Here is a 107,500-nt window from a genome sequence, read left to right as displayed (position 1 = left end):
TTAAACAATGTCTAAAATACAAATTAACATGCTTATTGCACAAGATGTGATTCACAACAGCCTCTGTTTTCTAATGATGTCATCCATGTGATTGAGTGTTACCTAGCTGACGAGATTAGATCATAGTTAGGTATCTATATACTACATCTACACACAGGGCACAATTACCCACAGCATTTCATACACAAATCAATATGATAAGATAGGGAATACTCGTGTATGTATTGCAGTGGATAAGGTCGGATAGTCCACACATGAAGCATGTGTCCAGGAAACACCACAACAGACTAAACTGATTTTTATTAGCCATTTATGATATAATTGATTTGGCAGCTTTGTTGATGAACTAGATGGTTTACATTCTAAGGGCAGGAGAGTGACAAGAGAGATTTGGGGGGTCATGGGGCAGCTGAATATTTGGTTACTGTGTTATGTAGGAAAGTACCACCACAGTACCCAGACAGAAGTCATACTAATGGCTTCACCACACAACACTAATGTTGATCATTAGCCGCTTCTTTACACGTCCATGCTTGTGCAGAATGTGCACATACCTTTATGTACATGGCTATGCGCGCACACACAGGCACACACACACACACACACGTGCGCGCAGTCACGCACGCACCAATCATTACACAGCTGACTGTGTGAGTGTGACAGACAGAGAAAGAGTGTGGGTTTTGTGTTATGTGATTATCGGTGCCAGATATCCAATCAGGTTGGACCGGCTGGTAAAAACAAAACCAGGCTCCCCATCTAACAAAGTCACTCACTGCCTTGCTAGTACACCAGTTCACTTTCCTCTCTCAAGACAAGAAAAGAGAACCACTATTTGCAGACGTAGCTGGAGTGTGTGAGACTTAAATAGTTATATTATCTGTAACATCAAGATGCTCCAAACCAGAATTCATTGAAGAGGTTAAAGTAAATAATACATTCTGGTAACTTTTTTTGTAACATTCTCAATCTAATCCCAAGTACAGGTGTGATTTACATAGTAAGTGTCCAAACATAACGTATGTAAACAACACTTTCTTATGTTTGTGAACAACCCATGTTTTAGCTTTCAATTACACACCCTTACAAATCAAAGCCAAGTCAATCCAATCAAGTATGTCTGCATCCCTCCCTAGATTAGAGTTCTCAAATTATGCCCGAACCCGACCCTACATTTTCGGGAAGGGTAGGGCCTAAAATGTATGCTAATTATTTAGCCAGGCCGGGCCTCGGGCTAAATGAAAAAAGAAAATAATTTTTTTCCTTATTTTATTAATTTTACTGTTATACAGTTCTCAAATTCTTCCTGACCCCGACACAACGTTTTCGGGCCTCGAGCCAGACCAGATTAGGGCCGGGCCTTAATTTTCAGGCCCACTGAGTACCCTAGATGTCATGCCAAAATTATTTAAAATCTTTCCCTCCATTATCTCTTAAAAAAATATATAGTAATAATCTCTCCCAATTTAGTCATTAGTCCCATTCCCCATGTAGTCCCTGTCACCGCTGGTTGAGTTAGTGACGAGGGTGTATATGGGGCAAGTTTCCTCTCATTCATGTGATTCTCGATTATTTGATATATTTTTTAAATTTTCTGACAAGATCTATGCTAAACTATTACAGCTGTTTTTGTTTTTTCAAATGAAAGTGTTAGGAGTGCGTCTTTGTAATTTAAAATAATGTAAGGAAACACACAGATTAACTATTTATGGCTATTTGTTGAATACTGAACCGTTGAAATTTAAAGCACCTAAAATATAAACGTAAAAAGTAAACTTGAGTGGTTGGTTAAGTCTCATCAAGACGTTGTCACGTTGGAGATTTGCTGGGTAGACATGCTAACAATGCGGTGCAAACATGGGCCTCGCGAAGCGTTACGTTCATAGCTCATAGAGCTCTTTTTTGGTTTTGTATAAGAGAGATGTAAACAGAGTGGCGAGTGGTGAAAACTACAAGCAAGATTAGGTCAGTGAAAGGTTCCCAACACTAGTTTCACTGGGAGAACGCAACACAAACAGGCACCCGGACCAGCCTGTAGGAGTCACTACTGCAGTGACAGAACTACTTGCCCACCACCGAACATGACCATTTTGTTTTTGCGCCTGGTCAGCTTGGCTGCACCACAGACCCCATGGTGGTGGGCAGGAACTTTACCCTTGGGCCACCCAGATGCCCCCTTATGCTAAATAGTTTCCACATCATCTTCACATATGGCTTTTGAATTAGCATCCCAGTGCATACAATGGCCTGGCCCCTGAGAAATTCTTACGCAAGCTTACAGGATTCTACCATATCACCACTAACAAATGAACGTACTAGCTAAGACATAATCAAGAAACAGGTAGCATAGGTAATTATTTATCATATTCACTTCACATCATATCAATTGCTCCGAATATAAAGTAAAAGTATTGCGAATGTGAATGTGAATATGGTCTATTGTAAACCTGAGGGGAAATTACCTTTTACCATGGCTTTAAGTCCTATTGTCCAACTTCCTACATATAACATCATCTGCTAGAGAGGGCAGGGTATCCAGGAACATTTATTATCCCCATACCCCTATATGCCATTTTGTAGGCCTACTACACATACACGCTGGTGTGCAGCTGTGCACGCTCCTGCATACCCCCCGTTGACAGGGTGGCACAGACAGAAACACACACACACACGTGCATGCATTCAGACGCGCACGCACACACACACACAGGGCAGGGGGTGGTGGTAGTAGTGGTGAATGAGGCAGGCTATTATAGTTTTAGCTGACGGCTGAAAACAAAGAGACAAAAACACACACACAGTCACACACAGTCACACACAGTCACACACACACACACACACACAGGGACCTCTCCCACACACACACACACACACACACACACACACACAGGGACCTCTCCCACACACACACACAGGGACCTCTCCCAGACCTATTGTTGTTGTGCCTAGATCAGGTTACACCACTAGCCCAGTTATCTACAGGCCTGCTAGAACTAAGGCCCTGTGTGTCCACCACACAGTTCTGTCTGTGCTAGCAGCGCTTGGGCAAGTAGACAAAGCTCCTGCTCTTGTAAAGTGTCTGTTTAGCATATTTAAGCTCTTCTGCCAAATGTTCCTGACAGAGTTTAGTGGTAGAATGCTCCACTCTCAGCCCTGTTGAGAAAACAAAGAACGATCTGATTCTGGGAGGCTTAGATGAGATAAAGACAAAGGACAACAACAAAAAAAAACTATTGTGATAGAATCTCCTCTGTAGCCCTAGTATAATCTCAGGTTCATTAACACCATGCAAGGAACTGCCCGTGCCCTAGCTGGCTCAACCATGAGAATGACAACTGGATGTGGTTCTCTGGTGAAGATAACCTTATTAAAGAGAACCATATGACAGAATTAAAGAAGTCAGAACAGAGATGCTACACAGCCAATTGACTTGGCTTAACGATCAGCAGTAGGCTGTGTGTAAAAATGAATGGTATTGACACTGGTATCTCAGCCAGAGCCCAGAACTATAATAGGCAACTGGTGGTCATAGCAGCAATTTTACTATGAGCTACTGTTTTGCAATATTCCTTTGTGTGCATTGTGAGGTGAATTTGGTTGTCACTGGGCTTTCTGATAAAAAGTCTCTGATGAAAGTAGGCTACATCAAAAATGAAACTGAACCACACTAGCCCTACTAGATGCAATGGAATGTTGTGTTCTGAGGAGAACAAGTTATCTCTCTCTCCAATACATCTCTCTTTTCCTTCACACACACACACACACACACACACACACACACACACACACACACACACACACACACACACACACACACACACACACACACAAATAAATAATGGTTCTCAAACTTTTTCGTGTCAAGGACCCCCAAGTTGACACTTATTAGCCCGCGGACCCCCGATTGAAAAAGATACGCCTGGGACCCCCATAAGAGAAGATGTTTACGGCTCTAGCAGTGATTCTCAACCATTTTAATTATAAGGCCCCCCCAGTTTGACATGCATTATGCTACGGACCTCCATTTAATGCCTGACATTTCTACCCCAATTTATATTGTAAAATCAATGTTAAGCCCCACAAGGGTCCATTTGGTTCCTAACTATCATTTAGCTGGGGACCCCCTGGAACTCCCTCAAGGACCCCATGGGGTCCCCGGACCCCACTTTGAGAACCAATGAAATAAATACACAATACACATACTTCAGAAAGTACTTCTGGCCGTTGCTGGTGTAGGCCATCTCCCAGCCGGGCGGCAGCGGCAGCTCCTCGGCCACGTCGAAGGACTGGTGCCGCTGGTGGTGGTGGCTCTGGGGACCGGGGCTCGGGGTCACCGTGGTGCCGCCGAGCTGCAGCGAGGCCGGGGAGGAGTGGGAGCGGGTGTGGGAGACCTGCAGGCGTGGGGGAGGACCGTGCGAGGTGGAGGAGTCGGTGCTGCTCTGCCGGGAGTGCGAGCCCGAGTCGGGCTCCTTGAAGAAGGACTCCGGGAGAAGTTTTTTCCTCCACGAGGAGGGCTTCGGGTTCATGACCGAGTTAAAGAGGGCCTCCAGGTCCGTGTCCGAGTCCTGGGCTACGTGGACGACTTGTTGCCCCGGCATGAGCTGCGGCGGCTGCTGGTTGGAGTTCATTTTTGCTCGGGAAATGTCAAAAAGTTTCGGGAAAAGTTTTGTTTTCTTCTATGTCGCCTCTCCAAGCAAGTCAATCCGCCAGACAGGCAGATAGACTGCGGCCTCTGGTCTGTCAGTGTGTCCTCCCAAAATCTGTGTTCCGACCAGGTTCCGACACTCCCGTTGAAGAAGAAGGGGGAAAAAAAACTTTCTTCACCCCGAAATAACTTTCACACAAGTTCAACGAAAAACTTGAAACAAATCCCCGACATGAGAGAAGTTTGTTGTTGGCGATGTTTTCCCTGCGTCCCAAAAAAACGATCCTCCCGTTGTTGTTTTTTTTTCCCCTGGCTGCCGATGGGAGTTAGTAAAGTGTAAAGTTTGCTGCTCTATGGGACGGGACGGCCCAGTTCAGGCCGGGCGGTGCTTCATGCATATTCAACAGCGTCAGGGGGGAGGGGAGGGGGGGTGTTTATTGATTATAAAACTTTACGAACCCTAAAAACACTCCAGTATGGCTTTGTAATAACACCTAATTGGTAAATGCTGTATTATTATTAAAATATAAAGTGTAATGGAAGTTTTTCAACTGAGAGAAGTTTTTGAAAAGGGGTGGACGGAGGATTGAACTCTGCTCTGCTGGTAAATCTCAGCTGCTACACTCCGCCCTTTGGGGGATTCATTCGCTTACTCCGCTAAACAATAAAATAGAGCCAGAGTCGAGTGAGACTGCGAGAGACCACAATAACACAAACTAGATTCTAATATGACTTTATAAAGTTCCAGATGTCAAAACTCAGCATTCCTACAACACGTTTGATTTCGACACAATCAAACAGCGTGTGATAATAAGTGATATATTGTTTGAAAGGCTACTGGAATACTGGATGGGCTGGATAAGTTGCGCTGTGTGGTGGTGTGGGTGTGAATAATCAAGTGAAACCCGAGAAAGTTGTGACAGCAGAGAGAACGAGAGAGAGAGAGAGAGAGAGAGAGAGAGAGAGAGAGAGAGAGAGAGAGAGAGAGAGAGAGAGAGAGAGAGAGAGAGAGAGAGAGAGAGAAGCGAGATCTGCCTGTCTAGACCTCTATTGTTCTGGAGGACTAAACAATAAATCACATTCACAGTCCAGTGGTTTAATAAAGCTTCATTATGAAGTCTTTGATTTTGTTTTTGTTTTTGATGTCTAGCCTTTTTCAAACATTATTATTAGAGATTAGATAGCTCAATCCTTCAACAATTAGGCTACAGCGACTTGATTGATCTTCATTTTGATTAATCTGATCATCAAAATGATCAATCTGATCAACATAAAGGGAAAATAAAATAATTGCGTTTTTTAATAAGTGTTGTAGTAGTTTTATACACTTTTGTTTGTTTTAGTAACTCATTCAAATTATGTTTATTTTTCAATTTCAGTAGGCCTACATCACACACACGCACTGACATCACGCTCTGGCTTCACTGTGATGTCACAATAACAGAATCCCTTTTATGCCCATATATGGAGTTCCCTGATGTCATCAATATTAATGATGCCCTGTTAGAGAGATCCCTGTGATGCCAGGGGAGACAAATCCCTTTTATGCCCATACATGGAGATATGGAGATCCCTGTGATGCCAGGGGACCAAATCCCTTTATGGAGATCCCTGATGTCCACATCCCTGATGTCCACATCACTGTGGCGCGTCGCCCTGAGGCGTCTACACTTAATAGCTATATACAGTATACTAGTAAGACACCTCAGGGTGACTTGCGACCTCAGGGTGACATGCGGCGAGGTCGCATGTCACATATGGACATTTTATTTTATTTTATCCTTTATTGATAATAATATGTATCCATATACATACAATATATGTTATGCCCAATGCCATACATGGAGATGGGCATTAAAAAAACGTACGTTAATTAGTAATGCCAAGCAGGGCCTTGGTGAGTCCTTGGTTTGATGCCTGTGGATCTCCATATATGGGCCATAATAATGTTCTTAATATTGACAATATAGGAATCTCCATATATGGGCATAAAACGTAGGGCCTTGGTTTGATGCCTGTGGATCTCCATATGGGCATAAGGGGTTACCCTAACATTCTCATTTTCGGCCTCCATTTTCTGTACAATGTCACGTGACATCCCTTTTATGCCCATATATGAGTCATTCTGTACCACATCACTGTGATCAACTTTCGCTTTGCCATGCAATCAACTTCAGAGCAGTGATGTGGCACAGAGTGACAGTGAGTCACAGTGATGTGGTACAGAATGACTCATATATGGGCATAAAAGTGATGTCACGTGACATCACTTCCTGTACTGAAAAACACGTGACATCACACTGACATCACTTCCTGTACGGACTGACAGAAGGTCAGACAAGCGACAAGGTTTTTCAGGGTATAATGCGACCTTCGGTCGCAATTAGTATACTACCATACTGTCTTGAGTCTTTTAAGAAAACCATATAATAAACCATATCCCAAAATCAGAAGTTAAACAAATTAAATCTCCCCAAATCATCCTGTAATTGACCCTTCATTAAATTGGTGCTGGTGGGTGTTGGTGTGCCGTGCCATTTATGGCATGAAAGGTTGAGCTTCACAAGTTTTCTTCTTTATTTCAGGGTCACAATGTGCAGGATTTCTAATGTTTAGTTTTTTGCTATGTCTTTTCTTACAAAAACTGCTTTTTAATTCTATGTCATGGTGCAGTGTGGATAAGAGAATCGGTTAGATGCCTCAAATGTAAAGAAATTAAGGCTAGAAGCATCATATGACAGCACATAGTCAAATATGGATTGTTAATTTAACTCTTAGAGGGTAACATATTGGAAGGTTATCAGTGTTGGGAAAGCAGCTGTCTTTGGGTCATCTGGTAAGGTCATCAGACCACAGCTTTCACCACACTCGTGACGGAGTATGATGATGATGAAGTATGGTGTGGTCTTAACTTGACTAATGACTTGGATTTTGAAACCATTTGCAAAAAAAGTTTTTTAAGTTTACTTGACATATTAAATGGATAGGTCTATATTCTTTTGGAAAATTAAAAAAATTAAATACAATAGAAATAAATGAAAAATAAATGAAGAATTAATTGAAAAAACATGGCCTGTTCACGTATTAGAAGGGCAGTATGAGTCACCAGAACCAAGGACGGGTGTTTTAGATGAATCTTGTGAAAGTTACAATGGTTTGTATAGGAAGAGGACGTGTCTAAATACTGAATCAAGCAACTTAAAAAATGTTCCAAGTGCTCCCAAAAGCCTGATTAGAAGTTTTTTTTCAAGTGAAATATCCCTTTAAATTATACAATCAAGTAGAATAACAATTCAAAACATAGGCCTACACTCGCAGCCTACCCTCCCCTGCCCCTTCAAACAAACCTAGCCCAGCCCAGCCCTACCCTCCCCTGCCCCTTCTTTATACTTACTGTTTGTATTGACACATTGACATTTTTGGAGCTGTGTGAAACACAGGCTCCCTATACGTGGCTGTGTGGGTCTGTGTGTGTGTCTGTCTGTCTGTGTGTCTGTATGTAGCCTGACTTCGGCGCGTAACTAGTGCCGCACCATTTACGCCACTCGCGCAATATATACATCAAAATGTGCGGCTCGGCCGGGAATGGTGTTCTATTACCTTTCGTTCCGATCCGCCTTACCATGCCGACGTAATCGGCAAAAAACGACGCTTAATTGTCCCCATTGACTTATAATGGGACAATGCAAGAAATCACTTTCAGGTATTTTTCTCTCGTAAACCATAGGAGCTACAGTTTCAAACCTCGGAGAGGAGATTCATAATGATTTTAAGAATGAATCGAAAAATAATTACATCACTCGGCCTCATGGTGGCGCTATAACGGCCCACTTTACGTTTTGCCCCGTAACTCTTGAACCGTGGATCGGAAAATTAAAATTCTTTTAGTGAACTGTACCGTCATGAAACTGTACCTTTTCCTATGCAAACGTCTAATAAAGTCTTCAATCAATCAATCAATCAATCAATCAATCAATCAATCAATCAATCAATCAATCAATCAAACAAACCTATCTGAGATCAACCAGAGCAGTCATGATGACTCTTAAATGAATGATTTAGCTGGTCACTTCAATAGAGTGAGTGGGTTGAACACACTCACAATCTATCTGTGTCTCTCTCGGGTCAGTGTTGTAGAGTTGCGTCCATCTGTCTGTGGCAACAGTTGACTCGGCCAAAAGCTCAGCTGACAATGACACACATTCACACACTCCACCCTACAACCATGAGCATGCACGCACGCACGCGGCACGCACGCACGCACGCACGCACACACGCACACACACACACACCCACACACTTCCCCTAGCCTGGGAAACACACCTGTCACCTCCCTCCACACTCCTGACATCTTTCTCATACATATTTTCTCATTTGACTTTTTGTCCATCTCATTAACTCAAAGTGTTCTTGACTGTGCCCAAGTACATATGCAATAACAAAAACTTCTAAACACCATACATATAGAACGTGTCCAACAATATGTGAGAAGTCGCATTATTACATGAAGCAGCAGAATTTTGCAGCACCTATATTGTTCCCAATTTTTGACCAATTCCTGTTGCCAATCAATGTTTTTTGAGCGGTGCTAACCTCTCCAATACGTGACTTGTCATATGTTTATCCAAAGGTTTCTCCATGGTATCAAATACTGATATTTGATCCCTATCCTGTGACTTCATGTGGGTCTATCATCATCAGCAGCACTGCTCACTTCACACAGTTGTGATTTTGAGCAGTGCTCCTGGAACAGGACCTATAGCTCCAACATCTGGCTTTGTCCGGTCCGTGATAGTAAACTGAAGCACGGCCACAATGTCCGGCCTACATCCTGGTCTAAACAGCTCAAAGTTAGTTTTCCGGTCGAAAACAGGAGAGCTCAAAGTGCTTTGCAGGATGCACTGTGATTGGCTAGTGAGATCATGATGCTTGATGAAATGAACTCATGAATAGCACCCCTCATTTCACACTAGTTGTGAAAAATGTCCGGTCCTGAAAAAATGCCCAGGTTCTGAAGCCTGGCCTACACATCTGGCCTACATTCTGACACCAATGTCCCGCCTCATCATCCTAAATTAGCCAAACTTAGCAGGATGCTTAATGAAATTAACTCATAAATAACACTGCTCAAGTCGTGCGGCAAGTCGGTACTGGGAGCTGATGGTAGGTGTGGCGCTCCACCTCAGCAGTCCATCTCCCAGGGGTCTAGCACATTGTAACGGGGACTGACTCCCGCGTGTTACCGGCTGATACCGACAATAAGCCACTCCCGACCTACTTGACTTGACTTCACACTAGGTGTGATTTTTATGAGGTTGGTGAGTCTATTTTAAAACCACTGGAAAACTTCTGGTGAATTTCCCAAGGCCCACAGGGGGCGTACGGTGAGCTGCCAACGGGATGTACATTATCAGTAGCCTACAGCCCTTGAAATAAATACAGGCCAGTCATTTATTTCTAACATTACTACCACTGTTACAACCAACCAGTTAAATGTCAAAAGTCCAGGTGAATATTATCCACAGGAGACCAACTAGAAAACGTATTTCTATCTGAGAGGAAGTGACCTCAGGGGGCAACATCTGGAAGCATGAATCAGCATCAAAGAGGAAATGACACAGGGGAAACACCTGTCACTTCCTATGGTTGTCTGACACAATAAATACATACTCTACATGTATGCTTTCTCTCGCACGTACATGTGCATGCACGCACACGCACGCACGCACGCACGCACGCACGCACGCACGCACGCACACACGCACACACACACACACACACACACACACACACACACACACACACACACACACACACAGACACATCTATACTATAATTTTGCGAATGTCTGAGTGAGTGAGTGAGTGAGTGTCTGTCTGTCTGAAACAGCGTTTCTCCTCAGTGGCTGGAGCAATTGATCTGAAATCGCATCACCATTAGCATATGAACACACCTAACATAACTGTGAAGCCCGTTTGTCACTTTCACAAATCATATACTGTATATTAGCATTTTTATGGTGTATCTACTATCTATTCTGCATCTAGCATGAGGCACATCTATTCTGCATCTAGCATGAGGCAACATGTTTAACCAGCTCTCTCTCTGTGTGTGTGTGTGTGTGTGTGTGTGCAGGCAGGCGGGTGTGTGCGCAGGCGGGTGGGCGGGGGGGGGGGGTAGCCATTAAACTAAACGGGTATTTCTTACATTGATGCTCCCACATATTATCATGCAAGCACCAGTTAAAGTTACTTTCCATCCCTCATATACTGTATGCACAGTGCACATCCCATAACCCACACACTGCACATCATTTTGGAGCTCATATCTTTGAACGGGTAAGGGCTAGTGTATGTAATTGGCACTCCTCCTGGAGAAGGAAGCCTAAAGTGAGAAGGAACAGTTTAATTATTACCATTCAGAATCCTTTTCCCTAGTGATTTTGCATTGCTCTGAATTAATAATTCAGTATCATGTTTTTGGAGACAGAAAAAACATTTGTCTGCTGGACAGGAGCAAGAGACCGTCTCCGCTAACCAATGCTACAAATCACACCAAAGGAAGGATGGTTAAAAAATATTCCATTCATTTATTACAATCACTGACAATTAACAGCCATTCCCTCCATGTGGAAATATACAAAGTAAAAAAGCAGGTATATGATTGAATCTTAAGACTGGACTGCACGTCTGGCATTCACAAAATGATATACAGTTTATATATAAACATTTTAGTACCACTACTTCATCCTGGGTTCCCAAATGAAGAAATACACCAGCAAGTACATTTTAGTGAGCCTTGGTTTAAAAAGTGAGCTGTGTGGTATCAAGTCACTGAGTGGTCAGTAGAGACCAAAAATAGGTATCAAAGAAGGTTTGGTTCAGATTTCACTGTTTGTCCTCTGTTCACAAAGGCCACGAATGACATAGGGCAAGGCTGTACTTTAAATAGTGTACTTACATTCATCATACTGTATATGTAAAACACAAATGCAGTTCTTGAAACAGATGAGTAAACCTGGAAAGTGATCCCTTTGTTTCTTACCCTTTTCCCTGCTCTTTATGTTCCAACGATACTGTTCACCAAAGATATGCCTGTGAAGTGTTTATTTTTCTTGGCATTCAACATTGGAATAGGATACAAACACCTGGGGATGATGAGCTCAGTGGAGATAAATCACTGGGAAAACAGGAATGGTCAGACTAGAGCCTGACCGATATTTAGGTTGGCCAATTATTTTTATATTAGTCTTGTGTTATTTACTGTTATGTAGCTGATGTGCCATCATTACACTGCCACCATTGACCTGCTGGTGAATGCAAAGCTGGACAAGGCACTCTGTCTGAAACTACTGCCTCCTAGCTGTAGAGAGGAGATGTGCAGGCTTCTGACTTTCATGGCTCTGGCAGCTGATCCTGTGGCGATAAAACAGGACAAAGAGATGGAGAACAGACTGGCAGTGATGAGATCATTCTGCGGGGCTATTCTCCACAGCAGGAAGCTCTCCACTGAGAAAGATCAACTGATGGTGATCTTGTTGACAACAGAATGGAAATCTTCAAGACAAGCAGGTCAGCACAGCATCTCGAATGGGGCGCAACAAGATGTAATGGCCTCTACCTTCTGCCAGCAGGTCCATCATCTATCCTGATGCATGATCACCACAAACCAGCATCTCTGAGATTTGCTTAAGACCATCCATCCACCAGGATCCTAAAATCTCAGCCAAGGAAAGAAAGCGCCTACTGGGTCAATTTTACCAAGGCCACCCACTTATATTTAAAGAATACTGTATTAAAGAATAGTGTATTATAAATGTTTTGCCTATAATGACATGCCCAAAGTAGGAACACCAGGTTTAAAGTGGTTACGTCTGTGGGTTTCATAACTAACCAAATAAGTATTTGTGACTACATTGGATCCATTTGAACACGTTTTTTTTTTTGGAGCTGTGTGGAACACAAGCTCCCCTATACGTGGCCGTGTGTGTAGGTATGTGGGTATGTGGGTGGGTGGGTCTGTATGTAGCCTGTATGTAGTAACCCTGGGTGACCAGAGAGGTGCTGTTGAGTCTAGCCTGCCCTGAGCATCAACTGCAATACACACACACACACACACACACACAGCTCCACTTCGAACAGAGGTTCGATTTTTTCTTTTCAATTTCTCAAATAACTGTTTTGGACAAACAAAGGAGTATTGTATTGTGTAAAGATTAGGTCCATATTCTTTTTGTGTGTTTTGTATGTTTTTATGAACAAAATAAATATATAAAGTACAAAAAAAAGGGGGGGGTCAACTTGTTATAGTTTTTGAGTAGGACTAGGTTAAGTTTATGTGTGTTTGTTTGTGTTATAAGTTAAATCTTCTCAAAAAGAAACTTTAATTAAATAAAGATTTGGCGGGGGGTCTCTAGACCTGACCTGACCTTTCTATTAATTACCATTTATTTTATTACCAATTAATTATTGTAATTACCATTTATTTTATTACCAATTAATTATTGTAATTACCATTTATTTTGCATTGTTTTACTACAGTTTCTTTGATGATATCTTCTGCATAGTACTGTGTTCTGTCTGTCTGTCATTCAATGTTATAGGAGTAAAAAAAATAAAAAGGACCTCAATTGAAACAAGCCATAAGCTTTTTGGGCGTATCCTTTTAGTTGACCGTGTACCAGTGAACTAACTGTACTGCTATAAAAATGTACCTTTTCCTATGCAAAGTTCTAATTAAGTCGTCAATCAATCAATCAATCAATCAATGGCTCTAGGTGCACAAATACTCAACTTCATCACTGCTGCTATACCACCCCTAAAGCAACATCCTTTCAAATCCAACATGATTAGTCCCATGAGAAATTGAGAACCTTATATGGTATGAGACAGTGTCAAAGGGTATTTACAATGTAACACTTCGTCTGATCTCGAGAAACCCCGGTGAGCAACACAAGACAATGTTCAATATTTGCCAAGAGGAAGTGGAAACTGGCCAAAGATCCCAGTCAGGAAATAGGAACACTATTCATCATGTACAGGAAGAGAGGTGGGGGCTCTATTTGATGTTGCGTAGAATACGTCGCGCGTGATTGGTCTTCATGGCGCCCAGGGCAGTCTCTAATGTGCTAATGAGGTGAAGGAGGGTTGCAGGATCTGTTTGTAGAATCCTGGCACTATGGTTACCGCCATCATCTGCCAGGACCAACCGCGTTGTGACGGTGGGAACAACCTGCTGACGAAGGGAACGACTTGCCACCTGGGCGGGAGGAGAGTGATGGAATAGTGCAGAAGAGAAACGCTACTTGTCATAGGAAAATCAGTATAAGGATGTCAAAACAGACTCATTCATTCATGAATTCATTATTTAAAGTAAAAACTGCCTTCAAATATGAATTTTAATCCGATTTGGAAGACAAAAAGAGACAAAAGAAATAAAAAAAAATAATAATAATATTAATAATAACAAAAGTCTTATTTCTCCAACACAGACATCTAAGTATAAACACATTCACAATTACCTGTACATCTAGTCTCCACTCCAGATTGTGGTAGGAAGGCAGACTGGGGGCTAGCTGGGTCAGAATGCACCGGATCTCCCTTTGGTGCTCTAGATACAACTACAACACCACACCACACAACACAAGAACTCAGTATACTTAAAAATATTGTGGAAAATAACGCAACTCTGTCACATCACATCTACATTCTGCATCTGCACTCAGAAAATGTAATAATTCTCTACTGCAACTGGTTATGGGGGAAACGGTAAGAATGCGTGATCAGGGAAAAGGCCGACCCGCTAAGGGGATCCGGGGGTGAAGTCCTCTCTAGTCTGCGTAGAAGGCTTCTGGCTACACTGTGTCATTATGACATCATAACTTTCTTACTGTGCATGTTGGTTTTGCGGTCCTTGTTTGCACAGTTTATTTCTTTGTGGCAGAGGATGCACTTAGTATGACCTTATTTATTTACATCCCATAATGTATATTACAGAGTATAACTGCTCAAATGCACCGCTCCACTTCGAACTGATGGGCTTTTACAGTAGATTCACACGCATCCAAACACGCCAGACACACCAGACCCTCGAGACCAGCGTTTGCCAAATGGTGACAAGTTTGCATGCCTGGTAGAGCTTTCTATTGTTTCTGCAGTGGTTAAAATACTTTATTTTCAATGTATGATTGCCTTTATTCTGACAACATAAAAAGGAGACTGAAACTAGATTTAAAGTCACCTGTAATAGAATGTCGTTGAGCTGTGTGCTGAATCCAAGAACCAACACGGAGTCCTGGAAATCTACTTCTGAGATCTACAAAGGCAATATGGTATATTATGCAAATGTGATCAACTGAGACCATCACAGCCAGAGGGAGATAGAGACAAACAGAGAGTATATTTATGTTTCAGTCACCATGAGTTTAGAGCTCTCTGTAAGTAGAAACATCAGGCCTTCTACTCCATGCTGTACTGTCTCCACATTGACGTTCAGCTTCCCTACAGACACACACACACACACACACACACACACACACACACACACACACACACACACACACACACACACACACACACACACACACACACACACACACACACACAAACACACACACACACACACACACACACACACACACACACACACAGGTAATGCATGTTACATCCCCATAGACACCACATTATAATGTGTATCAATCTCTCAAGATTCAGAGATAAAGGTGCTGAAAGGTTGGCAGACTGTGTTTGTATTAATCATGTATTGATAGATCTATATGCAGTTCTGTAGCCTATGTTATAGGTACTTGTTCTTATCGTATCCATACTCAGTATACATACATTTTCTGTTTAGCCTTATACTATTTAATTGAAGGCAATACTAATAATTTACTCCTATATTAGAGACAGAGCTATAACAATAATTGTGAGCTTCACTTACTAGCTGCTCCCTCATAGATTTTGTTGTTGGTTCCTCTCCTCAGGAACTCCACTGCTATGCGTCCAAACTCTCCCACCACTGAGGAAACACGTCATTTAGCAAGCTTAGCAACAGATGCTGCTAAACTTGAGTGTAGTATTTTATTTCCAGAATCCAGACAGAAGCAGCAGCTACACACTATATGTCCATATCATCCGTGTCATATGAAAACGTAATTTATCCTGTAGCTGATGCTGATTTGCCAACCCCAAAAGCAGATATACAAGCTCACAACTTTGAGAACGTAGAACGTCTTGTGTGAGCTTGTCGATCTGCCATTTTCTCTGCGCAACACTGGCAACCAATATAAACACAAATCAGACTTTAGAGTTCACTGGGACTAGCATACACACAGTAGATATTTGCAAATGTTGGCTTCGTACTGTCTATTAATTCTACGGGGAAAAACACGTTTCTAATGTATAATAATATCTAAAGTCTGTCACATAACGTAGCATAAAGGGAGATTGATGTCTATTATTTACCTGCAGGATCAACCTTTGGCAGAAAACCCAGATGTTCTTTATGCTCGTCAGACAAAACCAACAACATCCTGGCAATATATAGAAGAAAGTCTGTAGTGGAATTGAAAATCACCTCGGTTTATTGACAGGTGTGTAAAAAACGATAATGAAATGTACAGCTAAACAACTAGCTTGATCAAAAATCTAAATCACATGACTGTCAAGTGGTCCGAGGGTCCGATGGAAACACAAAGTTAGACCATTGGTTCCACGGTACAAGTCATGGCGTTGTAGAGTCGCCCCCTGGCGGAAATATAAGAATACAACACATATTAAGATTATTAAAGGGATAGTTCACCCCCTGTAATGATTTACTCACCCCATGGAGCAGTGCTTGTCAAACTCTTTCAAGTGAAGAACCCCCAAATTGACACTTATTAGCCCACGGATCCCCATTTGAAAAGATATGCCAGGGACCCCCCATAAGAGATTTTTACGGCTCTAGCTGTGATTTTCAACCATTTTAGTTTCAAGGGCCCCCAGTTTATATTATAAAATCATTGTTAATTTGTATACTCTCAGAGTTACATGTCCATAAAAGTCCATTTGGTTCCCAATTAAAATTTGGCTGGCCTGGGAACCCCCTGGAACTCCCTCAAGGACCCCTGGAGATACCCGGACCCCGTTTTGAGAACCAGTGCCATGGAGACTTGAATTCATGGATATTTCTTGTTGCATTCCTAACCCAATAATTTGATGACCAGCAGTGGTTCCCTATGGAGACATATACATTAATGTACAGTATTTATTCTATTTAAAGTTATATACTGTGTACCTTTTTCAATTAATCATGACCCTCGTCAAATCTTTCGTTTTAACTAAAAACTCTTAACAGCATATTTAAATCTCTGGTTTTCTCTGTAAAATGAGGTGGAAACAGGCGACACTCCCACTGTTAGTGTCAAGTTCTACTCTTGTTGCACACATTTTCATTTGGTATTTTAAACCTTTTGAACGTGGTCATTTCATTCATTTCTTATTTTTAGAAAGAATAAATTAACATTTTTAACTTTGTATTATTCTTTTGCATTTTATACTTTTAACCTTTTAAGCACAAAATGGTAATAAAGCTCCATTCCTGAGTTTAACTCAACAGTTAGAAATTGCTCACAAGGTCACCTTAGGGCGAGGCAATTAACATTAACAGCTCCAATGAGAAGCCTGTTAGAGTACACTTGTTAGTTTCCAGGTATAAGTGTGTGTGTGTAGATGAAAAATGTTTATTAGTTCAGTCTTGCCATGGTGAATAAAGCTTAAAAATGAACATCACTGTATGTGAGTACACAATTGTTTGACAAGTAAAAAGCAGTCAGTGTAGCTGCAATACAAAAAAAAAAAAAAACTATGCATGTATATTTTTAATATATCACTTACATACATTGTATACAAATACAATAGGCCACCATTGAATGAGCGGACACAGCTTAATATTGAAAACATTTATTATGTATACAAAAAATAGTTCAATAGTAAGTGTAATAATCATTATGAATGAACAAACTGACATTTGGCATGCTTCCCCCCATTAACAATAATGGATCTCTATGACAGTGATTAAGAGTTGGGCGTTTGGGCTCAATGTTTATTCACTTTAAAAAAAAAAAAAAAAAGTATCAGGAAACTATCATGTCATATCTGATTATTAAACAAATGGGTTTGACTCAAATGAAATAATTCTTGTTAGCCAGATAACCCAAACTGCTACAAGATAAATAAGATCAAGTAAATGTTTTGGAAATGATTCAGGAAATTCCATAATAGTACTTTTTTCAGTTATCTGGCTGAATCACACTACTTCCTGAAACCTCTCCCAAGGAGTGCACAGTATACCCAAAGGCAGGTAAAGGCTGTCTGCCTGTCATAGTTTGGAGCAACACTGCTCTATTATGTATTTGCCAGTGGAGCTCAGATTCAGATTTTAAGAAAATAGCTTAATGAAAATCACAGTCTAGGGTGTGCTTCAAATAATCTATAAAACTATTGACTCTAAAACCATCTACCTTAAATGTCTGTGGTGTGACTCCCAACAAAACGTATCAAAAACTATTAAGGTGAAATTGTACAACGGTCAGATTTAAACTTTTGTACTTTTGCTCAGATAATTATATGAAGAATTCACTAACTTCCTGAGACCCAGTGTCACAAAGAAATACCAGTACTAATTATATACTGTAGGGGCCCAAATATAAACAGGCCTACAACCCACACTTAAACAAACACTGGTTAAATTATGCCAATAGGCTTTTTTTTTTTAAATATACTAGAACATGCACTTGTGGATGGTTTTGCAAATGTTCCTGGATAGCTGATTAGCTGCTAGCTAATATTTGTCTTCTCATGACAGAAGATTCAATTTCAGAGGTCAGTCAGATTCGATCAGCCCAGAAAGTAATCTGGCCAACACTTAAGTATATCGCACATCCATCAACACCCAAACTTAATCACCCTCAGAGACCCTGACAATACAAAACTAAAACATTTCATGTAAACAAACTGATTACATTAACAATAACCCTATCAAAAACAAGAATATTTAGTAATGCAAAGCACTGCATTCAAACACACAATAGGAGAAAAGATAATCTGTTTCCCAGGCCAATATCATTAGTTAGAAAAACAACTGAGGCAAAGCAGCTTCAGTTTACTTCAATAATTCAGATAGACAGAACACTTGTGATCCAATCAAAATGTTATTTTTTTTGCTATCCAATTGCAGTTGCGGTGATTAGGAGTAAGCCCACCCCCTTCACAGCTTACATTCACCAGTTTGAAAGCCATATAGTTTGCCACAAGTTTTAGTGGTACTAGCCATGTTTACAATTTCATGGCTGTTGCCAAGTATATTGGCATTCTTTTTTACCAATATTTACAATGTCGGCCACCTGCCATAATTATGCCAAACCATCAATGGCTCTGTATAGAAACAGGTCCATTTCCTCTGAAAAGGTCAGCCATTCTGTCCCACCACAATCAGTTTAAAAAAATTATATTTGTGATTTAACAGTTAATGTCTGAGAAACATGTTTTTCAGATATCACTATGAGTGAGTTAACTTTAGGGCCAGACTTTTCTAACACAATGCTTTTTCTTTTAAAGACTTAAACCCATGATTTGATCATCATGGTAGCATCACAGCTTCCAGCAGGGTGTGAGAGCAGAGAGGCTAGTTAAAGAGGCATTACAGTACATGATTTCAGCACCGTGCAAAGGCTGATGGAACACTAACTCAGATAACATTCAATGTCCTTTATAGCTCACTTACGTGTCACACAAATGTTGACCTGGTTGCCAATTTACATTCCCAATGACGGATCTATTTTTCATGTTCTTCTTTGGTCTGCCTATATTACAATCTTCTCAATGTTTCAGGACTAGTGAATTGATTTTTAAATGTTTTTTCTTTCTTTTTTTAAATCTAATACAGCAATTATAGAACAATGCATTGAAAAACTTTTTTAATATTCTACAAAACAAACCCACCCCTCTTGCTCCACCATGCTGGGCCTGATGCTGCCAGGCATTCTACTCTTGCTGAGAGTTTAATATCACCCAAAGGCTCCCCAGGCACCAGGGTGGCTGTCTGAGGAATTAACAAGCCCTTCAGCAGTGGTAGACATCTTGTTGGTGTACCCAGAATGTTGCTAATTCAGGGCACTCCAGTTTCTACTGAAGGGCCAGACAGGGCAAGCCTGGTTTCCACTACAGTGCCAAAACAGGACTATCCAGACTTTACTTTCAAGGGTCCTCGATTTACTTAAGATTGCCAATAGAAATGGTTGGTGAGGCACCTTAGTTTCAAATACACCAATAGTATTTATATTGACTTGGCCCTGGCCTAGACTCACTTGAGCTAGCTGTGGAAACCATGCTAATGATATCAAACCACCCAGTCACTAAAGGTGCTAACGTTAACAATAGTTAGCTGTCAGTTATAGCATCTACAACACACAATTGGAGGATAATATAACATGATCCCATTAACCCCTCCCAAACATAGTCTGGTGTTTGGGAGGGGTGTCTTCAATTCCTTCCGTTTTTTTTAAAGGAGACAAAGTGGCAAGATTTTAGGACAACTGAGAGTTAATCTTAAAACTAGCTTTTAGAAACAAATCTAAAAGCTATCTTTTAGATTAGCTTTAGCTATCTTTGAGGAGACATGGGATTCAGGAGAACAGGAAACTTTTAGGGAATATAGGAAAGAGGAAGGAACAAGGGAAGGAAGGAGGAGAGAAAAGAGGATTAGGACCGAGTTGAGGGTATCTTTATGTACAAGGGAGGATGGTGACAACAGGTCTCATATCAAAGATTTATTGGCAGGCCATTGCCAAGATTCAGCAACAAAAAATGACTAGAAACTAGTTTTCAGTGCTACAGGAGAGCCTGTTGTCACCATCTGTCACCATAATGGACAGTCAAAACATTGAATTCATGACATTGTAAAATAATAAAAATCAGCAATATGTTCGAGGTCCATTATCTGGGAAGCACATACAGAATTTTCTATTAGTCAATAGATTTGCTATATTTGTTGCATTGAAATGCACCATTTAGCATTCCCCAAAATAATTAAAACAAATACTTACTATAAAGAGACATAAAATAAAAAGGCGTAAAATGAAGCAGTGATGTCTGGTAGTATAAAATTCTATTACTGTCAATGCAGATATTCCCCTGTAGTGGACTGTTTTCCTCAAAAATGTTTTGTAGTCGAGTCATAATCTTCTGTGTAAAGTAAAGATTATCACTACATCACCTTTTATCTACAGCTAGTTTTATTCTTATTAAAAGCGGATCCAGAGTTGAGTATAGCAGTAGAAACGGAGTCCATTAGAAACATGGCCAAAAAGTCCTTTTGTCATCTTGAACTATGAAAAGACCGCAAAACGACAAGCAACAACAGGACAAATAGAAAAATATCTGAGTGGCTCTAGAAAACAAAGTGGAAGTTAAAAACAACCAGTGACTGTTGTGGGGCTTCACATGATGGCACACTCTCTGGACGCAGTCTTTCTTCCCTGGATGGTTCATTGGACAGAGAGAGAAAATAAATGTTAACAAATATTCCAACTAAAAAGCTCTCTTTATCCATCAATTCTATTGCTGAGGTTATCTTAGAAGTGCTTTGTAGAGTTTTTATAATGAGCTAGTTCAACAGTGTTGACCCCTTCCTCCCCAAAAATCAACAACCACTCCCCAGTAATAATCAGCACCTTTTATAGGTGGACATTTTGCGCTCAATGTGGTCAACCTTTTTATAATTTCTCAGTTTTCAAGTAAAAGGTAGGACAGAGTGAACACAGTTAATTTGGACTTTTTGACCATTGGACAAGTAAATGATCCAACCCCAATCTAAATACAAGGCCCAAGAACATAGCCATATTCAACCGTTTCCATCTGGCGTCTCAAGGATGAGCAGAAGTTTGTGAATTATTCAAAGATTTTAAGGTTAGGACTTACCCGTACCACCACCTCCTCCTCCTCCTCCTCTTCATCTTCTCCATTTTCCATCTCCATCTGAGACTTGCTGACGGTCCTTCTGGCCACCTCCTGTACACACAAACAGAGCAGGGACAAACAAATCACGTAAGACCTTTAAGAGTCTGAACCAGATTACAGAACCAAGGGGCGTGGTAACATGTCATGACTCCGACCTCCCTTTGGTCCGACCACCTAAACCTAACCTTAACCTCAGTAAAACTATGCCTAAACCTAACCTCAGTAAAACTAATGCTGGTGAGTAGCTAACCTGCCGACGCTGGTGAGTAGCTAACCTGCCGACGCTGGTGAGTAGCTAACCTGCCGACGCTGGTGAGTAGCTAACCTGCCGACGCTGGTGAGTAGCTAACCTACCGACACTGGTGAGTAGCTAACCTACCGACACTGGTGAGTAGCTAACCTGCCTACACTGGTGAGTAGCTAACCTGCCCGACACTGGTGAGTAGCTAACCTGCCCGACACTGGTGAGTAGATAACCTGCCCGACACTGGTGAGTAGCTAACCTGCCCGACACTGGTGAGTAGCCAACCTGCCCGACACTGGTGAGTAGCTAACCTGCCCGACACTGGTGAGTAGATAACCTGCCCGACACTGGTGAGTAGATAACCTGCCCGACACTGGTGAGTAGCTAACCTACCGACACTGGTGAGTAGCCAACCTGCCCGACACTGGTGAGTAGCTAACCTACAGACGCTGGTGAGTAGCTAACCTGCCGACGCTGGTGAGTAGCTAACCTGCCCGACACTGGCGAGTAGCTAACCTACAGACACTGGTGAGTAGCTAACCTGCCGACACTGGTGAGTAGCTAACCTACAGACACTGGTGAGTAGCTAACCTGCCGACGCTGGTGAGTAGCTAACCTGCCCGACACTGGCGAGTAGCTAACCTGCCCGACACTGGCGAGTAGCTAACCTGCCAATGGACAGGTCGGAGTCATGAGCAGTCCCCAGGGACATAGGGCTAAATTGTTGACCATGGTTGCTTCACAGCTAACGATATACCAGTTCAAGCTATTACGATCTCGCACATGAAAAGTCGCTCTGGATGAGAGGGTCAGCTAAATGCCCAAATTCTTGACTCTAACTGCTCTATCCATTCAAACTAGTAGTATAAATAAATCAAGGAAAAATAATTATTAAAATGTCAATACCTCTCCATCAGCATTCACCAGGGTGGTAATGATTTCACTTCCTGTGCCCCAGGAAGCCTGACTCTTCCACAGCAGGTCAGAGGGGGGGCTGTGGGCCATGCCAGCATCAGCAGACCACACCTATAAACATTAACATGTACATTAGGCTTCAGTTAGACCAAGTTGCAAGCAGTAAATCTAGTTTGGTTGGATCAGGTATGATCAGAAACCATGAAATCTAAATGTATTCTTATCACAAATGTGTAAGTTAATCTTTTCCTGGGGGTAAAAATGTTGATGATCCTAATCCAGCATTCAGTGTCTGTAAGAATTAGGCCAGTTGCCAACTGCTGAGGACGTGGAAACATCGTCGTCTTCCATACACAAATACATTTATGTTGTGTATATAAGAGTGGCGTGTCGATCGCGGTCAATGGGTTGGTTACACTGGACACAATCAAATATTAGAGAGTAGTGTAGAATTAAGGCATATTTTAATAAAATGTTTTAGATAAAAGATGGAGAATCTGGGAGGAAGGAGTGTATGAAATGTCCGTCAATCAATTAATCCATTGTTTTATTCCATGGTGAGTGGCCCATTTCATTTTTTCATTGATAGTCCTGTTCTTACCGTAACAGACTGCCCAGCCTTGAGGACAAACTTTGGAGAAAACTTGTAGACAATCTCTTCTTCTCCATCGACCTGCCTTGTCAACCGCCAGCTACCAAGAGGTTGGTCCTGCAAATACACAATCGTTTATTGGCTGAGAAACAAAAGGTCTCTTCCAGTGTAAATAATTAACATTCCAAAAATGCATAATTAGTGTAGTCATGTTGGTGTATTCATGTAATAAGTCCACACTTTTCTACAGGGCTGTTCAGGTAATTTATTTTGCTGATTAGTGTGGCATCTTTAAAAGGCATATGCACTGATATTCATGTCTTCCACCAACTTCCAGATTTGTGTATTACTCATATTGGCAGTGTCCTAAACAACATTCCACGGAGCAATAGTACTCTTGAAACTACATTAATTACCTGGTCAGTATCATTAGCAAGAGCCACAGCATTTCCATCCATATCAGTGGGGTTGATCGTCACGGCTCCGCTAGCAGTTGCCTCCTCTGACACGAGCAGCTGGCCCTCTCCCTCTTGCACTACCCCGCCCTCCTCTGTCTCCACCTCCACTCTCTTCCTCTTGGACGAGCGTGAGGAAGAGGAGCCCGTCATCCTGGTCACGGTCACACGGCTGGATGGAGGGCTGGGTGACAGCTTCAGTCTGGAGAGAAACAGATTGAACACCATATTAATAATAACTAACACAGGATATTCTTAAACTGTGAGCCTCAGCCATTTAAATCATGCCAATTAACGTGATTACAGTACATAGTGTATTTTACAGAACACACTGTACATGGCGTGTTTATCTCTGTATCTACTCTCACTAAGTGAGCATGATGAATCTGTCCAGACAATGATTGTTTGATAGAATGTATAATGTATGCATCCCATATGTTCTGTTTTAAGCCTTTATATGTCAAACTCTATATTTTGTGTGTGTTTGTAATAGACATACCTATGCTCTTCTCCCTCCAGCAGTTTCCTGTACGCATTGATCTCCATGTCCAAGGCTAGCTTAACATCTAGCAGCTCCTGGTACTCATTTAGCTGGGAGTTCATCCTGTCTCTCATTTCGTTCATCTCGTGTTCTTTCATTTCAAGGGCTCTGCGGTGCTTGTCTCTCTCTGATGACAGCATGTCCTCCAGCTCTCGGGCACGGTCCTCTGAGGCCGAAGCCTAACACACAATCATAAGAAATGTGATCAGGAACACAAAACGCAGGAGATGTTGATGGGATAAGGGTGTTAAAGGGATACCCTTAGTGAGACAAGTCGTTTCATTGCTCAAATCTCTAAATTAACCCCTCCTTTAGTTATAACGTCATATAATTGCTTCATGCATCGTACCTGTTTCTGCAGGGCACTGAGCTGGTATGCCAGAGACTCTATCCTCATACGAGCCTCCTGCAGCTCCTCCCTGGCAGTGCTCATTGCCTTGTCATTCATTTCTGAGGAAAGATTGGCATTTTCCAGCTAAAGGAAAGAAAAACAGAGAATAGGTAAGAATAGGTAAGAGCTGGAAAGAAAAGACGACAAGGTAGAAAAATCCAGGATCTCCCACCTTGGATTGGTAGGTACTTTCCAGCTCTCCCTTGTACAGGGACACCTGGTCATCGTGCTGTCTCCTCAGGTCCTGAAAGAAAAAAATCACACCCAATGTGAAATGAGCGGTGGTCGTGCTAGCACAATGTCTTCAGACTAGGATTTGAGTCTAGGATGTACAGGCTATGCTACACACAGACATAGAAAGGTAGACGCCTCTTCCGGCTGGGGGGTGCTGGTCCAAGACCGCTGGCAAGCCTCCCAACAACTCTACGCAAGCCTCCAGAATTCTGAGGCGGGGCTCTTGGGAATTCTGAAGGAGGCTTCCTTGTGCGTCACAGAATGGGAAGCTCGGTAGTCCAATCAGATGCAGGACTGGCAGGACTCCCTCTTTCCCATTGGAGGGGGCAGAGTGCCTTCCGCAGTTCCACATTTATGCACTTCCGCCAGAGGTGTTTGACCAGTCGCGCTAATGAACTGCAGCGGCGGGGGAGGTATCTAGCTTTTTATATCTGTGATGCTACACACACACATTTTGCTATGGCAAAACGCTGAGGAAAAAGGCTACAGACACATGATGATGACATCACTGATGCTACACATGCTATGGCAAAACGCTGAGGAAAAAGGCTACAGACACATGATGATGACATCACTGATGCTACACACACACGTTTTGCTATGGCAAAACGCTGAGGAAAAAGGCTACAGACACACGCACAGCCACTCTATGCAGCGGTTTACCACCGCTCAAAAACCACGGCACAATTTATGAGTTCTCAGAACTTATAAAACTCAACAGTTCGTACTAGTAGTTACTATGAAAATAATACTTCTACTTCTAGTCTCTCAACGTTGAGAATCAGATTTTACAAGATTACATGGCTTGACGTTCCTTATGTCCTAAGTTAACACTGATGTCCCACCTTAACACTGAGGTCTATTTACAGGTATCGCTATAGTTTGTATGTGGCTCTGTCTTTTTTTAAACCTGCAGTAAGTGCACAATCTTATCTACAGCAACGGTGCAGGGGAGTACTTGCAAGCTGCCCCGGTGCTATTGCAGATTTGTAGCGTTGATTGCATTGCGCATTCACGTCCCTTACTCAGATTTCAGTCCAGTTATTCATTCAAGTCTGCCACTGTGGCCATCTATTCTTGGACATGAATTGAATCCAGAAGAGACTGTTAAGACTGTCTGTGTCAAAAGATCGGGTTGGTACATTATGTCAAGAAAAAAGGGAAGTTTACAACATATCGCCTCGATTGCACCAGAGTTACTGTTTTATCTGTCAAAACATAAAGTGAAATTTGTGAATACCATTAAGATCTGGTCAGATGTATAGATGTATCTCCCTACATAGCTTAGCAGGCATGGAGATAGTGATGGTGGCCACTATACCTGTAAAGCCTGTGACAGTTTGAATTCGTAGTCCTGTCTTACTCCAGAGTCCACCTCCACAATCCTCTGCTCCTGTCTACGACGAGACCCTCGCACTTCCTATACAGCAATAAAGCACAGGCAAGACAGAAATACATAAGAGGGAAAGTTACATGTTAATATTGTAGCACTACGACAGAAGAACATATATATTGTGTATCAACATGACACATGTGCATGCATAAACGCACCTCTTCAAACATGCTCTTTCTGAACTCTAGGTCCTCGCTCAGTGACTGACAGCGGTTCTCCAGGTCAACACGCATCAGAGTCTCCGTCTCCAACTGGCGCTTAGCAACGGCATGGCCGTCCTCCGCCTAGGGATGGTTAACAAGACATAGATGTACCCTTATCAATAGCAGGACATACACAACCCTCAATGTCCATGGTGAATACATGTTCAATCATTAACGCTATATAATAGTCAAGTTTAGAATTTAGGAATACTTGTTAAATTGACATATCCATACCTTGGCCAGCAGACTCTTGAGGTCCGCAAGTTCAGCAGCCAGAGCAGCATTCTGGCTCAGCGCTGTAGACAGAGCTGCTTCACTCTGATTCAGCTGACTTTCCAGAGCACTGGCCCGGGACATTGATGCCGACAGGTCACCATCCTTTTTCTTTAGACTGTAGAAGGGATGGCGGAGGAATGATTAATTTAGGGAGAGAGAGGGTTGAACCAAGAGTGAAGGTTTTGACAATCCATGTATTTCAAAAGTGAAACTTTCCATTGCGAAATTACATTTGTGGTTGAAAATGGCACTACCTTATTTGACAGAATGATAAAGGAACGTGTTTGCCAGAGACTACGGCTGTGCACTTAATCAGCTTAAGTTATATATTTGTGAGTGCTTTGTACCCTTATTCGTCCCTCCAGAGAACCTTATGGTGATAAAACAAGGTCAAGAATCCTGGTACATAAAGCAAGGTTCCTGTAAAATCTTATCTTATTGCCACAAGGAACTTCGATCAGTTGGGTCTGGTTTAGTTTTATGGAGTACCAGGCTGTGGGCAAAGAAGGTCTCAGCAAGAACAGTCACCAACGTCATCTAGGCTCCATGGGTGGCGGGTGGCCACGTCCGGTGGCCACCCAAAATAACATTAGCGTCTATGAGCACTTCGTCACTTCCGCCACCCAAAAGTGTCATGGCGGCGTCCCATGGTGTGCCAAATTCCGGGTGTTGTCTGTTCCTGCCTAACCTTCCTTGGCTGTGGGCAGGAAGTAGCAGCTAGCAAGATGGTAAAAATGGCACATGGTAAAAACTAAAACTTTTTTGTAGGATTCTTTCTACTAAAGTTTCAATAAAGTCAGGACATTTCATGTCTCATAACTATTCCCAACTTCCTGGTAGAGAAAGGCTACTTAGCAACCTCTCAAATAAAATGTTAAACAAGACACCGATAATAATTTGATCTGTCTGCTGAGCTTAAAATAATGTATTAAAAATAAAGTTACGTACTGGAGAAATTCTAACTTTTATGCACTTGTTAAATTCCTTCAAAATGCGAATTGCAGTCATGTCCACATTATCACTACGATACATATATCAAAGAAATTGTTATTTCTTGAGTATCATCCAGCAATGCCTTCTCTTCCCACCAAAGTTCCATATCTAACCACACAGCCCATGTCCCCTTCCCCCATAACTATGTTCTTTCCTCTCCCATCCCCCTCCTTTCCTCACAGCCCCTCTCCATAATAGGCTTAAAGACCAGGCTCCAAGTCACAGACACTTCCTTAAGCTTAAATAACTCTCCAGATTCAGCAACTATTTCATTAATTAGTGTTCCCAGGTCTGATGTCATGTTCTCTGTAGCCTTTATAAGACGAAGCTGTGATTCAAAGGTTATACAATGAAGCTGTGATTCAAAGTTTAACCACAGACTTAATCTGTTCTTCTGTCTGGATTATATCAACTGGTTTTCTCACATGAAGTTGGGAATAATTAGTTGAGTGCCTTGTCTTGCTTGCACTTGAAGCCAACAAATACCAGTAAATCCATTGAATAAGACACACATGCAGATCAACAGATGAACCTACGTGATATTTTGCATTATGCAGTATATCTAAGCTGTAATCCTAAATGTTCCTTGATGGGTCAAAAACAATCATGTAGAAAAAACATTTAACTAATAGAGTGAGGTAATGACACATGGTGAGCTTGTAGATCAGCCATCTTTGGTGCGCGACACTGTCTTACGACGGGGTATAAATAAACATGGCCAGCGGAAGGGGACGGGGGCTTGCCTTGTAGAGGCAGATGCTCTGTAAAGAGAGCACATGGTAGACCGATGGTCCATCTATACAGCTCTAGCCAGTCCGCCTGCATTCACGACACACGTTGACTGATTATCTAATCGTCACTTTAATGGTGTGCGGTAATCTCCCTCATTACGGTGTGATATTTCTGGTAATCAATTCATTAATGTGCAAAGCCAAGTTCTACTGAAATTCAGGGCCTGCCAAGTTGTCTTTATAAGCAAAAAGACTAGAACAAACAATGCCCCCCCCCCCCCCCCCCTATTCAGAAGCCTTTTTTTATTTTTTGTAAAGCCATCCAAATCCATCCTAAATTGAAGAAATCATGTGTTTTATTAAAGTAGATGTGTGAACAGCGAAAGCTATATTACACAAAAACCTTTTGAAAGCAAATACCGGTACTATAAGGCAGGCTGCAAAAGGTAGTTCGTTTTTCGATGCACCTCCCTTTACTACACATACCTTATCCAAATACCATGCATTCCAGCCTCAACAGGTTCCTATACTAGCCTCAAGCTAAAACCAACCTGGATTGTTGACTTTTACAAGCTTTTGCGCCTGAGGCTAATAGCTCAAACACAATGGTTTACACGACTTAACTCATTTTAACTGATCTTAATGCAGAGGTATTCCTGGAATCTGCCATCACCATTCATTCACACTGTTTTGGTCACATAGGGTGAGATACAACGACAAACTTGTTGACAAAACATTAAATGAATGTGTGGATACTACCTGCTGCAACTGTATGTCAGTAACAGGCATACTGCAGGCCTTGACACTAAGGCTTGCCCACTTGCCCCCGGCAGGTAAATAAAACTTTCAGGCAGGTGGAGTTTGCTTTCAGGTTGCCCGACCGGGCAAGTGCTAGTTTGAAAGGGAACGCAATAACACAGCACGATATATACGTCTAAACACCTGAACGCGGCCAAAGCGCTCTGTCTTCTGGTCTTTGGAATGTAAAGTAAAAGCACTGTTTACCTATAATATGCTGTTTTCACTGTTCACTGTAAAAATATAAAATAGGTGTGATATGTGAAGTCATATTCAATCATAACTATGTAGGTATTTGGATAAAGGTTGAGGTATGACATTTTTAAAGTGTAAAATTGAACGGCAATTACATTTTTACTTGTCATTTTCTAATGGGCAATTTACTTTTCGGGCAAGTGGGCATGACCTTTGGGCAAGTAGATAATGACCTGTACTTGCCCGACAGGCAAGTGCCTGCAAATCCATATTTGACCTATAGAGATATAGCCTACACTTTACGAACACAATGGAAAACATAACACATTCCTTTTTCACATAGTAATTACATCACCCTCAGGCCAAAGACACATCCGATCTAGTTTGTAGAACTACAGGTAGGTACCTTTACTGTGTTTAGCATGGAACATTACCTGCGTGTAGTTTCATCCAGTTCAGACTGAGCCTTGCCTAGATCGATCTGCAATCTGGCCCTCTCTTTAGCCGTCTCATCCAAAACACGCCGAGCATCCGCAAGCTCTGCCTCATATAGAGCCTTCAGACCTGTCACCTACACAGAGGGAGAAACAAATAGAGAGAGAGTTTATTACATAAAAAGAACACTTTTGAATCCACCGAAAGTATATCGGAATTTTAAGCATATAGCAGATCATTCTTCACACTTTCTGGCACAGATATCGGCTAAAATAAAGTGGTCCTTTCTTTGATAACAAATGTTACCTTTTACCTGAATTCATAAGTCTATAATAATTGTGACTTGTGCAGTCACACATTTTTCCAATCCGTAATTGGGTAAAGTAATTCCCTCCATAGTGTTGAATAGAATTGGCGGTATGATTTCCAATCACAGAAAACGGAGGCCATTATATTCAACCTGAGATGTCACACAACTTACAAAAAGCTAATATCAAGTTATGCCCAATCCAATGGAGGGCAAGTTACAGGCAGTGGAGGGAGGAATGTTTATTTAGTAACGTTTACATTTCATATCTGTAGTGTTAGATATACAGACAATAAATCAGTTTGAAAAAATAATAAAATCAGCCCTATCAGTCAAACGTAAATGCAGCCTGGATTTGTTGCATTGAATATTTCAGCACTATTCGTTCATTTTTAAAATGAAAGGGAATAAGTTAAATAGTTTGTTCTCTTTACCAACACCAGCCCAACCTTTGCCACTGACAAAATGCATATTATTGTATTTATTTTTTGTTGAAAGATAGAAAAGCGCGCTTCACCTCAAGGCAAACAATAAACTTCAACTGTCGAACCAACTGCAAGTCAAAAGTCAGATTTAAAATTTGAATGGAGGCCCCATGCTCCGCCCATCTGTATAGCATGTGGACAACACCACTATTGATACAACAGAGATGAGAAGGGGACAAAAACAGGGAGTGGAGGAGTTGGAAGTTTGCTGGGAGGGAGGTTCCCGCTACAGCTAGTAAGTCTACAACAACATACTGACATGGAACAGCTGGATGGGAAGAGAAGCAAGTGTGGAAGTGAGTGCAAAAGAGCGGGAAGAAAGACTTTAAAGCAGTGATATGGAAAGAGGGGGAGGCGAGGAAAGAGAGAGAAAAAGAGGGCGGTGAGGAATGTGAACGTAGAAAAAAGTAGTGAGGAATGTACAGAGGAGGAGACTATCTACCAGAGGGGAGAAAAATACAGATGGGCAGGAGAGGGTTATATATTAGGAACAGGCAGCATTCTAAAGCTCTAGTGCTAAAGGTAGAGCTTGGCTCATTTTCCACAATACTTAGCACCTCACCTCTACTTCAAAACAATGTTAGAATGCTGTTGTATGACTCTGGGAGGTTAAATGGCTGACACGGAACATTTACAACCATTTTAAAACACCCGGTAATCACACTATTAGGCCTTGACAGGCGTGTCAATGTCTACTTTTGGTCAGTGTCATGCCCCCAGCATACTTTTTTACCCCGTTTCAGTCAGGAGTCAAAGAGAATGACCTGGATGACCATTAACCTAACCTCCCCCTTCAACCTCTCAGCTGCCAGTGAGTTTCAGAGAAGAGTATGCAGCTGTTCCTTGCCTGTGGCAGAAAAGTTACTCAAATGCTGACATTGCCGTCACAGGTTCTTAGCATTGTGTTTTACAATGGTTTTGTTTATATCTTCTGCATAGCACTGTGTTATATTTGGTAAAAGAAAACAAGGCCTATCCTAATATCCTTACCTACCCCTGACCTTTCAATTGTAAATACCATTTTGCATTGTGTTTTACAACTTTTTTTATATGATATAGTAGTGTTCCGCCATTCAATGTTATATGAGTAAAAACAAGCCATAGGCTTTTTTGGGTTTATCCTTTTAGTTGACCGTGTACCTGTCATGAAACAGGTACACATACACAGTCCTTTCCTATGCAAACTTATAATAACGTTTTCAATCAATCAATTAGCCTCTAGTATCATAAAAGATACTTCTTAATGGGTTTCATAAACTTTACTGAATGAAGCATTTCTGAATGAAAGGACAGACCAGCCCATGTAAACCTGTCTGACAGCCAAGCCCCTGAGTTTTCAATCTTTTACAGATGATAGTGAGGACTGAGGTCAGTCCACGCCCAATACTGAGGCAAAAGTAAGCCGGTTATCCAGAATGTCTGGATATCACAACAAAATAAAACACTAAACGGACTAAACCCTCATTTTAAAACATGATCCTTCCATTCTTAAATCCACGATAAAAAGAAAAACATAATTATACAAACACGGTCGCTTTATGTGCAGCATTGGTTTTGATAGCATCCGGATTTTTATTAAAACGATAAATCGGTAAACCACAACGATCAATTACTCAACCCCACAAATATGCCTCGGCCAACGTACATTTAGCACATTTCAAACAACAATGAGCATGAGCTGCTCCATCCAGTCTGTCCTATGAGTTTGAAAGGGAGCGGGCGGGAGAGTCCCTCCCGACTCCCGTCACTCCGGAGTGGACGGAGGATCAACGCTTTCCAAACATGTCCGCCGTGGTGCCGGTAGGCGCGCGGAGCGACACCTCCCGCTCAATCCATCCACCGGCTCCCGTTAACCACTTAAAAACCATCTATTCATAGCGAAAACGGACCTTAGATACTATACTTGGACCGATCCCCCCCCTCTACGCCGATTTGTTAGCCAAAAATAGCCGATCTACAAGCCCACAACGCGTCGCGAGCTCGTAGATCTGCTTTTTGGGAGCTAATGTTCCCCCAGAACATGGATGCCAGGGTTCAAGTGGTTAATATAAATGAACAGTCATTATGTCATCAATTAACACCGAGTGCGTCTTAAAGCATCCATTTAACGCATTAACAGATTACAAGTGGTCAGTGGAAACACCAGAGCTTGGGACTAGACTAGAGTGAAGACGTGCACTGCAGCATTAACACTAATATAAACGTTAGCATTGTGTAGCCTCTCGAAAACGGATAACTGTTGTTTCTTTGTTGTGGTTAGTATCAGATTCTGCAAGCCATCTTTTATGTGCATAGTATATGTGTGCATGCATATACTGTTGGTGAAAAGTTAATAGTTCAAATCGCAAACAGATAGATGAACGCTACTACAGGGAACACTGATGTTTTAGTGCAGTGGTTCCCAAACTTTTTAGCTTGTGACCCAAAATAGATGTTTGGCCGGGGCCCAAACCAGTGAAAATAGCCGATCTAAGCTCACATTTGTTTCTCATTTGTGGAATGTATTGGGTTTCTTCTATTTATACAGTGAAATTAATGCATATTTTTTAAAATCGTATAAATGTTTGCTTTTTTGGGAATGTTTTTGGAAAATGTTTTGAAATGATTAAAAACAAAATGTAGGAAACCCATTAAAAAATGTGTCCGCGACCCAGAGAAGGGTCCCGAGCCAGTGTTTGGGAAGCACCGCGGTTTCAGCGCGGCTCCCGGCTCAGCTCGGAGCTCACCTCTCTGGTGGTCACCTCCTCCTTCTCGGACACTTTGACCATCAGCCGGTCGTTCTCCAGCTCCAGGGACCGCACGCGGTCGATGTAGACGGCCAGCCGGTCGTTGAGGTGCTGGAGCTCCTGCTTCTCCTGCAAGCGGGAGATGCGGGTGGGGGACAGCGGGGTGGAGGAGGCCGCTGACCGGCCCGCTTCACGGCTGGGAGTAGCAGTCGCCATAACGGATCTTTTCTTTTTTAAACAACCCAAGAGTCGCTCCTCCGCTCTGCTAAAAAAGAAAGCCTCGGCTTTGAACTGCTGCTAAAAAACCCGCTCGGTCCGAGTGCGACGTTAGCAAACTAGTTGGAATGAGTTTGTTTACCAACAGAGCGTCGTGTGTAAATGAATGAAACGCAGCGTGTTGGCCGTAGTTCCAGTTTGAAAGAGAAGCTTGCGGCTCTGCTGCTGCTGCGAGAACAAAGATGGCCGACTGGCTCACGCGGACCGCGCCAAAAGGGGAGACGCAACCACTTCCGGACCCGCGGTGGTCATGGGAGGTGGAGTTTATACTTTAGTGGCGGATCGGTGTCGCGCGACCCGAAAGGAGCAGATCTACAAGCTTACAACGAGTCGTTGCGGCCGCTTTAGGAATTTGTAGATCTGCTATGTTTGATGCGCGACACGGTGCGCAACCAAGTATAACATCTGGCATTATACCACCCATCATCCATCCATGCTGGCACGGAGGACGAGGAGGACAAATGGGAAATTCATGCAAGTGTGGTTGCCTTGACGGGGGACGCGAGTCACACTCGCAAATGAATTCTATCTTACCATTAGAATTTTCCCCATTCAAGTCAATGGGGACATTAATTCACTAATGGTCATATATGGAGATAATGGTCATAATAAGATCATTGTGTCAGAATTGTGACCGATGGGTTGGTTTGGTTCCCTTGACACATCACTGTGACATCACAGGTGACATCACCTATGTAAAAGTCCATATATGGTAGGCTATTCCCCAGAATCCCTTTTATGCCCATATATGAAGATCCCTGATGTCATCGATAATATACATCACATGGCCAGATGGCCAAGACATGGCCCATATCTGTGTGGCTGGTTCAGACAGGGATCTCCATGTATGGACATAAATGGGATGTACTATATACAGTACATGGATCTCCATATGGTAACTGGTCCGATAGGCCTATACATCACTGGCCAGATGGCCAAGAATTGGCGCGACCTCGCCCTTTATGTCGCCCTGAGGCGTCTTACTAGTATAAATTACTTACCCGGTAAATACCCGTTAGCACGGATGGAGGTTTGCACACGTTTTATAGGCCTACTATATTATGAAACTTGACCAGTAATGGAAATTGGCCCTTTTTTAGTCTGGTTGGCTGAAATGTCATGTGAGGCTCACCAATCCTAAGAGTTTTGGACTTATGCCTGTTCTGATTTTCTACGGGCATGAAGGCCCCTCTCGTAGACTTTATAGGCCTATGTGCCTCGATATTATGACATCACCCTTTGCCCCTCTCTGATGGCTATACGGGCAATAGACGACCCCGCTCGTGGCCCTCATATGCCTTGATGCTGGACAGACATTCCGTCGTTTAATAGTATATATTATGATATAACGTATCTCTTAGCAAAATGCAAGCACACAATTCCCAATGAAGCCGGTCGATTTGACATACGGCCCAAGTAGACCTACATGCCACCAAAACTATGGGAGGAGTACCGGCTGGGGCAAAATAAAGTTTATGTGGAATTAATAAAGTAGTAGCCTATAGTCTGGCCACACCAAATTACAGCTGACGCCTGGGGTTATATATTAACGTTTAAAGATTTGTCTTCAGTAATAAATACCACAGAGCATAACATTGTTTTATAATGATTTACATCCCGTTTGTAAACTTGATTATTGGTCCCACAATAATCTCAAACTACACTGACAGAAATGTCCCCCAACTTGTAATCAATACAATTATTGTGATAATGACATTGTTTTGCTACAAAGAGACATTCTACATTCTACAGTTTAAAGCCATACTGTGTAAGATGCCCAACTAGTGGTCATTAGCCCTATAGCAAACCGCGGTCGCGTCCGCGTCTTTCGGACGTTTTTCGTACCTTCAGACCCCCGCGTCTGCCTCCACCTCGCTGAGATCTATCTTTTAAGGGGTCCCTTGTTCCTGTGCGTTCAGTAATTCCAGAGATACGGACTCCTTCACCCTGCCTGGTAGGCGAAATTACCTAGAGAAGGGATGGTACAAACGGGCGACAACAAATATGGCTGCCATAGCGACCCCACTTCAAGATGCGCTGTGATTGGCCGGCAGTTGTATAACCCTCGCTGTGATTGGCCGGTAGTGTGATGACGCAATTTTGGCGCGAGATCCGGTCCACGGCAAGGATCTCAGTTTACATACAGAGAAGGCTTTACAGGCTGAAATTCACGGCGCGGATCTTCTAAAACTTTTGTGATTTAATAGTTAGGAGAATTTTAAGATTTGTTTTATAAAAAAAGTTACATAGTAAAACTTTAAATAAAATGCTTTCATCGATAATGGTGTGGCTTCTTCTTATGTTTGCAATACTTTGACATAATATAAATAGCCTAACCTAATCACATCATCATACATCAGATCTGAGAATGATGTAGGGCAGGCCTACTGAGGCTGAGCCAACTGCTGTCTTGGCTCATCTGACACTTTATGCTTTTGTTTGAACCCACTGTTCATAAAACATATAGTTATATAACTATGAATATAAACACCCCGACCACTGCATACACACCACGACTATCCAGTTATTCGTCCGGAGTAGGCTACTTTTACACTACAACTTGGATCCATTCCAAATATTGTGCTTTTACTCCAATACATTTAGTTGGAACTTTAGTTACAGTTAGGCTACTTTGTAGATTGATTATTATTACAAAACATACATTAACCACTTCAGCCCATCTACAAGCTCACAATACTTTGTGATGCGACGCACTCTGTCGCTTGTAGATCTGCTATTTTCAAATATAGGCCTACATTTGAAAACTCCCATTTCACAAGTTTTCAAATGTATACAAATATTTTAAAATAGCAGAAGTCTACAAGTAAGTAATCATCATTATGCAGAATGTCACTATTCTGCATAATGATTAGTCTACTTTCTACTTTGTACTTTAAGTACATTTTGAATTCCGGAATTTTACTTACAAAGTATATAATCTACATTGCAGTATTTATACTGTTTTACTTAAGTAGGCTAAACCATTTGCGTACTTTTTCCAATTTCCATCACTGAACTCAACTCAGGATCTGGGATTAATTTCGGGTCATATTTTACTGTATACTAGGCTGAAACTTTTGTGGTTTTCGTAATGAAGTCTTCCTCCCACCCACCAGAGGGTGCTGTAGACATCCCAACGTCACGTTGAAAACCCTCATTACCCAGCATTCCCCTCCAAACATTCCTTCCGGCTTGTCCGCCATTAAAGAAAGCAGGTAAGAAATAAGACATGAAATCAAACAACCACAATCTGCCATGAATCACTGCAATCAAACATTTTACACACCACCAAATTAAACGACATGGATCTACTGATATAAAATAACACGTGTTTAAAATATTGTGGGTCTACTAAGAAGGATACGGTTATAAATATTGCATCGAAGATGCGGCTCCTGACTGGCCTTCATGCTACTCGCTACCATAGACTGTCAAACTCACTACACAGGAGTGCAACGCTTGACACTACTCAAATATTAATGATATATTTTTATTAGTTTGGGTATTTACAGCAGCACTGCATTAAAGAGACTGCAAATAAGTTGTTTCGTTCCACACGAAACCAGTCAATGCTCTGTGTACAACCTACCGGTGATTAGCTAAATGCTAGCCTACTATTTTGTTTAAAGCCTAGTTGTTCAGTTCTAGTCAAGTCCGTGATTTAATAAACTGCTATATTATGTAAACTGAATGAGCAGAGTGGACCGCTAAAGCACTGTAAGAAATGTACGTGGTCTTTTGTTGATGGACTTCGTCAATTTTCATACTGGATTCATAGTAGACACAACCTGACTACTGTAACAGTATGCATGGACTGCATACAGGATAGGTGAACACTAGGGAGTAGGGACATCTGGGCACCTCAATGTAAATTTGCTATTTTGTCCAATGCTAACGTGTAATGTTGTGAACATGCATGGTACATAATTATCAGACTTATTTATTCAATGAGTTTAAAAAGTCCTACACGGCCATGTTGAGGAGGACCAACACGGGTGTTTAACTGTAATGTTCATCAGAACACCTGTGTTGGTCCTCAACATGGCCAGTGTAGGATAGGACTACATTCGATACCAATGAATATCTTTCAGCTTGTTTTCTTATGGATTAAGTGTCTATTAAATGGCTTAATTGTTTATGCCCTCAAATGACACAGCCAGGACAGGTTTTGTAGCTAATATTAGACCTTAGTTGTCAAATGTTTTAAGCATGAACTAATCATGTAAAGCCTACTTGACTTAATATTTTACAAATATAGATTTGTTTTTAGCAAATTAGCCCACCTATTAGTCTACTTGCCAGCCCATAGAGCCCCATTGTGAACCCGGACATATTGAGTACAGTAAGGTTTTATGTTAGAAATGTTGAGTATGGGTCCCCAGCATGTAGAAACTACCGGATGCTAACTTGCATATGTTGAGCAATTTTCATAATTTGCATAATTCGATTTATTTAGCATAATCCCCCATAATAATGGATAATATGTCAAAAACTGATTGGCCGATTCGAACAATATTAGAGTGGTTTTGGGGGTTATTGAGGATGCTGAATCCATTTTCTAAATTCAAAATGGCCGTTTTAAACCGGAAATGGCCTTATACCAACTTAAAGTGGGTGATTTTGATACTTTTTTGTTGATTTTCCAGTTGGTATATGGCCATTTCCGGTTTAAAACGGCCATTTTGAATTTAGAAAAAGTCAAAAATGGATTCAGCATCCTCAATAACCCCCAAAACCACTCTAATATTGTTCAAATCGGCCAATCAGTTTTTGACATATTATCCATTATTATGGGGGATTATGCTAAATAAATCGAATTATGAAAATTGCTCAACATATGCAAGTTAGCATCCGGTAGTTTCTACATGCTGGGGACCCATACTCAACATTTCTAACATAAAACCTTACTGTACTCAATATGCCAGGGTTCAGATTCTGGCAAGTGGACTATATCCTTTTACTCATGGACTTAGATGTTTATAAGTGTCATGTCACGATCCATATATGGCTGTCCTTGTCCCTTTAATGCCCATATATGGAGTTCCCTGATGTCATCAATATTAAGCCCATATCTGGGAATGCCCACATATGGACAGTCATTGTGCCGGTCTCATTAGGGCGTCATACTAGTATTAAGTTAAGCTAATTGGTGGATGTTTAATACGCATGTAACCCAGATGAGGGTAATAGTTTGTCTGGGCATTCGGTGCATGTTAATTAATCTAAAGTCTACTCTCTCTTCTCCAGACATGGCTATCCGCTACCCGATGGCCGTAGGCCTTAACAAAGGCCACCCGGTCACCAAGAACGTCACTGCTCCTAAACACAGCCGCAGACGGGGTGTAAGTAGACACTAGATGTTTGAAATTTTGTTGATTTAACCTGCTTTTGGAAAGAGTGCACATGGCTTATCCACAAACTGAGGTTCTCTATGTGGCCACAAAACTTATATTTTGAGTCTCCAATGTCCTAGTCAAAGTTGTTAGGTGCTGATGAATTTATAATTTTAGGTAGCAATGCAACATTGTAAGCAGCAAGTCCCAATGTCAGTGAAGTGAATTGTGCATACATTGGTATTAAAAAAGAATCATAATAGAATCATACAATATATTTTGAAATGGGTTTTAACAGAACTCTCTCCTAACCTTTACCCCAGCGTCTCACCAAGCACAGCAAGTTTGTGCGTGACATGATCCGCGAGGTGTGTGGTTTTGCTCCTTACGAGAGGCGAGCCATGGAGTTGCTGAAGGTGTCAAAGGACAAGAGAGCCCTCAAGTTCATCAAGAAGAGGGTACGTGTCTTGTGAACCTTTGACTGTCATGTATTTTGTTCCTTGATGTTCCATGGGATACAATTGAAAGCAATGTGTGATAAAATATATACATTTTTCTTTTACACATTTCTACAAGCACAACACATTGTGATATGAACTTCACTTGTCAATCTAAAGGAAGGTTGATTGGTAACCTTGAATATCATTACTACCAGCACAGTTTTTAAAAGAACAGTTTATCACTGGTATTCTAAAACCCAACAATGCCTAACTCTAAAGAAGATACAGCTGCTGATTGATGGCATTATTCTTGGAAACTGGTCTCAAAATCACTTTTTGTGCACAAATTAATGTAACCAAAGAAGATGGTAAATATTTGAAACGGGAGCTTCTTAATTAAATGGAAATAATGTACTGTACTATTTTAAACTTAAAATGTTGGACCCTTATCACAACTAAACTATTAGCTCCTTTCGGAACCTCTCCCTCCACTATGTAGCTCCGAGGTGAGGTTCCTGGTAACTCATGTAAATAACTCATCTCAAATCGTAAATTTGCGGAGTAACGCCGCCGTCAGGAACACTTCTTACCTTTTGTGAACATATCCAAACAGTAAAGGTCGGCATTCCGTCTCTCAGGTGTTTACTTTTGCATGGAAGAAAATGTAAGCGGGGTGTTGAAATAAATAGTTTAAATCGCTGTTTTTGTCAGCCTGTGGCCAGTTTTCTCTCCCTGACCGCCTGGTGGCAAAACATTTCTCGTACATGGATGGATGGCCAGTCACGCATGCGCATTCCTGCTTCTGTGAAATTGCACTGAGAAAAACTGGCCACAGGCTCACAAAAACAGCGATTTAAACTCCAACACCCGCTTAGATTTTCTTCGAAGCTAAAGAAGTAAACACCTTAGAGACAGAACACCGACCTTTACTTTTTGGATACAAAAGGTAAGAAGTGTTCCTGACGGCGGAGCTTCCCCGCAGCTTTCCGATTTGGGATGAGTTACCAGGGACCTCATCTCGGAGCTACATAGCGGAGGGATAGGTTCCGAAAGGAGCTACTAAACTATTAGAAATGATTAGACGCAGGACAGGAGACGCTTTAAGTTGAGTAACTTGAGGAAATCTTCAATGACTTAAGGTCATATTCAGCTGTATTGATGTTTGTCAATGTTTTTTTTCCCCTCCTCAGATTGGAACTCACATCCGCGCCAAGAGAAAGAGGGAAGAGCTGAGCAACGTGCTGGCCGCTATGAGGAAGGCCGCTGCAAAGAAAGATTAATCTGGCTCAGATTTGAAAGACTAAAATGTTTCATTAAAATGTTGTTTGATAAGTCAAACTGTCTACTTTGTGTAATGTGAATGATTATTTAACCATTATGGGTGTAAAGAAGGTCATCGTCAGACTTAAAACGTAACACAGAGAAACTTGTGCCTATTCCTTGTTAATGGCTGCACATTGCATATCTAAAATTGCTGATATACAAATTTGCAATATATTTGATCGGCTTTTTATAAATCAGGCTTTAAACTAATCTAATGTATCTACAGAGATGTACTAGGCTAGTACTCTTACTCTACATGTAATATCAATACTAGAGAGATTGTTGCTGGGGAGAATCATTGTATGTCTTTTGGGTCCACACGTTTTCAGTTTTAACACCCATGGTATGAACTCAAAACTAGCTAACAAATGCTTATGTATATGTTTAGGCTTATTTGAAACTTTGGTAAAATATTACCTGTTCAAACTGCTCCAAAATGTATAACTGCTTTTGTATACCGTATGCATGTTATTGGATGGTGATGCCCTATTAATGGTAGTGCCTGAATACAAAAAACTCTGGGGGGGGGGGGGTGGAGAAACACCCAAGTGTGTGTAATGTCCCATAAGTTGGCAGTAGAAAAATAGATTTATTTAGAAACCACAGTTGGATGCAAGTGAACTTTGACCTGTCAAGGCTGTAGAATTTGAGTTTTATGTTGAGCATTAAGACCAGACAATTAGTGAGACAAATTGACTGTTTCCAGAGCATTGTGGTTTCTACAAAAAAAGGGGAAAAAAAATATGAAAACTGCCAGTCTGTATGTTTAAACTTTAAAAGCATGGGTCTTCAATAGGGGGTCCTGCGAATCCCCTGTAGAACGTTTTTTTTTCTCCTTTTTTATATTAACCACTTGAATCCTAGTGTCCTCATTCTGAGAACTTAAGCCAAAAATAGATCTGCAAGCTCACGCCTCGTGTCCTTGGCCTGAAAACGTTGAAGACCCCTGCTTTAAAGTATAGCCATTGGGTTGCCATACATGCTATGTTAAGGCCAGTGGAACATAGGAACTAATACTAGTGTAAATAGCACCAGCTAATTCAATTTGATCTAATTTAATTAATATAACTAAATCAGTAGTGTGACAGTCATGCTGGTAGTAACAGGACATAACTCTGCCCACATGAGGAACACTATGTAAAAGAGGTTACATTACAAACTACCAGTATTTCACATGCATTTAGTTTCTGGATTGAAGCAGAAACAACCATGTTCCCATAACTACATCCTGGTGTTGGCTTTTTATCAGCAGGTACTGCTAAATGTAGTTAAAGAGGTAATGTTTATTGAAATACCACAACAATCTGTGTTGTAAAATCTGATGCAATGAAAATGACAATGTTCCAATGCCGAACATTATCAGGCAACCCAGTCAGACCAATGTTGGACACAAATGATAATCCAGTCCCTTTTAATATATAAATAACAGACGCAGTAGAGTAGCCAGTGGGGTTATGTTCAGCATTATATTAAAAGGCAACAGAACATCACATCTGGTCATATAACACAATAATAATATCAATATAAAATAACATTGGTTATATTGTAAAGTCTGTCCGAGCCCGCTGTATCCCAGGACACGGTCTTGAGATATTTCGGTTCAGGGCACTGGCATTCTGTGGCTGCTTGGCAGCAAAGTCACAACCCCAAACATTGTATTGGTTAGGAGATCATCATTGTTCCATCATTTGGTCCTGGTGTGATGTCCATTCCATCTGTCACATTATTTATCTGATGTGTTTCAGTTTGAGTAAAATCTCAGTATACCATCATACTGTATGACGTCCTTTCTTCACCTGTGGACTAAATGGGAGGGTGACCGCCTCATTAGTAATATAAAAATCACATTTCAGCCACCCTCATAATGAGCAACCACACCACTCGAACTTTAATCAAATCACGCACTGCACATTTCCACAGCAGAACCAAGTAGGGCTTACCATGACCAGGGCCAAAACTACATGCTGACAAAATCAATACGTGTTTGATGTTTGAATCTACTGTCCTGGTGACAATCTCAGCAGAGATAAACAGAAATGTTTTTTATACTAAAGGTGCGCTAAAGTAAACCCTAGCTAGAGCAGTTCTGGTTTCTGTTCTCTGGAGGGTTCGCCCTCTATGGCCCTGTAGTGGAAAGCAGGCATGTTGTGTTTGGCCTTGTGTTAGAAGGCAGTCTCATTGTCTATGGGAAGACAATGGGGTATATTTTGTCGTAGTGGTCAACAAAATGGACCTCCAATCCCTCCCTAATGTAGTCCGCCAGATCTGAGAAATCCTTCTTGTTTTCAGCAGGTAGGATGATACAGGTCACTCCAGCACGACGAGCCTGGGAGACAGAAGACAACATTATGAGACAGTGACGATGTTGAGAATTGTGTCTGTCTGACTGTATGTCCTGTGTCCTGTATACCCTGCTTTACACCCATCAGTAGCATTTTACTGATCACTGGTCCTCATATAACCAACATATGACAGTAAGTTGAGAAAACTGGGCGTATGGTAAATTCTATGCTATGCATTTATTGTGTTCATAATTTGACATGAGTAAGCTTACGATCAAATCTCATGTCACTCTGCTGTAAACAAAAAGTGAGACATTATTCTGGCCTGTGCACAGGATAAATAATTAAATTTGCTGCTATTGGATGTTAGATAGATAGATACCTTTATTATCCCAAGGGGGAAAATTTGTTGCCCAGAGGCAGCACAGCAGTATAAGGTTATTTACAAAGTTACAGAGAAGTATGAAAAAGATAAAAAGAAAAAACAAGAACAGAGTACAGAGTACAGTAAGTACAGTAAGAGCAAGGTACAACAGGAAAGGGAACGAATAATATATATACATAAAGTGTCTTAAAGCACGACTATCAAAAAATAATACAGTGCCCAAATCAAAGTGACCATACAGTCAGTGCAAGTTAGTGCAACAAGTATCTCTACATCATGTCAAACACAAGCAGAAATACTAAAAGAAAAACTACTAACACAACCTAATAGTGCAGTGTCCAAAGGTCAGAGCGATAAAAACAACTAGCAAAAAAGAATAAAAATAAACAAGAAAGGTTCCGGTGCAGCTAGTCAACATGGAAAAAGTTTTGTAGAATATTTCTATTAATGTGATTAAAAGTGTCAGGTTTTCATTTATCTAATTTAAAGTGTTGTTGATGGATATAAGTGAGCTTTTTTTAAATCTCTGCCACTGTTGACCGCATCAGTGATTCATTTCCAGACTTCCTTTAATGCCACTTTTTACTTTGAATTTATTTGTTTTGAATTGTGATATTAACATAACTACTTCCATGTCAGAAGTTTCTCTTCTTGGCCATATTCCGCTTGCCTATAGAGGGTATGCGCAATTTGTGCATGCATAAACTGAATGGCTTGAGTTTAATGTTGTTTACCGCAATTAGATAGGACTTTTCTGTTTGGATGTATGGGCTGTCAAGGCCAGAAAGTACTTTTTTGCCACTCAGTAGGCGTTCCGCATAACTTCTGGGTATAATGATGTCACGCGCATAGCCTCTATTCTAGGGGCAAGAACTCTAAACTGATAATTGAGATCAAGAGGATCATTTTCAGCCACATTTATCAACGCCCAACCATTTGGGCACCCAACACTGATTGGCCAAACATGACCGTTCCATAAATCACATGTGAACCCTATCGTATGATTTCTGCATTCAGATCTCTGCTGGGCTCTACCTACGCTAAATTGATAAACAAGGGTCAGTGTGTTTGTACGTGTGCCAGCAGGTTAGTGTGGGTGTCATACTTACAGCTATTGTCTTCTCTTTGATTCCCCCCACTGGCAGTATTTTGCCAGTCAGAGACACCTCTCCTGTCATTGCAACATTCTGGCGCACTGGCCGGTCAGTTGCTAGGGACAGCAGAGCAGTAACAATGGTGCAGCCAGCGCTTGGCCCGTCCTTGGGAGTAGCCCCCTGGAAATGAAAATGCAGCTTTATTAAACCAGCTAGTCACCCCAAATTAGTTGCATTGCAAGAGGCACTCAAGTGGAAGACGATACTTTTTTTCTAGTGGGTGATGCATAAGAGAATAGCACATACTGTAATAGAACCTTTGTGGACATTTTCTTTCCTTTTTGCACCTCAAGCATTTATTAGTTTCATTTCATACGTGAATTTGGCCACTGCAATTGATCCAGCTTAACTATTAAGCGAGAACTGTCCCTAACATGCATGTCTTTTGGTGTGGGAGGAAACCGGAGAATCCCATTTGAACACAGGGAAAACATGAAAACTCCACACAGAAAGGCCCAGTCAGCCTCAGCTTGGTTCAACCGCAGAAAACTAACCAGTGAGCCACTGTGCCACCCTGCTTTAAAACCACTTTTCAGTCAGAGCCAAGCCAAGCTCTTCATTACTGACTAAAAAGCATCAGATAGAACATTTCACTTCACAATAAAATTGTACTTCACAATATTTGGCATGTTAATTTCTACTGCTTAATGTGCACATTTTCAGCAATACTGTAGCTTTCAGAAAAGGATACATCTATTTTTAAAAAAAAGTCACAAGAAGGTTACCTCAGGAACATGCAAGTGCAGGTGGGAGTTGACGAGGAAGTTGTTATCAGGTTCTTTTTTCATGAGGAATGCTCTGGCAAAGGTTGTGGCAATTTTGGCACTTTCCTTCATTACATCACCAAGCTGACCTGCAAGGTTGGAGCAGACATTGGTCCATTATGTATAGGTTTCAGAGAAGAATACAAACACTGAAGGCTGTATGCATCTCTTATGTTCAGGTCTAGTGTCTAGAAGTAGGTCTGATATTATGACTGACCGGTGAGCTCCAGCGATCCCTCCCCTTCTTTCTGCCCTGGTGCGTTAAGAGGGCGGCGTAATGATGTCTCTATGAACAGAGTAGTGCCACCTGCATAGAGGGAGAGATGGTTGTAGTTTGTTACAGGTTGAGTTAAGTACCATGCATAGTAGTACATAAGGACCGCAGGAATACACAAGAAACGGAGGGGGAGAGTGATTTAATCCGGTTGATCCGTAGGTCCGTACGTAATTGTCTTTCTCCGTAACCTTACGGGCAACACTCAACCCGACGGATTAAAACCGATAAAAACGTACGTACACATGAACTACCCGTGGCGAACATTTGTCAACCGTGGGGGCAGTAGAGGGAGAAATGTTTCGTCTTTTTTTCTGGTATCCATTTCGTAGGAGGAAGTAAAAAAAACAAGAAAATCACAACAAAGTTATTAACCAACACGCTGAACAGTGAACAGGCCAGGACGCAGACCCGCATGCCAGCCTAATCAGCGCTCTCTGCCAGCTCCAGACCTGCCAACCCTGGCAAATTTTTTGGCGCCCGCAGCGCCCGCGGTGCAAATTTTGTGGTTTTCCCGCACAAAACAGTGTATATTTTGGGGGGTTCCACGCGCCTTTTTGGGTGGGACCTTTACAGTTATGTTAACAAAATTTCACACCAGAAATGTAGCACATTGCATGTCTTGACTTACACTAATAGGAGGAGGCAAGATCAACCTTTTAAATAAAAATGCCATTTGGTCTGGAGAAAAAGTAGGCTAGTATTACCAGGCAATACAGTAATGTTGCTTTGGCAATATTGTTGACAAATCCTTAATAAAATATATTAACTGCACTTGCTCAGAGTTAGTTAACAATAGACTAGCAAAACAGTCTCACCAGTGACTTAATGAATGAACATACATCAACATAATCATGTTATTCAAATAGCAAAATAGCTTTACATTGTCAGGTAGGCTATTTACCTTTAAATATTTACCTGTGTCTTTGTTAAACATTGTTAATTGAGCAGCCTAAATAAAACCACCTTTCTGTGCATGATTTGCATGAAGTTGAAAGTATTCAACTCATGTAGGTTTCTATTGCATTCATTAAAATAGGCCTACATTGTGTATAGATCAAATACCGTCTAGTCTGTATATTCATTGATAGAGGATACAGGCTACTCATTGTTAACAAACCATTAATGTCTTCATATATTCACAGGTGATAAATAACTTGTTCACCTTTAATGTTTTTGACAATACACATAGTCCCCCTAATTCCTTCATTCATACTCATTTAGAGATAGTGGAACAGGGAGCCCAGTATTTTATTTTCATTCTTTTGGATCTTTACTCTAAAGCCTAATCATGGTCAATGTATGCTACAGTTCATTGTACCTGGTCACAAGTTTTGACATTTCCCGACTTCGCTCACGTGCAACACCGTCGTATGACGAAGTATAACACAGGCTTCATACACAACAAGCTGTCACGGGGGCGACCGCAGTTTAATAGTATAATATTATTGATTCACTTGATTAAAACCCTAACCGCGTCGCGGAGAGGAGCGACAACAACCATTTCATTCTCACCATCGTGGCTGCTGACATGTGAATTCACCTTAGCTGAGTGTTATCTTAATATATTACCTGTTAGTCAGACTATTACTCGTTGCACGGCAGCATTGTAGGGGCGACACCGACGACTCGCACAACACGGCCATTCTCCGTTTATCTTCTTTATAAATTAATCGTATTAATATCGCCGTTATACAAACCGGGCGGCGATAGCTATGAGATGAGTAGCTTCTTATTATAACTCTATGATGAGTAGCGTAAGTGTACATGCTGCACCGCGCTGAAAACCAAAATAAACTCATGGCATCCGGTTCAATTCTTCTTCTGCCGAAAAAAACGAGCATATCTTCTGTTCTAGTGCTCCCCAGCGCCATGCGCCCCATTCACACACCATTCAAGTGGTGCCTGGGAGGAACTACACGGCAGGTTGCAAAAATCTTCGCCTCGTTTGCTGCTGCAGAATGTGCCGTTATACCACACCGCGCCCATCCCCCGAAGTTGCGTAGCAATGAGGGGAAATATCGTACCTGCGTACAGAGCCTTAAAATGCGTGCTTAGTACGCAAAATGCGTACGGGTTGGCAGGTCTGCAGCTCTCTCGAATGCGCCTCTCTCCACTCCCACGCACGCGATTTTTGCGGGTTTTGGGGTGTTTTTAGTCGGTTTGGGTGGCTCATTAACTGTCGGCGGCGCCCACCGTGAGATTGCGCTATAGGCGACGGCACTGAGGGGACGCGTTGTGTCCACGCTCATCCATTCTCCAGTCCAGTCTTTTTTATATTATACCCAGAGATAGCATAGTGACTTCGCCGATGCCTATAAACCCCTCTACAATGTAGGCGCTATGTACTATGTAGCGTTTGCTCCCTGGGAAGATGCATTTGGGTGCCATCTAGTGGATACAGTATGTACATGGGCTTTATTGAACCGTATGTAACACAGAGACCGTACATGAACTATGCATATCGACGCAATTGCCGCACGTTCTCTCTCACCCCCAAACGTACACAAAATCAAGCATACGTAACTATAAACGGCCCTTTAGTAGGTACATGTACAAATGCATACAGCAGTGGTTCTCAAACTTGTGGTCGGGACCCCAAGTGGGGTCCCCAAATTATTTTGTAAGGTCCCCAGATGATTAGCTTAATGTAAAAAAAAAAATCTAACTCAGCGGTAAACAAACCTACATAAGCGTATACAGGGTATCTGCACATTTAGAAAGTGACAATTTAAGGACTTCCAAGACCGTTTGAAGAAACTGTCAAATATTAAGAACATTGTGAAAATTGTGAAAATAGCAGATCTACATGCTCACAAGGCCTTGCAGTGCGAGGCGTTGTGAGCATGTAGATCTGCTATTTTCACAATATTTATCTGTGGAACCGAGTCCCCAGTTCATATATGTTTATTTTTGGGGTAACAGCCTAAAAAAGTTTGAGAACCCCTGGCATACAGTATGTCTGTATTTGTCTGGCTTATGCATATGAGCCTCTTACCCATGGCGGTCCATGCCAGTCCCATGACGACACCTGGTGGGGTTTCCTCATACATTCGGTCAACAGTATACACCGGTTTGCCAACATAGGTCTGCAGGTTATCAGGTGTGATGATGGTTACATCGCTATTATCCCCGCTAACGATATGGAACGCTACTTTACGGAACACCTGGGAGAGACGGACAGACACATGCAGGCAGACATAAACGTCAGTCACAGGTTACACATCTGGATTAAGCTAAGTGAACACTTGTTATTTAAATTTTAAACTTAGCATACTGATACTTAGTAAATACGGTAACTAGTAATAATCATTTATAGATACAACCTCATTTAGTCATCAGAATAAAAAGATTCCCGTAAGAATATACAAAGTATTATCAGACTATGCTCACTAAACATGTAAGTTAGTAGTAATTAAGTAGGCTTGTGGCCCAGTTTCTTTAGTGTTTGGGTTAGGATGAATGATTGAAAACGTTATTAGAAGTTTGCATAGGAAAAGGTAGTTTCATGACAGTACAGTTCACTGGTACAAGGTCAATTAAAAGGAGATCCCACTAAGCTTTTTGGCTTTAACACAGGAAACCTTTATGTACCTCATATAAACACTGAATGACAGACGGAGAGAACTATGCAGAGGATAACATCAACAGCAAAATAAAAAAATAACAGTCCTAAAGAAGACAATTCAAAGAAAGGAGAAAAGAAATGAAAGATATTTACAGTGGAAAAGGGGAGGTAAGTATGAGCTTAGTCTATTACATGTCTCGAGTAGCAGCCACCTGTAAGTGACTTTTCAGACCGATTCTAAAGGAAGTTAGGGATACAGTACACCCCCTGGACATGATGCTAGTATGTCGCAGGGACTAAAGGCCCCAACAGACTGGGCAGATCCCGTGGCCGATCAGATCTCGGGCTGAATTTTATGACCCCCCCGGGAAAATTGTTCGGTCGGCCCCGAACTCGGTCTTGGGTTTGAACGGGATCCCGACACGATTGGATTATGTTAATGGACGTTTTATGACCTCGGAAGGGAATCCGAGAATATCTAGCAAGCTTGATATTCTCGCACCATCGGGTAGAAATTGTTTGCAATTATTGTCGTCTGAATGAGCCCACGGGATTACTCTAGATTATATCCAAACCACCTCCTCCTCCTCTGCCTTTTACATGCTTGAAACTATAGCTATTTGTTAATGACAGCGTCGCAGTAGTGTGCAATGATTTTGTTTGACAATAAAACACAACACAAATTATTATTAGGCCTAGTATTCAGAGTTGGGTGTAATAACACAATAAACACAAGTGGTTGTCAGCGCAGCAGTCACGGTGACATGCTTGCCAATCGAACAGTAGCAGGCACCCGACATTTGATAACAGTCTCACATAGATTAATACAAGGGACTAAATACAGCAAAACCCCCAAAGAAGGAGATTTATAATATCAAGCAAATAAATGAATTAGCCTACTTTTTATCTATGATTCAAGAGAGAGAGAAAGAGAGAGAGAGAGAAAAGAGAAAAGAGAGAGGCACTGGCAGCGCATAGAGGTGCGCAAAGCCGACTTTTGATTACAGCCTAGCTTGATAGACTAAAAGTGACAAAATAAAAAAATAAATAATGAGTATTAAATATCCAGCACTGGAAATCCATGTATAGGCTGAGAGAGAGAGAGGGGGAAAGAGAGAAGCCAACTCTTATTCAAGTGAGACTCACTCTGACGTGACGCCCTCACGATGACGAACAATTAATAAATATAATCCTTATGCAGCCAAAGATATTATGCCTTGATACTCTAGTCTTGATAGTCCAGGGGTTCTCAAACATGTTTTGAGAACCCAGAAGAAGAAGAATGAGGGAAACTTCACTTACGCGAAGATGGATATTAAATGAAAAAGGTTCACGACTCAGCCTAATATACCAGTAAGACTCCCTAATCGGGAGGTCGCTTATCTCCACAAAGAGGGCAAAAACGTGTTTTTCCAAAATCTTCCTGATCCATGTTGATGACATGAGTGTAGACATACTGTGTAGTGATTTTCGTGATTTTAGGGCAAAATCTGTAGGAGCAGTGTCCAAAAATGTGTTTTTAAAAATCGGCCTGAAAGTGGCGCTATATGGGACAGATTCATGTTGATGGGATGAGTGTAGACATACTGTGTAGCGATTTGCGTGATTTTAGGGAAAAAATTGTAGGAGCAGTGGCCAAAAATGTGTTTTAAAAATCGGCCTGAAGGTGGCGCAATATGGGACAGATCCAAGTTGATGAAATGAGTGTAGACATACTGTGTACCGATTTGCGTGATTTTAGGGCAAAAATTGTAGGAGCAGTGTCCAAAAATGTGTTTTGCAAGAATCGGCCTCATGGTGGCGCTAGAAGAGGGCCATGTGAGAAATGAGGGGTGGATCTCCGCGTTGCCTTGGCGGACGAATAGGTACCGGCCCCGGCTCTCCCGGACGCTCCTAGCCCGAGTTACTGCATTTTATGTGAGCTGCAGTGGAGGGGGTCCTCCACTGGGGGCGTCACCACTTTTGCATCCGTTCTGGAGCACCAGGAGTCGGTGGTCCCCGGGAATTCCCCGTGAGCAGCCCCGTTGGGATGGTCATTTGGTCATTTTTGCACATTTGGTCATTTTTTACACCTGGGGGTCCCTGGAGCTCCGGGGGTCCTTGGAGGTTGTAGTTTGGCAGGTAAGGAGTGTGTGTGCACAATTTGGCATGGATGGGGGCAACGGTTGCAAAGATATGAGCAGGGCAAAAGTGTGAGGTGTGACAGACAGACAGACAGACAGACAGACAGACTGACTGACGGACGGACAGACTCACAGCTGGTGGAGGTTTTGGTAGTAAATGCGACCTACGGTCGCAATTAATTAATTAAAAGGGTTTTAAATCGACCTATAGGCCTACAAGTGCAACTCTGACAGTGTTGGTTGAAGGCTTGAGGTGGGACAGTCACAGTCCGACAGAGTTCAAGTTTAACCTCTCTTTTTTTTGGCCTATTGAGTGAGGAGAAAGGCTCACTTTGATGTAATGGGCAATTTCCTATATTGAACAGATGCGCACACCTGCAAGCATTCACAATGATTAGCAGCTTATTAATGACCACTTTTGAGAGCGGAGAGACACTTGGATGCCGATGCTGTGTGTGTGTGTGTGTGTGTGTGTGTGTGTGTGTGTGTGTGTCGCTCTCTCTCTCAAAAAGAAAAAAAAGAGAGAGGGAGAGTCCTTTGCGACGATGCAAGAGAGGTTGTCTACCTTCTTCATCAATAAGTTGTTAAACTTAAGCATTGTGATGGATAAGCCCTGGATGTTACCTCTGTGATCCAGCATTTATTTGAGGTGAGGAGAAAGCACATGCCTACGTTTTCATTCACTGCTTGGCTGAAGATGCATTCTATAGCCTAGCCCTATATAGGCTATATTATGTCATAAGGGAGCTGCTATAGGCTACCTGTATACCCTCAAGGACCACAGGTGGTCCCCGGAGGGTCGGGACTCGGGACCCATAGGCTAGTTTGAGAACCACTGCCCTTTTGTCTTTCCGTGGAGGCTGGAGCCTAGTTTTGGGAGCAGTGCATTTTGCATCATTCAATCAACTGCGCAGAAGGGAAAAACAAAAAAGAAAACGTTTTTACCACTCAACCCCGAGATCGCTAGGGGCGGTCAATCCAGGATATCTGGCTAGATTGAAAGTGTATCAGATATTTCTCTGGCACAGCGGGATGTATCTTACCCGAATTTAAAGGAGGAGGATCGTTGCCATTTGAAATGATCACCGATCAACCCCCGGCCCCGAGTAATTATCTTATAAAATATCTGTTTTCGTCTGCGGGGGCCATTACCCCCAACCCAGCCCTTGATGCTGAGCACCAAGCAGGAAGGCATTGGCTCCCATTTTTAATAGTCTTTGGTATGACCCGGCCAAGGGATCAAACCCTGGCCTACCCACTAAAGATTCTTTTGTGCTTCAAAGCTCATCTCAAGTTTTTCACCTTTTCAACCTGTTTCTGTAGATTCCTGACTCCAGACTCCCTGCAGTACTGTCTGATGAGCAGACTGAGGGCGTCTGAAGAGATTGAGGCCTTCTCCTCAGTAAGACCACACAGTGTACGCAGCTGAGGGACCAGGTAACGCTACATTTGAGGACAGCGTGAAGAGAGGGGAAGAGAGAGACAGAGAGAAAAGATGGGGGGAAAAAAATTCATTAACCCATTGAGAACGGGTACACTGTATTGTGTATCATTATTTTATGTTTTAACTATTGAAAAATAGCAGATATACAAGCTCACAGCCACGCTGCGAGCTTGTAGATCTGCTATTTTTGAAAAATCGTGAAAATTAGAATTTTGACCCGATTCTATAAGTGTCTTTTGAATCCTTCTAAGACTTTTTGAAAAACCTATGTTTCTATGTCAGCAATCTGGCCAGACATCGCCAAAGAAAAGGTCCTTTTCACTTAAATGGAGCTCAGTTAGTCTGTTCTTGAGAGACTACTATGTCAGTGGTTCTCAAACCTTTTGGGCCCGCGCTGTGACCTTGTATATCTGCTATTTTTCACTGGTTAAAGCATTCAATAATTCTAGGCCTAAATTAAGCTTGTTCCCCGAGAAGGCTGGAATAAATCCGAATAATACACATCGGTCATCAACAAACTTCAATGAAACATGGATATTTACTTTCACACCAAACCAAAATTCATATCTTAAGAAGGCATAAGAAACGACAATAGTACCTTTATAAAACAATGATATATACTGTGTCTGTGTGTGTGTCTGTCTGTCTGATTTGTGCTAAAAGTGTGACTTGACAGTGTAAGTCAATGAGGAGGATATACTGGATCATAAATGTTTATAAGCTTGATGTGAGATTCCTTTGCATCATAACTGACACATGACACAATGACTAGTTATTGTACGATTTGTTTCTGTGTGCGGAGATACCAGTTGATGCTTTCCATGGCGTTACCTCTGCAATTGCAAGTTTCTCCTGTGCCACGTATCCCGACACATTAATCATCTCCATCCTGTCCCTGAGAGGCTCTGGAATGGTGTCAACCACATTGGCTGTACAAATAAACAAAACCTGTTTGGATCAGGAACACAGAGAGGGCAGGGAGAGAGGAGGACAACAGGATTTTAATGCAAGGACTATAGCACTGGTTCCCTAACACTGGGTCGGGACACATTTGTGGGTCGTGGACACATTTTTATGGGTCCCTTTATTTTTTGATTCCTACAGTTTGTTCTAAATTATTATTTCAAAACATTTTCAATAAACATTCCCAAGAAAAATCAAAGAAATTCCATGAATTAAAAACAAACTTCAAGAAGAAATCAAAGAAAAATCAAAGAAATTCCATGAATTAAAACATAAATGTTTAGAAGTAGTACAAGATCACAACACAGCGCGAAGCATCACGTTGTGAGCTTGTAGATCTGATGTTTTCACTAGTTTGGGTCCCGGGCAAAAGTCTAATTTCTCTTTTGGGTCACAACCTGAATGAATTAGTATATTATCTCTCGAAATACTCAGGTAAGGTAACAATATACTAAGATATTGAAGAAATGCTGATGAAGCACCACATTTTCAAGTTAGCTGCACATGAGTAAAGGCACATACACACAGACTCTGTCTCCTACCTTAGATAGGTCCACAGGTACATCCAAGTAATGGTCCAGGAAGTTGGCGTTTTGCTCTGGGTCTAAAAGCTCTAACAGCGCTGAGGATGGGTCACCCTGGTACCCACGACCGATTTTGTCCACCTAACAGAGTCAGGAAGTAGTGACCAAACACATCAACATTATTGTTATTATTATATCATACTCCTTCCTATCCACCTAGCAACAGCAATATTCAGTTATGCTAGGAGAGAAAACTGTCATAGCACTTTGCAATTATGTAGAAATTACAACAGGACTTACATCTGAAGTCTCATGAACAAGCACCACTAACCTCATCTATGAGCACCAGTGGATTTTCTGTCTTGGTCTTCTTCAAGCACTGGATAATTTTCCCAGGCATTGCACCTACATAGGTTCTCCTGGAGGCAGAAAGAGAAATACACACACACATTTTACTTATATTCTAATGTTGTATGCATTTGTAATTTAAATTTATAAACGTGTCCAATTCTGATTGGATTTGAATGAAACTTCATACAAAGCTTCAGTCGACCAAGGACACTGAATTCTAAAATAGTTTTCAAATGAAATAAAATGTGTACTAATGCCCACTACACTAGTGTCCAATACATTTTGACAGATGATTTTGTTCAGGAAGGGATCTCCGATAATGACCTCAAAGAAAAGGAATTTGCAAAAAGATGTTGCTCTTTATTTCCAAGTGGCGTTTTAGTTGCTTTTACTTTATTCTCAAAGCCTAAATACTGACACTGTAAAACTGGAAATCCCAGTGAAATCTCATTTAAACAATGGCAGGTGGGACGCCCGCTGGCCTACTGGTCCAGGCGCATACAACATAGGCATTGCCACATAGGCATTGATGCCTGACGGCGTCGCCGGTTCGATTCCAGATCCGGACGACCCTTTCCACATGTCACTCACCGTCTCTCCCCCCATTTCCTGTCAGTCTACTGTCCTATCCAATAAAGTGGCAAGTAAAAAGATACAAAGCATTCTCCTTGGTGTGCATTAACAAAAACATATACTGTATATATATTTGTAAAGAAACGTCACACAAAGACTCAATTTAAATTATTGACTGCCAAATATCTGGAGTCCACTGTTGGCCTTTTTGCATTAACAGCAGTAGAAGATAAACTGCAGTAGCATTTACACTGCCAGACTATACTTCCATAATACATACCTATGGCCTTTGATTTCAGCCACATCAGTCATGCCTCCCACACTGAATCGGAAGTACTGTCTGTTGAGGGCTCTGGCGATGGAGCGGGCTATAGAGGTCTTCCCTACTCCTGGGGGGCCATAGAAACACAGGATCTTCCCCTGTGTAGAACCACGCAGCTGACTGACTGCTATAAACTCCTACAGACAGGCGGACAACAGGTACAGACAGGGAGACAAAGAAAGAAAGGGGACGAGAAAAAGGATATTACATCTGTTCTAAGAGAGAGAGAGAGTATGCGTGATAATGAGAGACCTGGACAACTTGGTGGTGTTGTGTGAAAACAATGCTTCTGAGAAATTACATTCTGGTTTGCACACTGCAGCCAGGCTGTTTATCAGGCCTGTTAAATATACAGAACTTGTCCTACTTACTAGCATTGCTCCACTCTTACTTGGGCAATAGACAACAAAAAAAGCTAGTGTAATAATTTACATACTTAAGAACACATTGTGCTCTGTCAAAATGCCAGCAGGATTTATTTAGTCAAAAGTCATATATTCTAACCAAGATGCGTTTCTTGACATCATCCATCCCATAATGGTCTTCTTCCAGAACCTCTTTGGCTCGGTCCAGTGCCAAATTCTCTTCACTGTATGTCCCCCAGGGCATACTAGTCAGCCAGTCTAAGTAGTTACGGGTTACACTGGAACAAAAAGACATAACGACAGTAATTAAACTCAACTAAGTCAACTAAACTAATAACCACGTCACCACTGATTGACAGTGGATCAGAATAAAGTTTAGAGTGGAGCAGTAGATATGACAAGGTTGTTTAGTGTTGAGTATACAGTACGAGAACAGAATAGGATAACTGTATAGTATTAAGATAACAAATAAAACTGTAGCAGAGACTTACGGTCAATTTATGCTTTCAGCAACAAGTTTGGAATGACATGGCACACTAGTGTCACAAAATGTTCTGAGTCTCTAGAATTCTTACTGTCTGCAACTCGCTAACAGCATGGCCAATGGAGCTTACTTCATCTTCCCAACCAATCACAATAGGTGCGTATTATGAAGCATCTGCGACCAATCATTTTTCCAAGTCACATTGCGATGGTCATCTGTGACACATTTCTATTGGTTGGATGTCACTTTTGATGTGCAACGTATCGTTTGAAACTTGTTGCACAAAGCATAAATTGACCTTAACTTGAGTGGTCCTCCAGTAATATGTAGAGCACAATTGAATACAGTAAAGTACAGGGCAGACTAACTTGAACTCTGAAGAGTGGTTGTCCAACAATCCCAGTTTGTTCAATTCTTCATTGATGACATCCATGATGTGTTGAGGGACAGTTCTTTCTTTTAGTCTCTCTCTAAACTTCTCCTCGATGGCATCTTTGTCCTCCTTCTCCAAACCCAGCTCCTGAAACAACACAAAAGATCAAGATTACTTTACAGGCCATTTTTACTTCTGATGCAGTTTCCCTCATACAGGTTCAAAATCAGTGTCTTACTCAATGACAGGCAGAGCGATCACATACTGCAAAAGAAGGCCCTATATTGGCTATTCTGAGAATATCAACAACCTTCTTAATGATCTTGAGTTGCTCCTGTAACAGGTACTTCCTGTGGGTCTGTTTGATCTTCTCCTCAACCTGTTGGAGGAAGGAGAGGAAAGGCAAAGTAATGAGAAAATGAGAGGGAATTCTTTAAATATTTAACGTATACCGATATTCTATCATTCTAAGGTTGAGTAAGTGTGACAACCAGACACAATGTGTTCTGTGTGCAAAGAGCTCTCTCTGAAAAGATTTCAAGTTGTGATTTTCCTGCACCAAGGCACACCGGGCAGTGTTGGGTCTGATTCTCACATGTCCTCATTACATATGTTAAATATTGACTAAAAGTTCCCCTTTAAGTTAGAACAAATGACCCTAATGGTACAGTGGATTATAATTGTGAAAATACTCCATCTGATAATGATTTGACGTGACCTCTCTTCCCAGGCGTTGCTGTAGTTTACTGAGCTCATATTCCTTCTTCAGGAGAGACAGAGCCTTGTACAACCGTTTAGGGATCTGGGGAAACAGACACAGAGAAACAGTCAACATTCGTTCTGAATGTGTTTGACTCGTGTTGACCTCCTTCAATGTCCAATGCCGTTTATTTAGAACGATAAATTAAATATCCTAGAATGTGAAACGCAACAATAAAAGCAACACAATATTCTAGAATGAGAAGCTAAATATTCAGCTCACATTGATCTCTTCCAGAACGTCCTGGAGTTCATGGGACTCTGCGCCGGTCAGAGCTGCTCCCATGTCACTGAGGTAGATGGGGTTATCAACAACTCTCTGGCCTGCCTGCATCATCTGGAGGACTGACTCCCTGAGAGAGTGCACACAGATGCAGTCATGACAACATCCCCCCCACTGGAAACCTGATCCAGGTCACGGTACCAATCTAACACCCAGGATGCTGTGTGGGAAATACACATCTGATGCTCATGCAAGCGGGAATCACCCCTTGCCCAAGGTTTTATATTAGGATTGAGTTTCAGACAGGGCTACGCGTCTAACCTAACCCCCGCAACCTAGGGCAGGGCTACTCCATTACACATTCACAAAGAATTCCACATTTCATTCAAATGGTACAGATACTTTTTCTCATTTGATTGACTACAACTGGCTTCCTGACAGACCTGTAGAGTGGGTTGAGGGCGATGATGTCACGAATTGTCTTCACTATCTCAGCAGTCAGTGCCTGAGGAGGATGGAGCACAAGCATAACACAAAATCATAAAATGTACATTCTACTGTACTTGACTGTACTCCTTTGCATCCAAAACACAGGTATGTACCTTAACCTCCTCTGTGACTGTAAACTGTTCATGTTGGACGTTGTCCACCTCTACCATCAAGATGTCAGAGGATGGTAGGGGCTGGAGGATCTCTGGGGTCAGGTCTATCTCTTTTATCTGACAAATAAGAGCAATAAAAAGCAAATAACAAAATCAGGCCCATCAAAATGTACAGGGAGAGATTTGAATAATAAGTCAAAGAAGAGGAAGGAAAGAAGTACTGATGAACAAACAACAAAACATCCTAGCTCATCATGGTAATAGCATACTTATAGCGGTCATAAATATATGTATTTTAACCTGCATTCAGAGGAAAATGTGTACAGTATGTGTCTAGTAGTTCTAGTTCATGCAAATGCAGGATATCTTTTAGCGATTTCCCAATTTCCTCAGCAATTTAATTGTTGCCATTTGCCAATTCTAAATACTAATTTAATTAATGTAAGAAAATCAACAACATACTGCACAATACAATACAGTGCGTCAAATTATCTGTATCTGGGAAGAAGAAAAAAATGAATCCTGCACCTTATCCTCCAGTGTTTCCGCCAGAGCACCAGAAGGGTCTTTACGGCTACGTTTGGGTTTGCGTCTTGGTGCTTTTTGTTGTGACCCACTCTCTGCTTCAGACTCTGACGTAGCGGAGGTCACCTCCTCCTCTGGTTCAACCTCCAGCTGCCGGTTGATACGGATCCTGACAAATCACAATGTCCATAACAATGCTATATGTGATATAATGTAGATCCTGACAGCCTCAGAATGTGCAGTGGAGTGGGCAGAGTCACTGAATAATAGTTGTTTCAGTACACCATGTTAGTATGACACTGCTCTAGTTTGTGGCTGTGGCTGAACCGTCCATAGTCCACCAATGAGACGCAGAGTGAGTGAACAGAAATTGGGCCATCTTATAATGAGCATTAAGTGAGGAGGAATTACATGAAGAGATGGTTGAAAATGGGTTAAGTACTCCTTTAAGCAGAATTATTATTTCAAACCTGCGGTGTCCCATGACAATCATTCTTAGCTTGTCCCCCAGGTCCTGCATCTCATGGATCTGCACGAAGGTTCCTGTGGAATAGATGGCATCTAGAGACTCCACCACATCTGATTCATTACTGGAGAGAGAGAGAGAAACAGAGAGAGAGAGAGAGAGAGAGAGAGAGAGAGAGAGAGAGAGAGAGATGAATGGATGAGTAAAATAAACAACATAGCTGAATATGTGAGACTCCATTCCATTATATTTGTGAGAGCCAGGGAAAGTAAGGACACATAAGCAAACATTGCTTATCGCCTTACTTGAAAAGGACTTTGTTCTGAGTGTGTTGGTATGTATCATTCATGCAAGTTCATTCAAGGGTTGAGTTAAAAAGCTAAATCAAAAAAAGGGTCTTGTCTTTTTCATACTTATCATCTCTCTTCAAGAAAACGCCAGCGTAGGGCTGAGCCAGTCGAACCTTCCTCCTCAACAGTTCCATCAATGGTTTATTTTTCACCTAGCAGAAAAATACAACGAATACATATGCTGGTCACAATGATACGCAATCACACACACACACACACACACACACACACACACACACACACACACACACACACACAGGCCTTGTTGAAACATCACTGATGATGAAATTGAATTGAATATGTAACATAATGTCTGGTAAGCCGCTACATAACTTTAAGTGGTGCTGTGTGTGTGTGTGTGTGTGTGTGTGTGTGTGTGTGTGTGTGTGTGTGTGTGTGTGTGTGTGTGTTTTTAGTCATTGTATTTGTCATGTCAAAAATAAGTTATTATTATTTTATTTTTTTATTTTAGCACAAGCACTAAAAAACATGGTTACAGTACACTGATTCTCGTACTCAGATGTCAGATCACTGCATAGAGTACTCAGATCAATGCATATAACTAACATGACCAGTCCAGGGTAGTCGGTGTCAACTCTGGCTGTGACATTGCATCATCCCGCTGTGTCCTTCAGAGACAGTGCCTTCTTATTACTCAACTGATACATAAACACAACTAGCTCTCCCTGCTCTGGTCACATAATAACTGACATACATAAGAATCACAGTACAAATTAAGCCCAAGTTCATATAAAGTAAAATACTTTATAGATTAAATTAACTCACGTTAACTCCATCCCCTTACCTACCTCTATTATTTTTATGAAGCGGGGAAACACGGGGTTCCTGTTGACGGCGATCAGCGGCACATTAGGAAACACCTCTGGCACCAGCATGGGTGTGAGAGCAGTCATCTGGGGTCCGTACCCCGCTCCCCCGCCGTCTCCCCCGGACTCCTCGCCCCCAGAACCCGCGCTCTCCGCGCCGTCCTCGCCGGAGAAGCCGGCTCCGCTGCCGCGGTTGCCGTACGCCCGGTCCGCGTTGACCTGGAGGCGACCGGCCGGGGCGAGGAACCCCGTTTCGCCGCCGAACACGCCTGCCGTCACCCGGGACCAGCGTTGTGGTCTCCCCGCATTGAGCCTCCAGCACCCTCCTGTCATTGACCGAGTGATGGGAGCGTTACCCAATGTTTTCTTTAAGGTCCCGTTCGTGCTGTACGGCCGCCTGGCGACGAGCCCCGTCAGCGCCGAGGTCTCCCTCAAGCCCGACGACGACGTCGTTACTATTCTGCATATTCTGGTCCAGTTCTGTGACATAAATGTTGAGGTTTTAGAAGCACCTATCATCCTCACGCAGGTGGCCATGTTGTTGCCAGAGGATTCTACAACTTGAGCACGTGACAAAACACATTTCCGGCAGGGTTTGATGATGAATGCACTGCTGCTCCGCCCCCTGCACTGGTGTGCACTGCAGTGCAGAGGTCAATCCTACTGGGACACATTTTTATGGGTCCCCTAATTTTTTGTTTCCAACATTTTAGTTTTTAATACTTATTATTTCAAAAAACATTCCCCCCAAAAAAGCTGAAATGTAAAAGTAATTTTATGAAAAAATAAAAATATTAGAAATTCCATAAATTAGAAAACAAATGTTTAAGAAGTAGTGGAAGGGGCACCTGCTGGGCTACCGGTCCAGGCGCATACCACATAGGCTCTGATGCATGATGTACTCTAAAGATTGCCTATTCCTTATTCATACTGTACCTCAGTAGGTTGATATTACCATAAATCCTTGTGATTTTATGTTTGGGAACCACTGCTTGAGTTGATATTATACCTCTATGTGGAGGTAATATCATAAAAAAGGTTAGGTACGTTATTATTAAATAAATAAAGTTGTCCACGGGGATTGAAGGTGTAACAGGCCATATTCAATAAAACATTGGTGATGAAGGTCATAGGGGATGGTACATGCCCAGTACTTCACCTCAGACATCAGGGGCCAGGGCAGTAGAGATGGGAGTCATGGCTCTTTGAAGTGAGCTGGATCTCTGGCATCCGTTCCTTTCAAAGAGCCGTTCAAAAGACTGGCTCATTTTAGTTACTAGTTACTTTGTAGATTTTGATTAGAATTACAAATCACTTTTTCAACCCTAGGCCTATGTACATTTCCGCCATTTGAAAATAGCAGATCTACAAGCTCGCATTGTGAGCTTGTAGGTCTGCTATTTTCAAATGATTTTTCTCTTTTATTAATTGGAAAACCTGTGAAATGGGACATTATGCATAATGTACTACTTTCTACTATTGGTCATTTAAGTACATTTAAAATGTGTCAATACCAATACTTTTGTGACTTCATTTTAATTCCGAACATCTACTTGTAGCAGAGTATTTCTACATTGCAGTATTGATACTTTTACTTAAAGGGATATTTCACTTTCAAAAAAACTTCTGGTCATTTTATCGTCTAATCAGGCTTTTATGAACACCCTGAACAGTTTTTAATTTGCTTGATTCAATATTTAGATATTTGAAGTAAATGTTACCAGGCCCTCCCCACACACACACACATTGTAACTCCAAACTCCATTTTAACCATGATAGATTCATTAAAAACACAAATTTTTTTCTGGTGACTCATAATACCCTCCTAATACGTGAGCAGGCCGTGTTTTTTCGATAACTTTTTTCATTTATTTTTAATAATTATTTTTTGTATTTCATTTTTTCCATTTTCCCAAATAATTATTAAAAATAAATGAAAAAAGTTATGGATAAAACACGGCCTGCTCACGTATTAGGAGAGTAGTATGAGTCACCAGAAAAAAATAATGGGTGTTTTAATGAATCTATCATGGTTAAAATGGAGTTTGAAGTTACAATGGGTGTGTGGGGGGAGAAAAGCCCATAAGGTGTGTCCCTGTTGAAAGTGGAATATCCCTTTAAGTAAAGAATTTGGGTACTTTTTCCACCACTTGTTCATTAGAAAGGAACGGCTCCCTACTGCAAACCGGATCCCATCGTTCATTTCAAAGAGCCGTTCAAAAGACTCGATTCATTCGCGAACGTCCCACCTCTGCAGGACAGTAGGCCTACAACATACAGCCTACAATTCATAATGCCATACATTATCTTACAAAAAAAAAAAAATATCAAACATGACACCAACCAACCAGCAGAGTATAAAATAAATAATTTATTCATGTTGTTGACAGGCGTGGTGGTTACTGGTTATAAAAGACATTCCTGGTTTATAACTGAAATGTAAGGTTTCACAGCTCTATAACATCGTTAGAACACTGAACAGAAATTCTGCTATCTGTTATACAGTAGCTTCCGTGTGAATTCCCCCCAGCGTAGAGAGTCACAAAAACATAGCCTATAGCTGAGATTAAAAGTAGTATCTTCTGTAAGTTCACACAAGTATGAGGCAGTCGCGCATAGGGAATTAAAAGATACAAATGAGGTCTTTTATGCGAGTGACAATACACACATAACAGCAGGGAGAGACAATAGACCAGCAGCAGTGGTTATGAACCATCTCGTCTGTGCAGAAATCACTTTCAATTCAACAACGTAAAAACGGACATTATGTAACAATAAATTCTCAAATATTTCTCAATGATTTAAACAATCAATCCATTAGTCAGCAAGGCAATTAGCTGCCAAGTCAATTAGCCGGTGAGTGCCAGGCTGCTTGTGAATGTTCAGTCAGACAGAAACATAAATGAAAACAACCGGTCAGAAACACAACCACCCAATTAATCAGTCAGTAACAGTCTGTCATCTACAGCAGTGGTTCTCAACCTTTTCAGGCCACGACCCCCAAAATAATCATATTTTAACTGGGGACCCCCCACACCCTGACAAGAACTAAGAGTTGAGGCATTACATTTTACATAAACGGTTCTATTGTGAAAATAGCAGATCTACATGCTCACAACGCCCAACTACTGCCTCTAATATTTGACAAATTTGTCCAATGTTTAATTTGTCATTTTAGAGTCATTAAAAAGTCCTTACATTGTAACTTTAGAAATGTGCAGATACCCTCTATACACTTAAACATGATGTTGGTTTGTTTACTGTTGAGAGAGAAAACAATGTTGCACATTATGTTAATCATCTGGGGACCCCCCAAAATAATTTGTGGACCCCCCTGGGGTTCACAGGTTGAGAACCACTGATCTACAGTAGCCTAGTATATAGGCTATGCCATTTTGAAGCATTTCCATGGACTGGCTAGTAGCCTGGTTGATAGGACAACAGTGATGTTAGGACAATCATATCTGCACTCAAAAGTACCAGTTAAAACAGGATTCATTTAGGTTTTTTTTATCAAATGTTATAACATGCCTACATATAGGCTCTTTTTCCTTCATTAAGACACTTCATATTATGGAATATTGCATGCTGAAACCTGTACATCCAACTGTAATGACAGATATGTAATATGAAGAGCACACCACGTGTGCATATCTTAAAAGGTTGTATTGAGGTATTTGGAACTATTCTAATAATCTGATGAGTTCATTACCAATTCTTGGAAATTAATGTCATTGCTTAGCAAATTGTGCCCGGGTAGCTCAGTCGGTAGAGCTCTCGCCTTTGTACCGCAAGGTCATGGGTTCGAATCCGGGCACAGCCAACTCAGCGTATGAGTAGCACGGCTTGGCAAGTCGTGCGGCAAGTACTGGGAGCCGATGGTAGGTGTGGCGCTCCACCTCAGCAGTCCATCTCCCAGGGGTCTAGCGCATTGTAACAGGGACAGACTCCCGCGTGTTACCGGCTGATACCGACAATAAGCCACTCCCGACCTACTTTACTTAGCAAAAAAAAAGAAAAGAAAAAGAAAAGCATGACAAACTATCAGGGTTTCGGTGGCATAAATGTGTGGATAAATGGCTCTGACACAGCCCAGTAGGAAGTTTTGCATAGAGCTTCATGTTGTTTTATCCAAGTCAGTAGAATAGGAGGTTGGATCTTGATTCCTTCTTTTTCAATACATTTCTAAAATGTTTTTCCTTTGTCTCCCCATTTAGTCATTCTGTCAATTCACAAGTCCACTTGTACTCTAGGCCCTTGACATTGCTGAGTTGCTGACCCCTACTCGTTGGTCTTTAGCAAGGGTCTAGGTGTAGTAGGAGATTACTTGTCTCATTCAATACACCATTCTATTTATTTACACCTGGCAGTGAAACGTTTCCTCTTGAAGACATGCTATTCCTCCAAGTTCACCCACCCTGCCTGACTTCCCATCCTCAAACACGACCAATTGTGTTCGTTTTAACTGTGATCCCAGTCTACCGAGGCACTATACTGTCTCTCTGCATTTGATGTGTTTATCTTCTTGCTTATCTACTCGCTCTGGATAAGTGTCTGCTAAATGCCTAAATTGTAAATTTTACAGAGGATTCAATCCCTTAGTCTCTGCAGTGGTCCCCATTAAGTGAATTCTATATACACTCTCCTTTAAATGATAAAATCATTTTAAAGAGATAGCTCACCCACAAAATGACCCTTTCTATCAATTACTCTCCCCATGAAGCCTTGAATTTAAGATTTTGTTTTTGTATTAGTCCAATATTTGGAATAAATAGACACCAATCTTAAAGAGCAACAGTAGTAGTACCCAGCACACTGGATTACACAGAGAGAGTTGTTTAGTTTATATACCGTATCTCTGCTGTCGGGCTGAAACCTCCTAACTCCAAAATGTTAATTTTCAGGAAAATGAGCTCAAGTACAGTTTACAACCACAATTATTCACGTGTGGCAAGATCGCGGTTCACTAGTTTTTAGCAGGCTATTAGTGTAGGCTTAGAAGCCTTTTCAGAAGTTAATTTAATGTTTTCCATTTAATGATTTCCTTTATCCTCATCTAATCTTGCGCTAATGCACACAACTGTTTTTGCCATGTTTTAAGGCCGTGTTAGGCTTTTCAGAAGTTAATTTAATGTTTTCCATTAAATGATTTCCTTTACCGTCATCTTCCGCTAATGCACGCAACTGTTTTCACCAGGTTTTAAGGTCTTATTTTAGTTGTTTCTCATAAGCTCGCAACCCTCCTTGCCCATCGGCCCCCACCTTTGCGCACAGATTCACCGGGAAATACCCGGTCGCTTCACTCCCTGCTGAGGTATCCCGATCAACAAGTAGGAGTCACTAATACAGCGACAAGAGAACAATCTCCTGCTAGCTTCCAACCTGCAAACATGGCCAATTGTGTTTGTTGCAGTGCCCAGCCAAGCTGGAGGTTTCACAGACAAGTCAAACCCCAAGTCTCCATGGTGGAGGGTGAGTACTACTTTACCTCTGCGCCTTCCACCCAACACTTACATTCTTAAAAGTGTTACACATATGGATCCTGAAAAGATCAAGATAAAAATATATGTAAAGATAAAATCTGGATTGCATAAGTGAACAATAAAATTAATATAATTAATAAATTATTAATTTTCAATACAAAAGGAAAATAAAAATACCTGCAATCTAAAACTAAAACAGTAACACTGAGTAACACTGGAAAAGGATATGTATTGGCTGTGTAAAGCAGTCTCTAAAGCGCCATTTAGGGCAAGGTCACACATACGCTTTAGAAGCGTCCTGCTCAAGGAGCAAGGGGGTGGAGCTTTGATGGGGCTTCAAAAGTGTGGAGGTCAACATTGGTGAATGTTTTACCAGGAATTTCACTTGTTGCGTCGCATTTAGTATGAAAACCTGAAGATCATGTCTGTCCGCCTGTCCGTCCGTGCGTTACGCTTGCGTCACACTCCGCCAAGACATATAGAGCTGGCCAATACCTCTACATCTGACCTCGCGGACACCTCGTGTCACACTCCATATATGGCCAAGACATCTCCATTTATGGAGCTGGCCAATACCTCTACATCTGACCTCACAGACTCCAGATATAGCTGACCTGTTATGACATCACAATGATGACTCAACCAGCCAGATTAATAGATTCTTAGCTGTGCCGTATTAAGAAGCTCTGATGTTTCAGCGTGACCTCGCTTCTCGCCCTTAGGGCGTCTTACTGGTATTTTCATAGCCAACCACTCCAGCATCATGTCAAACATACCGTACCAGAAAACCGGATATATCCACCACAATCCACAAGACAACATGGGAAATGTATGCGTCTGATGGAGTATGCGTTGGCTACAATGGTTCTAACTTCTAATGCAGGTGTGTGACCGACTGACCGTACCCTTACTTCCATACTTCACTGCATGATGGTGTTGCTTTTTTTTTTAGCAATGAGTGACATTGTCATGTGATGAAGTATGAATTGAGTTTAAGGCAACATACTTGGATATAATATACAAACCTTGTTGTATTCACTCTCGAAAACAAGTGTTCAATTGTCTTGCGAGATAAGGTGTGCCCTGTAACTAAAGTTATTTGAAGACTCAGCTGACAATGTAAACTGACGACTTGCTAAAATAATGCACCTAAATAAATCTAATGACACACAGCAAACATTTGGAGATAGTGTACTGTAGATGGGCAACAATTTCTTTTTCCCACAGTGACCAGTTTCTTATCACCATTAATTCTGATTCAAAATATTTTCCACCATCCTACACTATATTTTAGACCCATAATGCAGGCTGTAACATTAATTCAGATCAATCTAATCAATGACTGGGCTGACAGTAGGTCCCAATGACAATCTTTTTCATTCATATTCATTTGCCAAACTTTGCTCATCATATTGTAGATCGGTGCAAAATGCTGATTACCATCAGTCCAAACCCAAGTTGCTCAGTCTAAACGGTCGTCCCAAAGCCCATGTCATCCATGTCCTGACTGTCTACATCGTCCTCGCTCAGAGAAAAGTCTTTGTGGTTGGAAACAACTCTACTGGGGCTGCAGTAGTCAGAGGCTGGTACTACTCTGCTAGGGCTGCAGCTGGATTGCACATCTGTTAGGGAACAGTTGGCCATACTCGACTCCCCTACCCCTCCCAAGCACGTTGCTCCCCCCACTCCTACACCCATCCCACACCCAAATCCTGCTACACCAGATCCAGCTACCGGTCCAAGTCTCTCTGCCTCAGCCATCAGTGCTAGCATGCTGTCCAGAGTGGGTCTGGTCTTACAGATATTGTCCAGCAGGTGGCAGCGGTGCTGCAGCTGAACAATCAGAGTCTCTCTCTCTTTTAAGGACTGTTGGTAATGATGAATGGTCTCCTCACAGCGGCAAAGCTTTTCATTAAGAAAAGAGATTTCTCTGTGAAAAGAGAATGTGAGAGTTAAAACTAGGGATGGGACAATAAGCGATATTATCGTTTATCGTGATAAAAAACACTCACGATAATTGTATCGTGGAGATTTAAATTATCGTGATATCGTCCTCTGTCATGCACTGGGATCAATTCACCTTTTATTTGCCGAACTGCATATCCGGTACCACTTAAACCCTCTATAATTGGTAAAAGGTACTTATAATATACGTACTTGATACAGTCTTTTTTCACTCTCTACCAAATGTCTTTGCCAAAAGATTGCTGATCTACAAGCTCACAACATGTCGCGTTGCGATGACTTGTGAGCTTGTAGATCTGCTATTTTTTGGCAAATGTTCCACCCCAGGTTAATGATTTTTGATTATCACGATAATATCGTAAATCGCGATTTCTTTTGTCACAATAATCGTGATATGAAATTTTCATATCGTCCCATCCCTAGTTAAGACAAAGGAGCTTCTGCACACCTAAGGAATACAGTAGAGTAGGTGACAGGTGCATAGGAGAATAAACACAGTTCACGGGGGAAAACGGTAAACACACATTCTCCCCACATAGAGATAAAACTTGTCCAAATGGACTGAAGCATTGTTCAATGAAGTTATTTAATAGATAATTGTCATAAACTAAACACACTCATATCGCTTAAACTAGATATCAGTGTTTAGTTTGACATATCCTACGGCATGGCTGTCCTTTATTAGACTATCTGCTCTCAGCAGTGGTGTGTGTTCTAGATTTTTTTCAGAAGGATACGATAATCTATCTGCGTGTGGTCGTGGAGATACGCTACCTTGTTTTCAGTGGATGAAAAGGTTAGTAGAGGGCTACGCTTTCTTTCAAAATACATCTGCACGGCATATAGGTCACCAGCACTTTCACCTATGACCGATTCGCCTAAATACATTTGGTCCTTTCGCCTGCCACTTTCGCCGTGGAGGAGGGTCTTTTCACCTACCCTGTCTGGCCGATTCACCGCCGTTCATTTAAATATTATAGTGACTGACTGACAGTGATGTCAAACGGTGCGGCTATCCCATGCACTCCATAGAAATCACATCAATACAGATTAGAGCTATTGGAATCAGGTGGAATCAGGTAAGTAAAAACAGTATGAGAATATCATCTTTTTTTGGATGTCCATGGTTTTTATAGTATTTGCGCAGTGCACGTATCATTTAATTATTTGGACGCACCTGATTCCAATAGCTCTATTTCTATGGAGTGCATAGGATAGCCGTGTGTAATGGTCACCGTTTGACAGTTAACACCACTGTCATGCAAACATGGACAGTCTGAGGGTAGGCGAAATGGCTCTTCAACTGCGGTGAATCGGCCAGATAGGGTAGGTGATGCATTTTGGGGAATCTGTCATAGGCGAATATGCCTGACACCGGCATATATAACGTAACACGGTAGAACACAGTCTACACACCACTGGCTCTCAGTTTAAGTTCACTGTGGCATGGTTGGTAGTACCTTTTCTTTATTACAACCCACTGCTCTCTCCTCACCTGTCTTTTGTCTCCGTTATATCCTGAGAGGCAGCTCTCATCTGTTCATCCTTGCGTATCAGACTCTCAGCCTGTTCTCTCACGGTGTTCTCTGCTGCCTGTAGTCTCTCCTCCAGCTCTGCCACGCGGCGGTGCAGCGCTGCTAGGTGGGCGTTCGCCTCTCTGATTTGGACTGGGGATGGCGAGTTTGACATGTCACGTCTGGGAGCTGGCCTCTCGACCAAGGAGGGGTCACACTGCTGCCAGGAGTCACACCGGCGCTTACATCAAGTTATAGGACATTAACACAGGGGAGGGGCGATTTCTCAGGAACTGAAAATAACAGCGAGAAGAATGATAAGAACGACAATACACATTATGTATCAAACTCAATGAAATGACCTTCTCTTTTTAGTATTGGGTACAAAAGGACCCCAATGTAAACAAGCCATTGTGCTTTCTTGTGTTTAAATCCTATTAGTCGACCTTGTATCTGAACTGTGCTGTGCTTTTCCTATGCGAACTTCTAATAAAGTATTCAATCAATCTCTAGGTGTAGGCTTTGTAGTCTTTCTGGTTAACTTTAATTGGTAATGCCTATTATTTATGCACCATGACATTAAGTCATTAAGCATTAAGTAAGCATTAAGTAAGCTACGCTAATCTTATCACTACACACTGTAAAGTGTAAAGCATGCAGTCACATCGATAGCATCTCCAAAGTATGCATGCATGTTTACTGTTTACATTCTCTGCCATACGAAAGTCAATACTAGTTTCATCACACACATTGGATGGCTGTGTGGCTAACTTAGAATGCTAACATAACATCGGTTTCCTTGGTGACACGTCATGTATCCAGAGATCACAGTCAAATGTAATTAGTTAGCTTTGTAATCGCTTGTTGAGACGCTTGTCGCGACCCCAGAAAACAGCTCTCTTTAGACGGTTTCTACGCCGTCAGGTGGGCTATCTGCAGCTATGATGAGGATGTTTATATCTCTGTACTGGAGGAGTTTTTCTGCAACATGATGCTCACCTGTAGACATGACCCGGATATGGTACACTACAGCCAGCTGTCATCAGCCTTTTGCCTTGGCTTTTTCATTTACCCGATCTACAAGCTCACAACGCGTGGCAAATGCAACGCGTTGTGAGCTTGCAGATCGGCTATATTTGGCGCGGGACACCGTCGTGCGGCGATGATATTGCAGTAAAACAACAAACGTGTCAATAAAGTTTCACTGTAGTCTCGCGAGAAAAAAGAAACGTTGTTGTTCGTTTGTGTGTGTCCTTGATGTGAAATCAAATCCAAAATGGGTTACTGGGATCTGGAGGAGGGCAAGGACTGTGTTGAGAAAACATGGATCACCACCAAACTGGGCACTGCTTTAGGTAAACAGCATAATCAATTAAACAACCCGGCGTCTGTCTGGATAAAGATAATGGAACACAAGGCTATGAGAAGCTACAGCACAGGCTAGCATGTTGGTAGCATGTTAGCTAACGTCACTTTGCTGGATATCTGTTTTGGGCTTTTGGCTGCTAGTAAACAGTGTTATGACAGGATTCATGTTGTGAGAATTATGATTCATTATATAGCATTGGCACTTGGCAGCGTAACACGACGAACTTGGTTGTTTATTTAATGCCACTTGGATAACACCTTTAGTTTATCCTTTAGCATACAGTTTCTGACTGTCCCCAGTTGAACCCCCTCAGTAAATGATGTGTCCTCTAAAAGACCAATGTTAGAATAAACTACAATAATATGCCTTCTAACCACCCGTACTGTAGCTAATTTTATCAGCATTGCACTACTAGGCAAATGCATGGAGATGCCATCCTATATTAGGGTCATGTGATCCACCAATAAAGTGCGTTTTGATATACAAATACTAGTAAGACGCCTCAGGGCGACAATGTGTTGTCGCCATGTAGCCATGTCATCTGGCCAGTGATGTATATCTGACCAGTTACCCATATATGGACTATGGAGACCCCTGGTATGAGGTATCCATATATGGAGATGCGTGTACTGTTACTGTATATGGAGATATGTTGTGAGAGCCCAAACATGCTTACTCAGTTATGGGCATTCCCATATGAAGTCCTGTTAGATATGGGCTTAATATTGATGACATTAGGATTCAGGGAACTCCATATATGGGCATAACATGGATTCTGTTAGTGTGGTTCCCCTGACATCACAGTGACGTGCTAGCATGATGTCAGACGGCAAACCCATAGACCTTACAAAAGTGTACACGTCCAGACGGACAGACGTATACGGACAAGCTGTGACTATTCTGATAGTATAACTTGTCTGCGACCTACGGTCGCAATAAAAAAATGAACGATTTCTAATGACGATTTGATTATTATTATTATTTATTTTTCTTTTCATATTAAAAAGCTTTATTATATGTTTAGTATTTATTTAAGAGGGTGTTTTTGAAATGCTGTTGTACTTTGAAAATATCAGGCAATGAACATAATAGTTCATGACTAACAAAAGATGGTTATGTTTGGGACTTTTGATTCCTATGTTCTTGCGGCTTCTCTATTTTTTTCGGTGTTGCATTACCTTAAACACATCGTACTAAATGTCATTCCAGGGCAGGTGGATGTAACCAATTACAATGTGGTATTCATTTCATATTAATGAAGTTGTATTTCTTCTGCTTATTTTGCAGGTCTGGTAGGCTCAGCCTATCACATTGTAGCATTCCAGCCTGATTCTGCAATAGCTGCTTTACAGAGGGCCACCAATGCAACTGTTACCATGGGTAAGTCATTTGACCCAACAATTAGAATCTTTGAACCTCGAGAAGAAAATTACACAATGTGTACTATATTGTTGTTCAGGACAGGTATTTTTGAGCGGTATTAACCGCTCCTACATCTGGCTTTGTGTGTATGTATGTCCGTCCCGCAAAGCCGGGCATTGGCCAAGTGTCATCGTTATCCAGTAATGCAGATTTTTTTTTTTTTTTTTTTTAAACTTTGTTTATTTGATTTTCAAGTGAAGCATTTAAGGCAATGAAGTGGTACAATAATAAGAGTAGCAGCTTCTTTTGTACAAACATCAAATATACAACAGTGGTATGAGGATTGAAATTTTCACCCAAAACAACAATTAAAAAAGAATATATACATAATATAGGATAAAGAAAATATGTTATTACAGACAAGCAAGCACAAAAAAGCAAGACAACAACCAAAAAACAAAAATAAAACAAAAACATCAACATCAGTCAAACAACACATCCACGTCTATGAAATCCATATAATCCGCATAGCAGGACAACACACCCGACACAGCAAACCCATCATATCCAAACTCCAATGGACCTCCTGTATCCTTATAGTATATCCTCAACCAGCGATGGATTCAGGTTCGTAACAAAATGAAGGAAAGGACCCCATATCTTCCCAAATTTCTCGGTGGAGCCATTCAGTGCGAGTCTAATTTTCTCCAATTTGAGACAGTGCAAAGTGTCTCTCAACCAGTGAGTGTATGAGGGAGGGGTAGGGGATTTCCAGTTAATTAGAATTAGTCTCCTGGCCAACAGTAACGAAGGCCAAAACATCCCTCTCCAATTTGGAAAGAGATGGTAGTGAGGGGAAGACTCCAAACAGAGCACCCAAGGGAGTAGGCTCCACTCTTTGCCAGTAATGCAGATTTAGTGGGTGACAGACTGACAGTCACAGACTGAGCTTTGCAACACTACCTGAAGTTTGGCTAATAATATCCATGCTCCAACCTATTTTAATTGACCTCTGAGAGTCAATTTTTATTAAGTCTGAGAATTAAACACTTGAGTATTTTGCTGTGTGGCCTCAGTATGCTATAGAACTGAAGTGAGGATGTCATAACTAGTCTACTAACCTGAACAACATTTTCCACTACTGTCTGAAAGCTCACCTCTTCATAATCCAACTCATCCCATAGAGCGTCGCAGCGGAAGTGGTTTCCTGGTGCCACTTAATATTCCCCATTTATTTTCGCCATAGATTTTTACAAAAATGTTTATAACAATTATGTTAAGCCTCGAACCAAGCCATCCAGGATGGCAGTGAATCATGACCATACAACCTTTGATCCTATATGAAAACATATTTTAATATTACATTATTTGATATACTACATTTAATAAATACCCTTTGTTTAGCGATTTTCAAAATGTTCTTTTCATAGAAACAAAGGTTGTACGGTCATGATTCACTGCCATCTTGGATGACTTGGTACGAGGCTTAACATAATTTTATAAATATCTTTGTAAAAGTCTATGGCGAAAATGAATGGGGAATATTAAGTGGCACCAGGAAACCACTTCCGCTGCGATGCTCTATACCCTGTAGGTTGGTGAGGTTTCATAGTGCTGTCACTTCCAATCTTAGTTAGTTAGCTAGTGGAGTGTCTGCTAATTTGCTATATGTCTAAATTGTAACAAATCTATTAACAACCAGCCTCTCAGCCAGACTACACCAGGCTTTTCAAAGCGTGTGTGTGCGTAACGAGAGCCCTGCATAAGCAGGCTTTAAAATATCTATCTACAAGTATCTATAAGTGCATATGCAGGAATCACGTGCATGTCCGTGCAAAAGCCATGTAGTATGAAGTACTAAAAATGTCTGTTGAACGTTGTAATCTGCCGATCTGGTTGACCAATGGAATTGAAGGTAGATGTCCATGTGTCTTTTTCTAAAGCATCCTTGGGAGCAATCTTTGGTATGGCCACGTGTCTCAGTGCTCAAGCTCGTGATGCTCCTGATGACCCTCTGAACTACTTCATTGGAGGTTGTGCCTCCGGGGCATTCCTTGGAGCAAGGAGTAAGTATTATACAGACGGCACATCATTTCGAGTTAGGTTTAGGCATAGTTTTACTGAGGTTTGGGTTAGGTTTAGGCATAGTGGTTAACATTCACCAGGTTAGCATTCACCAGCATCGACAGGTTAGCATTTCACCAGGTTAACATTCACCCGCGTCGAAAAGATGTGCCGTCGAAAAGATGCTATGTTGAAATGATGACACAATAGAGACAAAAATAAATTATGATAAGTTACTCTGTCTGTGTGTGTGTGTGTGTGTGTGTGTGTGTGTGTGTGTGTGTGTGTGTGTGTGTGTGTGTGTGTGTGTGTGTGTGTGTGTGTGTGTGTGTGTGTGTGTGTGTGTGTGTGTGTGTGTGTGTGTGTGTGTGTGTGTGTGTGTGTCCATGCTAATATATGTGTGTGCTTTATCCCTTGCCTAGCCCACAGTGCAATAACCGGTACAGGAGCCTGTCTTGGACTGGGAACTCTGGCCTTCTTCACAAAGGTTGGCAAGACGGAGGGCTGGAGGTTATATGGACCACCAAGACTCTGAGGAGGCAGCAGGAGGATGATGACGATGGGCGGGTGTTGACATGTACATTGTATATTAATTATTCCTTGAATAAAAACGTTTGTGGAAATGACACACCGACTGCTGTAATACTTCAATGTTCAACTCTCACCTAAAGCAGAGGTTCCCAAACTTCTTCATGTTTCCCAAAAGCGAAATTTGGTGTTTTCTGTGACCCAAACATACCAAAATACATTATGAATTAATTACTTAAAGGAGTAGTTCACCCCCGTGATTATAGTAAATTTACCCCCATTGATTCCGGATAGGGACCCAAATGCATGGCCCTGGATGGGGACCCAAATGCATGGCACTGGATGGGGAAACTGTCAGGGTAAGTTTACTATAATCATTTTTTTGTCTTAGGAATGCGACAAAACCCAAAAAATATTATTGAACTCAAGTCTCCATGGCATGAGTAATCAATAGAAAAAAGGTCATTTAGGGGGTGAACTACTCCTTTAAGCCCATTAAAAAATATATATATTTGTTTGAAAATGTCAATGTTTTTTAAACGTATGGAATTTTTTAGATTTCTTGTTGAACATTTACCAAAACCTTTGGAAAAGTGATTGAATTTTTTCAAAATCTTTTGAAATAATGCATTGTTGGAAACAAAAAGGGGGTATTGGTCGTGACCCCAAAAATGGGTCCTGACCCATTGTTTTGGAACCGGTGACCCAAAGCACCCAATCACACTAGATACTGTAGAATAGCGACAGGAAACAGAGAGGGGAATGACATAATACAGGCGTCCATCTGGACTCAAACCAAGGACATTGCAGTTATGTGGTAAACATACTATCCACTCAGCTACAGTACCAGCATAACCTCAATCTTCACTAAAATGTGAACGCATGCCTTTGTTCTGTATTATTAAAAAAAACATGTTAATATTTATTTATGAATGCTGGCAAAACAAAGCCATTTCAAGATGTTTGGGTTCGGCAGATGTGTGATGAGCATTTTACTGTCAATTTATGGTTTAAATGAATCAGATACATATTCGCCTAATGATCTAAAAAAGAATCAACAGATGAATGTATTATTGTGATAATAATCATTAGTTCCCACTAGCTTATTATGGCTACACCTAACTGTAGCACAGACTTCCTCCAGCAGGGGTGGATAGTGGCTAAAAGGTCAGGCATGGGCAAACGTTTTGATCACCCAATGCCAGCAAAGACAGTGAAAACCAACATTACATTTATGCCTTATTACAGGCTTCTAACTAGAATGATACAACATAGGATAGTCAATATTTGTTAAATCATAAAACCCAACAAAGAATAAGTCAATATTAATGTAATGTGAATTAAAAAGCTAAGATAAATTCTAACTATCTGGGGACAAAAGCTTCATGCACATTAAACAATGTTAATTGTTTTTTTTAACTCAATTTATCACCTCAGCTCAATCAGATCTTCTTCCCCGTCTTTTTCTCTTGTGGAAATAACGAAAGATGGGAACTATATGCACAAAAAACATTTTCACCCTGTAAACCTGATGATAAAAGCTGATTCTGATCAGATTGATTGATTGAAGAATTTATTAGACGTTTGCATAGGAAAAGGTACAGTTTCATGAGAGTACAGTTCACTGGTACAAGGTCAACTAAATGGATACACCCAAGAAAGCCTATGGCTTGTTTCAATTGAGATCTTTTTTTTAACTCATATAACATTGAATGACAGACAGAACACAGCACTATGCCAGAAGATGGCTGTTAATTATGAGTCACTGACCGTCATACATTCCCAGAATCCCAGCCTTTTCAGGGCTACGGTCTTCAAAAAAGGGAGACACCTACATACATACATACATACATACATACATACATACATGAAGCTCAATCAATCCTCGAGCTAACACCACTCCCCCATTGAACTCAATGCAGGACTTTTTTTTGTCTGGATTGACATACATACATACATTTCCAGAATCCCAGCCATTTCAGGGCTACGGTCTTCAACATACATACATATACCCAGCCGATTACAGTACTTGCACGCTCTGCTTGTGCAAGTAATAAATGGAATTTACAATAGATAGACGATGCAAAATAGATGGTATTTACTGTTAGCCTAAAGCATTTGCACAGAATGCACATCCCTGGTCCAAGTTATGAGGCAGATTCAACATGTGACGATCAGTTTGAGTGCTGATTGTAGATAATTAAATCTCAAGATGAAGTTCTGAATGTAAAAATAAACTATATGATTCATCATACAGCTTATATAGCTCAAAACATCTGTTAATTGGCTGCGATGAATAGAGGAGACAGGCTGGCGGGACTGTCCGGTATAGGGAGGGTTGTTCTGTTCTGGGAGAGACCTGCCTTTAGTTACATGGCCTTGCACAGAGGAGTGTTATACTTTAATCAGAAAATTGTTAACAGGAGGATCATTAAGGGATGAAACAAAGGGAAGGGGATGTTTCCGTATGAACTGAAAAACAAAACAAAAACAAATAAAAAACACAATAGGCCTACAAAACTAAACAAAAAAGAGTGATACTGTATGTTGTTTGCCTGGATATCAATGTCAGAGAGTGGAAGCATGTTTTATTGTCTAGTGGCCTACAGTTAATATACTGGCAGGAGATACGTATAAAGTTGGAAAAAGCAAGCGTAAAGCCTAATTTATGCTCTGGAAATAATTTATTTACAAGCAGATCATTTACTTTTGCTTTTACCTCTTTTATTTTTGGCAAGCAGATGAAGCATAAATTAGGCTTCAGGCTGATAAGGGAGAAGTGAAGATGGGAAAGCAGGACTGGTCGTGACAGAGAAGAAGCAGCAATAGAGGAACCAAGGGAGAGTTGATGAGGTTGTCAGCTGTCTCAGATTTCTGTGCTGATGGCTGCTTTAATGATGTCTGCACCAAAAATAGCCGATCGACAAGCTCACAACGCATCACAGTGCAAGGCTTTGTGAGCATGTAGATCTCATCCCTTCAGGTTTGTTTATATAGTCTGAGACGTTTTGGAGAAATATTTGTTGGATTTATGGATTGGCAGTAAAAAGCTGTCAGCAGTTCTGTCTACACATGGAATGGAAATATAGGCTACATATAGGCCTACTGTAATGTGTAATGAGCCTTGGGTTTACTTTACCATTTTCTTCAAAAATGGGACAGTAAATTGTATATTTTAAACTATGTAACGTATCTATATATTTGGCATTGTTCACATGGTTTCCTTCCTTTTCCTCTTTCTTTATCTATTCTATACCCTATTCTTAAAATGGAAAATGTTGGGAGCTTGTATGATGATGCATGTCACCCACCCACACTTATAAACCTATGATGCATGTGATAATAATATTTTGATTGTCAATTATTATATAACAGACTGAGTATAACAGACATGCCAAATGTATTTCAGTATATTTGAGCTTTGAAGAGAATCCACGTCTTGGAATGACTGGATTGAAAGCCAATTCAAACCAGATCTATAGTAGATTGCTCTGCCAAACAGCCAGACAGGGATTTAAGTCTCAAACAAATCACGAAGGAGGCAATGTCAACACAAAAGGACTGTCATGCCTGGGTGTGTTCATATACTGATAGCACAGTAGGTGTGTAGAACATAGTAATGTATACAGTATTAATATATTAGCTGGGCTCCAAGGACATTAACCTGCAGAGTATTTTATAAAAAATCATTGTTTATTATATTATTCAGCACTTCATAAGAGTAAACATATTTTGTTCCGATTCCTCAGACATTAAGCATTATTAATAGTAATACTTCCCCAGGCGTTAATACTTGGTCGGTCCCCTCCTTTTTCCTGCTAAAACAAATCTCTTCACTGAAAATCTACAAGCTTGCAACACGTCACATTGTGACTCATAGTGGTAGAGGTTGTGGGGTATTACTTCCCCAGCTTCTTGTTTCTTTTCTCTGGCTTGTTCATTGATATGCCTGATTGTCCAGGAGAAGAAGCTACATGTATTTAGCAATGTACTGCCAGTGGTCTTGTGGCTGCGCCGCTGCGGAGCCAATTTCCATATGGCAGCATCTGAAACAGTCCATGGATGGGATGACTGCAATCTTTGATGATTCTGTGAGCATTGCTGACACAACGCCTATCATATACAGTACAGTATGTCTTGGATGGATGGAATTTAACATTTACAGATGTGCTCTGCTGTCCCCACGACCTTTTGCATTGCAGTTGAGGTCAAGACAGTTCCCACTTCCCTAAAAAAAGAACTCCTGGGAACTCAGGTTACCACTTCCCAAGTTCCCATGCATACCAGGCAGTGATGCTCTCAGGGGTTTTCTGTAGAAGGTCTGCAGGACCTTTGGGCCCATACCGAACATCTTGAGTCTCCTGAGAAAGTAGAGGCGTTGTTGTGCTTCCTCTTTAGGTGAGTTTCTCAGTGGTGTGGATAGCAAGAAATGTGAAGCTGTTGACCCTCTCCACTGGGCAGTGTGCTCTATACCTGACGTCCTCTGGTCTACGATCAGCTGTTCTCCTGGAGCCATCGTGCCAGGTTCCCAACCTTTCTCCTGTAGGCTGTCTCATCATCGATCAACTTATGCAGTGTTGCCAGAGTCATTGCGCTGATAACGTGGCGCCCGAACAGGATGTTCAGGTTGTGGTACGCTTTGGCCTGGGTTATTGTGGTTGAAATAGGCTCTCTCTTTCCCTACCATCCCCTTTTAACTCTCCATATCTCTCTCTCACTGATCAAGCTCTGGTCTGAATGATGTCATACAAAAGGCCCTGTCTCTCTCTCTCCTCCTCTCCCTCTCTGCTGTAGGCCTAGCGAGAAGCGACTGCCTTGTGCACTGGCCAGTTTATTTGAGCCTTTTATTAATAGCTAGGTCTACTATATAGTGTAGAGAGGCAGGAAACAGAGAGTGAAGTGGAGTGACACACAGCAAATGGTCTGGCCAGCCGGGAATTAAACCAGGGACTCGCTGTCAGGCATTAGAGCCCATGTGGTATCTGCCCATTGAGCCCAAACCATTTGGCTATCGGGTCGCCCTGGGCCATGTCATGGTTAAGGGATCCCTGCAGGCCCCCATGTGGTGTTGTGGGTGGGGTGGGTGTTTTGTATTTGTATTTCTAAAAAGGTATTATCCCCACTTTAAAACAATGCACATTTGAAATAAACACACACCATGACAATTGAATGGTGATATTTTGATTCTTTTTACCAGACACCTGATCTCCCAGTCAGTGAGTGTGGACTAAGATTGGCATTAAAACCTGAGTTGGAGAGCAGAGAGCACAGCATTCACTGACAGGTGGTTTAATCATGTTTAATGGCAATACAAATGTTTGGGGGCCATTTTCAACACCTTATCTCAGGCCTCACAGACCAAAGATATGTTTCATGTTCAAAGGCGATACAAAAGTTCGGGGCACATTTTCAGCACCTGACCCACCAGTCTCAGATATGTGGAGCTGCACAAGTGGTTGGGGGGTCTTTCACATGAAAATGTTTGAGAACCGCTGAGTTGATGAAGGTCTCCTCCTCTTTCACAATGTAAAATGTGGCAGCAAAGGGATACTTAACCTCAAACGCTGCCACCGCACACAAAGCCATTCAGTCAGTGTTGCCCCAAGAAAATGCAGATTTTGGAGCTGAGAGCTGGAGAGCTGTGCAGGTGCCTTTCAGGAAATTGTGCAAGATACTTCTGCTCGGCCAAAGTTTCAGTCTTTCTGCGATCCATAATTAGTTGCAGTAGACTTGAACTCCTTGGGATAATATATACCCTGCACGAAAGCCTCTTTTTCCATTTGATAACTATTTTCCGAATTCTGAACTTGAAATTCTACCTTCCCTCTCCTGATGCCAGTTTGGACACACATTCCGTTTTGTTCTTTTTTGGATTTGGCAGGCATCTTCCAAACTGAAGCTGGTGTTTTGGTGCAGTAGCCTATGCAAACACCAGTGGCAATTGGCAAGGAAATGTTGACCTCACCACATGAGAAGGATGTGGAGCTTGTGCAAGACAGTAGCTGTGTTTCTGAGCTGGAGCTGGGATAGAATAACTGTGCTAGGTGCTATAGGCATATGGCTGGCCTGTATATGCAATGAGTGAAATTGTGGGCAAGTTGTTGGTGAGGTTGAACACCTACAGTAAGTAGGCTACTTTGTTGACATGTATAAAAGGACGATGTGTAAAGTGCTCTCATCATTGTGTGTGTGCAGTATATGGTCATGGATGATGGATAAAGCCCTGTCTTGTTCTACGTGCCTCCATAAGTCTCCTGTTCCCCCTGTCTTTCCCTGTCTTCTTGTGTGTATGTGGCATGGCTAAGGTTTCCTCCCTGGCATTATCCCATCTCCCTACCGATTGCCAGCTCAGTCTCCTCACCTGCTCAGCCTGCACATCCTGCCTCTCATCAACTCATGAACTCACCAGTATCTAATCTGGTCTCTCAGTCTCACCCAGTCATCACCAGATCCATGCCTCTCTATATCATTGTGGTACGTACAGTTTCTCTACAGTAGGTCGGTCTGTAGTTCAGAGTAACAGCAACCCAGCTACTGCCATTTTCTGTCACCTCTCCCTCTGCCCATATACTGCTTGGCCTAATCCTGTGATAAAGTCCCATTTGTTAAGGCAAAGGCAAGGGCCTATTACCGGTATATTCTATTTCTTGTTTCTAGTGAACATTGATCATTCTGTCAAGTTTACGATAAAGCTATATCATCTTGAAGGCATTTTTAGAGGGAGCCTAAATGTTTTTCTTTTGGCCACCAAGAGTAAAAACACACAATACATTTAGGTTATTGATTTAGAAGTTAACAGAATAATAGAGGTTGAATATTTCACACAAGCTCAACTTTGTGGTATTTTACTGCCATGTCACATACTGATATTGTGGATATATTGTCTTGAAAGGGTACTTCAGGTTTAAAGGCAACTTGCCTGTCGTTTTGTGTTCCATTACAGTGAGAACTAGAAAAGTGCACTCCTCCAGTTCTCCATCAGACTGAGTTGCTGTAGTTGTCGGGTCCAGGACATAAGGAAGAAAGCTGCAGGGGACTGTATGTCAGATGTTGCAACTGTGCTTCTTTATCTCATACGTTTGCTCAGGCTCACAATTTACTACTATTAAGCTAAATCAGGTGTTCTGCAGTCTGGTTGCAACTCAAGCGTGAACTATTCCTGACTATATTTATAGTTGATATGTATTTTATTACCTGTTGCTTGTGTAAGTGGAAAATTCCGGGTTCCTTTTCCAACTCCACCACAACAGTTGTGAAATATCTTCCCCATTGGCTGCCTTGCATGGTTTGGAACTCTCATACATATCCTAATAGGTGGATAGATGGTCGGACAGTGGTGAAAACATCTCTTCCTTGGTAGGGGTATTCTCTTCTGTAAAGTACAGTAGTTTACCAATAGTTTGTCACATACACTGTGATTATTTGCCCTGGGTGAGGGGAGTGATAAAAGTACAGGGATTGTGGTAACTGGAATAATCCCTAGGGCTGATAATAACTGATAACTCCTAGGGCATACATGGGCAACTGGCGGCCCGGGGGCCACATGCGGCCCCCACCTTCACTTAATGCGGCCCGCAGGTTAATACCGTAATAGTGAAAATATTACTGATTTCAGCTGTTATAATTCCAAACATGACCTGCTTTAATTCCATCAGTCTATATTAGTAGCTTAATGACTAGTATAGTAGTATTAAAATGTATTTATTTGAATATATAACTAAATGCGTTTGAAATTAAATCAAAATGTTACATTTCAGGATTCCAATTAAGAAATAACAACAAATAATTCAGGATTCCAATTCCAATTCCAAAAATAGCAGATCTACAAGCTCAAAACGCATCGTGCTGCGATGCGTTTTGAGCTTGTAGATCGGCTATTTTTGCTTCTTTTGAATGAGATACTAGAATGACAAAGTAGGACGTAGCAATATGCAATGTGGCCCTCTGGAGTGAAGGTGGAAATATAGTGGCCCTCACCATCATCAAAGTTGCCTATCCCTGTCCTAGGGGGATAAGATATACTGTAGCTGTCTAATCTGTGAAAGTAAAAGTGCCACTGTGCACTGAATGCACTGTGAGCATGAGGTTACATTTTCCTCGCTGTGGTACTCAACATGTCAAACATGGACACGAAAAAAAATCTGCCAAACCAAACACAGCTGCTTTAGATCATGTGGTGGTATTCACGACAGTGGCTATGGGTATGTTATAAACAAATAATCATACAATTATTGTTAATCAAAATGGTCTGCATTTCTATAATGAACCTCTGGCTGATTATCTATACTCGGCTGCAGTCAAATTCCATCAACAGCAACAATTTGTATTTGCCCCTTTTTCAGAAGCACTCCCTGTGTTCTCAATCACTTGCTGTTGTTGAACATTTGCCTGGCAATGGACAAAACATTTTTGTCATGCATGCTTCCTCTGTTTAAATATGCATAACTGCAGTCTATTCTTCCTTTTAATCAGCATCATACACCGAGCTCTGGATTCTGTTTCGTGGCAGGGTGAGACGTCTCTCTCGCGGACCCCCGCCCCACCCCGCGCTATCACGTCTTTTTTTACATACCCAGCACTCTTTGAAAAACCTGTAATTGGACTAAGTGGACAGTCCTGTGCAAATAAAGTGAATGAATGAAGAGGCTGAATGATGGCCTCTCTGCTGCACTGACGCACTACAATCCTGAGATCAATGAATGGGACACGGCCCCCCCACCACTTCCTGGATGCCAATGGAGATTTGTAGACCACTGAATGCAAAGAGCTAGCTGAGGCAGCATGTTTCACTGGTCAGATACTCTGTATTAATGAATGTAGATTCAATCAGCTGATGTTTAGCTATGGAATACTTTATTCACCACAATTTACATTGTATTGAGAAAAACCTTATTGGCCTGATTCACAGACTGAGTAGTAATCACTAGTGATTACTATAGTAATGGGACTGGTTGATGGATACATCTGTTTCAAGCTTAATGTTAACTACTATGATGTGATCTAAATGGATAGTATTTGGGAATCCCAGTAAACCCAATACTAGGGATGGGTATCGTTCACCTTTTAATCGATACGATACCTTTTTCGATACCTGGGAATCGATACGATACCTTTTTCGATACCATTTTCGATACTTTTTATTTATTATTATTATTATAATTATTAGTTGCCTTTTTCTATGGGCTATTTTATAGACGTTGGATCATTATCATAACTAGAAGCTGGGCCGCCCTTCGGGCGGCCCAGCGTCTAGTCGGCGACCTGGCCAACTCGGAACAACGTAAATAGGGAATGAATGCCCCGCCCTTTAATGCAAACCCCATTATACCTGTTGTCATAGGACCCGTTTTGACCATCTGTTTGCCTGTGTCCATTTATGCCCATATATGGAGATATCTGTTATCTGTCTGTCTGTCAGCGTCCATTTTATGTCCATATATGGAGATCACTGCAGATATAGTTCTGGGTCCATTTTATGCCCATATATGCCCATATATGGAGATATCTGTCTATTTGCGTCCATTTCACGCCCATATATGGAGATCTCTGAATCTGTCTGTCTGTGTCCCTTTATGCCCGTATATGGAGATCTTTGTGATTCTGCGTAAATTTTATGCCCATATATGCCATTTGCGTCCATTTTATGCCCATTTATGGAGATCTCTGTATCCGTCTGTCTGTGTGTCTGTCTGTGTCCCTTTATGCCGTATGAGATCTCTGAATCTGTCTGTCTGTGTCCCTTTATCCATTTTATGCCCATATATGGGGGCATTCATTTTATGCCCATATATGGAGAACGCGCGTGCCCGTGGGACGAACGGTTCTCATATGGGGGCATTCATTTTATGCCCATATATGGAGAACGCGCGTGCCCGTGGGACGAACGGTTCTCGAGATACGCGGATTACCTACATACATACACACTCACAGAGATTTTTTGTTGACTCATGTGGCGTACGTCTGCCCATATATGCCCATATATGGAGATATCTGTCTATTTGCGTCCATTTCACGCCCATATATGGAGATCTCTGAATCTGTCTGTCTGTGTCCCTTTATCCATTTTATGCCCATATATGGGGGCATTCATTTTATGCCCATATATGGAGAACGCGCGTGCCCGTGGGACGGAACGCGCGTGCCCGTGGGACGAACGGTTCTCGGAGATCTCTGAATCTGTCTGTCTGTGTCCCTTTATCCATTTTATGCCCATATATGGGGGCATTCATTTTATGCCCATATATGGAGAACGCGCGTGCCCGTGGGACGGAACGCGCGTGCCCGTGGGACGAACGGTTCTCATATGGGGGCATTCATTTTATGCCCATATGGAGAACGCGCGTGCCCGTGGGACGAACGGTTCTCGAGATACGTGGATTACCTACATACATACACACTCACAGAGATTTTTTGTTGACTCATGTGGCGTACTGTCTGTGTCCCTTTATCCATTTTATGCCCATATATGGGGGCATTTATGCCCATATATGGAGAACGCGCGTGCCCGTGGGACGGAACGCGCGTGCCCGTGGGACGAACGGTTCTCATATGGGGGCATTCATTTTATGCCCATATGGAGAACGCGCGTGCCCGTGGGACGAACGGTTCTCGAGATACGTGGATTACCTACATACATACACACTCACAGAGATTTTTTGTTGACTCATGTGGCGTACGTGATGTCAGAGCCTTTTATGAAGTGATGTCACAATGAGTCAGAGCTTTCGCCGATTTCCTCAGAAACAGCCTGATGTCAACAATCAACCCCGCATAAGGAGATTCCGAACGTTTCGCGCCGGTTTGGGAAAACCGCGCGTCGGGTCGGGTCGAGACCCGGCACTGCACTCCGTGCCGTGGCCATATATGGGGGCATTCATTTTATGCCCATATATGGAGAACGCGCGTGCCCGTGGGACGGAACGCGCGTGCCCGTGGGACGAACGGTTCTCGGAGATCTCTGAATCTGTCTGTCTGTGTCCCTTTATCCATTTTATGCCCACTCACAGAGATTTTTTGTTGACTCATGTGGCCCAGCGTCTAGTCGGCGACCTGGCCAACTCGGAACAATGTAAATAGGGAATGAATGCCCCGCCCTTTAATGCAAACCCCATTATACCTGTTTTCATAGGACCCGTTTTGACCATTTGTCTGCCTGTGTCCATTTATGCCCATATATGGAGATATCTGTATCTGTCTGTCTGTCGGTGTCCATTTTATGTCCATATATGGAGATCACTGCAGTTATAGTTCTGGGTCCATTTTATGCCCATATATGCCCATATATGGAGATATCTGTCTATCTGCGTCCATTTTATGCCCATATATGGAGATCTCTGTATCTGTCTGTCTGTGTCCCTTTTATGCCCGTATATGGAGATCTTTGTGATTCTGCATCCATTGTATGCCCATATATGCCATATATGGAGATATCTGTTTATCTGCGTCCATTTTATGCCCATATATGAGATTTCTGTCGCTTTTTCAAACAGATGGTCAAAACGGGTCCTATGACAACAGGTATAATGGGGTTTGCATTAAAGGGGGAACCGGCACTGTGTCTGCAACACAGTCGGAGGCACAGACAGATACAGAGATCTCCATAATGGGAATAAAGGGACACAGACAAACAGATGGAGGAGGAGACAAACTTAATGCAAACCCCATTATACCTGTTGTCATAGGACCCGTTTTGACCATCTGTTTGCCTGTGTCCATTTATGCCCATATATGGAGATATCTGTATCTGTCTGTCTGCGTCCACTTTATGCCCATATATGGAGATCTTTGACCATCTGTTTGCCTGTGTCCATTTATGCCCATATATGGAGATATCTGTATTTGTCTGTCTGCATCCATTTTATGCCCATATATGGAGATCTATGCAGACACAGTGCCAGTTCCGGAAAATCCTGATGTCAGACATCAGAATCCGAACCTTTCGTGCTGGTTCCAGAAAATCGTGTATCGGGTCGGGTCGGGTCGAGGCCGAGCACTGCACTACCTGCTGCGGTGGGGAACGCACGTGCCGAATTTGAAATAGGGAATGAATGCCCCACCCTTTAATGCAAACCCCATGAATTCCCACCCTTTAATGCAAACCCCAATATACCTGTTGTCATAGGACACGTTTTGACCATCTGTTTGTCTTTGTCCACTTATGCCCATATATGAAGATCTCTGCACACACAGTACCGGTTGCAGAAAACTCTGATGTCAGACTTTATGCCCATATCTGGAGAACGCGCGTGCCGGTGGGAAGAAGGGTTCTCGAGATACGCGGATTACATACATACATACACATTCACAGAGATTTTGTGTTGACGGAGATATCTGTTTATCTGCGTCCATTTTACGCCCATATATGAGATCTCTGTCGCTTTTTGTTTGTTTCTTCTTTAAACAGAATACACAGCCTGCTTAAATCTGCATCATTCAAGTCATCCTCCCAGTCCCACGCTTTGTCGCTTGTCTTATGTTTGTCTTTGTCTCTTTTATTTTCTTTTTTGGAGCGGACCCCATGAATGCCCCACCCTTTAATGCAAACCCCAATATACCTGTTGTCATAGGACCCGTTTTGACCATCTGTTAGCCTTTGTCCCCACCCTTTAATGCAAACCCCAATATACCTGTTGTCATAGGACCCGTTTTGACCATCTGTTTGCCTTTGTCCCCTTATGCCCATATATGGAGATCTCTGCACACACAGTACCGGTTGACCATCTGTTAGCCTTTGTCCCCACCCTTTAATGCAAACCCCAATATACCTGTTGTCATAGGACCCGTTTTGACCATCTGTTTGCCTTTGTCCCCTTATGCCCATATATGGAGATCTCTGCACACACAGTACCGGTTGCGGAAAACTCTGATGTCAGACATCAGCTCCCCATTCGGGGATTCATTTTATGCCCATATCTGGAGAACGCGCGTGCCGGTGGGAAGAACGGTTCTCGAGATTCACATACATTTTTTGTTGACTCATGCGGCGTACGTGATGTCAGAGCCTTTTATGAAGTGATGTCACAATGAGTCAGCGATTGTGCCGATTTCCTCAGGAACAGCCTGATGTCAACAATCAGCTCCGCGTAAGGAGATTCCGAACGTTTCGCGCCGCTTCGGGAAAACCGCATGCCGAGTCGGGCCGAGGCCCGGCACTGCACTCCGCGCCGCGACGGGGAACGCGCGTGCCGAATCTGAAGCCGGTGGGACGAACGGTTCTCGAGATACGCGGATTACAAACAAACAGACAGACAGACAGAGATTTGTCGTATTTATAGATAGACTAGAAGCTGGGCCGCCCTTCGGGCGGCCCAGCGTCTAGTCGGCGACCTGGCCAACTCGGAACAATGTAAATAGGGAATGAATGCCCCGCCCTTTAATGCAAACCCCATTATACCTGTTTTTTACCTGGTCATAGGACCCGTTTTGACCATCTGTCTGCCTGTGTCCATTTATGCCCATATATGGAGATATTTGTATCTGTCTGTCTGTCTGTCGGCGTCCATTTTATGTCCATATATGGAGATCACTGCAGTTATAGTTCTGGGTCCATTTTATGCCCATGCATATATGGAGATATCTGTCTATCTGCGTCCATTTTATGCCCATATATGGAGTATCTGTCTGTGCCTCCAACTGTGTTGCAGACACAGTGCCGGTTCCCCCTTTAATGCAAACCTCATTATACCTGTTGTCATAGGACCCGTTTTGAACATCTGTTTGCCTGTGTCCATTTATGCCCATATATGGAGATATCTGTATCTGTCTGTCTGTCTGTCTGTCTGTCGGCGTCCATTTTATGTCCATATATGGAGATCACTGCAGTTATAGTTCTGGGTCCATTTTATGCCCATATATGGAGATATCTGTCTATCTGCGTCCATTTTATGCCCATATATGGAGTATCTGTCTGTGCCTCCAACTGTGTTGCAGACACAGTGCCGGTTCCCCCTTTAATGCAAACCTCATTATACCTGTTGTCATAGGACCCGTTTTGAACATCTGTTTGCCTGTGTCCATTTATGCCCATATATGGAGATATCTGTATCTGTCTGTCTGCGTCCATTTTATGCCCATATATGGAGATCTTTGACCATCTGTTTGCCTCTGTCCATTTATGTCCATATATGGAGATATCTGGCTATCTGCGTCCATTTTATGCCCATATATGGATATATGGAGATCACTGCAGTTATAGTTCTGGGTCCATTTTATGCCCATATATGGAGATATCTGTCAGAGCCTTTTATGAATTGATGTCACAATGAGTCAGAGCTTTCGCCGATTTCCTCAGAAACAGCCTGATGTCAACAATCAACCCCGCATAAGGAGATTCCGAACGTTTCGCGCCGGTTTGGGAAAACCGCGCGTCGGGTCGGGTCGAGACCCGGCACTGCACTCCGTGCCGCGGCGGGGAACGCGCGTGCCGAATCTGAAGCCGGTGGGACGAACGGTTCTCGAGATACGCGGATTACAAACACACACACACACACACACGCAGAGACTTCTCGCATTTATAGATAGATAATAAACATTATAGGCTATTGTCGTCTATTTTCCCCAGTAACGAGTGTAGCCTACTAAAGCAGTCATTAAACTCTCAGTAGCCCAACTGTTACAGAGGCGACCGGCAAGGGGTGCATTCAAAAGTATCGAAACAAGGTATCGTTCGTTTTTACGTGAACCGATACCGATAGTATCGACGTCAGTGAATCGATACCATTAAAAGTATCGCCAACGATACCCAACCCTACCCAATACTTTGCTACTGTATTATGGTCTTATAAAACACATTTTTACTGGGATATACTGTACTGTTCAATATACTACCAATGTTATCAGTTATATTTGGCTGGACCCACAGGCCAGACTATAATAAACACTGACTGTCGCTGGCTGACTGACTGACTGACTGACTGGCTGGCTGACTGACTGACTGACTGACTGACTGACTGACTGACTGACTGACTGACTGACTGACTGACTGACTGGCTGACTGATTGACTGACTGACTGACTGACTGACTGACTGGGTCAGTAGTGAAGTTACAGCATTGGTCACCGGTTGGTTTACAACTACCACCCAATCACAGACCAATCGTTCCTCCAGGCTATAGGATGTAGTCTTACTATACTCAATTTCAGTATGGAAACGATATTTAATCTATGTGAAAACAGGAAACAGTAACTGATTGGATTTTAGGAGAGAAATAGGCCATGCAGTTGCTCAATCTTGATTAATTTCACATCTGTAATGGCTAGTTGGAAAAGTTTTTATTTGTGTTTCTAGCCAATCACATTCAACAGTGTGATTGGCTGAGACTGAGAGGCTGAGCGTTGCAGATAGTCTTTTGCTTTGTAATGGATTTATATAACAAAATAAATATATAACAGTTCAGGTGTGACATTTATATTCATTGAAAATGTATTGTAGAGGATATCACAATAAAGCAAAAACTAAATAGGCTAACAGATTTGTGCTCCAACCATATACTAGGTTTTGATTGCAACCGTCAGGTCGCACTTACTATCAAAACCACCACAAAGTGTAAGTAACTCCGTCCGTCCGTCCGTCCTTCCGTCTGTCACACCTCACACGTCACACTCTTGCCCTGCTCATATCTCCGCAACCGTTGCCCCGTTCCATGCCAAATTTTGCACACACGTTCCTTGCCTGCCAAACTACAACCTCCAAGGACCCCCGGAGCTCCAGGGACCCCCAGGTCCCTGGGGGACCCCCAGATGTAAAAAATGACCAAATGTGCAAAAATGACCAAATGACCACCCCAACGGGGCTGCTCACGGGGAATTCCCGGGGACCACCGACTCCTGGTGCTCCAGAACGGATGCAAAAGTGGTGGCGCCCCCAGTGGAGGACCCCCTGCCACTGCAGCGCACATAAAATGCCGTAACTCGGGCTAGGAGCGTCCGGGAGAGCCGGGGCCGGTACCTATTCGTCCGCCAAGGCAACGCGGAGACCCCACCCCTCATTTCTCACATGGCCCTATTCTAGCGCCACCTTCAGGCCGATTTTTAAAACACATTTTTGGACACTGCTCCTACAGTTTTTGCCTTAAAATCACGAATATCACTACACAGCATGTCTACACTCATGTCATCAACATGGATCAGGAAGATTTTGGAAAAACAATTTTTTGCCCTATTTATGGAGATAAGCCACCTACGGTCGCTTATCTCCCGATTAGGGAGTCTTACTGGTACTCATCCTGTTGTGGGTTCTGTCTGTCTGTCTGTCTGTCTGTCTGTCTGTCTGTCTGTCTGTCTGTCTGTCTGTCTGTCTGTCTGTCTGTCTGTCTGTCAATCAATGCATGCTATGTTTGTACATGTGGATGTGACTGTGTAGTGTACTATGTGACTGTGATGTAAAGCAGATATCCAATTGATTAACAGACCCAGTGTTTATGATCTCGTGCTCTTCTAGAACACACACACACACACACACACACACACACACACACACACACACACACACACACACACACACACACACACACACACACACACACACACACACACACACCGCTTACTCAATGCTTACTCATATGAGTGTGTTTTACTCAATGCTTACTCATATGAGTGTGTTTGTCACTGTTGCTTTTCTTGGAAATAGGCGAGTGTATAAAATGTGTTGTGAATCTCTAAGTAATCTTGGAAATCTGCAAATATTTGCATGCATGTGTCTGTATGTACATGAACCCCCTCCTTAAACTCAGGGAACATAGGGGATATAGGCTGAAGGAACATACATAGGGCTGGGGGAACATAGGGCTGAGCCCCATTTGTATGCCTGCTCACAAGCTAATCAAGTCATCAGTGTAAATTATTGACTGTCTGCTGACCAAGGAGAATCTAATGCCATCTGATAAAGCTCTGGCTCTCTGTCTGTCTCTGGTAGTGGCCACCCTGTATCTCTCTTAATTTCTCTGTCTATTCCTGAATGCAGTATCTCTCTGTCCTCCTTTTTTCTGTCTGTTTCTTTGTATTGTATCAGGTGTAGTCCTTGGGGTGATATCAGGTTCATTCTTTTGCACTCTGTCAGCCCTTTTAATGCCACGCTTTCACCACACAAACATTTCCAAAGGCATATCATTGCCTCTGCAACTTGCAACAACCGCAGCACTAATTAAACTAAATTTGTGGTCAAGAAACAGTATTTCAAAGTCAAACAAGGCAACCTAGAGGCGTGCGTAATTGAGCCACTACAGCACCCTCTGGTGGACAGATTGACAGGCAGACAAACAAAAACAAACAGACAACCTCATTTCTTGTTGGAATGGGCAGACAATTTATAGTTATATGCGAGGAAACATCTGTGAAACAAACATTTGGAAGAACCATCTTGATACAAAGATAGATTTGGTATTCCACATGTGCCAATTGTTCACTTCTGCCTGGAGGCAGACCTTACTATGCATGAGGGCATAGGTTGAGTCAATGTGGGGCTGCCCATGACAGCCCATCATTCAGACGTCCTAATAGACCATAAAATGTTATGTTAGTGTGAGCTTAGGCTTAGTTATAATATGCGTCAGACTAACATACAGAGATACAGGCCTCTCCTTACTATTTTATCTCAGTTATGGTAAAATAGTAATAATGCATTCATAAATAAAGATATTAAATAATATAATTGTTCACACATATTGGAATAATATTTGGGGAGTGTCTTCCATACTGGCAATGTGCACAAAAGGTCTGGCTCTGATTCGTCCAGCCACAGCATTATACCCACAGTCAGTCCCATGTTCGACTTGCGATAAATGAAAACTACCACCTTTTGTGTAAGGAATAAGGATATGTCTCAAGTGAGCAAATCCTATACAGTATGTACCATTGTCTACTCTACTGATATAGCAAACACATTAGATCATATTATCTTTCCCTTCAAAAGGACATACAGTACATACTGTGCACAGAATGTACAACACATTCATAAAAATGTTTTTATCCTTTCCGTCAGAGGAATGTTGGCAAACGCGGCTTGGTGACTCAACCTAATGGAAAGTTCCAGTAAATAAATGTTTACTGTGTTTACTCTATGCAGACTTTGTTGACTCTGTTTACTGTCAGTCAACACACTGTTAGATCCCAACTGATAAACTACACACTTACAAACACACAAACAAACACACACACACACACACACACACACACACACACACACACACACACACACACACGCACGCACGCACGCACGCACGCACGCACGCACACACACACACACACACACACACACACACACACACACACACACACACACACACACACACACACATGCAGGTGTGCACACACATACACATTTTAAGAAATGCACAATGACCAAAGGACGAATTCTAAAACATAACACAGAAATACTGATGCCTACACCTTCTGCACTTTATCCATGTGGTAGCCTACTGTTTTTCATTTGTAGGCCTATGTGTGAATCAAATTGATACTCATACACTCTCTTAGACATGTTGACATACAGACAAACTATGAACACTTGTGGAAAAGTCTTTGGCTGGCATGTCAACTACTGCTGACCATTTAATAAAGTAGGCCTATACCATAAATTGTTTAGTTTTCAGAGAAACTACTGGATTTCATTAATTTCAGAATTAATGGAATCAACTTGGAATCAACTTGCAGAGACTTTAAACTGGCTTGGGGCCTTTGTCATATAATTATGTTATTGTCATACTTTAATGCATTTTGAATTACAGATTGATTTGGAAAATCTAGCTGAAAATGGAGTCTGTGAGTGTGTCTGTGTGTCAGGGGAGGAATTGCAATGTTTATTAATTGATTCATAGACCTTGGTTCTCACTGCCAGATGGCAAAAAACAAAAGTGAAAATTTGTCAGTGAAAATAAATCGTTTTCAAAACACTGCTCATCATGTCCAATGGACTGCATGAGAGATATGTGCACATAAACTATCGTGTTCTCACTGATACGAATATTTTCCCCACCATTTCTCAACAACCAAAACAACTGCAGGCTGTATAGGATATTAAGATTTTGTAAATATTTGCTTCTCAAAATATTTGTCTCAAAGAGTGTGGATAAAACTGTGGTAGCTCCCCTGAATAACCCGATAGCCATGCATAGTTCTGCTACTGTATATGGTCCTCTGGCTTGAGCAATTATATTTCTTACCATGTTTAGAATTTGACGAGTCCTAGAATGTGTAGGTGAATATGCTGTTTTTGGCATCTCAACAGAGAGCTCCTTCTAAATCTAACCCATATGAATTCTGTAGATATCAACTATACCGACATTACTCAACGTGAAAGATGGGGCATTTACAGTACATACAACTACTGTTCAGCCAGAAGCCAATTTCTGTCAGGAGCTGCTTTCTACATCACTGCAGGGACAGACACCCTTTTTAGGGTGTGTAATGTATAATTTAATAAGCTATGGATAGAAAAACTATGAGCTCATAATGGAGCCATAGAATGTTGAGCAGCACTGTTATCAGCACTGTAATTTCATAAGGAACCATGTAGATGATTGTGAACCCAAAATGGATTTTTCAAGTGGCAAGGGGATTTAAAATGTCAATGTCAATTATATCACCATGAATTTGTTGCCCAAATGTGAGCAATGGAAATAGTAGTCTAAAGTCTTGAAGAATCAAGAGACAAGGCCGGCGTTGTCCGCCAAGAGGCTTGCTAGAGGCGCATCAAGTGACAGTTCCCCCCAAACATTTACTATTCTGTCCCCCAGTAGATGTAACTCAAACGGCCCTGAGTCGGCTCATGCAACCTTTGCAACGCTCGACACGGCGACTTGCTCGCTACCGCTCCCTCGGCGGTGTCTCACGGTCGCCTGAGACAGCGTGCCTCCGTCACTTTTGTTGGAAAAGTAATGTTGGTCTCCATGTTTTCTCACTCTTGCATTCAGCCAATGAGAACGCAGGGGGGGGGCAGCACTTGCCCGAATGTAGAAAATAAATCATGCTTGCTAGAGGCATGAAACCATGAAGCCTCCATAGGGAGTGATCCCCCAAAGAGAGTGAAAAGGGTATATCACTCAAGAGTGTAAATGCACCCTTAGGGTATACCCTGAAGAAGTTGGGTTTCTTTTTACTCTGCGTCCAAAAACAGTAGGCCTATTGGCACTTTGGCATGTGTGCGGCCACCTTCTTGTTTCTTGAAGACTATACAGATTCTGCAATTATCACAGAATATATTATTCTGCGATTATTCACCACTATAAGGACTTTGGTGTGCATTCTCGTTCACAAATGTGACAAATACAAATGAGATCTAGAGATGTGTGTAGAAATGATGAGCTCATGAGGACAATTGGAATGTAGTGTGGCAATATGTTGATGATTGTGAAACATTAATAGAACAGAAGTCTATTCCAGATCTTATTAAAGGGTATTGGCCAATCGTAATCTCGTGAAACCATAAAACCTTTCTAGCATTTTGAAAACAATTCGTTTTCAATAATGAAATTAGTACATTTTTATAATATGTAGGCCTTTAGGGGGCAATTTTATCTTCCCATGCCGATTTGTTATTGAGAACAGAACAAAAGCTGAGTAAGTACAAACCCAGCTCCTTCTCCTAAGTACCAAAACCAAAGATAAACTACACTAAGCCAAAACATGGGCCAAAACTAAAATAACAAAAGACGAGACGTAACAATTGTAGAGGGAAAAGAAAGGAAAAGAATCCCCCGGGCTGTTCTAAAACCTGTCAGGCATAGGCGATTCTAGCCTCTTCCAGCAGGGGGTGCACGACCTCTATTACCTCATGCACGCGCGCGCAGTGCGCGTGCACGACGAAAAAAATTGCGGATATTAGCGGTTTTGTAATGTTGTTTTAGCGGATTTCTGCAGTTAATTTTGTACCCAAATGTAACACAATATAAACAAAAAAAAGTGTAAAACAGGTGCTTCTTTTTCTAGACACCATATGTCTATCTATAGGATTTATTTACTTATTTTGCAGACAGAGGCAGCACATCCAGGACATATAAAGCCAAACATCAAGTTAATCATCATTCATCAAGCAATCAAGCAGTCATTTACAGTGTCAAATAAGCATTTCACAAAAACAAATAGTAGACACATCCTTATTACACAATGAACTGCAGCCTCCGGGTTTTGGCACTTGCAAACCTTTCAATTATTTTCTGCACTTTAATTTCGTGTATTTTCTCAATCTGTAAAATGCCTATATCTGACACTCTTTTATCAGTCATGGTTGTCCGTAAATACGTTTTTAGTTGTCTCAAAGTAGAGAAACTGCGCTCATAACATAATAGACTATGCACTTGGAGGGAGTACAACAGCATTGTGTAAACAGAGATGTGTCTTTATGTACCTGTCCTCCTGAAAGCTTGCTCGGCGTTCTCAGAACCAAAGGCCCGACATGGAAAGCAGAACGCCCGGTCATGGCGCACGCTATACTCCAGCCAGGCACAATCTTTAAACCACTCCTTTCTGAATTTGCGTTGTTTTTCGCCAGCGGTCTTTAATGGACATTCTACATCTTCTGGCTGATATGGACCCAAAGCCAAAAACTGCTTGGCTTTATCCGGGCCATTGCAAGGGTCTCTTTCATGAACAAAGTTGGCTTCATTTGGCTCCTCTGGGTCTGGGCCTGGGGTAACAACAGTTGAGTCTGGAGTGGGGCTTGCTTGCTGTGGAGGAACCGGGGCCTCGGTCTCCGGCAACGGCGAGCCTTCCACAGTGATGTCGGTGGCTGGATCACCGCTGCTGCAAGCTCCGTCCACCTCCTCTGGTTCACGTTCATTAGCATTACTGTCAGTGTCGAGTGAACCCGTGTTCACATTTCCTGATGATGAATTATCGGTTGTGGCACTGGGTTTGCTCTTTTTTATAAAGAATTGGTCAATTGTCTTTGTATTTATAGTTCGTTTCGCCATTATTGCTGCTCTGCTGCTGTATCCATATTGTTTTAGGCGGGCGGAAACAGATAAGGAAATCACGGAATTGTGGGTCATCATATCAGAGAGTCACACAGCCGGCCAGCACAGGTGTCAATCTCACAGCCCACCCACAGTGCCTGCCAAGTCTGCCAACAGCGCCGTCGCCAAGCAAGCTGATAGGTCTTACATTGCAAGCAAGCAAGCTGAAATACTTGCCCCTCCACCTCTCTTTTTGCGCACATTTTACAAATCACGATCACTGTTTTATTTAATAATTATAAAATAAAGTTACATTACAAAAAAAATATATATATCAAAATGGCCGCCTGGCGGCCAGGGGGTGCACGTGCACCCTAGGACACCCCTTAAAATCGCCTATGCTGTCAGGCATGTGGTTTTCTGTACTGTTCTTGCAGTGCTGCTGACTTCAGGTGCACAACCCCCAAGGTTAATTGGAGGAGAGAGAGAGAGAGAGAGAAGACGAACCCACTAGTGTTAATAGTGCCACATGTAACATACAGTAATGGATTTTTAGAGTGGGTCATTATGACCTCATGTGAGGATTTAAAATGTCACGGCCAATTTGATCTCCTTGGATATTCAGGCCAAAGGTGACCTAATAATTGATTTAATTGACTATTTGTTAAGTGAATAAACCTTTTGTCTTAACAGTGTCTGCAGGCTTCATAAAAAAAAAAAAAAAAGACAGCTGCAGTTGATTGATTTGGAATGCTGCTGATCCGAGTCCTCACTACCACCAAGAACGTGGATCATACCACTCCACTACACTGTATCGCTCTCTGTCAAAGAATTGATTTAAAAATACTACTCTTGGTTTATAAAGCACTGAATGGTTTATGGCCAAAATAAAATTGGGATCTTGAGATAGGCCTGCCCTTCATCATGAACCATACAGACTTCTCAGGTCATCCGGAGGGCAGGTCTATTTTCTGAACCCAGAGTCAGAACTAAATGTGGAGAAGCAGTATTCAGCTTTTATGCACCAGTGCATACATACAGTATCTGGAGTAATCTCCCGGAAAACTACAGGTCTACAACACTGTTATTTTATATCAAAGCTGAAGACCTTTCTATTTGCTGCTGCTTTTTTTCTTCTTTTATTAAATAATTTTGTCTACCTTCCTCTTATTTTTTATTAAATATTTATGTACTCTAGTAGTACCTGCAGGACCCTAACACATTTCCTTTGTGTCTTTAATGCATATGTCTTAAATATCTTAATGCTTGATGATTTGTTTAAAGAATATTGAATTGCCTTGTTGTCCTATTGTTTCATATGGAACTTCTAGGACCCCCCCCCCCACCCAAATGTTAATGACATGTATATCAAATATATTTGTCCTCTATCCAAACCGAAGTATTATGACTACCTTTGTATAGGTCTAGGATATACAAATACACACACACACACACACACACACACATACACACACACACACACACACACACACACACACACACACACACACACACACACACACACACACACACACACACACACAAAGATAGTATTCCTCTAGTTCTCTATTCTATTGCACAACCACCCTGATCTCTGAGTGAAACCAGCTGGGAAAGAGTGTGTGTGTGTGTGTGTGTGTGTGTGTGTGTGTGTGTGTGTGTGTGTGTGTGTGTGTGTGCGTGTTGCGTGCGTGCGTGCGTGCGTGCGTGCGTGCGGCGTGCGTGCGTGCGTGTGAGCCACATGTTAAAAAAAAACATTCTTGTGGTAGTGAAGTTTACCATAAGATGTTAAAATATCACTGGTGCTGCACTGCTACCTGGCCTATATTAGGTATATACAATACCATTCTCACAGCAACATTCCTGCATATATTTTAGCTGGAAATTGCCACACCTCGCTATATCAAACTAGCTGTCTATCTACTGTACTAGGCAGTCATCCAGCTCTCACTTCCATATGCCCTCAGTAGTAAATGCTTGTCCTTGTTTGTCTATCATTCCACTGTTGTAAAGATCACTAAATCATCTTTACCACTAAATCCCTCTGATTAGATCTCAAACAGCTGCTACATCTGCCAGGGAGGAATGTGGGAAATACTACAGCTGTGTGTGTGTGAGTGCGTGCGTGCGTGCGTGTGCGTGTGTGTGTTGGGCACATGACATTGTGGGAATACCTTTTTTGAGTATAAATAAGTGCTTGTTCGGTTGTATATGTGTGTGTGGGTGTGTGTGTGTGTGTGTGTGTGTGTGTGTGTGTGGGTGTGGGTGTGGGAATGCCTCTGTGTGTGTATCCAATCTATATAAGCCTTCACCTGCCTGCTTGTGTATATGGATGCACATTATACCGCAAAATATGCTTGAACAGCTAATGGATAGAGCAGGTCTTGGGTCAATTCTATTTCAATTCAGTTAACTCTCATAGTGTAAATAAATACCAGCAGCTTTTGGGATTCATAGTAATAAGCAAAGAACAGCATGTATCTCAATTCGCAACATTATTAAGAAATTCCTATAACCACATAAACCCTATATATTGTTGACCAGTCCCTCCCCATATTTATCTTTTTAAACTATCTTAGCAATAACTAGTCATTCTTTTTGTACAAATCTTGCATCCATTGGTCAGTGTTGCCCAGAATATAGTACAAGCTTTAATATACTGTCTTATGAGTAACCTTTGTTATTGAGAAGTCTGACAGCTAGGTATACGCCTGCATGCCGGTCAGTGTTGAAGTGACTACAGAGTAGTCTATCCCAGTGGTTCCCAAATGGTGAGTCCAGTTAGATTTTGTGACAACCACACTTAAATATTGCAATTATGTAGGCGACTAAAGTATATAAAACAGTATGATTTTTTTCTTTCTTTTTTACTATATGGGTGCTTGCGTATTCATTTCCAAATACAGCAACAAATGCTATAGCTTTTTTTCTTTTACCGGTTAATTTTGGAAGAAAAAAAATCTCACACAAATGTTCTAAAATAGTGATTGTGAACCTGTACCTATAGATCTGCTGTTTTCACTATGAATACAGATGTGCCTTGGAACTGTCTTGCCCATTGGTGTGCCTTTGGTTCAAAAACAAACCTTGAAATGGACCCTTAAGGGCCCGTTGGGTTCTCACTTCTCATATCAGAGTTAAACGAGCACAGGTCTCCACCAGGCCAGGCGTCCTGGTGGTGCTACTGTATAATAGGCCAATGTAAAAAGGGTGGCATATGTTCTTCACCTTAGATCTTTCATGGCAATCGGACGCTGCATGCATGATTTGAGGCATTGTGTTCCAAAACTGTGTTTTGCTAAAGTCTACCTGCTGGTGGCAGCCCAATGTGAAAAAGGTAGCATTTGTTCCTTGACCTAGTGGGAATATGTGTGGCAAATTTCACACTAATCACAAGCTGCGTTGATGATTTGAGGCATTTTGTTCAAAAACGGAGCAATCCTGCAAACTTTGGAAGCCAATATTAGCCAATTACGATGGAATATGAAATATCAGACGGATCGGACTTGATCACATGTCTATAGAGATACTGTGTACCGATTTGCATGATTTTTGGATAAAATCTCAAGGAGTAATAGGAAAAATTGTGTTTTACATAAGTCGGCCTCCTGGTGGCGCTATAAAAGGCTGATGTGAAAAATGCAGGGAAAGGGTTTTTCCTTGGCCTCTAGGGAGTGCGCTTACAAAGTTTGAAACTGATCGTTGGAGTTATAGGTAAAACCACAAATTGGCCTGTTATAGCGCCACCATGAGGCTGATTTAAAAAATTTGAAGTGGCATTTCTTCCTCGACCTAGTGGGAACGTGTGTGCGCGATTTCATGATAATTGCACTTTGCGTTTGGGATTTGAGGCATTTTGTTCAAAACGGCTCAATCCTACAAACTTTGGAAGCTAATCTTAGCCAATCAGGATGGAATATGCAAAATCGGACAGATCCGTGACGATCACATGACTGTCTAGATACTGCCTACCGATTTGTAGGATCTTTGGACAAAATCTGTAAGAGTAGTGCACAGGAATGTGTTTTGCGAACATCGGCCACTAGGTGGCGCTAGAAAAGGCCCATTTGAAAAATGTAGGGCAGAGGTTCTAGATTGGCATCCAGGGAATGTGTGTGCTGACTTTGGCAGCGACCGGGCCAACAGCGACTGAGATTAGGCGCACACAAACTGCGAGGACACACGGACGGACACACGGACGGACGGACGGACGGACACACGGACGGACGGAGGGGAAAACATACTCTCCCCCATGCCTTCGGCTGGTGGAGACAATTAAAGGTATGTTACTCTTAAAAAATATTAAAAATGAATGAAAAATGTGCACAGTATAGAACCACTGGTCTATCCTACCACAGATGAGCACACATTTCTCCCCATAGACAAGTTCAGATTTCCCCTTGGCTGTGGGCTAATTGTCTGCTCGGAGGTTCCCAGGGACAGTAGGAATCCTGTTGGATCATAGAGAGACATAGCTCAACACAGCTGGTAACATAGCTTATGCATGTACACATTCACCCACATGCACGTATACACACACACATGCTGAAGCAGAAGAATGTCATTACACAAGAACACACACGCGCGCGCACACACACGCACACGCACACGCACACACACACACACACACACACACACACACTGCTTGCTAAGAGCAGCTGGTAAAATCATATATCATTGTGTTGTTTACACACCCGCTTGTGCGTGTGTACACACACACACACACACACACACACACACACACACACACACACACACACACACACAGGCTCAGCAGATGCTACCTTAATGTGTTGTTGTGTGAAGTATGTATGTGGATGCAAGTATTGATACACACATGCAGGCACACACACTCACACGAGCATGCCTGCACACAAACGCCACACACAATACACAATTAGACCAGCTGTTACTGGATCATAGAGAGTGTTTATCTGTCCTGGAGAGGATGACATCGAACAGAGTAAATACTCTCTCCTCTCCTCTCCTTACTTTACTTACTTTATTTGTTTATTTTCAGGACACATTAATGAACATTTCAATCAATACACGTGATTTAATGTAAACATGCTGGATCTAACTTGAAGCAAATTTCCGTAGTCCCACATACAAATACACCACAGTGATAACTAGAAGCAGTGCTCTTCCGAGCACAGGTCTCCACCAGGCCGTGTGTCCTGGTGGTGCTACTGTATATTAAATAGGCCAATGTAAAAAGGGTGGCATATGTTCTTCACCATAGATCTTTCATGGAAATCGGACGCTGCATGCATGATTTGAAGCATTGTGTTCCAAAATGTGTTTTGTTAAAGTCTACCTGCTGTTGGCGCTATAACAGGCCAATGTGAAAAAAGGTTGCATTTGTTCCTTGACATAGTGGGAATATGTGTGGCAAATTTCACGGTAATCACAAGCTGCGTTGATGATTTGAAGCATTTTGTTCAAAAACGGAGCAATCCTGCAAACTTTGGAAGCTAATATTAGCCAATCAGGATGGAATATGAAATATCAGACGGATCGGACTTGATCACATGACTATAGAGATACTGTGTACCGATTTGCGTGATTTTTGGATAAAATCTCAAGGAGTAATATCCAAAAATGTGTTTTACATAAGTCGGCCCAAAAGTGGCGCTATAAAAGGCTGATGTGAAAAATGCAGGGCAAAGGTTTATCCTTAGCCTCTAGGGAGTGTGCTTACAATGTTTGAAACTGATCGGTGGAGTTATAGGTAAAACCACAAATCGGCCTGTTATAGCGCCACCATGAGGCTGATTTAAAACAAATGAAGTGGCATTTCTTCCTCGGCCTAGTGGGAACGTGTGTGCGCGATTTCATAATAATTGCACTTTGCGTTTGGGATTTGAGGCATTTTGTTCAAAACGTCTCAATCCTACAAACTTTGGAAGCCAATCTTAGCCAATCAGGATGGAATATGCAAAATCGGACAGATCTGTGTCGATCACATGACTGTCGAGATACTGCCTACCGATTTGTAGGATTTTTGGACAAAATCTGTAAGAGTAGTGCACAGAAATGTTTTTTGCAAACATCGGCCACTAGGTGGCGCTAGAAAAGGCCCATTTGAAAGATTTAGGGCAGAGGTTCTAGACTGGCATCCAGGGAATGTGTGTGCTCACTTTGGCAGCGACCGGGCCAACGGCGACTGAGATTAGCTGCACACAAACTGCGAGGACACACGGACGGACGGACGGACGGACGGACGGACGGACGGACGGACGCACGGACACACGGACGGACGAAGGGGAAAACATACTCTCCCCCAAGCCTTCGGCTGGTGGAGACAACTACGTACAAATGAAAAATAAAAAAATCATACCTATAACTAGAAGTAGTGCTCTTCCGAGCACAGGTCTCCACCAGGCCATGCGTCCTGGTGGTGCTACTGTATAATAGGCCAATGTAAATAGGCTGGCATATGTTCTTCACCTTAGGCCGCACTCAGACTGGAACGTTCTGTGTTCAGTGCGAGTCTGTTCCGTTTAGAAAGTCTGTTCCAAAAAAGAATACATTTCCCACAATGCTTTGCGGACGTGGGCCGTCCAGCGAGAGGCGGAAGTGTAAGTGGATTTCGAGCGTGTAGTCTTTTTGGAGTTGGCGTCGGTGGACAGTACTGCTGCTGCTTGGTGACACCTGTTGGGCAAAATGTTGTTTAGAGGACGCAAAAGGGCGCTTGTATTGGCGGTGTTGGTGGCGAGGAGAAGGAGAAGGAGGGAGAAGCGGCTTGAAATGGCCAGGAGAACGAGGGAAGAGGAGAGACAGCGCGATGATCACTGCAGACCGAAGGCTCAACGCACTGTAGTGTAGTGGACTACAAGTGTGCTCTGCCCAGTTTCGCCGCAGAACGGTGGTTCTCTCCTATTGGTTGGCAGCTGAACCCTGCCTTCTGTCTCATCAAGTGCAGCTTGTCTGCTCCCCAGTGCTCGCCTACAACTGTCTCTGTGCGAGTCGTGAGCAAGTTGGACGCAACCACACAACACCACACGACTCGCACTCGACTTCAAACCACTCGACTCCCATCCGGAATGCATTGCGCTGTGCCTGCCCCCCGCCTCCCCCACACGACACGCACTCGTTTTTGTGCCTTTAGGTCTGTAGCCGGCGTTAGACCTTTCATGGCAATCGGACACTGCTTGCATGATTTGAGCATTGTGTTCCAAAAATGTGTTTTGCTAAAGTCTACCTGCTGGTGGCGCTATAACAGGCCAACGTGAAAAGGGTAGCATTTGTTCCTTGACATAGTGGGAACATGTGTGACAAATTTCACGGCAATCGAAAGCTGCGTTGATGATTTGAAGCATTTTGTTCAAAAACGGAGCAATCCTGCAAACTTTGGAAGCCAATATTAGCCAATTAGGATGGAACATGAAATATCAGATGGATCGGACTTGATCACATGACTATAGAGATACTGTGTACCGATTTGCATGATTTTTGGATAAAATCTCAAGGAACTAGAAGCAGTGCTCTTCCGAGCACAGGTCTCCACCAGGCTGTGCATCCTGGTGGTGCTACTGTATAATAGGCCAATGTAAAAAGGGTGGCATATGTTCTTCACCTTAGATCTTTCATGGCAATCAGACGCTGCATGCATGATTTGAAGCATTGTGTTCCAAAAATGTGTTTTGCTAAAGTCTACCTGCTGGTGGCGCTATAACAGGCCAATGTGAAAAAGGTAGCATTTGTTCCTTGACCTAGTGGGAATATGTGTGGCAAATGTCACGGTAATCGCAAGCTGCGTTGATGATTTGAGGCATTTTGTTCAAAAACGGAGCAATCCTGCAAACTTTGGAAGCCAATATTAGCCAATCAGGATGGAATATGAAATATCAGACGGATCGGACTTGATCACATGACTATAGAGATACTGTGTACCGATTTGCGTGATTTTTGGATAAAATCTCAAGGAGTAATATTCAAAAATGTGTTTTACATAAGTCGGCCCAAAGGTGGCGCTATAAAAGGCTGATGTGAGAAATGCAGGGCAAAGGTTTATCCTTAGCCTCTACGGAGTGTGCTTACAAAGTGTGAAACTGATCGGTGGAGTTATAGGTAAAACCACAAATCGGCCTGTTATAGCGCCACCATGAGGCTGATTTCAAAAATTTGAAGTGGCATTTCTTCCTCAACCTAGTGGGAACGTGTGTGCGCAATTTCATGATAATTGCACTTTGCGTTTGGGATTTGAGGCATTTTGTTCAAAACTGCTCAATCCTACACATTTTGGAAGCCAATCTTAGCCAATCAGGATGGAATATGCAAAATTGGACAGATCTGTGTCGATCACATGACTGTCGAGATACTGCCTACCGATTTGTAGGTTTTTTGGACAAAATCTGTAAGAGTAGTGCACAGAAAAGTGTTTTGCAAACATCGGCCACTAGGTGGCGCTAGAAAAGGCCTATTTGAAAAATTTAGGGCAGAGGTTCTAGATTGGCATCCAGGGAATGTGTGTGCTCACTTTGGCAGCGCCCGGGCCAACGGCGACTGAGATTTGGTGCACACAAACTGCGAGGACGCACGGACGCATGGATGCACGGACGGACGGACGGACGGACGCACGGACGGACGAAGGGGAAAACATACTCTCCCCCATGCCTTCGGCTGGTGGAGACAATAATAGGAAAAAATGTGTTTTACATAAGTCGGCCTCCTGGTGGCGCTATAAAAGGCTGATGTGAAAAATGCAGGGAAAGGGTTTTTCCTTGGCCTCTAGGGAGTGCGCTTACAAAGTTTGAAACTGATCGGTGGAGTTATAGGTAAAACCACAAATCGGCCTGTTATAGCGCCACCATGAGGCTGATTTCAAAAATTTGAATTGGCATTTCTTCCTCAACCTAGTGGGAACGTGTGTGCGCGATTTCATGATAATTGCACTTTGCGTTTGGGATTTGAGGCATTTTGTTCAAAACGGCTCAATCCTACAAACTTTGGAAGCCAATCTTAGCCAATCAGGATAGAATATGCAAAATCAGACAGATCCGTGTCGATCACATGACTGTCGAGATACTGCCTACCGATTTGTAGGATTTTTGGACAAAATCTGTAAGAGTAGTGCACAGAAATGTGTTTTGCCACTAGGTGGCGCTAGAAAAGGCCCATTTGAAAAATTTAGGGCAGAGGTTCTAGATTGGCATCCAGGGAATGTGTGTGCTCACTTTGGCAGCGACCGGGCCAACGGCGACTGAGATTAGGTGCACACAAACTGCGAGGACACACGGACGGACGCACGCACGCACGCACGCACGCACGCACGGACGGACGGACGGACGGACAGACACACGGACGGACGAAGGGGAAAACATACTCTCCCCCATGCCTTCGGCTGGTGGAGACAACTAACAACCTAAATACTTACTGTATAGTCTAATACCTAGCCAATAGAGAATCTATTATGACAAATCTAAGATTTTAAGTGTATCAATGGTCATATGTTTTAGTTGGTGGGACTTTCAGGCTATTCCATCGTAGGCTTCCCTTGATGGAGAGGACATTCTGTCCAAAAGTGGTCTGCCTATAATGGTAGTCCCCAAACACCATGACCAGTCTGGCTGTCCAGTCTGTCCAGTGTCTCTCTTCCTGTGGATAAAATGACACATTGGAGGAGACCATGTAGACAAACTAACATAGAAAACTTCCAAAATATTACAATTATGGTAATGTATGAGTCTGGACCTCTCCTCTCCTCTCCTCTCTTATCCAGTTGGCAGTTCTAACCTGGCATGCCCTGACCAAAATAAGCTCAATTAACCAAGATTTATAATGAAAATTTAAGGAATTAGTTCAAATTTAAGAAATGTGTTGACTGTAATGATTTAAGGAAAACAATGAATATGCTGATGAAGAAATTAAGGGTGCAACTTAGCCATTTCTTTTGCCATAATGTGACTAATCTTTAGTGGAATACAGTAAAATAATACATACAAAAATTCTTATCATTTCAACTGTAGATTATAGGGAAAAGTCAAAGGAAATATAATATCCTGCCTACTTTGTAGAATTCTACCACGTTGCCCACTGTTTGAAAGTTTTTTTTCACTTGTGTGGTCATTTATGTGTCTGCCAAAAAGAAATCAACCACACCACAAACTCAAACATTTTGAAACCACCTTTAAACATATTTCTGTCCAGCTGTAGTTTACAGTGTTTAATTTTACATGCACCATTACCTCTCACATTAACATGGACTTCTTGCCAGAGATGTGTCCACTTGTGTGGCTAAAGGAAAGAGGCTGGCATGAACGCTCTCATTTGAAGTTATTTCCCCCCTTTCTTTCATCCAAACAGCCACGGTCACAATCATTAAAACTGTCCATTTGTCGTTTAAGCACCGCTATGTATCATGTCATCGCTCTATAAGCTGTTGTAAAATAAATGCACTCGTTTGTTTCCATGTCTGTCATTCTTGGTCGCTGTCTTAATCCTTTTCCTAATAATTTACCATTTTATTAGCTGTCACTTATCGCCACCCCAACACTTAGCTGGATGTTTAAAAATGTTTAATGTTGAACTTGTGTCAATAATCTCATGTGATTAGCTGTTTGGAAACTGGATTATACTGTCATGTTTTCTGTCAAGGTTTAAAGTGTGTACTAGACTTATATCCTGGTTTCCTCTATGGAAGATCAAATATCTATACCTCCCCTCCGAGATGGAATCGTCACTTGGGCATGGGAGAT

At 42.0% G+C, this 107,500-nt stretch overlaps 7 protein-coding genes across 8 annotated transcripts in view; 2 read left to right on the top strand and 5 right to left on the bottom strand.

Annotated features, from left to right (window-relative positions):
* wwtr1 (WW domain containing transcription regulator 1) overlaps positions 1–4,980 on the bottom strand; it is a 38,224-nt gene extending 33,244 nt beyond the window's left edge. For both annotated transcript variants that reach the window (XM_080722390.1, XM_080722391.1), the window contains exon 1: positions 4,204–4,980. In XM_080722390.1, coding sequence (XP_080578516.1) covers positions 4,204–4,628 — 425 coding nt within the window. In that variant the 5' untranslated portion in view covers positions 4,629–4,980. The remainder of the gene's footprint in view (positions 1–4,203) is intronic.
* A 7,318-nt stretch (positions 4,981–12,298) lies between these two features.
* Positions 12,299–16,293, bottom strand: commd2 (COMM domain containing 2). The gene is made up of 6 exons (XM_080721709.1): positions 16,108–16,293; positions 15,584–15,661; positions 15,062–15,144; positions 14,885–14,959; positions 14,166–14,264; positions 12,299–13,903 (listed from the first exon to the last, which is right to left on the bottom strand). The coding sequence occupies exons 1-6, from the start codon at positions 16,172–16,174 to the stop codon at positions 13,703–13,705; spliced, it is 603 nt and encodes a 200-aa protein (XP_080577835.1). The 5' UTR covers positions 16,175–16,293; the 3' UTR covers positions 12,299–13,702.
* Positions 16,294–21,122: 4,829 nt separating this feature from the next.
* On the bottom strand, positions 21,123–33,930 carry lmnb2 (lamin B2; the record flags this gene model as incomplete). Its single annotated transcript, XM_080727704.1, has 13 exons — positions 33,557–33,930; positions 30,038–30,174; positions 26,845–27,001; positions 26,566–26,691; positions 26,336–26,434; positions 24,953–25,024; positions 24,739–24,864; positions 24,348–24,568; positions 23,810–24,050; positions 23,403–23,510; positions 22,793–22,912; positions 21,604–21,693; positions 21,123–21,161 (listed from the first exon to the last, which is right to left on the bottom strand). Exons 1-13 carry the CDS (start codon positions 33,770–33,772, stop codon positions 21,123–21,125), a joined length of 1,752 nt encoding a protein of 583 aa, XP_080583830.1. The 5' UTR covers positions 33,773–33,930.
* Positions 33,931–37,014: 3,084 nt separating this feature from the next.
* rpl36 (ribosomal protein L36) lies at positions 37,015–40,948 on the top strand. Its single transcript, XM_080726468.1, has 4 exons — positions 37,015–37,047; positions 39,080–39,174; positions 39,489–39,623; positions 40,796–40,948. Exons 2-4 carry the CDS (start codon positions 39,082–39,084, stop codon positions 40,883–40,885), a joined length of 318 nt encoding a protein of 105 aa, XP_080582594.1. The 5' UTR covers positions 37,015–37,047; positions 39,080–39,081; the 3' UTR covers positions 40,886–40,948.
* Positions 40,949–42,361: 1,413 nt separating this feature from the next.
* On the bottom strand, positions 42,362–61,167 carry LOC308292100 (lon protease homolog, mitochondrial-like). Its single transcript, XM_080734344.1, has 21 exons — positions 60,612–61,167; positions 59,866–59,954; positions 59,457–59,576; positions 58,990–59,155; positions 58,462–58,578; positions 58,303–58,364; positions 57,860–57,989; positions 57,596–57,679; positions 57,188–57,256; positions 56,873–57,024; positions 56,160–56,298; positions 55,614–55,792; positions 54,741–54,828; positions 54,428–54,550; positions 53,754–53,870; positions 52,781–52,921; positions 48,786–48,954; positions 45,731–45,820; positions 45,475–45,602; positions 44,705–44,869; positions 42,362–43,254 (listed from the first exon to the last, which is right to left on the bottom strand). Exons 1-21 carry the CDS (start codon positions 61,164–61,166, stop codon positions 43,111–43,113), a joined length of 3,027 nt encoding a protein of 1,008 aa, XP_080590470.1. The 5' UTR covers position 61,167; the 3' UTR covers positions 42,362–43,110.
* A 2,901-nt stretch (positions 61,168–64,068) lies between these two features.
* vmac (vimentin type intermediate filament associated coiled-coil protein) lies at positions 64,069–70,050 on the bottom strand. The gene is made up of 2 exons (XM_080723734.1): positions 69,573–70,050; positions 64,069–68,042 (listed from the first exon to the last, which is right to left on the bottom strand). Exons 1-2 carry the CDS (start codon positions 69,764–69,766, stop codon positions 67,580–67,582), a joined length of 657 nt encoding a protein of 218 aa, XP_080579860.1. The 5' UTR covers positions 69,767–70,050; the 3' UTR covers positions 64,069–67,579.
* Positions 70,051–70,820: 770 nt separating this feature from the next.
* ndufa11 (NADH:ubiquinone oxidoreductase subunit A11) lies at positions 70,821–75,012 on the top strand. Its single transcript, XM_080723765.1, has 4 exons — positions 70,821–70,946; positions 72,248–72,340; positions 74,266–74,388; positions 74,809–75,012. Exons 1-4 carry the CDS (start codon positions 70,868–70,870, stop codon positions 74,919–74,921), a joined length of 408 nt encoding a protein of 135 aa, XP_080579891.1. The 5' UTR covers positions 70,821–70,867; the 3' UTR covers positions 74,922–75,012.
* Positions 75,013–107,500: the final 32,488 nt, after the last annotated feature.

The sequence above is a fragment of the Nannobrachium achirus genome (genome assembly GCF_963921795.1).
Source record: "Nannobrachium achirus genome assembly, chromosome: 1".
NCBI lineage: Eukaryota > Metazoa > Chordata > Actinopteri > Myctophiformes > Myctophidae > Nannobrachium > Nannobrachium achirus.
Note: the sequence above shows the minus strand (reverse complement) of the source record. Positions and strands in the feature narration are given on the sequence as shown.

Bases quoted from the DNA above. Each gene is read 5' to 3' on its own strand.
- LOC308292100 (XM_080734344.1), bottom strand. From the start codon at position 61,166: ATGGCCACCTGCGTGAGGATGATAGGTGCTTCTAAAACCTCAACATTT. The intron at 55,793-56,159 runs GTTAGAATATAT...GCCTGTCTGTAG, and splicing joins ATGTCAAGAAACGCATCTTG to GAGTTTATAGCAGTCAGTCA. The intron at 53,871-54,427 runs GTAGGAGACAGA...TGATCCAAACAG, and splicing joins TACCTGTGGACCTATCTAAG to GTTTTGTTTATTTGTACAGC.
- vmac (XM_080723734.1), bottom strand. From the start codon at position 69,766: ATGTCAAACTCGCCATCCCCAGTCCAAATCAGAGAGGCGAACGCCCAC. The intron at 68,043-69,572 runs GTGAGGAGAGAG...CTCTTTTCACAG, and splicing joins ATAACGGAGACAAAAGACAG to AGAAATCTCTTTTCTTAATG.
- commd2 (XM_080721709.1), bottom strand. From the start codon at position 16,174: ATGTTGTTGGTTTTGTCTGACGAGCATAAAGAACATCTGGGTTTTCTG. The intron at 14,960-15,061 runs GTGACTGAAACA...TTGCCTTTGTAG, and splicing joins CAGAGAGCTCTAAACTCATG to ATCTCAGAAGTAGATTTCCA. The intron at 14,265-14,884 runs GTGACTTTAAAT...GTGGTGTTGTAG, and splicing joins TCAACGACATTCTATTACAG to TTGTATCTAGAGCACCAAAG.
- rpl36 (XM_080726468.1), top strand. From the start codon at position 39,082: ATGGCTATCCGCTACCCGATGGCCGTAGGCCTTAACAAAGGCCACCCG. The intron at 39,175-39,488 runs GTAAGTAGACAC...CCTTTACCCCAG, and splicing joins AACACAGCCGCAGACGGGGT to CGTCTCACCAAGCACAGCAA. The intron at 39,624-40,795 runs GTACGTGTCTTG...TCCCCTCCTCAG, and splicing joins TCAAGTTCATCAAGAAGAGG to ATTGGAACTCACATCCGCGC.
- ndufa11 (XM_080723765.1), top strand. From the start codon at position 70,868: ATGGGTTACTGGGATCTGGAGGAGGGCAAGGACTGTGTTGAGAAAACA. The intron at 70,947-72,247 runs GTAAACAGCATA...CTTATTTTGCAG, and splicing joins CAAACTGGGCACTGCTTTAG to GTCTGGTAGGCTCAGCCTAT. The intron at 74,389-74,808 runs GTAAGTATTATA...TCCCTTGCCTAG, and splicing joins GGCATTCCTTGGAGCAAGGA to CCCACAGTGCAATAACCGGT.